We start from the raw sequence: 128,955 nt of genomic DNA, 5'->3' as shown, positions 1-128,955 counted from the left end.
TTTAATATCTGAAATGAGTTGATTTATATCTGAAATAAATTGATTTATATCTGAAATAAGTGATTTTTTTTTTTTTAAATTAGTTGTGATTTAAATCACTACAACCCTGCTCTAGAGTGCAAGTCATTTCTAAAGATTTCAAAGCTCCAAACCTTTTTGCTCTTTTTTTTTTTTTTTTTTGTTTGAAGCTCTTTTGAAGATCCCATCATTGCAAGATTGGAATCTGATAAGTTGGAGGCTGCAGCTTCCGCAAAAAAACTTTGTAAAATTGATTTGGATTGGGAAGCCGCCTCTGATTTTAATTTTCCTGAATAATCAGTCGACATGTTTTTTTTAGATTAGATTGTGTCTTCTGTATTTTTAGGACATGTAGAGGCATAAACGATGTTTACAAAGCTTTGCAAAGAGCTAGAAATAAAAGTGCTTCATTTATCGAAAATTATGACACTGGTATTGGGAAAAGCAAAATGTAAACGAATCCCTTTAAAAAGGATGGATGGCTCAGTAAAATCATCCAGTTCACCTGGACTTATTTAAATTAGACCTTGCAACTTATAAATTTTGAATAAATTCTCGAAGGAGCATCATTCTTAAAAAAACTTGCATGCCTTCATAATTTTCTGTGTATTGAGGAAGAGAGTTTACACACTGGACTCCAGAAGACTCCTAAAAAAAAGACATATTGTGAGGAGGGACAGGATAAAATTATCTGTGGTTGCTAGTACACTGTTTTGTCCAAAAATTGTTTGTTACCAAGTCATTTGTCATTTTGCTGTAGCTTGAGTCAATCGTATAGGATACTAGCTATAACACTCGGCGGCGTAATACCATACCGTACATAGGATTTTTTTAACGTGGGATGTGCCTCATTAGCTAAGATCACTATTACGTCACTAAATCGTCACACCCGATCATGACACTAACGCTTAGAAATTCTGATGATCCTCATTACAGCCAATCAGAGTCAAGTATCTGTGACGTTGTGAAGTGTACCTCCTGCTGCTATGTTTGGCAACTTATCGCCAAATCCAGTGTGTATTAACGATTTCGCTATTATTTTGTCATTACGTCTCATTTGCTCACACGATAATATTACAATCCTAATAATAATGATATATATTATATAATAATTATATTGACATGCAATAAATACAGTGGCTTGCCGAAACACAAGTTCTATGTTTGGTTTTCTAATGAATCTATTATCATTATGAATCAATAAATGATAGCAGGGCTTCGCGAGCGGTTATTATTGTTGATTGAATGGTTAAACTTGATTCAACTGAACCACATTTGGATTAAATCAAAAAAAAATAAAAACATTTTTAAGTGATTCAATAAACGATAACTTATTAGACGAGGGTGGCCCCCCATTCCCCTGTATCGCCAAGTTCGCTGTTTGGGAACAACGCCCCACCCATTCCCGTGCATCTGACAATTTGTGGTGAATTATAATATAATAAATCATATTTATGTGCAACGGTTAAAAGAAATTAAATGTAATAAGAAATTAAATTTTTCAAACGAAGATGCTAGGGGGGAAAAAATTGATGGTTTCGAAGGGACTCGAACTCATAACCTTCGTTTTAAGAGTCCCGTGAACTTCCCACGGTACCAATCGTGGTTGTGGAGCTGCAGTTGAATTTAGTATATCCATTATGAAATGTCGCCAGGAAAGATGTTGGCGCCAAATGGATCAAAAGTTGCGGTAGCCTCGACGTCTACTGTGACGTTTCTATGATGTCACAGTTGACTAGACTCTGATTGGCTGGTAATGTTAACTGTTAGAATTTCTAAGCGCTACAGATCATGACTTCGAGCCTCAATGTAATGCACATGCATAGCTATTAGCTATTGACACGCGTTTTTCCGGTGACTGTTGGTTGGCGCCAATATATTTCCTGGAAACGTTTAATGATACATATACCTAATTTTGTAATACCTTGTGGTGTTAAACGTCCGAAAAGGCGTCCCCACACCAGATGGATTGACGAGATCAAGAAAGTGGCTGGAGTCAACTGGATGGCTTCATCCAGCATCAGACAGAGCAGAATGGAAAAATTTAGAGGAAACCTTCATCCAGCAGTGGATTGAAAATGGTTGTTGCTGATGATACCTGATTTTACCTGTGATCGACATGTGCCAGTCGGTTTAATGGTTGGAGCATGGGATTTGCAGGAGTGGAAAATCTGCTACAATTTCTGACATCTGTTACATTCTGCTACAAAAACACCAAAATTTTTAAATTCTGCGCCATCTTGCATAAAAACCAAAATTTTCCCTTAAGAAACTTCGAAGTTGCATCGCAATAGAAGCTGACTTTTCGATGACGTCATTTCCCCTCCCACAATTTTATTTCTTGGGTGCTGCAAATAGAATTAGCTTGAGGGCCCCATCCCCAGGATTCAGGGCCTAGGCTCTCAACAACATATAAAATGGGGTCAAACTACGCGAATTACGATTCATCCACAGAACAAAAAAGCCTTCAAGCGCTGTTTCTAGCTATTTTTTTTCCAAAAAAAAGTCTAGTCTTTCAATTTATTTTTGCAAAAAATTCAATCGGAGAACATCTGTTTTCACTCATTTTTAACTGATTTGTGATTGCTTCATGTATTTTATTTTCCAGTATCTTAAACAGATTTTCAGTCTCTCGTTTTGCTTCCATGTTTTCTACAATTCATTTTTTACTATTCTTTTTCTTGATATGTCATTTCTAGAGCCCGGATTATATGCACTTAAAAAGTGGCGAAATATGCTCTAAAAATATGCAAATATGCACTTAAAAATGCAAAAATATGCACTTAAAAATGCAAAAATAAGCACTTATAAATGCAAAAATAAGCACTTATAAATGCAAAAATAAGCACTTATAAATACAAAAATAAGCACTTAAAATACAAAATGTGCATATGCAAAAATATCACCCGCATATGCAAATAAATTCTACATATTTTTATTGAGGCATTTTTAATTTTCAGTTTGTTATAGCTGCTCAATAACAAAAATAGCAATAACATGAATTTTGACACTATTTCTAAAAAAATTTAATACTTTGACATATCTCTAGAAATAGCCTTACAATAAAACGGTTAATATTCGTAAAATACTTTATAAATATGTATTAATTCACTAAATTTCACCTGTGGTTGAAAAACCGATGTTATGAAAATATTATGAACAATATTTATTTGAAAAAATTGTAAAAAAGAAAAATTGAGTTGGCTTAAATAAACCTTCAAAAATATGCACATATGCTGAAAATTCTTTGATTTTATTCATTTATATTCATTAATGTTAAAAAAGGCCAATATATGCAGATGCATATAATCTAGGCTTTAGTCATTTCCTTTTAGGTCATTCACCAGCATGTTTAGTGTTCAATCATAAATGGTTTCCAGCTGCGCATTAATTAAAATTACTTTGGTCGTGGTTGGTTTGAAAGGTATTTGATATAAGATTCCAGCAAAGCTTATTTAGGCAGACAAGCAGTGTTGAACAAAATTCACAAATTTTTTCTTTGGGTAGAGACACTGATAATGAAAATAATACAGTAACAAGCTAGGGTCCCTCACAGCTACAGTAACCATTTTTATCACATCATTATAATATTCTGCATAACAGGACTAATTGTATTGGGATCTACAGTTTATAGCCGATTTCAAAACAGACACAGTTCCAGAGGATGGTGATCGCCCCTTCCAAGATCAGAATACTATGAGAAACATTGGTCTGTATCATAAAATAAGAGCTGATCTAACAAACCTATTGCCCCTCATCTGTCTTTTTCTTAACAGTCATCCGACGCAGGCTACAGTGGTTTGGGATAAAGCAGTTATACAGCTAGGGGCTTCTACATCTGCGAATGTGGTTTGCCTAGGTCATTATTTTCTACAGACACCTGGGTCACACTTTTTCTCAAGTCCCTTTATTAAAAAAATATATAATAGCCCCTTTGCAATCATGTGAAGGAGCGGGAAAGGCTTGAGACAAAATTCTCACCTGTGCGAAACATCATTTTGGTGCCTCTCTGGCATATAAGCTGCATGAGTAAAATTATCTGGGGAAAACTTGCAGATTTTTGTATATGCCATGAGTAATATGGTGAGATATAACATAGGCAGTTTAGTCATTAACACTTTCGGGTCTGTGCTATTTCTTTCGACTATGTTTGTCTCTGTGGACTGAGGGTTTTTGACACTTTTTTCATGATTTTTTTTAAAAGTCTTATTTTCTTCTAAAAAATTCTAAAATTATTCTTCTATAGTTTTTTAGCCAGAAATTTTCACTCTTTTCTTTCATAACATAGCAATTATTTAAAAGTACTAATAATTAATATTAAATGAGAAATAATTAAAATAGGATGTTTTAGAGTTTTAAAGTCCAAGTTAGAGTTCCGCATAAAAAAACAATTTTTCAACATAAAATTGCAAATACTTCTGAATAAAAATTTACCCAAATGTTGTACAAATATCTAAAAATAGTTTTTATTAAAATATATATCTTGTAAAATTTGGTATGGTGCACTTCGAAACACATTTACGCACAGAGCAACACCTCAAGATTAGTAATAAGTTCGAGTTTCTTTCCTCAATCTTTTTCGAGTTTCCGTCTTTGATTTGCTCCGTTTCTCCTTTTCATCTAAAATGAATACGTCCAATACGTACGATTTTTTGTAAAATATACGTCCTGAAACGTTTGAAAAAAAAAAGTAATATACACAAAATTGTTCGAAAGCAAAAAATCAAATATATTTACCAGTGCTATTGTCATCATCTGAGAACTGCGATTTTGAATCTCTTATACAAGCGGGCTGGTATTCAGGATCAACTGAATCTGATAACTCTAACAAAGAATTTTGTGCTAATATATATCAGTATATATATAAGTTCAGCCAAATCACCGGCATCTGATAAGTCTAAAAATCGTTTGAAACATCGCGGAACACAACAAACATGGCTACCTTACCTAGGAAGACAAATATGTTTGAACTATACTTATTTCTACATCGTTTCAGAAAGCTACATTCCTTGGCTGCTGCCATCTACAGTCGAATCCCGTTATAACGAACGCCAAGATACCGGAGGAATCACTTCGTTAAAACGAAATTTCGTTATAAAGGAATTCCAAATTGCCTAGCATTGTTCCTATGTAAACTTATTTGAGGGTTTAGAAAAGTGTTCGTTAAAACGAGATTTTCGCTGTAACGGTATTTGTTAAAACGGGATTCGACTATATATTTTTTTGGAACTAGAAGATTTATAGATTATGTTTAAAAACACTGGGGACATATATATTTAGCTATTTTATAGCTACAAGAGTTGAAAGTTAAGCCCGAGACTCTGGCCTAGACCCGAAAGCGTTAAAGGTCTTATCCTGGGCTTTATATTCACTTACGAAATCATCAGTATTAAAATTCATAAACTTACACATATTTATTGCATACTATCTGAGTTGTGTTCCAGCTACATGAACTGAATCATAAATTACAATGGTTTCTGAAAATTATTACATCCAACACAGTTGTAGTTTAAAATTTGCAGAAAAAAATTTGATTTTGAAGATAGATGGCAACCAGTGCCATCTTAACGCATGGGCTGGCACGGCATGGGGGTCTCACAAAAATGAAATGTTGAAATTTTCGAGAATTTACCTGGTAGGGCCTCAGAAAAATCACTTGGCCCGTGGGGCCCATGATGCTCTTAAGACGGCTCCAATGGCAACACTTGAACACATAACAAGCGCAACACTTACATGAATAATCTTTTTGTTCCTTTGAAACCAACCATAGGTCTAGACAAAGTAATGTTAATTAATGCTTATCTGGAAACCATTTCCCATTGAACACTAAACATGCTGGTGAATAACATAGAAAAGAAATGGCATATCAAGAGCATGAATAGTAGAAAATGAATCATAGAAAACTTGGAAGTAAAACGAGAGACTGAAAATCTGTTAAAGATACTGGAATATAAAACACATGGAGCAATCACAAATCAGTTAAAAAATAGGGAGTGAAAACAGATGTACTGAGATTGAATTTTTTGTGAAATCATTTTCTTGAATTTCTAATAGTTTAATCATTATTCTATAGTTTAAATCAAAAATAATTTAATTCTGTAGGTTTGAGTTGAAAGTAATTTAAGTCTATGGTCTAATAATTCAAGTCTCACTCTAATCGAAATTCTCAGAAACTTAATAAATATTCTAAAAATGACCCAGGAAAAGAAGTCATGTCAAAGTATGTCGAATGTATGCGAACTCAAAGCACCACTTATCGCTTTAAATATGAAATGGGTAAATTTTTAAATTCTGGTAAAAGAAGCAAGATCAAGATTCAAGAATGTTTGAAATTGAAGAAAACAAAAGCACTACTTAGACTTGCATCAGAGGCAAAAATAAGAAAAATAGTTACTTTTCTAATAAGTTTGAAGCCTCTCCTTTGGTGAGCTTTTTCTTTAAATTAGTGATTACCAAGTCTGCAAGCTAAATCTGAAAACACCCATTTTCAAATTATTTTTAAATCTGAAATACCATGTGTTTTGTCTCTCATTTGTTGATATTGTAGAGAATGTAGAAATATAAATATCAAGAAGTATCTCAGTTTTTTGCTGATCTAAAACTTAAAAAATATTTCTTCTAGAGGAAATCTCTATTTTGTGCCTTAACGGGGGCCAGGACCCCTTTCTGAGATAACTCTGTTTTTTGAAGTAAAAACTAATCCGGTGTATGCTATTGCATATAAAAACGGTGTATTTTATTTACTGCCAAAATTTTAGTGTACTGCAAAACTGATAAATGCTGCCACAAAAACATTTTTACTGCTACGCGGAAGTAATTTTTCCCGCTACAAAAATCAAATTTTCATTTTCCACCCCTGGATTTGTGTAATGAAGGTTGTGGGTTCGAATCCATCAAAAATCCGCTGGAATTTTTTTTTTTTGGATAGTACCCGCGGTCGATTTTCGGAACATCTTGTTTCAGTGATGGCAACCCCGTCAAGCGAAATTTCTCCCTCACCTTCCGAAAATTGTGCTGCCATCTATTGGTGGAAATATGTAATCAAATATTTACATATTTTTTGCGTTTATATACTTTTTTCCACAAAAATTCTTTTGTTTGACGAACTCTCAAAATTTCCCATGTGAACCAATTTTGGCCACGAGTAACCATCACTGTCTTGTTTCAACTTATCAGTTTTGCCGAGAACAGAGTTGATATTTTCAGTCCGGGGGCCAAAAAGAAATGATCTACAAATGGCAGAACCGCTGGGACACAGAAACAAAAACAGGAAGAAAAATACAAGTGTTACCCAGAGTTAAACTAAAAGATCGAAACTGGACAAAGGGAATGATAATTTTCTTCTCTGAACATGGGCCCTTTCCATCGTACCTAGAACGTTTTAAAATCATCAATGACAACAACTGCGAATGTGGCCATAAAGGGACGCTCATGCATTATGCCAGCTAACAAGCAACCTCCATTTCGGAACCCCAGCAGAAAACAACATCGGCACATGGAGACAAAAACTTCTAGAACACCCGGGGAGAATGCGAAAGATCGACCAACTGATAGAACAGCTGGAAGACAATCAAGAAAAATTCATTATAAGAACCTACCGTCAGAGACCAGTTGCCCAGATACAATCAACCTCAGCAGAGGACTCTTCAGACCCCGAATAATCTGACAAATAGAAATATGTATAACAATCATAATGTCGCTCGCTCAGTATGTTATAGAATACACAAATATAACTATTTGTAATGATGTCTCACACACTGTGAATAAGAGAAACATGTAAACTATGTCAAAAGATCATGCTATATTTCACATGTCAAATACCACTTTCAATGTGATATAGAATACACATATGAATACATGTGAAAATATAATGTATAAAAGAAATGTAGAATTGTAAAATGAACATGAAATGTATATATGTTCATATAAAATGTAAATATTATACATAGAAATAAAATCCCAGGGGGTTTCTGGGGTCGGCCTTGGCTTTTGTTCGGGTTTGTGAGTCCCGGCATTGCTCGGGGAGGAGGATGCAAGTTGCTCCGAGCAATGGAGGTAGGGGACCAGGCCTGATGGCTTGGAGCCTCAATCATAGGGACTGAGGGCCGGAGGCACCGGGCCCAGAGGCCCGGTGCAGTCCCTCGTGGTAAAGCGCTTACATCCCTTTTGGGACAGAGCGTGAACCATATCTGGTCTTGCAGTCCGGGAGCCATAGGCGGTGATTGACTTGGTAGTCTGGGGGGGGGGGGGCGCACGATGGTGATGTTAGCTCATATATACATTAGATTAGTCGACTCCACCTTTGACGCTGGGGGCAATGCCCCCCCCCCCCGTATCTCCGCCCATGCCAGGAGCAGGGGCAAAGCCGCCTAGAAGTATCTAGGAGGCTTTGGCAAGGGCCCCCTTTAACGGCCGGAGGAGCTAAGCGAGGTGGCCGAGCCCGAACTACAGAGGTATTTACTAATAAAGTAGTCGGAAACTTTTTTTTTTGCGTTGTGATAATATATATTTATTATGATAATTGTTATATTACTATATAAAATTTTAGATCCTTGTAATATTATCGCGCGATCTTTAATGACGTAATTGTGAGCTTTGCCAGTGGTAGAACTCCTTAATACACAATGGTATATGAAGGCGTCTTACGTAGGCGAAGGGCAAGAGATAGCACTACTGTTGCTGACGTCACAGCTTACTTGATCACGTGTGCAGAGGCCCGTGTAATTTAGGTGGTCGTGGCTAGACCCAGGGAGCGCAAATTTCATTCTGAAACCTCGCCTTCAACATTACAAGGAGGCGTCTTAGCCAATGGCATAGCTGCCGAGTCTCCCGAATTTTAGCTTCATCTCTCGACCTCCCGAAAAGTTCTTAAATCTCCCGAATTTTTACGAAAATCACAAAAAATCCCTAACTGTCCCTAAAAATTCCCGCTTCTGAAAACAATCCCTCAAGAATTAGTTTTTCCCTTAGAGGAGAAATACCAATCGAGGAAAAATAAAAACACTTTCTCCTCGATGGTTTTTCCCCCTTTCGAAATGACGTCGCAAGTGGGGGGGGGGGGAAGATAGTGGGAAATTCCTTTTTTATATAAGGAAGTTCTACAAACACTGATTGTAACAAGAAAAGTTGTTTGTCCTACCGTGCAGGGAAATAGCTTAGCAGCCAATAGTCCTGGATAATAATTGAAGATTATAGTGACGCGCATGTAGTCAAAACTTCCTCTTTTGTTGAAGTTAGGTACGTGCAATAACAAAACATGAATACTGATAAGCAAAAAAAATATTTAATTTTTCTTTTTGTACAAATTGTGTTAAGGATATAAACATCGGTCATGATGGAAAGACTGACATCATCACCATGCGAAATCAAAAAACATCAAGCAAGTGCCACAAAATGTCAGTGTTCATCAAAAATTGACGCGTTTTTCCTTTCATCTTCCGAGGATTTTGGGATCATTCGCGCAGAATGTTTGTTCACATCGTTTCTGATTGGACACAATATTTTTTTTAGATCACCATTGAAGTTTTGGCCTCCAATTTCACTTGTTTTTTGGGTAGGGATTTTATTCCCAAGGGTTTATCTTCCACACACACGTGTGTAAAATTCCTATTTTATTTGACTCCAATTTTTGTGTTGACATTTTATTCCCTACGCTTCAACTTTTATATGTGGAAAATCCCTATTTTATTTGGAAAATTTCCCTTTTGTGTTTATTAAGGAGTGGTTTTAGTATAAAATACGCGTCTGCGCGAAAATCTTCCCTAATTTTCATTTTAAAAAGTTGGCAGCTATGCAATGAGCATATCCCATGGTAAAACCCGAGTACATATGGAATTTTGTTGCCCGGGTTTTCTTCAATGAGACATTTTGGATCACATGATATCTCCCTTTTTCTTTGAGCGACATGTAAACCGTGTCTAAGTTAACCAAACTTCCTGCGCGACTCATGAAAGAAACAATCTAGATTTAAAGAAAAGTAGAAATGAATATATTTTTTTCCTTTTTCAAGGGGCGCTAGGTATTTAGATTCTCCCCCCCCCCCTCTTTTGAACTTCAAGCTATCCATCTGCCAACAATACGGAGACATTAATTTTCATGCTTGAGATGTAAATAAAATGTTGAAATCAATGTTATTGCATGGATATCCAACTTAAATGTAGGCCCGGCTAATTAGTTCATATTTAATTTTCTGAGCTTACTATCTATAAGCGAACTCAAAAATGGAGAATTCAATACAATTTTTAAAATTATTGATGTGGCAGGCAACATCCCACTAAATTTCCGCATTTCTACAATAAAATCGACAATTTTAACGCTGATTTCTATGGGGATGGCCCTTTGCTAAGACCCTCAAAGTGATGCTGATTACAAATACAACGCCACAACAGGCAAAATGCCCAACGAGGTGGCTGATAAAAAGATGCCCATAAAAATATGGTTGTCATATGTTTCAAAAATACAGCAACCCAATTAAAAATGCAATTAACACAAATTACAAACAATATATACACATGATAAAATATTATACAATGCCCATAAAGAATACTTATGGTTGTCTTATTCTAAGAATGGATAGCTTCTCGATTTACCCCAACATGTTTATCGTATTTCTTTTTAAACGTGTCAATTGTGTTACAATTTACTACCTCCGGGGGTAAGCTATTCCATTTATTAACAACCCTATTGGAGAAAAATTCCCTGCGACACCATAACCTTGCATTGTCCCTCACCAATCGATACTGGTGTCCCCTTGTAAAAGCAGTTCATGGTCCATCCTATCCATCCCATTGAAAATTTTGAACACTTCGATCATATCTCCTCGACACCTGCGTTCATCCAATGTAAACATATTCAAAAAATGAAGTCTTTCTTCATAACTCAAGCCCTGTGTGCCAATAAGGACACGCGTAGCTCTTCTCTGCACCCCTTCAACCAAGTCTATGTCCCTCTGTAGGTATGGTCTCCAAAACCTTACAGCATGCTCCAGTCCAGGACGAACTAAGCCTCGAAAAAGCGGAAGAATGACTTTAGGAGAACGCGAAGAGACCTTTTTGAAAATGAGACCAAGCATTCTATTCGATTTTTTGACAACCGCTGAACAATGTTCAGAAAACTTAAGTCGCTCGTCAATGAGAATTCCCAAATCGGTGACTCTAGTTGCATCCGGGATAGTGACACCATTCAACTCGTAAGAGAACCGTGGGTTGTTCGAACCAAAATGAGCGACCATGCACTTATCTACGCTAAACGTCATGCTCCATTCATTTGCCCATGCTGCAATCTTGTTTAAGTTGGTCTGGAGCAACTCCCTATCGCTTTCATTTCCGATTACCCCCATTAGCTTCACATCATCTGCGAATTTGCTAGTAATTCCATCGATACCCTGATCGAGTTTGTCGATAAAAAGTGAAAAAAGTATGGGGCCAAGGACACTTCCCTGAGGAACTCCACTTGTGACGTCTGTCCAACCAGAGAATTCCCCGTTCACCATAACTCGTTGCGACCTATCTCTTAACCACGATTCTATCCAATTCAGCAAGTTGCCCCCTATTCCAATCTCGTGTAAACGCTTCAAGAGTTTGCCATGTTGGACCCGATCGAATGCCTTCTGGAAATCAAGGTAAACAACGTCGACATTTTTGCTCTTACCCAAAGCCTTAGTCACGTAATCATAGAAGCAAAGGAGGTTAGTTACACATGACTTCCCCTTCCTGAACCCATGCTGATTATCCGACAATACATTATTCTCGTCTATCCACTTCACAAACTGCCTTTTGATGATAATTTCCAAAATTTTCGAGAGGGAGCTCGTCAAACTCACTGGACGATAATTAGACACCACTTCTCTACTACCCTTCTTAAATATCGGAACAACGTTAGCCAGTTTCCAATCTCTCGGGACGATACCCTCAGCAACACTACTCCTGTATATCTGTGCGACTGGCCCCAACAATTCATTAGCACCTTCCCTGAGAACCCTGGGATAGATATCATCTGGTCCTGGTGCTTTGCTTGCACATACATTTCTTAGAAGATTTAGGACCTCCACGTCTTCCACTTGAATATCGTTGAGCGTTTTATTACCCCATGCAACACCCGTATATCGAATATCATTATCTCCATTAAAAACCGACGCGAAAAAGTCATTGAAAGCACTACACATGCCTACATTGCTCTCTACTTTTGAGCCTCCTATCGAGAGGGGGCCAACTGTCCCCTTACATCCATTATTGACGTATCGAAAAAATGATTTTGGGTCAGAGCCAATGTTATCTGCCAACCTAGATTCAACTTGCTTTTTACTATCCCTTATCGCTTTCTTCAACAGTCTTCTTCTATCAGTAAACAATGATAGGTCACCTCGTCCACTTTTATACTCTCTGAATGCTCTTTTCTTTTCAAGATAAAGGTTCCGCACGCTATCCGTGAACCATAGAGGGTGTGATGTACAAACACGCTTTTTTCGAACAAAGGGTATGACGTCATGCAAAACAGAGGACAGCTTCGTACTAAATTCTTCCCATTGACTTACCACCCCTACTGATTCCAACCGGTCTTTGAAAACTTCCGCTAACCTTCTTCGCAAAACATCAAAGTTAGTTCTCCGAAAACAAGGAACCAGTCTTTTGTTATCAACCTCACCCGAGGAAAAGTTACAGTGAAATCTGACGATACGATGATCACTGGAAGAAAACTCTTCCCCCACCGAAACATGTTCAACTAGATCCTCAGAACTAGTAAGAACTAAATCCAAAATAGCAGTACCCCTAGTGGCTTCTGATACATGCTGATACAAAAAATTTTCGAGCACCAACTTAAGAAAGTCTCTTTCATACTGATTTCCAGATGAAAGGTTCTCCCAATCAATACCCGGGTAATTGAAATCCCCTAGTATGAGAACCCTCTTTCGCTTACACATGTAGGAAATTTCATCATGCATTTTGGCGATATAGTTTTGATCCCTATTCGGTGGATTGTAACAAACCCCAACAATAAGCTTATGACGTCTTTTGTTCTCAAGTTCAACCCATATGGTTTCAATATCACTTCTCTGCACGTTACACTCTCTAGCCTTCAAACATGATTTCACGTATATCAACACTCCACCCCCTTTCCTATCAGATCTATTTCTCAAAAAAGTATCGTATCCGGAGATGTGTAAGAAAGATTCATCCCCATCGTTTGTCCAAGATTCTGTAATGACTATAAGATCCAAGTCCTCCACAACTATCATAGTTTCTAAAAAATCTTTCTTGTTACCCAAGCTCCTGGCATTTATTAACACACATTTTAATTTGCCCGGTGGTTTGTTGTCAATCGAGAAGCCATCCAAGTCAGAGGTGGGTAATTCCCCGTCAGTACTGTTGTGGTTAATTGGACGTCCGCGTGGACGTCCGAATTACGATTCGGACGTCTATTCAAACAGCCTCATTACTGAGAGGATTGAAAAAGTTGCAAACCATTACAGAGGCATAAACTATTATACATATACTGGCAGCATTAAAGAAGTGACAAACCATTGTAAAGGCACATACACGTCTGAAATGCATTGCTAGGGAACCACGATAACCAAAGTAAAAGTTTAGAAAGTGATTGTTGATGCCCAAAAACCATTGTTGCCCGACAGTTTTTCGCCCGTTTCGGGCATTTGCCCTGTTCTGACGAGCCTGTTGTTCAAGTCGGGTCTCATTTAGTATATAAGCAAAATTTGATGATCGATCTAAAATTGTAGATTTGTATAGAGAAAACACACACAGAAAATCAATTTTATATATAGACTAGCTATAATACCCGTCGCTGCCCGGGTTTTCTTCAATGAGGCTTTTTGGATCACGTGATATTTCCCTCTTTCTTTGAGGGACATACAAACCGTGTTTAAGGTAACTAATACCTTACTTGCCGCTGTGGTGGTCGAGTGGTTATAGTGACGGACTCGTGATGCGAGGATCCGGGTTCGAACCCCACAGTGGTGGTCGGCTGAAGTTGGTTTTCTGTGGTTCCCAACTTCAAGGCGCAAATGCGAGCCGATCTCCCCGTTAACAAGTCTCGCCACAGAGAGCAACAGTCCTACAACGATAAATCATTCAATCATAACACTTCACTCATAGTTAGAAAAACTGGTGGCAGATGGCAGCACTACACATAACAAGCATTACAGAGAAACAAAAAAACTTCACGTCAGGTATCACTACACGTACACGCACATTCCCGCATGTACCGATTCGTTGGGGGTTCCGCGGGGTAGGGGGTGTGGGCGGGGTGCATGTGTGGTGTAGCAGTAGTAGGTAGGGCCTCCAAAAAATGGCTCGGGGATCCATGATGTTCTTAAGTCAGCCACCTCGTTGGGCAATTTGCCTGTTGTGGCGTTGTATTTGTATAATATTAGGACTTCCCGCGCGACTCATGAAAGAAACAAATTTGGATTTAAAGAAACGTAGAAATGAATATATTTTTTAATGGGCGCTAGAGATATTTTGATTCCACTCCCCCCCCCCCCCCCCCGAACTTCAAGTTATCCATCTCCCTATTTCTGCTTAAGAAATGCTTAATTAAAGCTGTGGAATTTCTTCGATATACTTTACGGGCCCATAATTAATTTTAAAACAGTTTAATATTAAATTTATGCAGTTGAATATTAAAACACAATACAGACACATTAATTTTCATGCTTGAGATGTAAATAAAATGTTAAAATCAATGTTATTGCATTGCATATCCAACTTAAATGTAGGTCCGGCTAATTACTTCATATATGACATGAATGTCGCTCTCCACTTGTTAATACAAGATATATAGAAGACTGGATGTTGTGAAGAATATTTATTACTTGAGATGTTACTTTTTTAAGGAAGGGAAAAACTCATCTCTGCCTCTACCGGGAGTCGAACCCGGGTCCCTCGATTGCCGGACGAGTGCTCTGACCACTAAGCTACAGAGGAGATAGAGATTTTCCTTCGCTAGAGCGTATATATGCCGAACGGAACCGTGCAATGGACGGTGAAACCAATCAGCTAATAGCTCATGGACGACGAGCCACCAGAGGGCTATATATATGACATTAATGTCGCTCTCCACTTGTTAATACAAGATATATAGAAGACTGGATGTTGTGAAGAATATTTATTACTTGAGATGTTACTTTTTTAAGGAAGGAAAAAACTCATCTCTGCCTCTACCGGGAGTCGAACCCGGGTCTCTCGATTACTTCATATTTAACTTTCTGGGCTTCGTATATCTCTAAGCGAACTCAATATTTGAAAAATCGACAATTCAATACAATTTTTACTGATGTGGCGGAAAACCCACTATAAATTTCCGCATTTTTACAGTAAAATCGGCAATTTTAACACTGATTTCTATGGGGATCAGCCTTTGCCTAACCCTCAAAGTGATGCTGATTACGATTCGGACGTCTATTCAAAAAGCTCTCATTACTGGGAGGATTGAAAAAATGGCAAACCATTATAAAGGCATAAACTATTATTATACATATATACTGGCAGCATTAAAGAAGTGACAAACCATTGTAAAGGTATTGCTAAGGAACCAAAGTAAACGTTCCGAAAGTGATTGTTGAGGCCCAGAAACCATTGTTGCCCGACAGTTTTTCGCCAATTTGTGGCATTTGCCCTGCTCTGACGAACTTTTAAAGTAGCCTATCGTTCAAGTCGGGTCCCATTTGGTATATATGCAAAATTTGGTGACGATCGATCTAAAATTGTAGATTTGTATAGAGAACATTCACACACACAGAAAATCAATTTCATATATAGACTAGCTATAATACCCGGCGTTGCCCGGGTACAAAAATGGGAAAGAAAACATGTTGCGAATTTGTATAGTTTCAAAAATGAGAAAATTTTATAACAAAAATGAGAGAAAAAACATTTCGCGAAATTGCTCAATATAAAAAATGAGAGAAAAACATGCTATACGAACTTGTATAACGATAAAAATGAAAGAAAAAGCATTTTGCGAACTTGCATAATTACAAAAATAGATAAGGGAACATGTTTCGAACTTGCACAATTGCCAAAATGGTAGAACAATTCGGATTTGTATAATTACAAAGATGCGGGAGAAAACATGTTGCGAACTTGTATAATAACAAAATTGAGAACATGTTGCAAACGTGTATAATAAAAAAAAATGAGAGAAAAAACGTGTTGCGAACTTGCATAATTACAAAAATAGATAAGGGAACATGTTTCGAACTTGCACAATGCCAAAATGATATAGAAATGCGAATTTGTATAATTACAAAAATTCGGGGGAAAACATGTTGCGAACTTTCATAACAAAAATTTAAGCATGTTGCGAATTTCGAAATTATCATTCTAAAGCTTTATGATAAACAATGTTTTTAGTCTTTCCTTCCGGAGCAAATACATATAAGTTTTCAGGTAATCCCACCCTGGAACATGCAACATAAAGCTGGTCGTGGGAGAAGCATGGATTTTCCAGATTGATATCTGCAACTTTGAGAGATTGTGCTTGAGCTTTATTGATGGTAATGGCAAAGGCAAGTCTTATGGGAAATTGCAATCTCTTGAAATCAAAAGGCAAGTTAGTTGGTATCATAGGCATTCGTGGAATGAACACATCTTCACCACTTCCAGTCAATATTGTCGCTTCTATGATGTTGACCATAAGTTTCTTGATGCGTAGCCTGGTTCCATTACACAGTTTTGGAGGATCCAGATTTCTCAGAAGCATAATTGGAGCTCCGACGTTTAAAACCAGTCTATGAGGAGGCAATCCCAGTGGTTCTAAGGAGTTGAGGAATTCTGTTGTGGTGGCTTGATCATTTTCAACGACTGTCAAACGATTTGTAAGCAACTTCGGGATCGGGAAGCTTGCTTTGTATTATCATGTTTATTGCATTAACATTGTCGTTTTTTGGAGACAAAATTGCTCGCCCGCATAGCCATTCGGTGTTTTTAAAATTTCCACGGATGTTGGGAAAAACTTTGTTGACAACTTCCTGGAGCGACGGTAACAGCTGACAAAAATCAGGCGAAAAAGAAAATAACATGGTGGTCGGATCCGTCGGAAAATTGCCATTGCCAAGACGCAGTAATTCACGTGAGAATTTTTGCATCGACGGATTTCTCTGTAAATAAACTCTCATATTTATCTTTAGTGCTAACTTTTTAGTGTACTTCCAAATATGGGATGCTTTGAGACATGCGTTCAGTTGGTCCACTGGTGTTGAACGTGGGATGACAGGGAGAGTTTGGCGAAAATCTCCTGCAAGAACAACTACAGCTCCTCCCATTATACTCGAGTTTCCTCTAATATCCTGCATGGTTCTGTCAAGTGCTTCAAGAGACTTTTTGTGGGCCATTGTGCACTCATCAGGAAAAATAATCTTGCATGCCTGAAGTACTTTGGCTTGACCAGTATGCTTGCTGATGTTACAGACGGGATTTTCCGACCATGTCACATTCAAAGGTAATTTGATAGCTGAGTGTGCAGTTCGTCCTCCATCCAGTAACGTTGAAGCAATTCCAGAGGAAGCCACGGCGACAGCAATACCACCATTTTTACGTATCTCGGCCAAAAGCAAGTTGATGAGGAATGTTTTTCCTGTACCTCCTATTGCATCAAGAAAAAAAAGTCCACCGTTTCCATGAATAACAGAATGAAAAATAGCACTGTATGCATCTCGTTGTTCTTCATTCATAAGGGGCTTGTGGACAGAAACATACGTTTCCAAATTGCTCTTATTGTAGTTCTCTCAATAAATCTCTATCGAGAGCATCAGACACATTTTGCGAAGGCGCATCGAGACCAAGCTGAGTGAGAGTTTTTCCATTGATGGCTAAACATACATTTTCAAGCAATATCAAGCTTTTATCGAAAATGTCTGATGTGAAATTCAAGTCCAAGCCTGGACACGCTTTTCGTGCTTGCATGAGAATATCTTCGCTCAGATTGGTTTTGTGCTTTTCCCACAGATTTTTGGGGTTAGATGGGCTGCAAGTTGTCAGTATAATTGCAAAAAGCCTTCGCAATTGAGCAGGAAAGGACAGGAGTGACGCTTCAGATAATGTCATCTCCCAATGCTGGTCGTCTTCTAGCAAACCGTGCTTCTGACATGCTTCCCTGAATGAACACACTTCTCCTTCAAAAGTTTTCAGATGAGTGAAAGAAGTCGGACCTCGGATGATATGGAGCAATAATCTCGGATAGTAGCACTCTACATTGTTTGGGTGAACTGTGTAGACTCGTCCTAATGTATCCGTTGCTCTTATATCATCGTATCCTGGTACTGGATAGCCTTTTTTCCTCTTGCTGAACGTTCTTCTCGACGTGTCCCATGCGTAATTCTTGGGAACTTCTGAGTACAGCAACATTTTTGCAAATAGATCTTGTTGACATAAAATGAAAAAGGCTGTCAATGTTGTGTTTGGGGGGGGTTGGGCAGCTTTCTCCCGTACGTTTTCAGCAGTGAAATAGATTCGTTGTCCATTTTCGAGGTGAACGCTGAGATGAACAACTGCTGGATAACGATCATGAATTGGAAAATTTAGAATCCTCCAAATTGCTTCATTACTGCTGATATACCTTCCCATTTGATACCTCGTGATCTCGTCATTTGGCCTACTTCCGTCAGCTAACTCGAAAACGGCCATGTCACTGCCCTTGTTGACATATTTACAAATGTATTTGATTGATTTCACAGAGTTGCAGTATTCGACATTTATATGAGCCTGGAACATCTTCGAAAGCATTAAAAGGATATTTTTTCGAGCACTTTCCATCCTTCATGCATGGCGAATTGGGATTAAGGGCTCCGCATGGTCCATGAATCATATTCTTTGTAATGACTTCAAACAACAGAGGATCTTTTTTTGGATCTGGAAGTTCCGCTGATATGACACTGTCGATCTGAGTTGGACGAATCTTATCTTGGAGCCATATGAGCATGTGGAAGTCCTCTTTTTTGCCATTCGACTGAATACATCCAACAGCGACTTTCCCCATAAACATAACTCTTGGTTATTACGTCAATAAACTTGTCAGTTTTTGTTTAAAAACTCTCGCGGTCAAATCATGTCTATCACTTGGCACTTGACCGACCATAAGTTCATCTTTAACCTCGGGCCAAGCAGGATTACACGTGAAAGTGATGAATAGATCTGGACGGCCAATATGATCGAACGTAAGACATAGCATCTTGAGCATACTCGTGCATATGCCGTGGACTTCCGGTATACGTTGCCGGTAAAATAACTGTTTGGCCGATGTGTGGTACATTTCCATCGCTAGCTACGGCATCTTTCAAGTGAATGTAGTCATCCACTCGTAGCTTCTTTTGGTTCAACCTTATGAAAAGAAGGCGCTCGCTTTCAATTTTTGCATACATATCAACAACAAATTGATGGAAAAGTTGGCGACATTTTAAAATGTGGTTTGAACACTGATCTCTCATCATTATTCTATATGCATAGAAATCATTGGCAGATACTTTTTTATTGGTTGATAACTCTGTGTTGGGATCAGCTTGCTTAAGATTGAAGTGATATCCATCTTCCACTTGCCAAAACAGCAATGGATACTGGAGGGCATCATATGAGCGATGCGTTAACGAAATTCGTTGGAGAACATCATTTCGTTTGTGAATGACTATGTCCCGGTTATCGAATTCATTCCCTACCACGATTATTGCCACCTCATTAATGGTGGGAGAATTAAAGCGTCTCATGTTCACCCATAGGTTTCTTGTCCGCTCGTATAACTATCTTATATCCATCAGAAGGCATTTTTTCCAATGCCGTTTTGAACAAAATAACTAAATTGTTATTATTATGAAAAAGTCTCTGCAAATTTAGTATTATATCTTTTCTCATTCCTGAAATATTGTCGCAACGTTGGTTGGCTTCAATTTCTTCATTGCCCATTAAAATACACTTGCAGGAATTTTGGTCTTTCTTTGGTTTGGGGAAGAAGAGATCCAGCTTTGTGATAAATTTGACCTTGAATTTTGAAAGTTGGCATGAAACCCGTTTCTTTTACAGTTGCTGTTGTGCCAAAAGATGTCATTTGAAAGCATGAATTGTATTTTCTTATATTTTGCAAGAAATATTTTGCTTCTGGTGTTGTGCCCGACGCATAAGAAAGGAATGGTTCCGGAGGTTCATTTAATGGCAATAGTTAAACTTTTCTATTTGAACAAAACATTCCTGGTGATTCAGTTTTGAATTTTTTAGCTTGACAATAATTACATTTCCGATTTATTTTTCCAATTAATACTTTAGGATGGTACTAATAGTTGCAGTTTTGATTATAACTGAATGCTACCAATTTCAAGTCAGATGCTGTTTCTTTTGATCGTCCATGACGATTACGGTCTCTTTCTAATCGATCTCGACACTGCTGAGCTGTTTCGTCTTCCTAGCTGATGCAGTTCTTTTCTTATTCTGCTAAAGTCGGTTGACTCGTTGATCCATCGTTTGTTCTTCCTAGCTGCTGTGGTTCTTGTCCGATCCTGCTCCAGCCGGCTCACTCGATGATCCGTTGTTTCCTCTTCTCTGGCTACTGCGGTTCTTGTTCGATTCTGTTCAAGTTGGCTGACGCGTTGATTCATCGTTTCTTCCCCCCTAGCTGCAGCGGTTCTTGTTTTATTTTCTTCGAGTCGAATTCTGCGTCTGTTCGTTGTTTCCACGGCTCTTGCTGCTGCAGTTCTTTTGTTTTCTTGTTGTCGAGATTGACGTTGGTGGATGGTTTCGACGGCTCTCAGTACTTCAACTCTTCTTTAGTTTTCACAAAGTCGGGATTCCCGATTTTGCAGCGACTCCGATTTCCTGGATAATTTGATTTTTTTTTTGTTTTTGGATTGATAAATCCTATCGCTTTTCGTTTTTTTTGGAGGCATTTTTTTTACGCAATACCACTAAATAAGAACATGGAGGAAAGAATAACAGGATGTGACGCGATCAGCGCCTCCGTTGAGAAAGCATGGGGAATCTGGGTTGCCAGATGAAGCCAGTGATCGCTCTATTAAAGGGACCAAGTAAGCCCAAACAAACCGTGGCTTCCCATGCTTTCCTATGAGAAACATTCCCGTTTTTAAAAATCATTTACTATTCACTTTAGGAACTCGATTTTTTTCCCTCAAATTCTTTGGATATATTTATACAATTGAACGAGAGCTTTTACAATTTTAGTTGTTATTTGTTTTCGAATATTAACTTCAACAACATAGAATCTTTTACAAAAATTACCAAAATTTACCCATATCTTGTGCCACAAATTTTCTTCTCGGCATTTTAATTTTAAAAAAAAATTATGCCAATGTATGTAACACCTCAGTGCTGGGAGAAAGACAATGTTTAAAGACACTTGAACAAGCGGTGTTTGAAAAAAATCTGACTTTTTTTGCGAAAAACATTATATATGCAAAACATTAGCATATATAATGCCTTTCAGCTGTTTATACTAAAATATTGTAGAAATATTTCTCCATTCCAGGCAAAAACTCGAACACAGACACAATTTTAGATTTCAATTTAGAATTCCATTCGAAACTTTTTTGTCGAATTTTCGTACACATACCACTTTAAAAGCAAAGTAATTGAAGAGGAAAAAAAAACAGCCCAGATAATTTTTCTAAATACTATAGGCCAGAGAGATGACTTATCACGGCTCGTAAAAAAAGTTTTTTATTTTTTAATATTTTTTTCTCAATACATCTACATAGCGGAAAGTTCGGATGGGCAGCATATATTTCCAGTAATACGTATTCAAGAATATGAGAGTGGAACGGAAGAAGGGTGGCGAAATTTGTACAGCCTACAGGCAGCAAAACCATAAATACCCAGTGGCGGACGACGTTCGAGCACTTCCAGTACTTTGAGGCACGGGGGCGGCAAAATGCTGTTTGCCCCGGACGGCTGAATCATGTTTGCCTCGGGTGGCAAAAATCCTAGCTACGGCCCTGTCAGAAGGTGCTCGAGCACCTCAGAACTGATTCAGAAATCAAAATTCCTCATGTAAAGCTTAAGATGAGCGCCCACAGGCCTGAAACACTTTCGTGTGAAAATTATGAAACTAATTCATAGTCAAACACATTGACTGGGCGCAGGGAATCCCGTAATATAAGTTTAATTGTATAGAGAGATAGACAGATACAACCGTACAGCATGGCCGCGTAAACAAGACTGATAGTTGCCACTCTTATCAAAAGTAAATTGTACAAGATAAACAAAACAGAAGAGTTGCCATTCTGTAAACCAGCAGAATATAAAACTTCAACATTTCGAAATGTCCCGGATCTATCATAATGATGAACGAAACAAAAAGGCAAGATAAACAGTTAAAGAAAAAATTATGAAATTGCATTTTATTGCAGCTTCATATTATTTTAATTAATCATATTCCCATAGACATTAATGTGATGCATCACATTTTTAAAATAAATTGAAGCACTGAACTAAAACTTATGACGATTCGAGAGTGAAAAGTGATCTTCCCCCTTTTCAAAAATAAATTAAAAATATAACAACCCCTTATATAAGGATAAGATTTTATTTTTCCCCTTTATTGAATCATGTAGATTACCTGAAGACGCATTAAATGGTCATGGTGCTTAAATTTATTTAGTTATTAATATTTTAAAAGAATACGATCCGGCAAAACACATGTTAAGTATAGGGAAAAGAGCGGTAGCCCATAGGGTTGCCACAACGGCTTCAATTTTCGTTTCTGATGTCACCTCCTGTTATTCTTTCGTCCATGAAATAAGAATCATTTGGAATTATTGTAAACACAAAAAATCAGGCGTTTAGATAGATATACTTCATCACTTCTCAACGCAGACTCTCAATACTGACTTGGCCTTTGTAACAGCTTGGACTTCCATTTCTCCTAGCAACAATACTTGATGCTTCAAAGTTTTCTCCATGTACTGGAACCATTAAAGAAGTGACAAACCATTGTAAAGGCATGTACACGTCTGAAACGCGTTGCTAGGGAACCACGTTAACCAAAGTGAACATTCCGAAAGTGATTGTTGATGCCCAAAAACCATTGTTGCCCGACAGTTTTTGCCCATTTGGGGCATTTGCCCTGCTTTGACGAAATTTTGAAGTAGCCTATCGTTCAAGTCGGATCCCATTTGGTATATATGCAAAATTTGGTGACGATCGATCTAAAATTGTAGATCTGTATAGAGAACATTCACACACACAGACAGACACACAGAAAATCAATTTTATATATATAGATAAGGAATTCTTACCAGAAGAGCAAACTGTGAATGGTGACTATTATGTGGGTATTTTAAATCGTTTATGGGCCAGAATTGTTCGAGTTCGACCCGAATATCGGGAACAAGGGACATGCTTGTTGTTGCACGACAATGTACCAAACGCGGCCCACAAATGCAAGATTGTGCGTGCTTTCTTGGCCCAAAAAAGGATTGTGTGCTGGATCACCCACCGTACTCACCTGATTTAGAAGCCTTTCACACGGAGCGGACACGGGCCCGGAAGAAGTTTTAACAATTAACCTATAGGTTAAAAATAAAAAATCACCTCGTTCTGCTCGTGCCAACGACCAACTCGCGTGGACCGATGAAGCAACAAAGTCGTTCACTTTGGCCAAAGATGCCATGGCAAATGCCACACTACTGAGACATCCACTTCCTGGAGCTAAATTAAGTGCTTGGGTAGATGCTTCAGATGTCGCAGTGGGTGGTGCTCTCATGCAATTAGCCGACATATGGGAACCCATCGCATTTTTCTCTATGAAATTGTCCAAAAGTCAAAACAAATGGTCCGCATACGACCGAGAACTGTTTGCAATTTATTCATCTATAAAAAAAATGCAAACACATGCTCGAAGGCAGAGAATTCATTATCTACACAGATCAGAGGCCCCTGATTTATGCCTTCAAGCAGAATTCAAACAAATGTTCGCCGCGACAGCTTCGTCATTTGGACTTGATATCCCAGTATTCAACCGATATCCGTCACGTCCAAGGCTCTCAAAATTATATCGCAGATGCACTGTCAAGAATCGAAATCGACGCAATAACTGGTTCTAAGGACATTAATTTCAAAGAATTTGGGGAATTTCAATCAAGCGACCCGGAACTGAAATAAATTTTGAAGGGTAACAACACATCTCTACAGCTGGAACTGAAGCCATGTCATCTAACAGATGGTGAATTATGGTGTGACATTTCAACTGGCTCACCCAGACCTTTCGTTCCAGACTCGTATCGAAAACTGATTTTTGACCACCTTCACAATCTATCGCATCCCGGAATCGCTGTAACAAAAAACCTCATTTGCTCACGATATAGCCAAACATGAACAAAAACATCACAGCTTGGGTACGCTGCTGCCAATCATGCCAGCGATCGAAAATCCAGAGGCATACAGTGGCACCTTTGAGTACCTTTGCATTTCCTGACAGTCGTTTTTCTCATGGGCACATTGACATTATAGGTCCTTATTCACCATCAAATGGGAACATCTACTGTCTCACCATGGTAGACAGATTTACAAGATGGCCGAACTGACACAGATACCAGATATATGTACCAAAATCATCTGCAAAGCATTCTTTGATTCTTGGATCAGTTGGTTTGGTTGTCCCTCAACAGTGACCACAGATCGTGGAACTCAATTTGAATCTCATCTCTTCCAGCAGCTCGCAGCACTACTAGGAACAGATCGCATACGAACCACTGCATATCATCCAATTGCCAATGGTCTGATCGAGCGATTTCATCGCACCCTAAAAAGTGCCATCATTGCTCACGACAATACCAAATGGTCAGAATCGCTTCTGATAGTCCTCCTGGGTCTACGATCCGCTTTCAAGGAGGATCTTCAAGCTACCTGTGCCGAACTGGTGTATGGAACCACTATTAGATTGCCATCTGACCTACTTTCAGATGAGGTGTCCAAATCTACACCATACTCTACCTATGCATCAATGCTGTCTTCGCTCATGAAGAGTTTATCACCCGTTACTCCATCTCATAAGAATACTTTCAAGATTTATGTTCATCCTTCTTTAAAATCTTGTTCTCATGTGTTCTTACGCGTAGACAAAGTTCGACCTGCATTAAGCGCACCCTACACTGGACCATATCCTGTAGTGCAAAGGACCGACAAAGTTTTTGTAATCAAAGTAAATGGTAAATCTATCTCAGTGTCTATTGACAGAGTCAAACCTGCATTCACCATGGATGACAGAGAACCACCTGCAGTCACCGAACTACCAAATGAGATCAGTTCTAAACAAGACTCCCAAAAGTCCAGTGTCAACGACAGAAAAAACAGTAACAACTCGTTATGGACGAAGAGTTCATTTTCCAGAACGGTTTGTTTCGTATTTTTGATTGCATATGTTTTTTTACACCCATTTATATTCTTGTGTTATGCCTTTGCATTTTCGCATATGTGTTTATATTATTTTCACATTTCTCGCATAAGTGTTAATTTACATTATTTTTTTTTCAAATCATTGCAAATATGTTAACATCGTATACATTCGTATTTTTCATTCGTCTTTGCAAAATATTGAATTCTCACCTGTCGCAAATATTTATACACACATGCACATTGCTTATTATTTGTTATAATTTTGTATCATCAATATATGAATGTCAATCTTGTATTTTCTACATTAGCGTTCGCTCGCTCACTGGGGGGAATAGTCTGTGGCGTCGCCGCCGACACGTGTGGGAGAAGAAAAGCCACTTCCTCAGAGCGATGATTGATGTACGCGCTCAAAGTGCCATCATGTGATTATTCTAGTTATTACGCAGTTCGTTTTTCGTCCTGTACATAGTATGTTGTGTAAATAAAGTCCGTCCCTTCGTGTAAGATAAAAATACATGTCTCTGTCTTGAAACTACACGCAACCGTATAATAATACAACCTATGCATCTCATAATTCCTGATAGACATTTTGTAGTGTTCTGTAGCGCGTCTCTCAGTTGACAACCTTGACGAAACAATATGGTATAAGGCTTGAGAGCATAAGAAGAAGAAAAGCCTCAGGAGACCGAAGGTTGCAAAAACAAAAGGGGACATTCGAAAATAAACAGAGAGGGAGATGGGTGTGAAAAAGCGATCGAGTAGGATCGTCGTCTCATGTTAACGTTCTTATTTTATTATTTTTTATTAATAAATTTCTGTTTATGCTTGTCATGATGAGTGCTCACTATTCAAAGAACATAAGGTCACTACATTGGCGCAGTCGGTTAGGATAGTGAGCAATAGATTGGACAATATTTAACGGAAAAACTTTCGTCGTGAGAAGGCGACGCGAAGAGAACTTTTGTCGTGAGGAGACGATACGAAGAGCACTTGAAGAGTGTTGGAAGAACGAAGGAAAAGTGCGGTGAGTGTTTTTTTCATAAGAAAATTCGCTGGTTTTCTTTTCTTTGAGAGAATCATGGCTTTCTTAGCCAGAGGCAAAAAAGAGGACTTACAGCAAGTCGCTGCGGAAATGGGGCTTGAAAATGTTATGCAGATGAAAGTATTTCAACTCAAATCCGCAATAATGGAGGCAGAATGCTATGACAAAGAGTTCATCGAACAGTTTCTGAACACCGTAATTGAGGAGAGAAAACGGACAGAGATGGAAGCAAGCGAGGAGAGAAAACGGAAAGAGATGGAAGAAAGTGAGGAGAGAAAACGGAAAGAGATGGAAGCAAGTGAGGAGAGAAAACGGAAAGAGATGGAAGCAAGTGAGGAGAGAAAACGGATGGAAGCTAGTGAGGAGAGACGAATGGAGTTCGAACTCAGAAAAATGCAACTAGAAAATGAAAGGATTCGCATCAGCGCGGCAGGTGAATCCCCGATTAACTCAATGGCAAGGCCAAGGATAGAGCTACAGAACATTTTGCAAAAGTTCGATCCGAAGAGCAACGAGATTAGCCTCTACCTGGTGCTGTTTGAAAGGCAAGCGAAAAGAGCCGAAATAAAAAGGGAACTTTGGGTTTCATATCTGATTGGACTATTACCTTATGATGTGGCGCAAATCATTGCTAGAGAAAATGAAGAGACAACAGATGACTATGACCAAGTCGAATCCATTTTGCTTAAGAGATATAAGCTTACTCCCGAGAGGTTTCGACAGATGTTCACGAAGCACAGTAAACGATCGGAAGCAACGTGGTGTGATTTTGCTTATGAACTCAGAAACTTCTTCACTGAATGGATCCGAGGCCTGGAGATTACCACGATTGAAGAACTGTCTGATTTGATTATTACGGATCAGATAAAACGGAAAGTACCGTCAGAGATTCGAGATCATTTTATTGACGAGTGGTCTCAATTCAAGCGACCCGACATCCTTGCTAGTAAATTGGATGACTACGAGAACGTCAGGGCAGACATCGGCAAGAGTTCGAAGGATTTCTTCGAAGAAGAAAAGTCATCGTTACAGCGACAACACTTCAGCTATGGAGAGGGACGAGAGACATCGACAAAAACAGCATATCCACCACCAAATCGGAAGTATCGTTGCGATAAAGGCTGGAACAAGACCGAGAACACGAATATCAGAAAAACCCCAAAGGAGTGTTACATCTGTGGACGGAACCATTTCGCTCGAGATTGTGACCGAAGATATAAGGCTAACACAAAAGAGAAATCGGAAGATAATGTGTTGATCGCAGAAATTCGATCGGAATTATTTAATTCCAGTGAATCGAGTCTGGATTTGAACCCTTTACGTTATGCTGACATTTGCGTAGATGATAGAAAAATCAGAAGCTTAGTGGATTCTGGTTGTCAAATCCCAGTGATTCATTCTGACTGTATACAGGGACCAATAACTAAGAAAGGGAAAATCATCTTAGCGAGTGCATTTGGAGAAAGAATTGAAGCATCCCTTGTGAATATCAGTGCTTCGCTGGAAATAGGAAATAACGAAGATTTTTGTAAACCTGTTGAAATTCTCGCTGCAGTAACAGATAAAATTCGAGAACAATGCATTATTCCACCAAACGTACATGGACTACTTTGCGAGGCCGCAGACACCGAAGAAGGGCGATTGTCCTTCCCCACTATAAGGGAATATCACAAGCCTCCTGCGACAGAGCGAAGGGAGAAGGGCGTGAGTGTGAATATTGAAGAGGAAAAGATGTCATCTCTACCCGAGGACAAATACAAAAGACAGACTGAGCTGGTGGATGACCTGGCTGAGCATTTCGACACCACCAAAATCTGCGAAATCAAACGCGAGAAGGTTGGAGAAACTCACCATCTCAATACAACCAAGAGCCGAAGCAAATCTGAGTGCACCCTACAAATGGAATTGGATCTAAGAAGGATCATAGCGGAAGCTCGTGATTATGACGAAATGGCATACTTGTGGACATCTCGGAGAGACGTCACTGATAAACCTGTCAGGAAATATTTCTGGGAATTTGAGAAGCTCAGCAACGAAACCGCGAAGCTTAATGACTTTGAAAACACCATATCCATGTTTCGGGATAGCTACGAATGTGACATACTCGAAGACGCCATATCTAAGCTGTGGAATCAGGTGAAACCGCCGTACAAGCAACTCCCCGTTGATGTCCAGTGCATGACCAGGAACTGCTATGGTAGCGACAAGATTCAAGAATGCGGACCCGTACCGGCGTATATTTTAGAGGACATGTGGACCCAGCAATGGGGTAGCATTATGGACCACGTGAAGCAATTTACCGAGAAGCCATCGGTGGACGTCGCTCCGGCATCAAAAGGGGAAAATATGACAGTGCTGGAAGTGAAGACGGCTGAAGAGTTTTTCACTTCACTGAGATTGAAGCCGATGACGAAGGTCTTCTGGAAGATGTCTATATTCGACAGATCCAAAGGCAAGAAGATAGTTTGCCACGCGTCTGTCCACGAATTGTCCAATGGATTGGACTTCTGGATCAAAATGTTCGCAGACAGAACCGAGGATGATTTCATCACTATTCACCATGAGATGGGACACATTCAGTTTTTCATACAGTACGAGCATCTGCCACACGTTTTCCGGGGCGGAACGAATCCTGGTTTCCACGAGGACATCCTCGTCCTGCTGTTGATAAAGGGCTTCGACATGAAACACGAGGGTTTAATCACGTTGATGTCCGACGTAATGCGGTCGTTTCTGAACATCGACGTGAACATGCTGATCCATGCCAATCGGTCCGACGAGTTGACGTCCGAGAAGTTCTGTGAGTGTGCCATACATTGCAGGAACGCGGCGACTGGAAAAGTGCTCAAGAAACTCCTCCAGACGGATTTCTTCCGAATCTCGGTGATACGCGACGTGGAGATCATCGAGGTGATAACGACCAGGGCATCTAGAGAGTTGGTTGATGCTGGACCGTTGCTGAGATACTTCGAGCCGCGCTGTTGGAATTCGTCAAAGAACAGAACAAACAAAAGAATTCAGTTTGTGTTTATAGGTAAACCCAATCTTGCGTGGGGGGTGTAGTGTTCTGTAGCGCGTCTCTCAGTTGACAACCTTGACGAAACAATATGGTATAAGGCTTGAGAGCATAAGAAGAAGAAAAGCCTCAGGAGACCGAAGGTTGCAAAAACAAAAGGGGACATTCGAAAATAAACAGAGAGGGAGATGGGTGTGAAAAAGCGATCGAGTAGGATCGTCGTCTCATGTTAACGTTCTTATTTTATTATTTTTTATTAATAAATTTCTGTTTATGCTTGTCATGATGAGTGCTCACTATTCAAAGAACATAAGGTCACTACACATTTCTTCAGTGATAATTGGGATAGGGGCCATTCAAGTATTACGTAAGCTGATTTTCAGCCATTTTTGATCCCTCCCTCCCCTTGTCAGCAAAAGTGAGCAAAAAAAAAAAACACTGACCATCCCTTCCCCCTGTCAGCAAAATTTCGTCAGCAGCTTAGAATATTTCATATCTTCAAAAAGGGATGGTTGATGACGTAAGCAACCTTCAACCCCCCGTCATCAAAAGTCAGCAAACCCCTCCCCCCCCCCCCTCGATGCTGACGTAATACTTGAATGACCCCATATGTGGAATGATGACGTCTTCTCCTTTAGCACATCCAGTTAGAATCGGTGCTTCGATGACGTAATTGTGCAATTTCTTAACGCAGAGTCTGCTGCCATTGCAGAGTATCGGTGCCTCCAAATTTCTTAAAAGTATTATGGGTACTCCCGACTTTAAGGGTCAAATTATGTGGTGGCACACCCGGAATATCCAGAGTTCAGAAATTCTGCAGAATACAGAACTGTCTGCTCTGTGTCTGTGACAGTGTCAACCGATTTGTAAGATGTGGAGTCCCCCGGAATAATTTTTAGGATTTTTTCGTTGATCTTGTTCACACTGTCATTTTTCGGTGCCAGAATCGCTCTCTCACAAAGCCACTCATGGTTTCGGTTATTTTGTTCAATGTTTGGGAAGCCTTTTTGTCTGCAAGTTGTTGAACTGAGTTTATAACAAGTGGGAAAATCCAGTTGGGAACGTAATCAGTCCAGTGCTTGGGTCTACGGGAATTCTTCCATTGCCAAGTTTGATCAACTGATGCGAAAATGATAGCAGTGAGTGCTGAGTCATTTTGCAGTTGAACTCGCATGTTGGTGGATAATGATAATTTTTTAGCTTCGTGCCAGAGCGTTGATGATTTGAGGCAAGCATTGAGTTCATCAGCTGACGTTAAACATTTTTATTCCCAATTTTGTCGTCGTAGTTGTTGTTCACTGTTGTTAGAGACGTCATACGTCCAACTTGTGCAGAGAATATTATTCAAACGCCTTTTACTCATTTTTTAAATTGAAACTATATCTATACAATGGGCGGTTGATGAGATAAAGGCCTCATAATAACTTACAGGACACCCTGTATATAGGCTAGCAGAAAGACCCGTCGCTCTTTCCGGGGTTTTCTTCAATTACTGGGAGGATTGGAAAAGTTGCAAACCGTTATAAAGGAATAAACTGTTGTAATAACAGAATTAAAGGTGTGACAAACCATTGTAAAGGCATATTCACGTCTGAAACGCATTGTTGGGAACCACGGTAACCAAAATAAACGTTCCGAAAGTGATTGTTGAGGCCCCAAAACCATTGTTGCCCGACAGTTTTTCCGCCCATTTGGGGTATTTGCCTAGCTCTGACGAACTTTTGAAGTAGCCTACGGTTCAATCCCGGTCCTGTTTGGTATATATGCAAAATCTGGCGACGATCGGTCTAAAACTGTAGATTTGTATAAAATACATACATACATACATACTTTCACATTTATATATAAGACTAGCTGATACCCGGCGACGTTGCTCGCCCTGTGAAAAATTTATATGCATATATATAGCTTATTATATAATTATTTCTTAACCAAAAAAATTTCTGCATCAAGTAAGAAAAAATTACTTTCATTTTTAAATATTTTAATTAAAAACTTGAGGCAATCGCTTGTGGATACACAATATTTTTTCTTTTTCCATCTGGTGTGTAGATGTACAAATTTTTGCTATTACCAACACGCGAACAGGTGACGAAAAGGTGTCCGTGTGAAAAACAGGGCTCAAGTAAGTTGATACCTGCCACTGCTAACGACTGCCCTTGCGCTTTGTTGATTGTCATGGCAAAAGCTAAACGAATCGGGAACTGTAATCGCTTGAAAGTGAATGGCATTTCTTCGGTGATGATTGGGATACGTGGAATGAAGACTTCTTTTTCTTTGTCACATCCAGTTAGAATCGTTGCTTCAATGATGCAATTGTGCAATTTCTTCACGCAGAGTCTGTTGCCATTGCAGAGTATCGGTGACCCAAATTTCTTAAAAGCATTATAGGTGCTCCGACTTTGAGGGTCAAATTGTGTGGTGGCACACCCGGAGTATCCAAAGGAGTTCAGAAATTCTGCAGGATACAGAACTAAATGTCTGTGACAGTGTCAACCGATTTGTAAGATGTGGAGTCTCCTGGAATAATTTTTAGGATTTTTTCGTTGATCTTGTTCACACTGTCATTTTTCGGTGCGAGAATCGCTCTCAGAAAGCCACTCATGGTTTTGGTCATTTTGCTGAATGCTTGGGAAGACTTTGTCTGCAAGTTCTTGAACTGAGTTTAACAACTGGCAAAATCCATTTGGGAACGTAATGGGTCCAGTGCTTGGGTCTACTGGTTGGTCAACTGATGTGAAAATGATAGCAGTACTGAGTCATTTTGCAGTTGAACTCGCATGTTGGTGGATAATGATAATTTTTTAACTTCGTGCCAGTGTTGATGATTTGAGGCAAGCATTGAGTTCATCAGCTGACGTTTAAACATTTTTATTCCCAGTTTTGTCAGCGTAGTTATTGTTCTCTGTTGTTAGTGACGTCATACGTCCAGCTTGTGCAGCGAATATTATTCAAACGCTTTTTTAAGCATTTTTTAAATTGAAACTAATGATAATTTTTTAACTTCGTGCCAGAGTGCTGATGATTTGAAGCAAGCATTGAGTTCATCAGTTGGCGTTGAACATTTTTATTCCCAGTTTTGTCAGCGACGTCATACGTCCAGCTTGTGCAGCGAATATTATTCAAACGCCTTTTAAGCATTTTTTAAATTGAAACTATACCTATACGATGGGCGGTTGATGAGATAAAGGCCGCATTAGCACTTACAGGATACCCTGTATATAGGCTAGCAGAAATACCCGGCGCTCTTCCCGGGTTTCCTTCAATTACTGGGAGGATTGGAAAAGTGACAAACCGTTATAAAGGAATAAACTGTTATAATAACAGAATTAAAGGTGTGACAAACCATTGTAAAGGCATATATTCCCGTCTGAAACGCATTGTTGGAAACCACGGTAACCAAAGTAAACGTTCCGAAAGTGATTGTTGAGGCCCCAAAACCATTGTTGCCCGACAGTTTTTTGCCCATTTCGGGCATTTGCCCAGCTCTGACGAACTTTTAAAGTAGCCTACGGTTCAATCCCGTTCCTGTTTGGTATATATGCAAAATCTGGCGACGATCGGTCTAAAACTAGATTTGTATAAAGAGCATACATGCATACATACATACATACTTTCACATTTATATATAAGACTAGCTGATACCCGGCGACGTTGCCCGCCTCGTAAAAAATGTATGTAAGCATAGCTTATTAATTATTTCTTAATCAAAAACATTTCTGCATAAAGCAAGAAAAAATTACTTTTAATGTATTTTTAAATAGTTTAATTAAAAACTTCAGGCAATCACTTGTGAATACACAATATATTTTGTTTTTCAATCTGGTGTGTAGATGTACAAATTTTTTGGATTACCAACATGCAAACAGTCCGTGTGAAAAACAGGGCTCAAGTAGGTTGATACCTGTTACTGCTAACGACTGGCCTTGCACTTTGTTGATTGTCATGGCAAAAGCTAAACGAATCGGGAACTGTAATCGCTTGAAAGTGAATGGCATTTCTTCAGTGATAATTGAGATACGTGGAATGAAGACGTCTTCTCCTTTGGCACATCCAGTTAGAATCGTTGCTTCAATGATGTAATTGTGCAATTTCTTCACGCAGAGTCAGGTGCCATCACAGAGTCTCGGAGGCTCCAAATTTCTTAAAAGCGTTATAGGTGCTCCGACTTTGAGGGTCAAATTGTATGGTGGCACACCCGGAATATCCAAAGAGTTCAGAAATTCTGCAGGATACAGAACTGTCTGCGCTGAGTCTGTGAAAGTGTCAACCGATTTGTGAGATGTGGTCTCCAGGAATAATTTTTAGGATTTTTTCGTTGATCTTGTTCACACTGTCATTTTTCGATGCCAGAATCACTCTCTCACAAAGCCACTCATGGTTTCGGTGATTTTGTTGAATGTTTGGGAAGACTGTCTGAGTAAATTCTTGAACTGAGTTCAACAATTGGCAAAATCCATTTGGGAACGTAATCAGTCCAGTGCTTGGGTCTACGGGAATTCTTCCATTGCCAAGTACTGATGCGAAAATGATAGCAGTGCTGAGTCATTTTGCTCGCATGTTGGTGGATAATGATAATTTTTTAACTTCGTGCCAGAGTGTTGATAATATGAGGCAAGCATTGAGTTCATCATTTGGCGTTGAACATTTTTATCCCCAATTTTGTCGTCGTAATTGATGTCCTCTGTTGTTAGCGACGTCATACGTTCAACTTATGCAGCGAATATTATTCAAACGGCTTTTAAGCATTTTTTAAATTAAAACTATACCTCTACGATGGGCGGTTGATGATGAGATAAAGGCCACATTAGCACTTACAGGACACCCTGTATATAGGCTAGCAGAAATACTCGGCGCTTCCCGGGTTTTTTTTAATTACTGGGAGGATTGGAATGGTGACAAACCGTTGTAAAGGAATAAACGGTTATAATGACAGAAATAAAGGTGTGACAAACCATTGTAAAGGCACATATACACGTCTGAAACGCATTGTTGGAAACCACGGTAACCAAAGTAAACGTTCCGAAAGCAATTGTTGAGGTCCCAAAACCATTGTTGCCCGACAGTTTTTCGCCCATTTCGGGCATTTGCCCAGCTCTGACGAACTTTTAAAGTAGCCTACGGCTCAATTCCGGTCCTGTTTGGTATATGTGCAAAATCTGGCGACGATCGGTCTAAAACTGTAGATTTGTATAAAGAGCATACATACATACATACTTTCACATTTATATATAAGATGTTATCCACGTACGGGGTTCACTCAGGGCCGGATTAAGACGTTTGAAGACCCTAGTACTTGAATATTTTTGGTGGTTCCCCCGATACCTACAAGTATATTTTACTCGATAATTAATATCGATTGATAATTTCAATCTATAAACTTAAAAAAATGAAATTTTATATTTCAGAAGTGACTAATCTAAGGATGGGATTTCACTATAAAATGTTTATGAAAGTTATTTTTTAAAAAGAATTATTATAAAATTTTTATAGTGTAGTCCGGATTTAAGGCCGGGATTATACTATAAAGTTTTATAAAAGAACTTTTATAAAAGTTGAATAATTCAACCAATAGGCGCATCGGTTTCATTCAAGCAAATGCAACCGGTGATCTCATTGGTTGAATTTTTCCCGTTTTATCAAAGAGCTTTTACAAAAGTTTTATAGTGCAATCCCGGCCTAAGGCTGGTATTGCACTATAAAACTTTGATAAAAATTCTTTTATATAACTTGAAAAATGTAACCAATAAACACATCGGTTACATTCGAGCGAATTTTCGTTAGCTCTAAATTTTCATTCATTATGGAGTTATTTTTAATTTCGGAATTCATTATGGGATTTATCAATTTCGGAATTTTCATTGATACACCGAATTTTCACTAATTGTGTGATTGTTTAAAAATTCTAAATTTTGATAAATTTTTATCCATCATTATTTAATTTTCATTAACTTTTGGAGAAAAAAATCCACTTTTATTTTTTTAATCAGCCTATGAAATAATTTTCATTAAATTTCTGAATTTGGCATTATTCAAATTCCGAATTCCATTGAAATTTCGAATTTATTATGATATTTCATCGATCGATTTTTTTTCATCAAACCTGAAATTTAATTATTAATTTCACTAATTCTGGTGGTTCATTAATCTAGTTATTTTTCATTAAATATGAGTTTTCAGTTTTAGAATTATTTATTAATTTTAAATTGTGTTATCAATCCTTTCAGTTATTTTGACTTTTCACACATTCCAATTTTTCATTCATTATAGGATTATTTCCCATTAATTTCGGAATTTTCATTCATTCCAATTTCTATTAATTATATAAATTAATCTTTATTTAATATTATTGTGTGATCCATTCTAAATTTTTAACTCCGAATTTTCATTAATTTTCATAATTTCCCAATTTTTATTAATTTTTAATCATCCTAGATTAGCTTAATTTTTATCCATCTTCAATCTTCAATAATTTATGCCTAAAAAAATAATGGACAGGAACCTAAAAAAAAGAAGACCTAGAACCTTACTGGAACCTAAAAAAATTAAATCCACCTTAGTTTTTGTTAGGTTCCGGGCCTCCTGGAGTAATTTACCTTTACTTCTGAATTTTCATTAATTGTGATATTTCATCAATCAAGGAATAATTTATCAGAAAAATCCGAATTTTCAATAGTTTTTTAATTATTCATTGATTTCGAACAATCCTGATTTTTTATTATTTCTTTGTGTTCACGTTTTTATAAAAGGTATTTTAATAGATATTTTTCAGCATCCCGTGCTTTATATTTTAATTGATGTTATGTCTTCATTTTAATGCCAACTTTAATGACCAATATATAATATCCAGGCTTCTCGGGAGCCTCCCAAATGCATCCTCCAAAAGCCCCTCTCCAAATCCCGGGCCCCACGAAATCGCTTCTTTTCGAAAACGCTCGTCCACTCGTATCCAGAGTACCTGTGTTCCAATATGCGCATTCCCTCGCTACACGTGGGGCGTGTTGACGTCATCGCGCTCGGGTTCCGCCTTAAGACGACTTCATATATCATGTATTAAGGGGTTCTAGTCCCGCCCACTCGCGAACGCTGCACGCGACTCAAATTGCGCTTAGCCTAAAGGCTGTGCTGTAGCACTTGCAGGACACCCGGTATATTCAGTGCATACAGAATTTGGAAGATCAATGACTGATATAAAACAATTCCGACACAACTCATCTTTTCCAGTTGAAAACTATGCTACTAATCACTATTGCTCAATGGTGATAGACCGGAGTTATAGGCTCCCCATTGCGAAAGTTCGATAGAAAGAATCCCGCGATCGTGCAGTGGTGGTCGGATAAGATAAATTAGCCAATGTTGACAAATAATGAGTTTTAAGTCGCTGATGTCGTCACTAAATAACTACTGTAGTTTGAAACCGCTAATATCGTAAAAACGAGCTTTAAATCGAAAATGTCGATTTTCCTAACTTCTTTTCTCATTCGGTAAGAATTTCTTTCTGATAAGGAAAAGGTCCCAAGGTGACGTCATCAAAGTTTTGAAAAAATTACCATTGTGCATTTAAATATGCCCAAAAATATAAAAAAGAAGTCTGGTGGCATTATTATGGAGCACTGAAAAAATGTAAATATTTATATTTTGAACGTTAATACAGGCCCAAGAATGGATTTAACAATCCCGCAACCCTATAGTCTTAGAGTAACGTCATTCAAACAACACATGATCATCTAGAACCCCTAGAAAATACATTTAACCACTTCACGTACAAGCCTTTGGCTATCTCTATTTGAGGAATCAACAATAAATCTGGTAACTTTGTGCTAACCTAACCACACGTTAGAAAAAAAAAGAAGGGGGGGGGGGGGAAGAGAAAAATTCACATACTGTATATATAAAGAAAAAAGTATAATGGATGAGGGGTAGATAGATGTTTTTTTTTAAGAGTTCTTTTTTTCGCCCTCACCCTTGGTGCTCTCTTTCGCTCTTACATGTATAGTAGAAAGATACATTATATGTACGGAAAAAAAATTCATTAACAGGAGTATAGAAAGAAAGAGCAACTTGTAGGTAGGGTTACTATACGTAAAGTAGTGTTTCACAAAGTGGGCGATGGAATTGTCCATGAGGCGATAGAAGCTACGAGTATAAAATAGGATCCTATAGGTTCGCTTCAGTTGGGGAGCGATGAGAGAAAAACTTTCTGAAGGGGCAATGGAACAAAAAATTTGGGAAACTATGCTATATTAAAAGATATAATTAATAATTATATCAATACACAATTATTAATAATTATAATAATAAATATTATTAATAATAATGAATATAATTTAATATGCTAAAGTTTCGCGATGGTGAAGAAAGGAAAGAAAACACAGACTTGCTGGAATTTATTCGACTGGTGTTGGTACGTAATATTACACCCGTGATCGTAAAGAGGTTAAATTTTCTCTCAATATCCTTTAAAGACTCGTACAGCACAGACAAAAAAAGAAGAAAGGAAAAAGTAAGAGAGCTGAAATTTTTTGTAGATGTTGCCAAGAAAAGTGCGAGAAGCGATAAGTAGTCGACTGTTGTCATTTCTAATAATTTTTCGCGGCTTTAATAATTTCACTCCGCCGCTAATTTTCTTGGGTATTTTTTTCATGTCTTTTTGGTTGAGATGAATACACTTGAATTCTTTCTTAATTTTTTTTCAGGACGACACCTTGGGATCCTTTACTTGTGAGTAGTCATATTGCTAAATACTAACTATTAGATTGTTCGGAAAGTAATTCGTTTTTTTTTATCAAAATGAAAGACGATTTTACTATAGTGAATAAATATTTTATTGAATTATATATTGTCCATTCTGGTCCAATACCTTTTCACATCTTTCTGGCAGTAGCATGAAATTTTTGTTCTTTGCTGGCAAAAAACTGATCCAGATGATTTTTGACCTCTTCATTTGAAGTAAAGGTTTTACCGTCTAAAAATTTTGTAGAGACCGGAACAAATAATAATCAGAAGGCGCCAGATCTGGAGAATATGGTGGGTGTGGCAGTATTATCCCATCCAAGCTGTAAAAGCTTTTGGCGAGTTAACAAACTTGTATGAGGTCTCGCATTATCTTGGTGGAACACTACACCTTTTCTATTGATCAATTCTGGCCCTTTCTGTTTAAGTGAATCATTAATTTGCCCAGCTGATGACAGTACACTTCAGAATTGATCGTTGTGTTGTCCGGTTTGCATCAATTAATGCCTTTATTGTGTCTTCATCAGCTTCAACTGGCCTTCCAGAACGTGGTGCATCTTCAACATCAAAATTGCCGGATCGAAATTTTGCAAACCAGTTTTGGCACTGGCGTTCTGTCAATACATCTTCTCCATACACATGGGATAATTTTTTTTCTTGCTTGAATAGCATTTTTACCTTTTCTATAGTAAAAAAGTAAAATATGCCGAAAATGCTGCTTTTCACTTTCCATATTTGAAAGGGCACCAACCAAAAACTACTGCGTAGAATCAATCGAACTTTTTCACGAGTAAGCCTTGCTATATCAGCTATCAAAATATATAATGATTATGCGGCTTAAGTGTGAAGTTGGCTGTGAAAAAATACAATTAAGTCCTCTGTTAGAAAAAACGAAATTACTTTCCAGACAACCTAATAGAATGCAGCAGGAATTGCTCCCATAAAATAGGAGAATATTTCCGATCAGTTTTTTCCCCTATCATCAATTCCCCACTTCTGATGTAACATAAACCTCCTGAGCACATGACACTGATGTATCAAAGAATATTTGAAGGTTTTATGATTTCAAAATCGGTTCGCTCCTAGTTAGAATCTTTATGCAGGGGTGCAAGAGAGCTGCGCCAATTGCGCCAAAACGGTTCTCTTGCTACATGGCGCGCCAAGGCGTCGAATCCCTGCGCATTTGCGCCAATTCTTGTTTGTGGTTCGTGGAGGTACCGCTAATGCACTGCAGTGCGTCAGATACCCGGAATTTAGGAAAAAGAAGCATGTGAAAATTTTGTTCACAGGACGCGTTCATTCCGAGGCAAGGAAAAAGATACAGAGGGGAAAACTTCTTTTTTCACTTCCCACCATCTACCACAATCGCGTTATCTTGTGACCTAGGAAAGTAGTTCTCCTACTTTGAAGTACAAAATCCTGTACTGTTATTAGTATAACCCGTGGGCAATCAAAGTCCCTGAAAAGGGGATTGGTTTACTCGTTGGTTAACTCGTTTAAATTACCGAAATTTTTCGTAGATCGTTGGAAAAAATAGGATCTGTAAAAACTCCAGCTAAAATATTCGTAGTTTTGTCATCTAGCCACTATGCGGTCGTGTGGTTATCGTCGGCGGTTGCCGACCGTAACAATTTCACATCGCGAAAATTTCACATCACAGGGCCAGCTCGAGGGAAACCTCGCGACAAACCTTTTTTCACCCTTTCTTCTCCATTTGGCACCCCTCCTAGAACGGCGCCCAATATGGCCGCATGGTCCGCCCCCGCGTTGGTGGGGGAGGGGCATGCTTTTAACAATAGCCAAAGGAAGGAGTTTGTACTAGGAGCATGCTCATTTTACATAGCTTCTGTGAGATACCTATTATATATAAATGTCCTACCTTTCCAAAACATGTTGGGGAGAATGAAATGTCTCTACCTTTTCTTGTTTTTTGTGCTCCCTCTCGTGCATTGCTGGGATGGTACATTACTCCTATTGCTGGGATGTTGCTTAACATTCATTGCATCACCAACAGAACTGAACTATGAATTATGTGATGGATGGGTTGCACTACAATGCAAATAATTACAAGAAGTGAAATCAGTTCAAAGAATAGATAGTTTGTTATAGTTTGATTGGGCAGACATATTCAAACTTTGTAACCTTGAAAGCAGCAGCCCAAAATTCAAAATTTTTCCAGTTTTTGTGAAGACTTTTTTATTTTTAGCACATAGTAACTAAGACAGTGAAAGAGAGTTCAGTGTTAACAAAAGTCTGTTTGAACAGTGAAAAATCTGCCCACACAATACTTTAATGGAATAAAACACAAAATCTCTCTTATGTTCAAGGGCATGAAAATTCGTAAAAAATTGTCATTAAAGCCCCGTTCACATGTGCAAGATTAGGGGTCGCTTTGGTGGTAATTACCGGCATGACAACTTTTTTCCCCTCGCATGGAAGAAAAAGGTGGGAGAGAAGCTCATCAAAAAAAGCCCATCTTTGTTGGGGTTGGATGGGAGGTCGACACCGACCTTCTCTCCCATAATCCTTTGCTCCGCGAAAACTGCTATAAGCTCCTTCGTCAACCATTTTGAACCAATCACTTCCGTTCAACTTACGTAACCAGTGACGACTTCCGGAAAGAAGAGGGGCGGATTACCGGCATAAACTTAACGTCATGTGAACGGTTTGTAGCGAAAATCCCCGTTACCGGAAACTTCCCGGGATGTTTTATTGTACATGTGAGCGGGGCTTAAGATGCTGAACTTCTGAAAGCGACTCGTGATTCGTATAGGAAATATTGTAGCAGGCTTCAGGCTGAGAAAACAGCAGAAAAAAACATTTTTAATCTATTGACATGCTATAGGTGGAGAAATCGTTTAAGTAAATAAGGTATTTATATTTTTCTCGTTTTTTTTTTTTTTTTGCATTTTGCTTTTAAATTTAATCATTTCTTTAAATTCTGTGAGAAGCTAACTTTTTTCACGGAAATCCTTATTATATTCTGCACACACTTTTTTTTGCTATATCAGGATGAATAAGATTTGATGTTCAAGTAGCAGAAATTCTTGCTGCCTAGATTTTCAGTATGCATGGTGCTTAATTTGAAAAGAGTCTAATTTATTTTTATTCGTCATTTCAGTATTGCATGTTTTAGTAGTGACATAAGATACTTCAGGAAAAATTTAAATGGGCTTTGATTTGTGAAGGAAATTTATTTGGAATTATTTGTTCCAACCATTTTTGGCAAAACTTTTGGCATTTCACAGAAAAATTACATCTTATATTGCAGATACAGTTAGTTTTTAGTTCTGCTCCAAAATGGATGAGGGGCACTTGCACTCCTGTTTATGTACCAGAAATGCACGTGTCTCCCCAGCATGGCCTGACCAAACGGTTAAAGGAAGGGACAGAGCCCGAGAATTGTGCTTGTACAATGTCTGGTCTGACAGAAATGCATGTTTAATTTTTTGCAAGGATGATGGCCTTAAATGCCAAATTTTAGTGCTCTATACCTTTTAACATAGTTGTTACCATTGATACATGCGACTTTATTGTCGTTTGTAATGGTGCGGTGGGCATCGCGTTGGGTATCACTGCTATAACGAAAGAGTTTAGCAAAGCTCAAGGAATGGTCAAGAAAAAGTCACCACTGAATTTTCGTTTGAGAATGTGGTAGACACCCTGTAAATAGGATTAACATGGTTAACGCTATTGTTCTACTACTTCAGTCTCCTCCCCGAAATCAATTTCTAGCTGAAATCATGTGCAATCGAATCCGCCATCATGTACTGTAACCCGCTTGGCCCCCATCCACTTCTGCTAGTACACCTGTGACTCTAAGTCACTCTCATGCTCACACGCTCTCTAGGTCACTCTTAGTCATTCAGATGCTTTTAGAATGTTTTGGTCACTCACATACTCTCACACTGATTTGGTCACTCACATACTTGCACACTGATTTGGTCACTCACATACTTGCACACTGATTTGGTTACTCACATACTTGCACACTGATTTGGTTACTCACATACTTGCACACGCTCTAGGTCACACTCTGACATTGTCCCTCGCTCTGTATTCATATACTTGCTCTGAGTCATTCTTTTGCTCACTCACGTGCTTGCAAACTCTTTAGATCACTCACTGACTTGGTGAGTGACTCTTACTGTCTCGACAGAGCAGGGCCGCAACTAGATGCTTGGTCACCCGGGGCAAGCGCGCATTTTGACGCCTCTTTGTAATGTTGAAGGAGAGATTTCAGGATGAAATTTGCGCGCCTTCGTGTTCAGCGCCCGGGGCACGAGACCCTTCTGCTCCTCCCCTAGTTGCGGCCCTGCGGCAGAGTATGGATTTATTTAGCGGTATACAAATTTTGCCACCTTCCTCCCATTCTAAAAGTTTTCTCGGCCACTCATTCCTCAAATTTGACCCCTTCTGAGCTTGCCGTCCTGGGCTATGGCCTGCTAAGACTCCCTGTAAATAAGTCACTGTCGGCCCTGGTTCCATGCTACGATCACCCACTGTAAATGTGTATGTTAATTGCAATATACATAATTTACAACTTCTCTGTCTCTCAGTTTTTTATTGTTACTAGTGTTTTTCGCCCTATTATTTACGATTGAGACCGACCCATCTCTTAGTTCCGAAGATAAGCGTATCCACAGACGTCTTGATGCATGGGCCTAGAATAATGTGATGTCGTAGTATAATTTTCGAGCATATTGGAATCGGTATGGTAGCATTTTCATCCTGGGAGGTGGGTCGTGGGTGTGCTTAGTAATATCTCAGAAGTATGTAAGTAGTCTCTGACATGATAATGAACGAAATGACGAAATAGTGGGTTTCCAACAAACTATTTGGATGTTATTCCCATGGTGACCATGAGGTGCATTTTTGGCGATTTTCTTGAAAGCTGCCGTCAGTCGCAACTCAGCTACTTGAAACCTGAGCGTTGTCGTCCGTCTGTTCCTAATTTTCCTTCATTTCTCAAGTGGGTCACGCAAAGTGATTATTCAAATTCAACGTCGAAAGGCTATAAAGGTGTGTGTGTATGACATTCGAAATCATCTCGAGAGAGAGAGAGAGAGAGAGCGCTTTGCCCATTTTTCTTTCTTCCCCCCCCCCTCTCTCTCTCTCTCATCCCTGTATCCATTTTCCTCCTTTCGAGAGCAAATTATCTGTGCACAAATCTCATCTTTGCAGAATCTAAGCCTCGACAGAGTTCCGCGAAAGCCGTCACCGATTTTCCGCTTACATCTAGTACAGTTGAGCTGTTCTCTCTCTCTCTTGGTTCTCTCAAGAGAGAGAGAACAGCTCAACTCTCTACCACCTTCTCCATAGTTTTTCCAAGAACGCGGAGCTTCTCTAAAAGAAGAGGTGATATAAACGCCACTGAGAACCGAGAGCTCTCGCTCTCCACTCCTTTTTCCTGGTCAATCGCCTTTTTTCAATAACAATAATAAAGCACGGATGATTTCTCGGCGTTGTGCTTGGCTTCTTCTGCCAAATGAAGGGTCTCGAAATACGTGGTGATGGAAACCCGATATTCCAAATCTTTTTTTTAAATATTTTTTTCCATGAAACCGGTGACGGTTCTGGCAGTTGACGATTCCGCCATGAAAAGAATCGATTGGCGGCGAATTTGTGATCTGATCGATCTTCAACGCCACCCACCACGAGAAAACGCCGGGAGTGATTTTCAGTGACGTCTCAAAAGCATCGTGCCCCCTCCACCGGAAAGGGATAACCCCCATCTTACAGAAATTACCAGTGCCAGTTTGTATATTTACCATCGAAAATCATGATGGCAAGTCTGATAATCGTGAGTCCCTCCAATGCACCTGAGTGCATCCCCCCACTCCCGGGCCGTGTCCAGGTGGATCAATTGGTTAAGACTTAGATTTGAAAAAAACACCGGATCCTTGAAAAATACGACATGGTATGTAACACTTTTGGAGAAGGTATACAAACTTTTCGGTCAGGGAGTCGGTTATGCGAGATCGTTATTACTCGTCAAACGCTACGAATAGAAAGTGGTTCCAGACTAACATGAATACTATCACAGCGTGGCAAATGAATGGAGCATATCTTTGACATTGTTAACTCCAGCCCCACTTGCACCCCCCTCTCCCTTTCTGTCGTGGGGGGGGGGTGGCCTTAGCCAATCTATAACAGAAGGCTTCCACGCGAAGCTTTGACGTCACTGAAGTCGTCCATTTCACCTGTAGCCATTGGATATAGCAGTCCGACGTATGCGAAATCTTGACCTTTTTTGCAGTATATCCAATAACTATAGCTGAGAAGGCGACTTCTGTGACGTCAAGAGCTTCGCGCGAAGGCTTTCAGCTATAGAAGGTGTTGGCCATACCCATATCTATACCACATGTGTTGGGGGTAAGAGATATATCGCATATTCAGGGGTGCACAACCTTTGCCACGAAACGAAACAGTTCAATCGAGTTTGTAAAAAAGTAAGACCACAAAAGTTTAAAGAAAATAATTTAAACACACAACAAGACAACTAACTGTACAGTAGCGTACACAGGATTTTCTCAAAGACATTGAGAAAGTTCACTTTTATTCTCCCCCCCCCCCTCCTCTGTTTTCATAAAGGAACCCCTCCCTCATCCAGGAGCGGGAAAACTCCCGAAATGGTTTTTTTTAGTAAATTGAGATAGTGAACTCACGATAAAGTCGGTCTCCGGACCTTTCTGCCAGACTTCAGTGAGTTACATTTTTTCCTGGTTCTATACACAGCTGTCTCAATATCATGGGCCCCGGATAAAGTAATTTTTTGGGGACCCAGTTCTTACATGTTTAATCACATAGTACCAGATCCTGGGCCGGCACCAGGCATAAGTTGACAAGGCAACCAGCTAGGGCGGCATGTTAACAAGGGCGGCATGTTAACAAGGGCGGCATTTTTTCATGTCAGATTTGTTATGACCTCTCAGATTTTTGGGCATCGAAATCATTTTGAGGGATAAATTCGTGTTTCAAGGGTGGTAAAATATTATTCGCCTTAGGTGGCAGAATTTCTATATAGCACCAGTCTTATAGTATATTCCAGTCTATATATTTCTAGTACCATCTCTTACATTATGCAACCCCCCCCCCCCCCCAGACATGAGCTCCTGGCCGTGCCTGCATCGGTCCAATGTGTTAAGATTACCCTTATTCGTAAATGGGAGGTCTCAGATTATTACGCAGTCTCTCGAATCCGCTTCAGTGTAGAATAATGAAATGCAATAACGATAGAAATGCAATATTTATTTTCCTCTGGCGTGTTATACAGCAGGGGGGGGGGGGCACAAACTTTTCTGTCCGCGGACCAAATGTGCGGTATTTTTCGGGTATTCGCAGGCCAGAAAATAGTGTATATATAATGGTGACCATATGATTATAGCCCCCACAAGGGTAGGGCTGTCAAGGCTCCAGCCTCGGGGCCTAGGACAAATACCATTATTTTTTTGTTTTTTCCATGCTATAAATTTACTATGGAAGGGCCCGCCAAAGATCTAAGCCTAAACATGTGGGGGTCGTGCATATGACGATGATTTTAGTGGACATCCATGCAGGGCCGTCGTAAGAGTATCATGGGCCCTCGGGCAAAGCGAAATTTCTGAATTTCTGAGCTTTCCCCCCCCCCCCCACCGTTCCGCACGCGGTTATAAATTTATGTCTTCCAATTTACATGCTTACACTAGAAAATTTTACCCAGATCTCATTTACATGGATTCCCCCCCCCCCTCCTGCACGTGAGGCTATCCTGGCCGTGCCCGGTTGAGTCCATTAGGCCTTACACAGTGCACAACTAGAAATGAAAAATTATTCTGTCACCTGTGGACAGTACCCATTTTGGTGCCTCCCCCCCCCCCCGTAATTTAGAACAGAAAAAAATATATAACACCACTATTTCTGAACCCGGGGCACCAGGTCGTCATAAGAGCATCATGGGCCAAGTGAATTTTCTGAGGCCCTATCTGGAAAAATAAGGCCTCGCGATAGGCCTATGCGTTAAGACAGCACTGAGACTTACATGACAGAGCTCCAACCGGCTTAGCACCGGGGCACTAGGGCCATACTTATTATGTATCAATTCTATAAATTTACTAAGGGTGGTCGCTTGAAAAAAATCTGTACTGGGGAGCTGGGCAGTGCCGTCTTAACGCATGGGCCCACCCGGGCACCTCAGGAGAAGAGGGGCCTCACAAAAATGAGAATTAGTTGGTAGAATTTGTCTGGTAGGGCCTCAGAAAAATCACTTGGCCCGGGGGCCCATGATGATCTTAAGACGGCCCTGGAGCCTAGATGTCACTCCGAAAATTGAGCGGTGATTGTGATTATTCTCAGACGATGTGCCAAGATCACTCGGAGTTTGCTGTAACTTCAGATGAGGCTATTTCAGCCCCTTCTTCCAATAAAGTTAATGAATATACAATGCAACGCAACCCCCCCCCCCTCCTTCCCGTCCTCCGTACGTGCTTGAATCTCGTATGTACAGGACGACTGACAGCTTTAAGGACATCTTCCCCCCCCTTCCCCGAATGTTTTCTTCATATGAGCTCCTCTGCTGAGGGGTCCCGCGAATTTTTTAGGGTTAATACAGTATTATGCTATGCAAATAGAGTTACGATTTCCATTCAATATGTATGGAATACATATTGAATGTGCTTTCATGGAATACATATTGCTCACTATATTCACTAGTAACCAGGTTTCTAGTGCAGGGGTGGCTCTTGGGCCATGCGATCGCATGGGGTGCCGCTGTAGGACGGACTCCCAATCAGATTTGAAAGGGCAAAAAACAAGATTTTCGACCAAAGAAAAAAAACGTATTCGGGACCGCCTAAAAAAGGTTCAGCACGAGCAGAGATTTTTTTTTTCTCGAGCCACCCCTGTGCAACGCGATCCTTGACCCTGTAGACCCGACGAGCAGCTTATTATAATCATGGATAATGTTATCATTCAGGTATTGTTATCGCTTTTGCGAAGAAGTGAGTATTGATTTTCTGTTGTGTCGTTTAAAGGGTTAATGTTGTGATCAGTGCATAGTATTCGCTGTAATCCATGTACGTGTAGCTTTTACAATGGCCTTCCTATAGTGAAAGCGAAAGCAAATGTATGACAAAAAAAAAATAATAATAATAAAGTCCTTTCCTTCAGTTAGTTTCTTCCAGCTGAATAAATTCGAATTTCTTTTTCCGAGAGGCTTTTTCTCGGATCCATGAAACGTATTGTACATGAAAAAAAAAAAAATCATAATTCGTGATAAAAGTTAGACCAGTGTTTCCCAAACTACGCAATATCGCCCCGTGGTGGGCGATGGAATGGTCTAGGGGGCAATAGAAGATACATATTTAACATAGGATCTTAGGGTTCACTTGAGTTGTGGGCCGATGAAAGAAAAAGTTCGAGAGGAAAGAAATTCGAAAAAAAGGCCGAGACTGAAAAGTTGGGAAAACTATGCGCCATTCTAACGGCTCACGACAGCTAATTATAAAAATGCAGGATTTTTTGGCTCGAAGGGAGAAAAAGCCCGTTTTAGAATAGAATTTAAAAAAAAAATAATGTTCGATTATGTGTATGGTCACCGGTGGTACATGCAAACGGGAATTTTTTCGGGTATAGTTATCCCTCGGTTCTTGTTATCAGAAACCCCAAGTCTCAATGTAATCACACTAAGCGGCGTGGATTGTATTAGAAAAGCTGTTTCACCTATTTTCTTCATTATTTTTTTCAGCATTTTTCATCTTTGGCGTAAAGTTGTTGGAAAAATAGGATGAAATCGAAAATATTTCGAGGGAGGGGGAGCGTATCCAATATTTCTATACGTATTATGGAAATTATGGCAAACATTGGGGAGGCTCATGGATCCGATATGAGTCCTATATTTCTCGTATTAAATGTCATCATTCATATTAAATTTTATGTCATGATATCATTACGGAAAAGGATGGGTGGAACATTAAAAAGGGTGAAAATCCCTTTTCAAAGTGAGAAGCCTTGACCAAGTGGTTTTTCTACGTTCCAGGCACTTCAGTATCTCCGAAGAGGCTCAAGATCGGTCAGTGAGGGCTACGAGATACATATTTAAAATTGTTATCAAGGATATACATATAACCATTATATAAAAAATATTATATTTATAGGGCAAGAGAGTTTTTGGGAATGCTTTGGTAGAGCATCGTCCTCATTTTACATCACTACTAGCACTAAACAACACGGGCAACAAACCTCGTAAACATTCCAAACTCTCAGAGTGACGTAGTGACATTGACAATGAATTTGCGAATCGGTACCGTCTTTTTGTGGATGGAGTATCGTAGTGTTTTCTCCCCTTTTCCAGGGATTCAGTTACTTGTATATTAAATATTTCATATAAAGAGAAGAGAGAGAGTCCAGCTGACAATTACCATTTCCAGAAGTGAAATTCACTCTACTGTATGTACGTACATGAATGAAAGAGCAGAATAAGGATGACCATTTGAAGGGTGAACCCCAATTCTATTGCCATCTCGTTGACATCGATCGTTTCGTGGAAAAGTCTCATCATTGAGGATTTTATAGAGACAAATCCCGGCGTCTCGTGTCGTCCAGTCTTCGAGGCAGACGTTAAATAAATTTCGAGAAAAACCTTCTTTCAACGAATATTTCGTTTCATGACAGCGAAGAGCTATATTGATGATTTCCAAACGTCCCGTTTTGAAGGATTTTTATTCAGTTCTTCAAACAGGAAGTTTGGTCATCGTAGATAACATAATACAGTCGACGCCATAAGCGGATACAGGCGCAACGAATAGGAGGGAGGTAGATAATAGAGGGTGTGTTTTGTGAACGGTGGGGGGTGCATGTCCACCTCCTCTCCGCCCAACGAAGGGCGATTTCACAGGGCACCAGTCCGCTTTCTTTTATTGCATTTCATTTTTTTAATTTGGTGTATACATTATATGGACTGCTTTTACTTATATATAAAAGGAACAAGCGCCATTAATTTAAAAAGCTGTTAAAGTTATCTTCAATTTTAAAAATAATAACTATGACTTTAGGTACATATAAGTTGTTTTACACATACCATTAATATTCCTCTCCCCTCATAACTTCATCATAGAAAAAACTGATGGTTCTCATTAAATAATTTTAAATTAATATTTATCTAAAAGGAACCAATAAAGTTTGACAATAGGTCATTGAATATTAACGTGTCATATGTATTAATTAATATGGAAAAAATACAACAATATAAATGAAAAGTCCACTTCTTTCAGATGTCGGGGCACGGTTGGCGCTGATCAATTGGAACTGGTAGCTGTGGTTACATGTATATATATGCATATTAGTCTTGTAAGTTCTAATTCAGCCCTTTATCTTATAAACCGTTCGTCGTAGAGAGAGAGAGTTAAATTTTTCTGATTTATAAAAATATTCTCAACAATCAGTCTGTACCAGTTTTGGGAGTGAAAATACAGTGTGTCACCATATAAAAAATATCCGGTAAATTTTTATACCGTTCCCCCCGTTCTCTAACTTCCGATTCGTAAGTTGTTGCCCTGTCTCTTCTGAGACCAACAAAAAAATTCCATATTCCAAAGTGCAATATTTGCTGAGATTTTTGAATTCAAAATCGGATAAATGTTGGGAAGAACATCATAAACTAATGGACAAAGCTTCTTCCCCTCAAAAATACTGTTCTTTCCCAACTTTTATTATATTTTTGATTTCAAATATCTTGGTGAATATTGCATTTAGAAACTTTTTCTTGGCGTTAGGAGAGACAGGGCAAAATCTTAATTGGAAATTAGAGAACAGTGTGGGGACCGTCTAAAATATTCACATTTTTTATTTTGGCACACTGCATTTTCACTCTCGAAACTAACCCAGATTGATTCTTCAACATATTTTGAGCATATTCTAAAGTAGAACCAACAACGGACGGGTGATTAGATAAAGACCGAATTAGGGTTTACAGGACACCCAGTATATACGAATCGACATCATTTGACATCAGCCCCCGTCTTTCAAGTCCAACTCCACCTAAGAGAAAGGGGGTGTGGTCCTACAGAATCTCTTCGTCCGGTGGTGGAAATCATGGTGGACTGCATAGGTGGCCATCCCCCATTCACTATACACTCTAGTGATTCGCCCCCCTCCATACGGAAAGTCTGTATCCGCTTATGGTTGACGTAGCCGCAACTATAAGGATTTCGCCTAGCCTGGGAACCCCAACGGTCGCTCTTTTTAGCTCTGTAAACTACACAATGCATTTCCTTGAAATCATGCAGGGAGCCCGGTAAAAGTGTGGGTCCTGTTAAAAATTAACAGAATGTCATGTAGGTATAAATAATGGCTTCTACCTCATATCGAAAGACCCCCTTGGTCATGGGTTTCCTACTGGTGTTCCGTTGGAGCTTTGTTGGAGTTCCGTGGAATCACAAACGTCACGAAACTTAAAATTCCCAGGCATCCCGAAAGCATTTAAAGAAAAAAAACCTTTTTGTTACTGATACGTTTAAAGCTATTTTTTACACTGCTGGCCATCGTAAATGCAACACCCTGAAGGAAGCATGCAAATAATATGAAATTTACAACATGCATTAGCGGAGGTGAGATATGCAAATGATTAGAATTTCAGCGCAGACGCACATCACGCGCGCCTGTGGCGCCACTTCAAAGCGCTATTTAAGGCTTGGAGATTTCGACGATTTGAAGTACGGCAATTGTGTTTTTCTTGTGGTTTTTTCAAAAAAACGATCAATTATGCCTCGTAGAAAACAGCGATCATCTTTTGATCAAGTATCCGAGTTCGACAGAGGAAGGATAGTGGCCTACCGAGATCAGGGAAATCGGTAGTCGTGTTGGACGAAACCAAACAACTGTAATGCGGATATGTGATCGTTGGATGCAGGAGGGTACGACGGACCGACGTGTTCGATCGCATCCACCTCAGTGCACCACTTCACGTGATGACAGGGGTATTGTGCGTATGGCAGTGACGGATCGCTCAGCCACATCACGAACCATAGCACAGCACATTCAGTCTGTACCGCATCATCCAGTGTCTGCGCGTACCATTCGACGCCGTTTACAGCAGAGTGGTCTGTCCGCAAGACGTCCATTGCTTCGTCTACCCTTGACGCAGAACCACAGACGTCTCCTCCGCCAATGGTGCGATGAAAGAAGGATGTGGACGGCACAATGGAATGAAATTGTCTTTACTGACGAGTCACGCTTCTGTCTGCAACATCACGATGGTCGGATTCGAGTCTGGAGACACCGTCGAGAGAGGATGCTGAACAGCTGCGTTATGCACCGCCACACTGGTCCTGCACCGGGTATTATGGTATGGGGCGGTATTGGATATCACTCTCGTACTCCTCTAGTACGCATTGCCGGTACTTTAAAAAGCCAGCGCTACATCTCCGAGGTGTTGGAGCCAGTTGTCCTTCCTTACCTTCAGGGCTTGCCCACAGCCATATTTCAACAGGATAATGCGCGACCACACGTGACACGCATTGTCCAAAGGTTCTTCGTCAATCGCCAGATTGAATTGCTTCCCTGGCCAGCTCGCTCTCCGGATCTTTCGCCGATAGAAAACATGTGGTCCATGGTTGCTCAACGATTGACCCAGATTACATCCCCAGCTGCCACACCAGATCAACTTTGGCAACGCGTGGAAGCTGCTTGGTCTGCTGTACCCCAAGAACACATCCAAAGTCTCTTTGAATCAATGCCGAGGCGTGTGGCAGCGGTGATCTCCAACAATGGCGGCTACTCTGGCTACTGATTTTGGCAGGAACCACACTTCACAGATGTCTATAAATTTAATCATTTGATGCTTGGTCAACATGTTATCTACAAAATAAATATTGTTGCGATATCTCTTGTCTTTCTTGGTGTTGCAATTTGGGTGGCCAGCAGTGTATTTTAAATTTTAATGAATTAGTGCAGTTTAAAAAAAATCAACACCACTTGGATGACTAAACGACTCGGAAAACTGTAACGTTACATTTTTAAAAAAAAAATAGAAGCTGGTTCCAATTCAGTGCGTCGGATAAGATATCATAAATGTCATTCTTCGTTTCATTAGGAAAGTCGTAAAAAAAGATGATTTTTAGAAACTTTTTATCTATAAGAAAAGTGAAGGATCAGAACTAACTTCAGAACTCAGTGAATTTTACGTGTCACCCAGAGCCGTTAAATGCATGGGGCTCACCTGGTCAGGGCATGAGAAAGCGCGCGCGCGTGTGTGATATATATATTAAATGGGGCCCGATTTGAACGATAGGCTACTTTAAAAGTTCGTCAGAGCAGGGCAAATGCCTGAAATGGGCGAAAGACTGTCGCGCAACAATGGTTTTTGGGTCTCAACAATCACTTTCGGAACGTTTGCTTTGGTTACCGTGGTTCCCTAGCAATGCGTTTCAGACGTTGTTAGATCGGTTACTGCTGCTACAATGGTAGGTTATCGAGATTTAAGTGAGTTTGAACGTGGTGTTATAGTCGACGCTCGATAGATGGGACATAGCATCTCCGAGGTAGCGATGAACTTTGGATTTTCACGTACGACCATTTCACGAGTGTGCTGTGAGTATCGGGAATCCGGTAAAAAATTAAATCTACGACATCGCTATGGCCGGAAAAATATCATGCAAGAACGGGACCAACGACGACTGACGGGAATCATTAAACGTGAGAGACGCGCAACCCTTCCGCAAATTGCTGCAGATTTCAAAGCTGGGCCATGAACAAGTGTCAGCGTTCGAACCATTCAACGAAACATCGATATGGGCTTTCGGAGCCGAAGGCCCACTCGTGTACCCTTGATGACTGCACAACACAAAGCTTTAAGCCCTGCCTGGGTCCGACAACACCGACATCGGACTGTTGAGGACCGTAAACACGTTGCCTGGTCTGACGAGTCTCGGTTCCAAGTGCTTCGAGCTGATGGACGTGTACGGGTATGGAGACAACCTCATGAATCCATGGACCCTACATGTCAACAGGGGACTGTTCAAGCTGGTGGAGGCTCTGTGATGGTATGGGGCGTGTGCAGTTGGCGTGATATGGGACCCCTGATACGTCTAGATACGACTCTGACAGGTACGTAAGCATCCTGTCTGATTACCTGCACCCATTCATGTCCATTGTGCATTCCGACGGACTTGAACAATTTCAGCAGGACAATGCGACACCCCACACCTCCAGAATTGCTACAAAGTGGCTCCAGGAACACTCTTCTGACTTTAGACACTTCCGATGGCCACCTAAATCCCCAGACATGAACATTATTGAACATATCTGGGATGCCTTGCAACGTGCTGTTCAGAAGAGATCTCCACCCCCTCTTACTCCTACGGATTTATGGACAGCCCTGCGGGATTCATGGTGTCAATTACCTCCAGCACTACTTCAGACATTAGTCGAGTCCATGCCACGTCGTGTTGCGGCACTTCTGCGGGCTCGCGGGGACTCTACACGATATTAGGCAGATGACCAGTTTTTTGGCTCTTCAGTGTACATCGAAGAAATTCCACAACTTGAACTAAGCATTTTTGAAAGCAGAAACAGGCAGATGAATAACTTGAAGTTTGGGGGGGAGGGGATCAAAATACCTAGCGAAAAAAGAAAAAAAAACTATTCACATTTCTACGTTCCTTTAAATCTAGATTTGTTTATTTCATGAGTCGCGCAGAAAGTCGCCATATTGGTTAACTTAGACGCGGCTTATCTGTCCCTTAAAGAAAGAAGGAGCTATCACGTGATCCAAAGAGCCTCATTGAAGAAAACCCGGGCAGCGCCGGGTATTATAGCTAATCTTAACATAAATTGTAGTCGGTGTCCAAGCACATCATATTACCCGTCGGTTATGATACTGTTTAGACGGCGGTAGCGACACCCAGACACCCTGTATATTAGATAAATATTCGAAATTTGTTTTGGTTCCGTGTAACAACATCATTATCATCAAAGGTTCCGCGGAACAGTTACAACTATAAAGGGTTCCGCAAGAGCTTTTACGAAGATTTTTAACAGCTGGCTGATGCGAATATATATTTAGGAAAAAAGAGAAAATTCAAAAAGTGAGAGGACGTGGATTCGATTCCGCGCAAGGGCAGTTTAATTTTCTCTTTTTTCTAAATATATCTTCGCATCAGCCAGCTGTATAAAAACCTTCGTATGGATAGCGGAGAGTGACATCATCCTCAGACAAATGCTTTTACGTTGGAATTTTTCATTTTTCACATCTACATCTATAAATCTACAAAATTTTAGGCTTTGTTTTAACCTACTCACCGGCATTGACAAGATATCTCGCCTCTTTAAAAAAAGCCTCTTATTTTAGCAATGGAAAAGCCCAGATATTTTGTTAAGTTTATTTCTCAACTTAACATTTTTCCTATACCCCCTTACTTTGCACCTGCTGAAAATAGGAAAAAGAATTCATTAAAAAAGACATGGCGTTTTACAGGGTTTTAATGATTTCTACTATGCCGAAGAAAAGTTGAATAGCTTAACCTATTTTTGGTCAATACATGACCAAATTGAACAAAATTTTTATGAGTCATAACTGGGTACTTAAATAACGTATTTGAGAAATTGCAAAAAATTAGATATTAATTTAGCATTTTTGTTTGTAATTAATGTAAATTTACAATTGCAGTCGACGCTCGTTATAACGACCCCTAATTTTGTTCCACGGAAAACAGACGTTATATTAGGTCATCATATGGACATTTTAAAACAATCATAAAGTTTTGCTTGCCCGGAAAATTGTATGTTGCACACTGATTGCTTTTATAACAAAAAATTCATTTGTTATGATGTTGCAATGAAAATGTATCTGGTGAGAAAAAATTAAATACATTATACACAGCATGTACATTTCTTTTACTTACGAAAATACTGAATATGGGCTATAGAAACCTGCATTTACTTTTTATTACATGCAGGAAAATAATATAATTTCACTCGCCTATACTACTTCCTAAAGTAAAATTGCGCAATAAAATAAGAATAGGATAGAAATATATAATTAGAATAAGACAGAAAAATCAACCACTTGGGAAGTGGGACTGAGAGATCATGTAAGAAAATAAAACAGAATGATTCCCATGGCAGTGTTCCCAGTGATGGCGCTAGTTAACCACCGGGTTCTGTAGAACTTACAATGCCTCATCTTTTAACCATGTACCCTTTCTTCTCCAAGCATTAAGGGTGAAGGTCACACTCGAAGACAGATTTTTTTTTTTTTTTCATTTCTTTAAAATAACGGGCTGAGTTGTGTTTAGTCGTTGTAATGAGTTAAATATTTATCGGTCGTTATATTGAATAAAAGATGTCGTGATGGAAAGAGGACAATATTTGGGATTTGTCTTACCGGTCTTTATAATTGAAAGGTCGCTATTATAGACGGTAGTTATAACGAGCGTTGACTGTAATTAACTTTATGATATAAATCAACTTAATTTAATTAAAATAATTAGTAATTCTGATTTTGGGAAACCTCGTGTCTCATGTGACAGAAAAAATTTATTTCTGTTCACAGCCATGGAAAAAGTTTCCGGATCAAAAATCAGGATAAAATTTACAAAAATTAAATCTTTTGAAAAGTCATTAGGAATCAAATTTATTTTTGCAAACAAGTTTAAAAAATACTATGGTACTCTGATTAGACCATTCAATTTCCAAAAATGTTAATGTTGTACTAAAAATAATTTAAAAAAATTTTAAACAATGCGTTGCATCGAAATGCAATCAATGCATTAACACCCAGTTTAACGGCCCGATTTACCTTTTGCACCTGCCTAACTTAGTAAGACCAGCCCCACGTTCATGTTGGCATTCTTTGTGCGAGCTTCTAGGCCATGACTTTCAGTACTATCAAAAATACTGATTATACAGTAAATCTATAGGTATTCTGAATTAAAAACGTATAAAGTCTATCTCCAAGTTCTCAGGCTAGAGCTTCGCGAGCCTCGCCCTTTTAGGGCAGTAATCTCCGACGCCAAACGCAATCGATTGTATTTTTGAACCTATTTAAAACCTAATTAAAATTTTAAAAAAAAGTAGGGAGAGATACGAAATTAAAAAAAGGTATTTGAAATTTCTTAAAAGGTTATCTCTTATATATTGAAAGAAGCCATAGAAGAGAGAATGTAGAATAGAAAAAGATATGGCTCGAATGTCTCTTTGTTGCCTCAAACCTCGTCGGGGTTTTCCAGGAATCGTCGCCAGCGATTCTAAGAATATTTTGTTGCGTTGCGCGCGGCTTCCATCAATGACGTGAGAGACTCGTCAGCCAATCATTGACCAGAAAACTGAAGCAAGCCTTCCCTTTATACAACATATGAAATTAAAAAGTGAATGAGAACCAATTCCGAAAATAGTTGCGCGATTCCTATTTTCCTCAACACCCCCCCCCCCCATCCTTTTTTTTATGAGCATTTTATTTTCAGTCATCATGAAAAAAAAGAACTTTTTTTTTCGAAGAAGCGTGTCCCAAGTAATAATACATACCTAATAAAAAATTTCGCAGTTATTCGTCGAGTCACGTAATGAATGCGATGGATGTTTCCAAAAAAAGTTCTTCTCTCCCTCTTTCTCATGGTCATCATCACGCATGTTCATTGGGTTTCAGGATTTCTGAAATTATGCATTATATATACCATTAGCAAAAATATGAAGTGATTGTAAAGAAAGATGTCCTAGTCACTTGTTGATTAATCTAATATATATGTTGCTGCCAAAGCCCGAAGTTTGCCACTTCGCCAAGTGGCCAGCCCAGTTTACCCGGCCAATGACCGAAATTTGGGCTTTCGTAGGGCTTTGGTCGTCCCCTATATGTCGAACCCTATATATGGATCACTAAGATATCGATAGTCAGAATCCTTTCATCGTTAGGGTTGCCATAATAATTATGGTTAGCTATGGCTAATTATAAATGGCCATAATCATCACACGAAAAATACGCCAACGCGGCGATGACCCCGAATCATAGGGATCGATATATAGTGGCCGTCTAAAACCCGAATTTCGAACTTTACCGGGTCAACTGGGCTAGCCACTTCGGCTTTGGCAGTATTACAGTTGAAATAATTAGTCCTGGCTGATTCATCGCGGAAACGAAACTGCTAGTGCTATAAATATAAAAGTCATGACAAAGACTCGCTAGGATGGGATTGTTCGAAATTCAACCCTTAAGGGGTTTATAGGAGGGTCCAAAGGTTACACAGAAAAATGCCACCCAGCCGAAACCGCTGTAGCTACAAATATGAAATTTTGTCAGTAGTTTTATTTCATAAAACTTGGTCAAAGCAAGTTTAGGTGCCTCGAGATTTTTTTTAAAATTCCCAAGGGTGCCGCGAACGTAAAAAATCAGGCAGGCCCCGAAGAGGGATCAGAAAGCCCTTTTTCAAAAGTAGTCCAAACCAGTACGAATTTCTTCTAAAATGGCCTGTGTGTGTGTGTTGACATATGCGCAATGGAGATGCGGTGGACCGTGTCGTGATAAGCAACAGCGTGTAGAAGAGTCAAAAAGAGACGTCAGTTGCTAAATTTACGACGCTCGTCACCGAAAATAGACTGTGAACTTTGTCATGTCTTTTCTAAAAATTTCTAGCACCCTTCCCGGCACATCATCATTATCATCCCGTTGTCTTTTTGCAACTGTTTTATTCTCAGGAAAACTAAATATACTCGTCGTTGAAATAGCTACTAAATAAGCCATTTTTAGTCAAGGCATCTTTTTTTTTTTGTTTCCTTTAAAATGTTTTGTGGCACTTGAAGATGCGGAATTCTCGGAAGAGAGACACAGAACATTAGTAGGAGTATGTGTTTCCCAACCTTTTTGAGCCCCTTTTGGATCATATTTTCTTAAGATGGCTCCCTGTCTTATACAGGGCCACTCTCATAAGCGAATACAGGCTCTTCGAGGGCGGTATGTAAAGTGAACGAAGGGCGGATTTTCCACCTCAACCCTCCTGCCTATGCTGATAATGAAAATCTTTTGGGGAACGGGGTGGTTGCCTCTCCCATCTGTATCCACCAATAGGCCTTACCCTCACCCAGGAGCGAGACCCTTCTTACTTATCGAATTGAATTTAATAGAAACCAAATTTATAATGAACAAAAAATTTATAAATAAAATCAATCTCTAGAACTCCGGGCCACACCACGGATTCAGAAGTCGAGTGATCATCCTTCCCAAGAGCAACATTATAAGCAAAACTTGGGTCTGCGTTAAACACGGGACTATTCAACGAACTATGCAATAAATCGAACCTCCCGGCATATGATCCAAGGTCCACGCTTACCATGGGCTTCACTGAGCTCACTTCTAGTATGGGTTTTTGTGCATGGCCGTCTCACCATCGTGGGTCCTCGGGCAAAGTGATATTCTGGTACCCCATACTTAGCTAGAAGTAACGGCTTACGTATTTACATACTCACATTTGAATAACAAAGAACCAGATCTCATGGGCTGAGATAGCCCTGATTCTATGGACACGTCTGATGTATTCTGAAAGCAGTCACGTTTTTTTTCAACCTCATTTCACTTGAAAGCTTTATTTCTCCCAGCTCTCTGTGACCCTTTCGCTTTTCGTGGCTCCCTCTTTCATCTGATTTTTACCTGTTGCTCCCACTAAGAATATCTCAGGACCACAAGTAGGAGGGCATACGGCCTCAGGTGGAAAACCACTGGCATAGATGATCAACCCCATAACCCACGGGCTAAATGTGACTTGTGAAAGCATCTGATGTTCCCGCGAAGCTAAACGTATCTCTATATCACCCGTTGGAATACTCGCATTTTTCTCATTCATTTAGGTTTGATAATATCGAAATAGTATTTACTCTTTAAGCGGTTTTTTAAAATTTCCCTGATCTGATCCGCATTATAACTGCCACAGGAAGGAATTCACTAAAAACTCTGCAAAATGCCACACACCCCCTTTTTTATTTTCAAGTACTCTATCTTCCCCCAATATTTATGCTGTACACATATTCCTATAGTACCCCGAAGTGAAAGGGAGAAAAGCACCATCTCCTTCAGTTATCAATATTCGAAGCTGACTCCGTCCATTGGCAGTTGATGGGACAATTCGGGGGCATACAAAGCGATGCAGAACTAGCGGGGCTCTGCATGGCCCATAGGCGGAGATTAACTTGGAAGTGGGAGGGGACGACTGCCTAGAATTTTGTGTGCGTGGGGGGGGGGGGTCTATCCTTCCTCCCAAGAGCGAATTTAAATTGGTCTATCCTGTAAAAATATGGAACAATCCAACGCACATACACAATAAATCGCCCCTCCCAACTTTTTTTTTGGATCCGCGGGCTAGTTAGCTAATCGGGTTTAGTGAGTTTAATTCTTGTGGGGGGCCGTTTCAACACCATGGATTCATAGGCAAAAGGATATGCTAAGGCAACACCATCTATAGCAGAAGGCCTCCACGCGAAGTTCGTGACGTCACTGAAGAAGGTCATCTTACCTATAGCCATTGGATATGCTGTAATACAAAAAAGGGTAAAGTGCCATTCCGAATGATATGCAGGTCCGTACGTCCGCCTATGCTGATTCCAACCAGCTCGTCTGTATTGTGACCTTTCACGAACGAATGCGGGGTTATTTCGAGTACCCCTGTCCCTCCATACCAGAACACGTCGGGTGTGACACTCCAGACTGAATCGGGACTCGTCTGTAAACAGCACTTGGCTCCAATCATGTTGCTCCCAATTTCGATGTTCAGCAGCCCATCTTCTTCGGGCCGCACGGTGGCTGGGGTCAACGGAATGCAGACCATTGGCCTACGTCCCTCATGAAGCCGATTACGTACTATTTGGCTGGACACCCTTCGTCCTGTTGCCAAGAGCAACCGTCTTTGCAGATGCGTAGCATTCTCTGTTCTGTTTCGACGGGCTGTTAACCGTATATACCGGTCATCAGTTGCTGTAGTGGCGCGTGGCCGACCTTGCCCTGGTCGACGTCTAACATTTCCTGTTTCTTGGAATCGATTCCACAGCCTTGCAACAACACTTCTGGCGACTGCAACAGCGTCCGCGACACTACGTTGTGTTTGCCCGGATTGGATTCCAGTCTGCCTATAACACGCCATGCCATGGATTCCGGTAAATCACGTTGTTGAGACATCCTCAAGTCACCTTATCTCAAAAAAAAAAATACTGCGCAACCGAATTTCACAGTTACGGCAGTAAAACAAACGTTTCTGCAACATCCCGATTTCTGCCCTTATCTCCTTTTTCTGGTTTTTGACGTCATGAACTTTGATTTGCATATGAAGTTTTCTTCTTCCGTTTCCTGCTAGGCTTTAAATTATGGATGATTCATTTTATGTTACTTATTGGTATATATCTTTGCGTAATTTTGTTAAAACCACGTGCTCCCCTAATTGTTTTGAGCACTCTTTGGGCCCCTTCTCCCGGATTAAGTAATCTGGGCCTGGACCGGTACCACTCTATACCGAGGAGGCTTCGGCTGCCCACCTTCTCCAGAGGCGGACATATTCCCTTGTCCCCCGCTCCCCCCCCCCCCAAGAGATAAAAATAGAATTGAAAATATTTTTGAAAGTAATACCATTTCACAAACCCGTTGATCCGCCTTGTCACAAGCTCACATTTACTCACAAAAGTAATCAAAGACTGCCCCCCCCCCCTCCCATCGGTGCTTACGTAATACTTGAACAGCTTCTTAAACAGGGGTGCGCAATCCACACAGACCCCAATCGCATTCTTTCCATAGGGGGACTTTGACCTTTGAAGACCGGACTACTACACCGCACACCAACTCCGGTCATATATCGCCATACGGCAATTTCCAACCAGTGGAGTTGGGTGGGAAATGAAGGCTCCATCGATCGGTGGTCGCCCTAGGCTCGGTAGGTATCCATAGGCGGAGATAGACTTAGAAGTCTGGGGGGGAGGGCACGATTATGATGTCAATTCATATATGCATATATACATTCGATCAGTCGACTCCACCTTTGACGCTGGGGGGGGGGGCGCCCCCGTATCGCCGCCCATGATTCTTTCCACGATTTCCTGCCTATAATCAGCCTATGGCGGGGTTTATAGACATTTTTTCGGTACAATTTATAGGCACAATTTCGCTAGTTTTGGGAGGGGGCATCTCAACCCCTTAATGATCGATGATATATCTGATGAGATATCTCGGCAAAATGCATATGAAAGAAAAATGCGTTCCAGCTCTCCTTACCTCTTTTCTCATCACGAAGCAAATTCGAAGGTTGCAATGAAAGGCTAGTAAAGGCTATCTTCCAATGAAATATCGAATATCCGAAAGGGGAAAAACCCATCCAAACCGATTCTTTAACAGGCTAACTCATCTATCTCCATCGATCAGTGAACATGGTGGGCGGTCCCTTCACACATTTGATATTATACTAGAAGAAAGACGTGGACAATTTTAATTTCGGGAACGAATCGACCGTTCAATGTCGATCATGTTTGTTTCCTTTAAGGAGGAAGAGGCTCGTTCTGTTTCCTTCCCTGGCATTTCTGCGTAATCTGTTTCTGGATTCTTGGGAAAAAAAATTGTGTCGTCTAGATAACATATTGCGAAATTACAACACAAAACAAGATAACAATCACATCTATTTCAACAGATACTCAGAAATTCTCAGAAGAATTTTCAGAAAACACACTCAACTTCAGTAGAAGAATTTTAGTACAGTGGAACCTCTCTCGCTAATGGACACCACTGGAACCGAAATGTCCATTATGGGGGTTCAACTGTAATATCTAGTAGTACCTGGATTGGCCGTGCAAGAGCATGGGCATCGTGTCAGCTCCAAGTCGTGGGGATTCCGCGTTCGATCTCCGCCCGTTCATTGGTTTGTTGTGGTTTCCAACTTCGAGGTGCGAATGCGAACCTATCTTCCCATCAATCTCTTTACGTATGGGCTTTTAGCAATAAATTTGAACAACAGATAGTAACAGCAATAAATCTTCGAAATCGGTATCTTCGTTCGCCTGAAGGAAATGAGTACAGTAGATTTCTCTTTCGCTATCAACCATATATCCTTCACCCTTCCTTAAAAGGTGCCTATATAGGTCAGCGGACTTGTCACCCATCCTTTGAACGAAGAATACGTTTGCCGCTCCAAGTGACGTCTCAGAAATCGTTGTAAAACAGCAGGATAGGGAACAACGATTGGAAAAAGTGGTAATACTGATGTCACACTTTTGCTCAAAGTTGCGGATGAGTCAGTCTGATGGAAGGAGCTCTACCATTTTCCGTGGGGCTCACAATTCACACTCCTTGAACTTTGATGCAGTTTTTGCTCGTTCTTATCCACAGTGGGAACTCTAAATGGACGGTCCCAATATTGACACCCTCTGTATGATCAAAACCATGAAAATGGAATGGATGACAATATGTCATGGTGTATACGGGAAAAGTCCCATAAAATACGGGTCATATTGCCAATGCTGTGGAACGTGTTGTGAGTTTTCGTTTTAATGATTAATCCATCCTTACGCAGAAGTGGATTTGTGGTTTTGCCGCTTGTGGGCTTTCGCCCCTCTCCTGTTCTGGTTTTCTGAAAAACTAATTCCACTCCTTATTGTGATATAACCCGCTTGCCCCCGTAATTACGCCTGTGTCTTTAAGTCACTTTTTTTAGCACTTGCGAGCCTCCGCAGGGCCGTCTTAAGAACATGGGCCCCCGGGCCAAGTGGTTTTTCTGAGACCCTACCTTGAAAATTATAGAAAATTTCAACCGGATCTCATTTTTGTGAGGCCCCTCTTCTCCTGAGGGCCCCGGGCCGTGCCCGGGTGGGCCCATGCGTTAAGACGGCTCTGAGCCTTCCGTGCTCTTTTGGTCATTCACATGCTTGCTAACTGTTTTGGGTATACTTATATGCTTGCACACATTCTTGGTCACTGACCTGGCCCCTCGCTTTCCAAGTAACTCTTTTGGTCATTCAAATGATTGCATATGCTCTAGGTCAGTGGTCGGCAAACTCATTAGTCAACAGAGCCAGATATCAACAGTACAACGATTGAAATTTGTTTTGGGAGCCAATTTTTTCAAACTTAAACTATATAGGTAGGTACATTGTTATAAAATTAATTAAGGTACTCCTCAGCTGGTTTTTGCAAAAAACGTCCTCGATCTGATTGAGATACGTTCGCTGAGGTCGACCCCTTCCAACTCTCCCATCCACACTCGTCTTGTATACTTGTTTCGTCCATCTCCTTCCATTCATCCTCTCTGTATGTGTCCAAACCATCTCAACATACCTTTTTCAATCCTCGACACTACATCTTTCACTCCACAACGTTCCCTAAAATTAACTTAATAAACTTTACAAGTTATTTTACTTGTTGTCTAACGGATATCTGGCTCCCTTCTCTAGGAAATGTGCGGAAGATGGGTAAGCTCTCGTCCGACGAGATGTTAGCCGGAGGACGTCGTCGATGAAAGCCGGGCCGTCCTTTGGGGCAGAGGCCCCCAGGAGCATCGTTTTCGGATAGTCGCTGCTGGTGGATTGCTTCAGCAGTGATGACCGATGTTGGATGGAGAGAGGAGACCTCCGGAGAGCCGTCATGAGAGGTGGTTGTCCAGGAGCATCGTCTTCTATGATCTGGCAGGTTAGAGGTTCCTTAGTATGGAAAGCATTGCATGTCTCCCCCCCCCCCCCCCCATGTTCTGAAAGGAGACGCGTCTATCTACTCCAAAGCTGCATTAAGATCTTTCAAGCGGCGTTGATCTACTCCGAGTACCTTAAGAAAAAAGTCTCGTTTTCAACAACTATTTCCCGAACTTCCCAGTTTCAACCTAAAATACAGTTTTGATTTGTCACGGAAGTGTCATGTGACAGCAGCGTCAGGCTTTCACTGTTTTTTTTCCGCAAAAACCCGTGAAAAAGATGACTCATATGGGAGGGGAAGGAGGGAGAACAAAATGACTAAAATGCGTGTCTTAACATGATTTTGCAAAAATCTGGAATTTTTGTTATCCCGCACGTGGTATGTTGTGGAAGAGCCACACTCAAGGGGGCCAAAGAGCCGCGGTTTGCCGACCACTGCTCTAGGTCATTCAAATACTCACACACTCTCCAGGTCACTCTTTTAGTCAATCACTGACCTAGTCCCTCGCTCTCTAGGCAGAGGCGGATTTTATGGTTTTACTGCCTGTGCGCTACACAAATTTTGCCTCCCCCCCCCCCCGCTAATACGCCACTGTCCTTACGGGCCCCATCAACCTCTTCCAAATCTCACTATAGTTCCAATAGTTGTCAGCAACAGCCTTCTTCCTCTCAGATGCAAATGGGGGAAAAAAAGAGAATACAGTATCTCGTTTCTTTTATTATCATCCTCGTGAAGGCTACAACTCGGAGTAATGTTACGACCTCCTCATCTTCCCGATTCCGAGAACGTAATGCCTCTTCCTCCTCCTCATTTCTGCGAACTAGAACTGTTAACGATCTCCATCTGCGACGATTGGTTGCTCAAACGTGTCACGTGACACTTACACCTGGAAATCGCAATTACATGTACTATAGTTTTTCTCTTTATTGCTGAGCGTGTTCTTCGTATGGCGGGAAATCAAGCCCGTCTTTTTTTTTTTTAAATTCGTTCTTTGGTGACAGACCTCAGAGCTGAATTCTCTTCTGATCTCATGTTTTCTGATAATACATAATAAAAAAAAGAGAAACAATTTGAAAAGATAAGAAATATCAGACCTTCCTCTACCTTATACGAAAAAGAAACTCCTTTTTATTTCCAAATAAATGGTTTCGTAAATTTTACGTCACGGTTAAAACAGCTGTGACGGTGAAACTATGTGAATTTGATTTACCGTATCATTCACCTTTTTTTTCCCCAATAACTGATGACTGACCACAAACCGGATGCGGATCGAGGTTCGAAACTCTGTGAAAAGTTCGCTGAACCACGTCATATGCCCCGCAAATGTCTTTGGAAACCTATTTGAGGCTTATAGTTGAATCGACCACACGTTACACAAGTTATTCTCAATCTGGGGCCACATGAAGGATCCCCTTGCGGTCCTGGGATCACGGGTAGCTCGAGCTTACCTGCCGAACGGGTGCGAAGCCTCAAATGCCACCTCTAAAGGCGACCATGGCTGGAGGCTGACAGGGAAATAGCGGAGGGAATAGAATGAATATAGGAGGGGACCTCGACATAAACCTGATTGTTTTTCAGAAGAAAGCCACACACCATTGCTTATCGTGCAAAATTCCCATGACCAGACGTCCCTTTGTGGTAAAACTATGAAAAAAAGTTGTCCCGTTTATTTCTATACTAGACCTGTTAACAATCTTCATCTGCGACGATTGGTTGCTCAAATGTGTCACATGACTCTTACACCTGGAAATAACAATTACATGTACTAAAGTTTCTCTCTTTATTTCTGAGCATGTTTCTCGTATGGCGGGAAATCAAGCCGGTCTTATTAAAATACTTTTTTATCGGAAATACTTTCCTTGGTGACTTCGGATTAATGATTTTTTTTAAGTATGATGTACAGTACTGTATACATATAAGGGCGAAAGAGAACAAGTGGGGTGAGGGTGAAAGGATAAATCTACTTCGTACATACTTTCTCATCTATTATACTGTTTTTCTTCCATATTTTTTTTCTTTTTTCTAATGTGCGGTTAAGAGAGAAAAGGTTACCATATTTATCGCCAATTTGTCGAATAGAAATCATTCTAATTTCTTGCCAATTGTAAGCGAAGGGCTTAATATGCCAGATAACTTTATTCTCAAAACATTAAAAAACACAACTCCTATTTTTCCCGCATAATTTGGCTTTTGAGAGAAATGCTCATACCTTCACCTTTTCTACATCCGTGGATGACCCAGGGTTCTAGAGAGATCGATCTCATTTTTAATTTAGATTTGACTAAATTCAATAAGTATGAAGGGTCTCGCTCCTGGGTGAAGGGCTCTGAATAAGACGGGGAGCCACGAGAAGAAAATAGTCAAAAAGGGCCATGCAACTTATTGGCAGAAATGGTCCGTGGGGGGAACACAAAGGTTAAGACCCCCCCTCCCCCCAATCTAAGACAATGTTTCTCAATCTGAGATAATTTCTTAGGGGTCATTCAAGTACGTCATCATCGATGGGGGGGGGGGGATGGGGTTTCCGATTTGCTGACTTTTGATGACAAGGGGGAAGGGGGTTGTTTGGATGATGCTTACGTCATCAACCACCCGTTATGAAAATATGAAATATTCTTAATGACATCTTTTTCGGTGCGCCAAAAACGTAAAAAACACCTTTCGATAGTTATTGGGCACCTGACTAACATTATCCCTAATGATAAATCCCTTACAGAGCCAATTCAACGATCTCTAAATGTTTAACGGATCCTTCAAGTGCTCAGGAAATGTGTCCGGGATGCTTAAATGTTATGGAAATGAGCCTGGGCCGCTTAAATGTTGTGGAACTGCGCTACGCATAACTCAAGTAATCCGTACGTATGCCGAATCACTTAAGTAATCTGGGAATGTTCCGCAGGTAACTTGAGTGATGTGGAACCGCACCAGGGGGCCGCTTAAGTGCTCTAAAATTGTGCCCCATTTCACTCAAGGGATCTCTAAATGTGCCACGGATCGTTTAAGTGTTCTTGAACTGCGTCGCGGGTTACTTAAGTGATCTTTGAGGCCTACCTCGGTGATCTGAAAATGTGCCACGGACCACTTAAATGCTCTGGAATTGTTCCACTGGTCATATAAGCGATTTGTAAATGTGCCGCTTAGGTCATTTACCCTTCCCCCCCTTGGATGGTCATTTGGTCCATGGTAAATGGGGGGTCATTTACCCCCCCATTGATAACCTTCAACGCCACATTTGGTCCGCGGGTCAAGGGTTTACCATATATGGCTTAAATGGTGGGTCGCAATGAATTTTTTAAAGAGAAATATTAAGTTTTTACCCTTCAAATAGCATTGAAATTAACAGAAATCGATTATAATAACACACATATAAACGTATTTTGTTTCAAAATTTTTGCATTAAAAAATAAATATTTTTTCGTCTGGGGGGGAGGGAGGTGCACGAGCCCCCTATGCCCCCCTCCCACGGGTTTCTGATCCCACCAATATGCGTTAGGAGGTAGGGGGGGGGCAGTGATGACGAAATTTTGTTGACAAGGGAGAGGGGGGTCAAAAATGGCTAAAAATTTGCTTACGTAATACTTGAACGGCCCCTTACATGGTCTTAGGATATCCTAGAGTGGGGGGAGAGTGAAAATCAAGCGAGAAGAGGAAGCATAACAGGGAGTCGAGGCAACACCACCTATAGCAGAAGGCCTAGACGCGAAACTCGTAACGTCACTGAAGGTCATTTAACTTATTCTATTCGATATATTGCAAAAAAGAGCAAAGATGGCGCATGCGTCGGCCTGCTATATTGAATGGAGTGGCTATGGGTGAGATGACCTTCAGTGACGTCACGAGCTTCACGCGGAGGCCGCCTGCTATAAACGGTGTTGGTTGAGGGCAGGCCACAGAGAGCTGTGAAAAATAAAAAAAAATTTGGATGTGAAGAAATAAATCTGTCAATTGACATATTGCTGGAACTACTCTCAGCATTCCGCACAACTGTCGTCAGAACCGGGACCCCCCCCCCCCCCGCCCTTACGGTCATAGCCGTAAAGAATCATTTTCATAGGCTTTTTAGATGATGAGATCTGGTATTATGATTTCCAAGGGCAAGCGAGTATATGTGAAAAAACACTACAAATGCAAAGAAATATTTCAATCAGCTTGTACTTCTAGCTCTAAATACGGGGCACAGAACATCACTTTGCCCGGAGTTCCACGATGGTCCTGTATAGACCATCGTATAGAACCTGCCTAGGCGTTCAGAAATCAACCATATATATATAATGGTTTAGCTTACTGTCAATTCATTGAATATTGAATAGAAAGGATGTCACTCCTGGATGAGGGTAGGAGGCCCTGGATAAGACGGTATGGGGCGGAAAAAGAAAATATGCTTCAGAACCGAAGGCCATGGGCGAAAAGGGACAAAAAACGGTCAAATCAAAATGATTTAAATATAGCCTTTTCGAGGTGAAACTAGAGTTCCGTGGCAGGCATCGTATACTCATTGGTTGTTGGAGCTCCCAATTCTTACGAGTACGAAAGCCTGGATAACCAAGCGGAAATCGAGATGTAGTTCGGAAAGAAAATTCACATTCCTCTGTGGGGAATCGAACCACCAAGCTCTCACTGTCCGGGCGAGTGTTCTAATCATTGAACTACAGAGGACAGACATTTTCATTCCTTAGAGCATATGTATGTATCCTTATCCGCTTGGTTATCCAGGCTTTCGTACGAACAGCGGAGAGTGTGACATCTCGTTTCTCTCCATAAACTCCCAATTCTTGCTGACAGGACGGATTGGGAATAATGAAATTCGTTTCATTTCAGAAAAGCTATGACGTATCTATCGTTTGGAGACTCGATCTTCTGCTGCTCTATTCCGAGAATCGTTTGAGAGACTAGAAATATATAATCGTATTTGTTTGAGGTTTTCACAAAATCTCTTTCATTGGATTTTCCACGAAAGGGGGGGGGGGAGAGAGAGGAGGAAAAACAAAACATAACTATCTATTTCTAACTCTATTTCCTCGTTTTCAAAGAGCAGCAGCATCTTTTTATCGGAGTCGAGAGTACATTTCTCGAAATCGCGACGTTGGGAAAGAAAGAAACGCGAGATCGTGTTAATAATAACAATAATAATAGGTATCAAGTTACCTCCGGGAAATCCGTCAAGTGTCTGAGAAGCTTTATCTTCGAAAAAAGACTGCGATGACGTTTGCAAAAAACAAAAAACAAACATACACCGAGCGCTATTTTATTTCTGGAACAATGTTTATATCACGGGGGGGGGGGGGGGGGGTAGGTCGATTTTTTTTTTATAAGTCTGGCAGCCCCATTGAGTGGTTAGCGCATCCACCTCCAGTTTGACAGGTTTTCATTTGCTGTTCTCGAGGATGTATAGCAGTGGCCTGCAATTGTTGGTCCTGACTCTTACTCACACAACAGACTGCATATACCACTGCCCAAAAAAAAACCAATTTCCTAAGGAATTTTTAATGGCGGTTGCCGACTCCGAATCTGGCATTGGTTTTGTTAGATTGGCTCTAGTTTCTGAGATAACGCGCACACTCAACAATGTTGCTTATGGTGTATTACCACTGAAATTTTATTTAGAGGCAATCTGCAAAACAAATGCGATTATGAATCAGCACCCCAATATATCTTTGAGAAAAAGATCTATGTTGAGCAGTGTAATTGAAGAGTGGGCAAGGCCGTAACGAGGGGGGGATGGACTTGGGGCTCTGGTCCCTCCCCCGAAATGTGAGAAAATGAACCGCCTATACCTATAATACAATTTTTCGCTAAGCGAGTATTCGCTTGTATATTTGAAGTTTCAGGCAGACGCCCGATTTTTGTGTTCTGCAAGTAGTCTACGGTGTTCAACAGGACTACAACGAACAGTTATTCAATCACACTTCATAATTTGAGAAATTGGTGGAAGATGGCAGCACTGCACATAACAAGCATTATACAGGAACAAACTTCACGCGTTAGGTTCACAACACATAGGGGGTTATTCAATTATTACGTCAGCATCGATAGGGGAGGGGTTTCCGATTTGATGACAAGGGGGGGATAATGCTTACGGCATCAACTACCCTTTGTGAAAATATGAAACATTCTTAATGGCATCTTATTCAGTGCGCCAGAAACGGAAAAACCTTTCGATAGTTATTGGGCTATTGAAATAACTATTGAGATAAGTCCCCTACAGAGCCACTTTTTGGTAATCTCTAAATGTTTCACAGATCCTTCAAGTGCTCAGGAAATGTTTCCGGGCCACTTAAGTTGTGCCACGCATCACTCAAGTGATTCGTAATTATGCCACGGATCACTTAAGTAATCTGGGAATGTTCCACGGGTAACTTGAGTGATGTAGAACCGCACTGGGAGCCGCTTAAGTGCTCTAAAACTGTGCCAACTGTCACTCAAGAGATTTCTAAATGTGCCACGGATCGCTTAAGTGTTCTCGAACTGTGTCGCGGGTTACTTAAGTGATTTTTGAATGTGAAAAGTGATCTTTAAGGCCTACTTCAGTGATCTAAAAATGTGCCACGGGTCATTCAAGTGAATTGTAAATGTGCCTGTTTTACAAAATTAGGTTTGAGGGGTCAAGCCACATCAGATAACCTTCACGGCCACATTTGGTCCGCGGGTCAAGGGTTTACCATATATGGCTTAAAGGGTGGGTCGCAATGAATTTCTTAAGAGAAATATTGAGTTCTTACCCTTCAAATTGCATTGAAATTAACAGAAATAGATAACGTATAAAGGTTTTACTTTTTAAAAATTTCGAATTTTTTTCTTTTTTAATATTTTTAGCAGTGAAAAACATTTGTCTGGGGGAGGCGCACGAGCCTCCTATTTCCCCCCCCCCCCGCGTACGTTTCTGATCCCATCAATATGCGCTAGGAGGTGGTGGGGGCAGTGCTGCCGAAATTTTGCTGACAAGGGGGGAGGGGGTCAGTTTTGCTGAAGTAATACTTGAACAGCCCCATACACGCATATTCCAACATGTACCAATTTATTAGAAGTTCCGCAGAGGGATATGGACGAGGGGGATGTTGGCCTACCGTGTTGGAGTGTCTGCCTGCACCCGGAGAAGACTCTTTTTCAAATAGTCTTGAAAAGAATGGGAGATCGGCTCGCATTTACGCCTTGAAGTTGGAAAACCGCAGAAAATGAACCACCACTGTGCCATCAACGGGGTTCGAACCTTAATCCTCGCAATGAGAATTCATCACGATGCCGAACTACTGGTGTGAAAGAAATGATCAATGAATAAAATCTTCGTATTGAGTAAAATTAAAATTTGAAATATCTCGCTGCACTCATGTCCGATCTCAAGACACTTTGGTGACAACCAAACATACTATGATGATACCTTTTAGTTGGGAATCATTTTCCGAATTCATCCAAACAATATATTAAAACGATATAATAAATAAAAAAGTGCACGCAAAAGAGGAAAATGTACCTAAATATCGTAAAAATTTCTCGTGGTACCCTGAAGGGGGTCTCATCCTCCATTTTGGGAATCATTCTGGATTTGCAAAATAAAGGGGGGGGGGGCGTATGTACCAAGAGCTACCAATTTGTACCGAAATTTTTTTGAAAAATTCACCAATGGCTCTCGTTATTAAACACCAAAACCTGTCCGTGAGGGCCTCTACCAGAGGTGTACCCACAGGGGCTAAGCGGGCTCTAGCCCGGAGCAACACGTTCTAAGGAGCGCAAAATTTAAGCGATTGTGGTTAAGAATAAATTAGAACGGGACAAGAGCGGCCAAATTCGAATAGTCCGCAGGTGGCGAAACCTTGAATACCCCTCTGGCCTCCACAGTCCACACGTTTCCTCAAAATCTGACCGTTCAAAGAGCCAATTAGAAAAATTCAAAGAAAGAAGTGTGTGGCCCTTTTGCAAGGCGGCCCCCAGAGAACTTTCACTATATTAAATGATTAGCACACTAAATCTCGTTATCACAAAGAGCCCAGGTTGGACCATGCGTTAACACGGCCCTTTATCAATCTAGAACAGTGGTTCTTAGCCGGGGGTACGGGATGGGGGGAAAAAAGGTTTAGAACCACTGATATAGAATTTAAGCAATAACACAGGCAATAATACTATTAAATGCATACACGTCAATTGATAAGTAATCATAAATAATATCTTTATTTTGGCATCCACAAAACAATTTGAAAAAGAAAAATACACGATTTCATTACATCTCGTCGATTGATTATAACGAAATAGTATTATCACTAAATATCGAAAATAAATAGTTTTTGTATCGTCGACACACAACAATATTCAACATAAAACAAAATTGTTACAATCTTAAAAAAAATGATTCGAAAGCCACAATTCATTTTTTCTCGAGCGGGTGCTCATTTAATATAAAATAATGAAATCGTCGATTGAAATCAGAAACGCGGATCAATTCATCCTTGTGGGCAGGAGAGGTGGGGGCATCACTCTAGGGTCGTGAAGAAAGTAAATAAACATTTCAAATTGAATGAGTGGCTAAATCAACATGTAAAAGGCTCCTTGTTTGAAATGAGCTGATTTTTGATCGACATGGGGGGGGGGGGAAAGAACGTACCCTTGCCCCGCCGAACCCACTTGAGATAAAATTGAATAGAACGAAGCAACCTCTTTTGGAATTGGATCCATATCTGAACTGCGAATGGGTTTTATTTACTAGCATTAAACTACTACTGTCCTTCCTTCATCAAATAATTATAATGTAGCATTATAAATAACTGTTCTGTGTCTACCCAACTACCATTTTCCCCCCTTTATATATATTTCTCTAATATTTTACAATTTGTAATTTAATTGGAAACTTCAACTTATATAGTTTTATCTTAATGACTGGAGACAAATTATGTTATGTATCCCATGGAGTAGCTCATCTTCCTGAGTGTCTGTGGACGAAAAATTTTCAAAGCAGATTTTGTCAGCGAAACCACGAAACTTATAGATGCTCACGGACCACGTGAAATTTTGATCAATAAAATGGTTTTCAAATTGCTTTTGAAAGAAATGCGATAGACAATTAAAAACTATCAGAGGTCACAAAGTTGTCAAGCGTGCCTGGAACGTTTGGATATCGTTTCTACTGTATATTAGTAGCCATCTGCAAAATATTTTATGGTTGGTTCGTCGGCGAACAGCTTTGGTCGCTACAGTTCGATGGTTTGGGATCGGTGAACCCAAAACTTTTGTAGTAGGCCTATCCTATACACAGATTCGCTGTGCGGCTCATTACAACTTATTCTATTTAGAATGTGTTGCGGTCGAACGAGTCACGCTTCCGTAGCACTGATAGAAAGATGAATATCCTCTATTAAAAACAAGGATTTTTTTCCTGCAGAATTGGATATTCTAACGACATTCATTACATGCCATAAAAAATGGCCGTCGAAGAAAACGAAACAATTTACTTTTTTTTTTCCGAGAAAAGAATCGCTTCGGCGACGACGGATTCCAAGAAAAATGCCCCCTTTCTCCCAAATGGAATTCACGATTCAGGTCACAGACTCGAATTTTCTCTCGCCAAAATACACGACGTAATTCTATTTCGAATTTCGGTTTCGGTCTAATTGCGATTCTTTTGTTGGAAGCGAAAACGGCTTTAACCTTGTTTTTCGACGCCATCCAGATAGAAACTTGACCTATTTGCCGGATCTCGACACTAGTAGGTAGGGTCATGTGATCGACGTCAATGTTGGCTCGAAAAACAAAACAAACTTTACAATTGGCCCTGGAATTATCGAGCCGTAGGAGTTGATTGGGAAGGGGGGGGGTTAAGTATGTATGACAAACAGGTTTGAAAAACTTTGGTCGAAATATATAATTTTTATTGTTAACTTCTTTTAAGCTCAGTATATTGTCGAGAGAGTTGTTTGCTTTTATTACTGTGAAATTGTGATCGCTGCGTCGAATCCACCTTACCGTATGCCTGTAAAGGCGGGACAGCTGAAGTTATTGATAGGAGAGTCCATGGAATCCGGTCATTTTTCCTTCTGCCATGGCGGTAGAGACAAATTTGGATCTCAAAACGAATGCCAATTTTTTCGGGGTCCGTGAGCATTATCCGAGTCGAGTTTGTACCCATCACCCTCGGCTAATGGAGGCTTTACTGCGTTGAATATTATTTTGTAAAGTGGTCAGTGGAACACACATCGTCCGAAATATTACGTGACTTATCCAAAGTCCATTCTAAGCTTTGAAGGAAGACTCACGAGCTCGGCAAGTCCCAGTTCCCAAATGTGTTTTGGTGATGGACCTAGATTTCAAATGTGAGAAAACGATAGGAGGGACGACACAATCATAAATTAAGGATAATTGAAACATTGTTCAGAGCATACATTATAAAAACTCATTTCTACAATAATAATTACTACACACGGGCGTGGATGGTTGTAGGAATATATTATTACAGCATTTGTGATTTCGTTACAAGCTCGTTTCACCATCAGGAGATCCTTTGGTTTTATTTTGTTAATTATGAATTTTAAAGTACCATATATGCATTACATTAAGGGGTCTTCAACCTTTTTGAGTCGCGAGCACCTCTTTTATCAATCAAAAAAACACCATAAAGGAAGTCAAAAGGCCGAAACACTACTGACGTGATAATTACGTCATGTATTGTGTTTCGGTTAACATATGCTTAAACTCTAAAACATAATACAAAAGGCCGATTCACGCTATTCGGAACGTTAACAGTGTCTCACGGGTAACGTCAAATTTGCTCGATGTTTCAGACGTTACCAGTGTCAAATTATACGTTAATTATCAATCATTACAGTGACGTGGTGCAAGTCACACCATGTGGAGAATATTAATGATTACTATAAATTGAATTTCACGTTACGGCACAATCGTGGCCATCATGAGAATGAGTTATATAACCATAAGAATGCGTAGGTCATCCAAGGCGTCGTCCAGTAGGTGGGTTAATATGACCGTTAAGTCAAGGAAGCCACCGCTGGAACAGGACCTTGGGTGCCAAAAGTTTGAGATCCACTGATACAGAGTGAATCGACCTTAATTCTTGAATGGTGGATGTGACTATATAGTATTTTCAAAATCGCTAATATCAAACATTCTTGAGTGCTTCAAAAGAGCACCGCGGTATTCGCGAGTAACAGGTTGAAAATGTTTGCTTTACATAAACGAGATTCGTGACAGAAATCGATTCGAGTTGTGTAGAGGCGCCGATGTTTTTAAATTAATTACAAAATCAACATTTTGGTACATATGAATTATCATTGTCGAATCGCCCTCTTCCTTGGCCAAGTAGACAGAAGATTCAAGTTAAAGCAAAATAATTTTCTTTTTACTGAAAATTTGCCACACTAAGCCTAAATAGGACCAAGATCTAGTTGGGAGAGCTTAGAGCTTTGTTGAGATCATTCGATCCGTTTCATGAGTCAGATGCCAAACTTCAGGAGAGAATCTATATTGAGCTTCCTGATGAGCTTAGTTAGTCTATCATTCTTAAATGGGGTGAAACTAGACGTTTGGATAAAGTGTGTCGAGTTTAAAATTAAAAATATGATGCCTTATGCAATTAATTGTTCAACGTAACGGTTCGTCGGAATATCTTAACCTACGTTTATAACTACTACACTTCGAAGTTTAATGACGAATCAAGGGATACGTCGTACTCGTACATACACGTCGTCTCTCGCTTATAAAATGATTCAGAATGATGTTCAAAAGAAGAATTCTGATACTAAATCATCGACATGATTCGATTCCCTTTAAAGTTGGGACACTATTATTGATCGATATTAAAAATTTCGCAATGGTGGAGATTTAATTTTAGATTTACCCGTAACGAGAAAATTGTTTCGTTTTTTCGTCCGACGCCCACGAGACTTTTTTTTTGTCACTCACTCGCGAACAGAAATATGTGCCGACATCTCGTTTCGAAACAAAAGAAACGTTGGAGACTACTGTGTGGCTCGTTAAGAGTGGATTTACAGCAACTTACGAGCAATTTGTTGCTACAAGAAGGTTTTTTTTTCTCACAAATTCTGAGCCTTTAAAAACTTGCGAAGAAAAAACATGAAAAAGACAATTCAATGAATGAGAAACATAAGCTCAATTAATAATAATGACGACAAGGACACTTTGACTCGTTTCTTTTTTTTTTTTGTTGGTCCCACGATTTGGTTCCCTTCTGGTGAAGGAACGGATTAAAAACGATGTGAATCGGCACTCGATAATTTTTTGCAAGGCAGACGAGACAAAATAGAAATAAAATGAAATCAGGACGCAATTTACTGCGAATTATTATTGCCGGATAATATGCGTGGATAATTTTGCACCGCCGCGGGCCATGAATAATGAATAGAAATTGAAGTCTTCATAGTCGATATGATTGTCTCGATTAAAAGAAAAGATTGTCTTCCAAAGAAAACGTCATCTCCGAGACGATGACGGATATAATACACGAGTGTGGATAAATAATGCAAGTCGTTCGAGTGGATTTATTAAGACGGAAAAAGTTATATCTGAATTGTGTGTCAGAATTCGGCAAAGAAGTCACAGCGTCCATTCAGATACATGTCCAACTTCTTGAGAAGGCGGATACCATCCGGTGAATTTCGTCGTTCAACTACAATCGACACGCTGGGCTAGATGCATAAAGTTTCGCGACTTAAGCTGTAAAAACATGTCTTTTCCTGCACTACAACGCTAGTCTTCTTTTCATGTTCCTTCGCATATTCTTTCAAAAGTCCGCACAAATGAAACGTAACATGGTGCAGATCATGAGCTATAATGATCACACGTGATTTTCCTGTTTAATCAGCCAGAAGAATTTTCGCAACAAAACAGCAGAATCGCACCACGGTAAAGTACACTAGCTTGTCAAGTCATTGTACCGAACTGACCAAATTTCTTATTCATGGACGGTACCTGCCTTAAGAAGTTGGTTAGATGTCTGAATGCCTATGATGGGGATTCTTCTAACACATTACGTTCCATCTCTCTCACAGGTAACTTAAATTCTGCCACAACATTAGATATGCCTTGATAAATCACTCGAGCTAGTTCTACTAGATCGACCTAAATAGATAGCCGCGATAATTTGCTAGATCTAGAAACAGCTCTTGAAACCATCATTTGATGAGTTCCGGGCTGTTTCCCCCCTCCCCTTTTTCAATCAAACGAGGTTATATTGCATTTTCCACAGAACCTGCGATTTACAAGGGTCAATTGCCCAGCTTCAGGGGCGTACGTAGAATCGGGCTTTGGAGGGGGCACAAAATTTTTCTTCCTGAGAAATTGAGTTATCGCCCTCAAAAAAAAACATTCAAATTAACAGAAATTGGTTAAAATAGCATTTAAAAAGGTATTTCCTTCGATATACTAATTTTTGGGTCAGCTTGGGTACACCTCTACCTAGGTTTTAGAAGCGGGAGAATAAGAGTGCGATTCGGCCGTCGTGCCTACTTTTCAGTGCGATTAACCCGACCCTTTATACGGTACGAGAAATCTGCGAGACTAATTTGACAACTGATCTGGTGCCGACACTTTATTCACAATTAAAAGAAAAAGAGCTAAAAGTATTCCAGCATTAATTTTAAAGAACAGCGGTTCTCAACCGGTGCTCCGTGTTCACTTCCCAGAGCTCCGCGACCGCTCGAGGTAAATAAAAGAAATCAGCAAATTTGGCGAAATAAAAGTAAGCCTAGGAGGGGACTTCGCCATAGAAATTACATAGGTTGAGAACGGCTGCTTTAAAAGAATCTGAAGTGAGACCTGCTGCCGAATTAAGGGAAAGGGTTAATGTTACTCATTATCGTTGCCCCGTGGTCACTAAATGTGGCGTGACCCGAATTATATGCTGTTTTGGGGTTTGCTGTGACAAAAAATTAAAAAAAAATGTTTGAAGCAGGGCAGTCGTCGAGCTCTAGTTGTTCGATCGCCAGAAGTGAATAGCTCTGTGTTCAGCAATGAAAACTACGTCCGTTTAGTTTCTGTGGTACATATATAATAATTTATTGTGAACAGTATGATTTCAGATCACACATATACTAAGGGAAAGGTACTATCATTGACCGTGAGGGTACTCTTTTATGTACTCTTTGAGAGCTATAGGAAGACATATTGAACGTGAATGTTCCAACGTCCATTCCACGGATTCGGCGGAGGAAGGATTCTTCAACTGTTTCACAACGTTCATACGGCTCAAGTGTCTCAAGGAATGGACTTGCTTATACAGCGGATGATAAAGTTCGACAGGAGCGCTGCACTCTCCCGCCAGGTCCAACCAGCAGCAAGAGACACCACCACCCTTCTCGGCGTGAGGTGACTCTCTGCTGATCTTCACATAGTGTTCCACGAGGTCCGTGACGGTGTCGAACACGGGCATTCGCGAAACCAAGTCCTCGTCGCTGTCCAGTCTGAATCGTCCGCCTTTGTAAGCTATGCGCACGCTGGTGGGACCCTTCTTCGTTTGGACGCTAAGGGTAAAAAGGTAGTTCGTGTTCTCACTGTCCCTGACGAGGAAAGTGCCTACCCTACACTTACGAAGTTTTAAGGTCGCCTGCTGCCAGGATAGACCCTCGTAGTAATAACCACTGCACTGTAGTAGATGCACGCAACGGCGCAGTCGTTTGAAGTCCTCTTCGGGACTTACGTTCATAATAGCGTCGCCGTCATCGAGCGAAACACAAACCGCTGTCCTGACTTCGTCCCGGAGGTTACGGCCTCCCCCTTCGTGTTGTCCGCGAAACTGTTCCGCGATCGGTTGTCTGACGCAACGAGGATAGTGATGGTGTCGATGGACGTGGTCACCAAGAACGAAGAAGAACCTGTCGTCGGACTCCCGGGTTCCTTCGGCCAACACAGGAGCTGAGTCGCAGCCTGCGTCCTGCGACCTCCTCCAATCCGACGTGGCGTCGCCCCCAGACTTTTCCTGGCTGTCGATACACAGCCGTGGTCTCAGAATCGGAGGGCAAACGACGTTCGTGGTGGTGGTATCGGATCCTCTGACGTGAGCGGATTCCACCTTTGGGTACCGTGCCAACATGGCGCCGATGTGGAGAGCACGAGGAAACAACACAGAATCAATCAATCACTGATGGTGTATTTGTGTTTTGTATGAGTGTGGCCATAACACGATACCAGCTGATGTCAGCAACTATGGAAGAAAACAAAAATGAGAATGATTCAGAAAAAGCACAAAACCGCGAAATAAAATTCACTTTTAATTCAAATCAAAGTTTCCAGTACAAAAACAACTGCTCTAGTTGAATTAGTTAGTTCCCTTCATCTTTTCAATGTTAATTGTAAATGCTGTGGATAGTATACGATAAGGGAAACTCAACTGCAGATGTAATGGTTCCTTGGCAACTCCCTACGAAAAGTTGTGAGCGAAAGATGATCAAAATAAAGCACATGCATAAGTGCAGTAAAGCGTCATTCGACTCGAGGGTGACAGAAGACCTTTGAGTAGCAACATACCTACGAAATACCATTCGCTTCACCGATTTGCACCCACTATACTTATTTGAGTACAGCGAGGATTTGACTTTGTATAATATTGCATATTTTAGTACGTGTAGATTGGCATCGAAAAAATTTAGAATCGGGAAGCCATTTCTCTGGTTGAGAAATGAACTATTAAAATAGATTGGTGAATTTTATTGATGTATTTTAAAAAAAAACCCTCATGGAACATTCTTAATTGGTGCAAAATTTGAACAAAATATCCCAATATCAAAATAGAATTCAAAGCGCATCTAGGTGCGGACATGATTTTTGAAAGTCTTCCAAAGGCGCGTACACACTAACGCGCGGATCATGCAATGAAAGCATTCGCAATTGGTTTTTCAGTAATTTGTACGGCGTTGTGAACGATTCTTGAGCTGTTTTCACTAGACCCACCTTCAATCGGTTTTTTTCAAGGAACACAAAGGAAGTTTGTGTACCCACGAGCGGATTAGAACCGCTGCATGGGGGTTACGTTGCAAGATCGGCGCGCTAGAGTATATGCGCCTTTACTTTGAATGCTGGCGAATTCGAGATTTCTTGAAAAAAATAAATAAACCACATTTCGAGAATCCCTTTTTTTGCGTTAACCGTCACCAGTGCGGATTTTTCGTTATACGTGCGCATATAAGCTTAGCAGAGTACGCCGATTTAAATAAGCTTGATTTAAATCACTTGGATTTTTTTCTATATCAAAAACTTTAAATTTCATCTTTCTCTTTAACTTCAACGATGAAATAAAAATAACCTGGTATGGCATGCATGTTATTGAAATGAGGTGAACTTCTAGATTAAAAGAAATATAGATCTGATAAATTTTGACTTGAACCTAATTCCTAGGTATAATGCAGAAAGATAGCTGTTTTATTTCTAGATTTTGTGCTCGGGAAAAATTACAGAAAAATTTAGGGAGCTAAACTTAGATATAAGTATTTGCAGTGTATGAAAATGGGGCACTAGGGTTACTTTAATATAAAAGCAGAGGAATTATTTTATTTTAATATTTTTATGCCCTAGTTGCTGATTTAATAATGGAAGAACAAAATACCGATGAATGACCCAACATAAATACCGATGAATTAAAATTTTAATATGAAAAGCGAAACAGTCTAGAGTTCTAGTTTTATTACCGAAACTTATTAAATCTTTGAAAGAATAGAAATGCGTAAGCCTAAAAATTATTAAGCAACATCATGCAAGTCAGAAACACACCACAATAAATGCATCCATCAATAGGGCAAGAAAAAAAAATCTTGTTAATAGAATGTTTTTCATTTAATTGATGCTCAATGACCCTTTCGTTCGAGAAACCCAGCACTATATGTGATACTAAAACGCCACCCAGGTATTTACTTCAAAGGGAGTGCCTTCATGAATAAAAGCATTTATACAAGAATCAATGGAGTTGATTTGGGCTCAACAACCTTTCATGTGACATAAACACAGATTTTGGATGTTCATATTTCTTGCTTGTGGTTCGTTTGTTAGTTTATTCATTAATGCTTAATTAAATTTGAGAGATTAGGTAAAAAAATAGGTGATATGCATTCTTAATGATTGCCAAGATTTGTTTGATAAATAAGCAGTACAGCAACCTGTATTTTTAAATTTTTGATTCACCGGCAATAAAATCCGTCGGGATAAAAATGATTTTAATACGATAATTTTAATGCTCACAATGAGCATTTAATGAGAGCATTCGGTTGGGACCACCACATTACCGAAGGCAGCCGGGAAAAAGAAAGTTTGTATCCATATTACGGACCTCAGTGAATATGTAGTATCAGATTCAGTTTTTCTTGAGGCTCAGCATGAATAGAAAAAACATAACTGACAACATAAAATACGTTAGGGTCACACATGCACTCAAGTTCCTGAATATGTACCAATTCGTCAGATATTAATTCCCCGGAAGAATATTTACGAGATGCATGTACGGTCAAGTAGTAAGCTAATTGGATCACATCGGAACACGAATTTAGGTGTAATCGAAAAACTAGCGAAGCCAATCGCAATTAATTTCTGCTCCTCAATCAAATGTAGTATGAATTTACATATAATTGTCGATTTGGGAATCCGGTCAAACTAATCGGATCGGAGTTCAGAAACATCACGAAAATCCATTGCCATCATCGGACTTATTCGAGAAGACAATGCCTAAAAACAAAGACCCTCCTCCACCCTCTTGGATGACCCAATTCTGGCTCGAGAAAAACAAAAAAAAATGAAACGAAACGAATGGCCTCGAGCATCATTTTTTTCCCTCCCCTTGATCTTTTGCCCATAAAAAATATGAAAGAGATTGGAAGGAAAAACTAGACCAGCGCCATACACATACTGTATACATATTTTTTACGTTATTTCGTAGCAGCGAAGGACATCGTCGTTTGTGGTATCGTACGTAGAAAGAGAGAATTCCAAGAAATTCATGGGCCAGTTGTATGGGGGGGGGGGGGGGGGAAGGAGGCAGGCTGCTGAGCAAGTAGATACGTAGATAAACGTACGAGAAAAGAAAAGATTAAGGGTACGTGCGCTCCTCAATAGGAAAAAAAGGCAGCAGCAGCACATAACGGGGCCCTCGCTTTTAATCCCGACAGATGTTGTGTAAAAAAAGGCTGAACGGAATCGAAAAAATTCCACGAAGTGGTCGCCAAAGACTAGTTTATTCTCGTTCTCTTGGGGCTCCACTCGCATGTATCAGAAAAGACGAGAACGGGAAGGAAAAATGTTGCCATCCGAATCTAGGCGGAACATCGCAAACATTTCTTACTGATTTTCATATTAACCTAAAAAAAAACTAATTCGATTTTGTGAACACCCTGAAGGGTATGTAGTTGAATGATGATCATAGCGTTTTAATGCTTTTAAATTGATAAACAGTCAAACCCATTAAGGAAGAAAAATTCGATTAAAAGAAAGAAAAAATAAAAGAAAATATTGCATATTGCATGTTTATAGTTTTGAATTCATAGAACACTGAAAGACTGGTGCATTAAAGACACCTAGGTAGTCTAAGAGAAGTTTGTATTCATCGCTTCCACTAGGGCTGTCCAAACACCACCACAGGCCGTCAGGCCATACTTTGCGATCCTCATTTCCATACTCACTCTTGAAAATCATTTATGGTAATTCGAAGCGGGTTCGACTACAAGTAGTCACATATACCATTCAAGGGGAGAGGGAGTCCAACCCCACCCACCTACCTTGCGTACGCCAGTGTGGCTGTACTTAAGTGTATTTTCAATCGGGACGCGGCCCGGTACCGTAAGATCGGTAGGATAGCAAATCTTAGACTAAAAACTCGAGTTGCTTTAACAATTGGTTGCCGGTTGTGATGATGATTAAAATAAATATAGTATGGAACCAATTTAAATAAATGTGGAGAGTTTTATTGTCTTAATTTACCGCGCTGAAATCTGAAAAAATTAGAGAACGGCTGCACTATGCAGGGGGGGGGGGAAGTGTTTCACTACCTCTTCTTACCTTAAAACGTTTATGCCTGCGCCTTTGCATTCCATTTCGATTCGGGATATTTGTGGAAATAGCACCAATTAAGAGTATTCCAAGAGATCTTTTAAATACAGCAACAGGAAGTATAACACTGGACAAGTGTCTTCAGTTAATGACAGCAAAATATGACGATATATTTGAAAAAAAAAAAAAGTTGAAATGAAATTAAATTGTGTTAATCACATTAAACTTTAAATAATCAATTATAAAAGAATCTTGCATAAAAGTAACAATATAATCAGGGCCGTCTTAAGAGTATCATGGGCCCCCGGGCCAATTCTTTTTTCTGAGGCCCCAGCGTTAAGACAGCACTGAATATAATGTGGATGATTGGTGGAAAACAAAAGTACCCACGAGATAATATAATATATACAAACTTCAAGAATTCATTTCTAAACCAGAAATGGCTTCTCGATGCTAATTTTTTCGATGCCAATCTCTGAGTAGGGCTGTCATCTACACGTGCTAAAATATGCAGCATACAAAACCAAATCCTCGCTGTACTCAAACGAGTACAGTGGGTACAAATAGGTTAACAAAGAATCCAGTCAGTGAGCTCTTTAATTACCCGAGAAAAGGATGACACCGACGAAAAGGCCAGAAACAGACTCTCGCAGAAAATGTTCAAGTACATACATGCAACTTTGCAGTGAATAACACCACACATGTATTATACGCTATTTCCCTATACTGAAATCCAGCTAATGAGCTGGACGTCTCATACTGAAAAGTTATTTGCACCTAATAACATCTGTTGATCCGAAAGGAAGAGAAGTGAGTTCAACCGAATGTTGTAATTCCGGCCTTAAACGGATGTTCGACTGTACAGTGAAACCTCGCACAACGTCCATGATATACACTAATGATAAATCCCTCTACAAAGATATTTTCTCAAGTCTTGTGTGGAATCGCCTATAGCAGTAGACAGGATATACTGTATCCTGAGTTTCGAGTGAATGTAACCGATAAGCTAATTGGTTGCTTTTGGTTAATTCCACGATAAAGTACACCATAGTGATGATTTTTCTAATTATTTTTTAAAATATTTTTGAACTTCAGTTTTGCGATAAAGTCCAATTTTTTTTATGGGTTTTCTATTATTAAAAAGTATCATGCGTGTCTGAATCTACCAACATCAATAGTCAAAAATTACTTTTGTAGCAACATGCGGTCTACTTGACTTCCGATTTCGTACTTGAAGCATGACAGCAAAAAAGTAAGTTGACGCTAAATTTCATTATACAAATACGCCGCCACAACAGGCAAAATGCCCAACGAGGTGGCTGAGAAAAAGATGCCCATAATAAATATGGATGTCATATATTTCAAAAATACAGGAACCCAATTAAAAATGCAATTACAAACTATATATATATATATATATATATATATTTAAATTTTTTTTTTCAGTTAGTTTCTTTTTAACTACAGTAAAAAATAAAGTGACAAGTTATTTGATCAAATTCGGGTCTATTTGAAAACTTCATTCCTCCAGTAATCATGCCCAAGACAGCAGAACTTAGAGCAGAGCAAAAGCAATGAATGAATGAGGGAATCTGGCAGACATGCAGAATTCATAAAGTCAGAAACTGAAAGGCAAAATAAGTGTCCTAAAAGAGATGCTCCCAAATCTAAAAAAAGAACAGGAAAGCAAAAGGGGGGGGGGGGGAGGGGAGTAGACGATGTAAGTGAAGAAAGTTTGCTCTCAAATGTCCTTCAAGTAGTAAAGGGCTATCAAATCAAACAGCTCATTTGCAAAAGCATTAGCTAAAACTAAAAGGTCTATCTCACAAGTCCTTATAAAAGAAAAGTAGCTGTGCAAAAACACAGTGAGCAATATCAATCTTGCATTTCACATAATTTGAAAAAAAAAACCTCCAGTAATATCAAGTGAGACGAAGTTGTGAAAGATTTTTATATTTGTGATACCGTGTTAGGCTCCTGGTGCAAGTTTCAAGATAATTCCCACATCAGATAGCATGGAAAAAATTCAAAAACGATATTTATATTTTATTCTGGGAAGAGACATGCATATAGTATCCTACAATTGACTGACGGTTTTTAAAATAAGATAGCGGGAAAATAGTGACAGATATAAAAGTCATTCTTGCGGAATATAAGGATGCGAAATCAGGAATTTCAGCTATAGCATTCATGTTGCAAGGGGTCGTATAGTTATTAGAATGGAAAAATTAACTTTCTACACCAGTGGTTCCCAACTTTTCCCTTCCCGCACCCCCTTGGATAATAAGTTTTTTATTTTAGAAAATTCGGTGTTTTCTCTGTAATTGATTAAATTAATTATCAAATACTTAATTTCTATGACTTCTTTTATTTATTGTTTAATGTCTTTTCGACTACAGCTGATATAATTTTGGCTTCATTTTTTTTAAAAATTAATTCATAAAACGAAAGTAAAAAAAAAAATTTTTTTAACATTTATGAGAGGTTTGGAAAAAAGGATTCATTAAATAGCTCTTCATTTATTGATTTCACAACTGTAAATTAATGTTTCTTTGACACTTGACTGAATTTTTTGATGTTTTATTAAAGATAAAAACTATGTCAAAAGATGGTTTTCCCACACTCATAAGAGGAAGAAATTTTATCATCACTATGAATAAAAAATGTGGCTTCTTTTTGTGAGAGTCACAGTATGATTAAATTTCTATAAAGGTAACAGAAGATAAAATGAAAAGTTTTGTTTTATTTAGTAAATTCAAACTTGGGATGTATTATCCAATTTCAAAAATTATCTTAAATACAAAAACTTATTGTGTGATTTTTTATCAGACAGAAATTTCAAATGTAGTGTGAGTCGCGCATAGGAAGGTAATTTCCATGCGTGACTCGCACTATTGCGCAAAGTTTTGTAAAATAACTTTTGTCGTGTAACACCGGCTTCAGGCCTCCAGTCTGATCGAAACTCCCCTCGATATAACGATATGCTTTTCTACGATGAATCCCTCTATAACGATATTTTTTGAGGAAACCCGGCTATAACGATATTTTTTATATTTCGCTCACAATCGCCTTCAATATATTTTTAGATTCCTCACCAGTTTTTTGTTCTTTCTAGGGAGAAAAATAACATCAATATTTTGCACCACCCGATCATCGAAAGTGTTGAAGTTGGTGTAGTACACAAAAAAAATTGAACGGTTAACAACTTTACAGCGTGTGTGTATGAAACTAAATTTTATTCATCAACTAAACAATTATAGTGGATCCCACCACAGCCGGTAAAATTTACGGGGAAGCAAATCTTAGATGAACACATAGAACACCGTTGTAAAATTGTCGAGTTTTGAATTGGTGGAGGCGGCAAAATCATGTTTGCCCCGGGCAGCAAGATGATACAAAAATCGTAGTTACGGCCCCGCTGGTTCTAAGGACAACGGGATTGTTCACCCCTGAATATCGCTTATAACATTTTTCAAAAAACCGTCATGAAAAAACGCTGTAAGTGGGAAAAGCTTTAATGAGAATTACTTAGAGTTGAGACCCCCGAAAATAAGTCGTACTAAGCGGTAAAACGTCAGAAGTGGGAACATTACAAGCGGGATCGTCTGTAGAATTTTTTGCTGCGAATAAAAAGTTACGAATTCATTTTATGATAGCATTAACAATTCAGAACAGATGCCAAACAAGTGCATAAATTTGGTGACGTCTGACGATAATTCTACCTTTCGATATAACGATAACCCCTCTTCGATATTTTTCTTGGTCCGTAGAGTATGGTTATATCGAGGATTCACTGAATTTACTTATCCGTGAAGAACATCTTGCGACACATTGGAGGCTATATTGGACCGGCCATTTTCTGCACATTAGACCAGGAAGTAGAACTTATTGTCCAATCCATGTCGAGTTGCAAGTTGCATCACTCATCGTATCAGTCCAGTGTGCGCTCTGCCTCAAAGTGCAGCAAGATATTCTTCAGGGATAAGTAAATACAGTGTGTACCCGGTAGGAGGAACGCAGTAGCACAAACTTTAAAAACTGTATGAAATATAATTTGCTCTTCAATGCTATTTTGTTCCACGTGGCGCGAACAAAATAAATCTATTACAAGAAGTCAACATCCTACGAGAAATATAAATTGCTCTTCACTCGGCGTTGAGCTCACGCGAAAAAAACCAAACGTCAACTGGAATATCGTGCCTCTCCCCACTTTTTTCTGGGAAACGCCACCGACATTCAATAGGGCGCACGCACACGTTCGTTGTTCCCAAAATATCGTGGACCACGAACGCCAATTTTTTCCCCGCTCGATAACAATGAAATTTTTTTCGGGACGCAAATAAAGATTTCCAGGAAATCCGATAATATCTCGTCGTCTACATTCGGCGCACGCTAAAGTTGAACACGCACCTAAATCGGGGTCCCGTCCATCTATAACACCGGACTCCTCCCACTATTAGTCCAGAGCCGATTCCTGGAATCCCCCAGACGATTGTAGACGGGCAATCAGAATAGCAGTTACTCGCCGAGCTCAAACACACGAACACAAACTCTTTTTTCGGCTTTCCATTTCCAGTCAGTACATATTCGAAACACGTAGGATTCCAAATACTATGTAATCAAAATGGGGATTGATTCCTCTTTCAGTAGAACGTCCTTGAGCTCGCCTTGTGCGTGTTTGCCTTTAATTATGCGCCCATGGTTTGCTCATGGCTAGTGCTAGTCATACTTACACATGCATCCATATCAGCTACCACGAGGTCGTTGAAGTGTCTTTGCTTTTCAGATTATTTCGTTGACTAAGAAAAAAAAAAGTAGTCTCAAGTCTTACAGGCAAAACGTGCCCGGTGGCAATTCGAATCCAGCAGCCAGTCTGAGACCCTCTGCTTAATGATTCCCGGATGGTATACAGCGAGAACGATAGGTGCCACGAGATGCTTGTGGGAGGGGGGGGGGGTTTATTGCAAAAACAAAGGGGGTGCGGGAGACACCACTGGATATAGTATAGCCAGTTTCAGAGCATCATGGGCCCCCGAGCCAAGTGATTTTTCTGGGGCCCTACTTGGAAAATTCTCGAAAAATTCAACTTACTCATTTTTCTGATGTCCCTCTTCTCTTGGGTAGACCCAAAGCCTATGCGTTAAGACTTCGCAATCCTTTTTCCGTCCTGCTTCATTTTCAACGATTAGATATCACATGGAGAGGCACACAAACCAGTTTTTTTTATCCTAGGTGTCTCAAGCAAACAGCTGTTTCCTATCCTGCTTTGGTGCGAAAAACACTTTTTTTTTGCTCAAAAGAAGGGCGACGAATCTAGTCTTCTGTATATGCGCCTTAATTGTAGGTAGTGCTTCTTTTTACATCCCAGGCTGACTTATTCACCATCTTTGTGCGATGTGTGGCGTTAGTATTACCGCTACAGCCAATTGCTGGTCCCCCTATCCTGTTTTTAGCAAAAAACTAATTTTGCCACTCCAAGATGGAGGCTGATGAGTCCACCCGATTATATAGGCGCCTTAACTGTAAATATACAACATGCGTCACTTTTCCCCTTAGAGACCAACAAGCATGCAGTTGTCCGAAACGTAGAACTTACTTCATTTTAAACTCAATTTTCTGTTCCGATTTCATTCACAAGGCTGTTTTTTTTTTATTTATTCAACAAGGTTGCGATAAATGAAAATTTATGAACGAGATCATAGCATGTTCGAAGTAGAGATTTGTATAATTTGATTTTTTTTTTCAGAGGCGCCATTAATATTTTAGACCTGCAGGTGCTTGCCTTGAGCAACATGCAGATTTAAGAACTCTTTCGACCCGTGGTACAAATTACGATACGACGTCACTGATTACATTTCACATCATTCACTGTCTATCTATAGCAGGCATCTTCAACCCGTTGCTCGCGAGTACTTGATCAATGTCCCAAGTAAACACCTTGTACAAATTGTATTGAGGGATTGAAATCATCCCGATTCCATGCATTCGTATGTCAAACTCGCCGTAAGGGTGCTCTTCTTTTGATGATGGGTACAGGCAGTGCTCGCGACTAAAAAAAGGTTGAAGACCTCTGATCTATAGGGTGATGATTACTTATGTCACTTTTACTGGCGAACCGTTGATCTTAGAGGCATACACATATACGGTACAAATACACACAGCAAGTTCTTTCGATTATTTTTTGTAGAATTGTGTGCTTCGCTTGCTGGCTGTGTCGAATCCGCCGTTCATAATGTCGAGAAAAAAACAAGCGTTTTCTCTAAAAAAAACTGGAAATTTCGAAAGAGAATTTGATAAGAATTTTAAATTGATCATGAAAATTTATCCTGCAAAACAGTTGAATATGTCAACTTTTTAAATCAGGGTTTCTCAAAGGGGGCGATGGAAAGGTCCACGGGGCAGTAGAAGCTTTGAGTTTAGTATAGGATCGTATAGGTTGGGGGCGATGAGACGAAAAAGTTTGGGAAATTATGTTTCAAATGATTATTTGTCGGTTGCAAATCCTCTACTACCAAAAAAACGAGTGTCCACGATGGGAAATTTTCCCAAGAGTCGAGATTTTCTTGTAGTTTTTTACCCAATGTCGTATCCCAAAAAAAAAAAGTCTTATTCTGCTAAATTTTATATTTCTTTAAGTGATTTGAAATGCGATTTAACACTTTCGGGTCTGAGCTATTTCGACTATGTTTGTCCCTGTGGACTGAGGGTTTTTGACAGTTTTCATGATTTTTAAAAAAATTTATATTATACGACGTTTTGGCTCAGCCTCTTGAACGTCGTACAAACGAGGTTCCGCTGAAATTGGATTCTCGAGAACAGGGTGTCCGTATAAAAAGCTAATTTTTTTTATTTTAATAACTATACAACCACTTCTAACATGAATGACGTATCCGAGTTATACACGTTGCTTGGATACTTTTTTCCTAACTGGAAATATGGCTCTAGTATCAACGACTCGTCAGTAAAATGCGGCAAGAGGAATTAAGTAATAACCCTGTATATATGCCGGAGATAACGGCACTATGTAAGGGGATAAGGCCGAGATAATACTATAAAAGTTGATAAAAGATCTTTTATGCAAAACTTGAAAAAAATACGAACAAGTCTATTAGTCGTATCGGCTACATTCGCTCGAATGTAGCCGATACGTTCATTGGTTGCATTTTTCAGGTTTTATAAAATAACTTATCAGACTTTTACAGTGTAATCCAGGCCTTAAGTTATTAAACGGTTGTATTTTTGTTACACTACACAGAGATATAGGACACTAAGTCCTCCTTTTTCAATAAATTAGTATACGGTATACACTTTATAAAACAAGCAAGCTGACACACTAACAAAAAAAAACCCTTTAAACTACTCTCCTGTAAAGTTTTCCATCTGTGACAGGAACCTCATTTGGAGGGCCCCAAGCCAGACTATTTAATTCACTATAGAAGGGCCCGTGAGAGCCCGTCAAATGACTAAAATGGTCAAAAAAACCTGTCCGGCAACAATGGTTCGTGGGCCTCAGCATTAAGTTTTGAACTACATGAACTACGGTGGATCTCGCTTGGAAAGTTTTCCCGCTTAGTACGACTTGGTGCATTTTCGTGGATCCAACTCCAATACTCATCGAAATTTCCGTTTAAATCGTTTTCCCGCTTACAACGTTTATCATGGCAGTTTTTCGGAAAACGTTATAAGCGCGATTCACTTTATATACTTTGTTTAGCCAGGGTTACACTCGTGTCAAGTCTGGCCGAATAGTCATTCGCAAATATTTACCTTCCCCTGATGTAAAGAAGCACCAGCGGCATAGGCATAAGATAATTGAAGATTACATGGGCCGACAATAACGTAGCATGAGAAACAATAACAAAAAAAGTAGCAATGGAAATCAATTTCGAACACCGTCTATTTTTGGGAATTGCGTGCTCATGCATACAATATTTAACGGAAATTAATGAAAGGATATAACTTAAATGGTAATGAATTTTTGAACATCTCATTGTTCTTTATGTATTACATACGTCCTATACTATATTATGTACGAGGAGTGTACTATACCCGATTCGATACAAAATTGGCAAATGAATTTGTCAATTTTTACTATCGGAAATTTCTGATAAAATATCAACAATATTCAACGTACTCTTTCCTCCTTCCCCCAAGGGATAACGGAAATAGGTTTTACGACGTATGTGCTACTACGAATACAAAACAGGAGAAGCGGGGGGTGGGCGCTCTAGAAACAGCGCAATTCCCAGAAAGCTCCAGGAAAAGCTGACCACCACCCCACCTAATGAAATTCGAGCGGCACTCATAGTTATCGATCCTCGAGTTTTTCTATTCTCGAATCGAAAGCTGTCAGCGAGAAATTATATAGAGAAAGAAAGAGGAGGCTCTCATTCTTCATTAATCGGATCAATTCCATTTTCCCATTTAATATATGTACCTATAAATGGAGCAATCGACCTCTCCGCAAACTCTTGATCGTCGGAGCAGCTAGAAATAATTCTAGCGAAGAAATTTCGGGGAATCCTGTAAGTGTTCGGTTTCGTGAGCGACCGCATAATAGAATAAAAAAAAGCAGAGGTGTATCGTCATCGGTATAAAATAACTCGGCGACGATTGCAGAGCTCGAGACACGTGCGAAACGAAATAAATGATCGGAAATTGGCCAGAGAGACAGAATAATAAATATGATATACCAGGAGTGTATTTTCAGTTCAGTCCGTTTTCCACTCATCGCATGCGGCAAAAACAGGCGTTGAAATTCAAGCCGCTTGAGAGTCGACGTCATTTCTGTCCAGTTGCAGCGAATTCATTTTAAATGCTTCCAATAAAAATGCTCGGAATTGGAAAAAAAAAAAGTTACAATTGGCAACCTATGGCCGCTGTGCAGTAGCGTGGGTATCGTTGGATAATTGTTTCCTATCGCAGAAGCGCCTGATTCGATCCTAGCAGGCTGCACAGTGTGGATCGGCTAAAGTTGGTTTTCAATGGCTTTCCAATTTCGTGTCGCAAACGTCTCTTCACACGAAAATCAGGCCAACATCGAAATTCACTCGCACAAATATTCACGGCTAAAATATATAAACCATTCAAGGTTAGTTTCTCATTGCTAGGGCTTGGATTTTATGACCTAAAAACATAACAATATGACCTTATATAATTTTCTCATTATTTCATCTTTTTTCAGTTAAAAAAATAAAAAAAATTCAATTTTTTTTAAACTGAAATTCTCTTGTCGAATTCAAATGAAATTCGAATTCCTACCTTAGGCCGGGATTACACTATAAACGTGTTTTAGAAAAGTTCTTTTATAAAACTTCAAAAATACAACCAATAAGTTTATTGGTTACATTCGCTCGAATATAACCGGCATTGGTTGCATTTTTGAAGTTTTATAAAATAATTTTTACAAAACTTTTATAGTGTAATACCGGCCTTATGCACAACTGTGCGTAGAACTACGTTCTACAATTACACTGAATTATATGAGATAGTTTGGAAATGTTTAGGGGAAAAAACTGCTATTGTTCCTTCTAAGAAATATTTTACAGAACTCCTTGGTAAAAGTTTTTTAAAAATTCTGGAAAAATTACCAGTTTGAGCAATATTTGAAGAAAGCTTGTCATAAAGCAGACATCTAGTTTCAGCAATCTCGTTGATCGTTTCTCAAGCTGAACTGCAATGTTGCTGCGCATTAAAACGGTTGTTTTGGGCTGAAACTTTTAACATACAATATTTAACGAAATACGGCACAGTCGTAGACATCGGTCCCTCTTTTAAACCGAGCACAACACCGGTTTACCGTCATTTGGGCAATTTACAACTGTTCCACTACCTTTCAGTGGTAAGCGAGCTGTACCGAAAGTTTATGTGTACACCTGTTATAACTTAATCGTATGCGTGCATATCTGGTGTTGTGCGTGAAGTGCTTCCATCTCTGTATTTCTAATTGTAAGAGAAGTGCAATGCTTGAATGTACAGCTGTCGGCAAGACCGACAGGGGTCTAGTGCCCCGGGCGATGGAGCAGCAAGGGTGTAAATTTTTTTGTTCGTTCAAAATTGTGAGGGAGGGTGAAAAAATTTTTACCCCCTCCCCCAGGGGGGCCAGTGTCAATGTTTATGTTGCGTTCCTGGTTGTAGGATCTGTTGTAAGACTTTTAGTTGGTGTGATCGGGGAGATCGACTCACATTCGCCCCTGAAGCTGGAAAACAAGAGGAAACCAACTTCAGCCAATCACCACTGCGTCACCCCCCGGGGGAATTCAAACCCCCTCGTGATGCAAATCCCTTACCCATATCTACATGACCGCACAGAAGTACTGAAAGTATTCTTTTCGAAGTCCTAAAAAATATTACTCTGATAACTGAATTTTAGGCGCGGCCAGAATTACAGGAAGGGACAAGACGGGGGAGGGAAACTACCAAACTTGAGGGAATGGCGACAGAAAACAGACTTCAAAGAATAATGCAAAAATGTGAATGTGTCTCTTAAGAAAATGCCCACACACACACCATTACCTCCTAGATACAAAGTCAGAGGGTGGGTTGCCTTACACAGCTGTGACGTAGTGTAGGTAGGCGCAAGCCAAACTAGGTTCATGGTTTCCACAAATAAAAAATACTTTCCCGAGATTGGCTCATACTTGGCGATTAACAAGCATCGCTCTTTGCTGTTGCTCTTTGTTGATTTGGCATGATAGACAGCTTTTGACAACAAAGCACGTGATTTTCGCTGCACGTGTATGAATTACTGTGCTGCTCGTTAAAAACGTTGCGAAAAAAAAATTGTTCTGTTTTCACTACGTAATTGAGCAAAAGTATTTTTTCACGCTCTCTCACGACTGCATATGAATATTCAATTATGAAATCAACTTTTTTAGTATTGCATTTACGTGAGTATGTAATGAATTCGCAGTGCCAAAGACGAAATGCTGGATAATATCACTGGTAAGTAATTACACTCACTTTAATTTCACGCATATTATTTTTTTCTGTAATGTGTTCTTTAGGTTTTTCTCATAGTTTTTTAGTGTTTATGGATAGCATATTACTATTATTTCTGCACCCGAGGAACGTCTTAAACCCATAATTTACAAGAGAGCAGAAAAACTTATATTAGCATTGAAGTTGAAGGGAGTTATTTTTTTTATAGTTCAATCCTTTCAGTGGCATGATATACTGTTATTTTCTGGCTCATTACCACACAATAACTAATAAATAAAATAAATCGGGAAGATATCCATACTTAGATAAAAACAACCACAATCTTTTTATGGACACACTGTCCATAAAAAGATTATTAAATATTTTCAAGATATATTATTCTTGTCAATTTATTTTCCAGTATTTGTGAAAATTAACCATGGTTTATCGATGCATTGTTCCAAATTATCGAGGAAACTATAAGAAAGGTCCCAAAGTTTCCACATTTGGCTTTCCAAAAAACAAGAAGTTTTACAAGAAATGGATTTCCACGAGACTTCAAAGTTACAAAACGTTCAAGAGTAAATTTCCATTTTTTTTATCCCATTCTCATAACAATTTTCATGCACCGTAATAGACATTGGAATTCCATGATGAAAAATGATACAAGTGATGTAAATAAAATTTTCAGAAACCCAACCACAGTGGTATTTTTTTTTTATGATTGTTTTTTCATACTGTTAGGTGTGTGTGAGCTATATTTTCCTGAAAATGACAAAGCGATCTGTGGAATTGTTTTGTGAGAAAAGACGGGGGCAAGAAAACAGTTGTTCCATTAGAGCAGGCATCTTCAACCCGTTGCTCGCGAGCAGCGGATTGAATGCTGATATGCTTCATTTGTTTCTTAAGACAATTCTGACTTGGCTGGAAAATATAGGGTTTCGTGTGTTTTGTATCCCGAGTGATAATAATTCATTGAATAAAAGCTGTATCAAAATTTGTTACCCCTCCCAAAACACAAATCGTATATCCCCATCCAAGTGATAGTGCGAAAGTTTTATTTTTTGTGAATAGTGTACATGTTCTGAAATGAGTGCGCAACAACTGGCTGAATCAAAAAATTTCAGAACACAGTATGTTTTATCCAGAGTTTAAGTCGGATGGTTCTCTCGAGCTCAGAAATGCATCCTTTGAAAGCACTTCGTAAATTGTATGAACACGAACGGAGTAATATGGTGAAGTATGCACATACAATTACGACAAAATCCTTATATCCATCCAATATAGAACGACAAAACATGAAACTTGCTCTTAACATATTCAAGGAGTATTGTAGAAGCGTTAAGGATGAAAGGAGAATCTGTATAGAATACTCCCAATCAACTGCAGATTACAGTCGGCCCCCCGTATTCGCGGGGGTTACGTTCCGGGGGTGACCGCGGAATACGGGAAATCCGCGAATAACGGAAACCAGTTTTTTCCTTGTATATATCGTTTATTGAACAGCACAAGAAGAGCAGGGTAACGTAGAGGTATAAGGGAATGTAAAAGAGGATGCAGCGATTGTGGCAATGTTTCCTCAAAGAACATTGTGATTTCTCTTGTATTTGCCGTTTCTTCTTCATATCATCATGTTAGAATATGATAACAAGGTTTCCTCTACCAACTTTTCTACATGTGAAAAGCGTACCATAGAGGGATCTATGTCATGAAAACAATCTATTGCCGATTTGAACCAGGGTTGGGTTTTTGACGTCAAAAACTGGTTTAAACCGTCAAAAACCTAAATGAATGCCTTTTGATAATGTTTTGAACAATAGGTGTACAACATGATGAAAAACTTACTTTTTGGCGTATTACAATGTTTTATTTTTAAACATTAATTTATTACAATAATTAAACAAAATAATTATAATTTGTAATTTTGAATTTTTCAACATAAGAGTCTGTCTAGAACATATAAAATATAATTTTATGGTTTATTTATCTAAGCTACTCATTACCTGCGTTCAATTTGCTAAGTGGAATAGAGCTGCTTATTCAAAATATGTATAATAGGGCATCAGGGTTAGGCTTTTGACCCCAGAAACTAACTAGGTATTAAAATTATCAAAATCTTACTGTTCGATGATGTCAAATAGTTTTTGTTAACTTGATAGATATGTTAAATAACAAAACATTTACTTTTATTTAGATTAAAGGGTTTTATATTCAGAATTATAATTACTGAGGAAAAATACCAATTTTGATATTTTAAATTTTGTTCCATTTTGTCCCAAAATTTTATTCCATATAAAAATTCTCATGCAGCATCTGTGTGTTAATGCACTAATTAAACTCATTTATTTTCACCTAAAAATTTCTTAGATCAGGGTGTATAAATTCACAGAGCTTTAAAGAGTATTTTCAACCAAAGCAGAGCTGACAAGACTTGATACCCAAAGCATTTGTTTTGCACGTTTGAATACAGCTTCAATTGGAAAACCATTGCATTAGAAATGCTAGTAAATGTACCATATCATAGTGCAAAAGTAAGAATAAACCAAGTTTGACATATACAAGCTAGCATTGCCAAATTAAATGACATTTTAGTCCTACAATTTAGTATTTTGATCGCTAGATATATTTCAATGTTATGCACGATAAGTATCAGTGATTATCTAGGTAATTTAATAATAATAGAAATCAACATTACATATATGATGTAATAAACTTTTTCAAACACTTATCTGTTGTAAAAAGAGTACGAGCAGATGGTTTATATCAAAGCACATACATATTATTTTTTTTTTTTTTTTAGCGTCATCTTTTATGCTTTTTTTTTTTGCATGTGTATGAATGTGTACTGATGTTCCCTGCCGTTTCTTTCCAATTTTATTGATTGTTTGAATTGTGCACCTGTGGAGTTAGAGCCTACTGGCCTTGCACAGGTTTGTATATAATAAATAATAATAAAATAAGCAGTTGAAGAAATTTTGGAAGGTCAAGAATCATTTTGAATCAGAGAATGTCAAATCGTTCCATATATATATATATATATATATATATATATATTGTGCAAAATAATTTTGTAGAGAGTAGACAATTATTTTGGAATCTTAAATATTTATTCTTTGTATAACATAGTCACTTTAAACATTACATGCAATTAACGTGTGCATTTCCAATGGAAATTTTTATATCGAAAAGCAATATTTGAGGTGTTTGACGTGACGGTTTAAACCGTCAAAAACTGCCATGTGTCAAAAACTTGCCAACCCTGATTTGAACCTGCGAAGCCTCTCAGCTATGTTGTTGCTCATGGTTCACTTGTCTTTTACTTTTTTATGTTGATCTTCATCTGGTACCGCATCAGTTTCAGGAGCAGTCAACTGCATTAATTCCTCCACGGACAATACCACTGAATTGCTATTAATTAGCTGTTCGACTTCTATATCCATATCATTGAACCCTTCTCCACCCACCTGTTTCGCTAACCTGACAATGTCTTTTATAGTTTCTTCAGTTGGTTGTGTCCTTTAGGCCATTGTGACCAAAGGCTAATCCAACCCGAGGTGACTGTTTCTCAGACTTGTTCTCTCAAACTTGGGAGCTGACACGGCTCTAGTGATGACACATGCTCAAGTCAAATTTTGTAAACAAAAACCACATGAATGACGATTTCTGAGTGATGCAAAAAAATTTTTCACACCAGCAGAGGTGCGTTAAAATATCCTCGGTGACATTATTACTATTACACTGTACAGCTTCGTTGTTACACAAAAACTATTATCAGATCACGAAGCAGCATTTTTGAAGCTTCAAAATCAGAGAACTGTTGCCATGAATGTTATTAATAACGTTTTATCAGATGGGGAGAAATACCTGAATTTTGATGTGTGAAAATGGCCATTCCTCAGAAGTTATACTTAAACTGATTATTCAAAAAACTCTGTCATGCTCAATAATTATTGTAAGAAAAGAAATGACGCAATTTCTTATTTAGCTCATTCTAAATCTAGAGAGAAAATTGAAAACTTTGAAATGTAAACTGTAGTTTATTTTATCACAATTGTAAATGTAGTTTATTTGTTGGTTAGGTATAGAACTGTCTGTCTGAAATTTGCCTGTTAATAACAATTTCATGCCAGTTCTTCAAAACAACAGCAGCAATTAAACTCTCATAGCATATGTTGTCAGTGTTACAGTACTGACTACAGAGCTTACTGCTTAAGTCATCAACACCCTGGTCGCTTTAATTTGTGTATATTTCAATGTCAGTGTCTTGCATTATATCTTGTCTTCCCTTGCAATATGTTTTTATGCCATATTGAATTGTTCACACCTAAAACTTCTTGTATTGTTGCAGAAATTATTGTTTTATGATAATAAAGAATTTTCTGTTTACGTGTGTTTTGATTTCTTAAATTTAATACTACGAAGGGGAATGCTGCTTGTTTTGAAGTACTAAATAAATGAAATGGGAAGAGGTAGCAAACAGGTAGTGATAAAATTATATAGTTTTGGCATTCATGGGTGCCAGATTTACTAAACCAATGTTGTCACATCTAGGAGATGTGAGGTGAGAATATTCTCCTGGATGTAAATTGGAGAATAATCGAGATTTTTTACAAAACTTGAAAAAACAACAACCAACAAGACAAGTCTATTAGTAGTTACATTCGCTCGAATGTAGCCGATACGTTTATTGGTTGCATTTTTCAGGTTTTATATATTTAAGCGATTTGTAAATGTACCGCTTAGTTCATTTTTACAAAATTAGGTTTGAGGGGACAAGCCACATCAGATAACCTTCAGGACCACATTTGGTCTGCGGGTCAAGTGTTTGCCATATATGGCTTAAAGGGTGGGTCGCAATGAACTTTTTAAAGAGAAACTTTGAGTTCTTACCCTTCAAATAGCATTGAAATTAACAGAAATAGATTATAAAATAACACAAAGGAATTTTCTTTCGAAATTTTTTTTCTAAATATTTTTTGCATTAAAAACTTTTTTTTTTTCGTCTGGGAGGAGGCGCACGAACCCCCCTTATGCCCCCCCCCCTCCGGCATACGTTCCTGATTCCACCAATATGCGTTAGGAGGTAGGGGCAGTGATGACGAAAATTTGCTGACGTGGGGGGGGGGGGTCAAAAATGGTTAAAAATTTTATGACGTAATACTTGAACGGGCCCTCAAAGACAAAAACCCCTTTAAACTGCTCTCCTGTAAAGTTTTCCATATGTGACAGAGTGCTGCCATACCCTTGGGGGCATTCTTTCTGAATATAATCATATAAAATTGATTTTGTATGTGTGCTCTATACAAATCTATAATTTTATAGATTTATTAATTCTATCGATCTTCGCCATATTTTGCACACCAATTAGCACCCGGCTACTTTAAATAGTTAGAGCCCGTCAAATGACTAAAATGAGCAAAAAAAAAATGTTGGGCAACAATGGTTCGTGGGCCTCAGCAATGAATTTTGACAATGAGTGGATTCTCAAAAAGGTAAATAAACGAAATGAAAACATAACATACATATGAACATCGAAGTAGGAAAAAAAAGGAAGGCGAAAGAAAGAATCGACGACCTTGAACCCTTTGACAACGAGGACGTTGCGAGAGAGAAATTCTAGGAATCGTAACGTTTAAGGTCACGGAGGTCTTCATCGTTTCCATCGCACAAGAAAGAAGTCTTAATTTCGTCATCGCGTCTCATATTCATCGATTCGAGCCAATTAAAGCTTCTTCGAACACCATATCCGTATCGCACGCACACACACAGACACAATAATTCAGGCTGAAACAGCGACGATTCCCTGATAATCTGGTCTCGCTAGATGAGAAAAGATTCGAATAAATGCTGAAGTTTGTGGAACCTTACACTGTATCACAGTATACAGTCAAACCTCGTTAGTGCGTCACCCGGTTAACACGTCACTCCGCTTACCGGGTCACTTTTAGGAAGTCCCAATTATCCTCAGACAGGAATTGGCACAGCTATGTCTTACTCCGCTTAACGAGTCACTCCGCTTGCTAAGTTATATTTTTGAGCTCCCAAGAGTGACTCATTAACGAGGTTTGACTGTATACAAAAGTTTCGGCTCTTGGGCCCAAACGTTTTGCTTCTGGGTTTTGAAACAAAAACAAATTTTAACTTTTAATTGGTTCAGAGTATCATAAATTTACGAATTTTTCCCATGTTTCTTGCTCCGTTCAGTTATGAGCAAAAGTGATAACAATGCCCAAATGTTAACATTATCCGTGATTCTAATAAGCGGCGCGACTGTATCAATCCGATTTCTTAAACATATTACGTATATTTATTTACGCAATTTATTATTTAACCGTGCGTCCTCAAGTGTATTTTGAAACAGCTCAGCGGGTGGGCCAAGGTTAGACCAGACCAGAATTGAAGTTTTAGCCGAGTCCGACCAAAGTTCTTTAATCGTTCGAGTGGGAGTTTGTGCACCCATGTTTCACACTCTTTCGAATCATGTTTGCCCATTCTTCAGCACACGGCCGTACCTATAATTTTTATGGAGGAGAGCAAACATGATTTTGCCCTCCTACCACCGCCAAATTCGATTTTATTACGGTATTTTTGTACGTTCTTGAAATTTGCTGTCCGGAGTTGTTGCGCCCTCTAGTTCTGGCATTGTCCAGTTCTGGCTTTACCTTCGTTTTCGCTTCGGATGCAGACCAAGATAATGCAATCCCACATACAGTCCACAAAAATGAGGACAGGATACAGTACGAAAAGACACGGCCACTATCAACACCTTATAGAGCAGCTCTAGAAGCTGTTCACTGTTGTAGAAGGCGTTGGCACCATGGCCCCCACATCCTAGAGCAGGGCCCCTAGGCTGGGATCTTTTGCGGGCCCCCCCCCCCGACCACTTTCACGGGCCCCTTTATGATGAATTTATAGCGTGAAAAAGAAAAAAAATGGTGAAAATCGTTCAGGGCCCCAGGGCTGAAGCCTTGTCAGCCCACCCCTCTTGGGGGCCATGGTTGGCACAACTCCAGTCTATCGCCATAGGCAATTAACCATCGATTGAGTTGTGCCGGAAGTATGAGTGTGTCTCGTCTCAAATCCCCGGGCCACGAAAGCGATTGTATACAAAGTGCGTATTACAAAAATACACTCAACTGCCTCACGACATTTGACCAGTTGCCGCCCCGCGAGCAGTTGCCCAACTGGAATGGACGATCACTATGGAGCAAAACTTGACTTAACATCAATAATCCGCAGTTGCGATCGATTCCCATACAGCAGAGTTTCTCAAAGAGCGTCGCGGCTTTTTGAGGATAATGATGTTTGCCTGTTGGGTTCTTGGTTAGACCATTCCGGGGAGACGCGGAGTTGACTAAAAAGTTTGAGAATCAGTGTCTTTTAGAGAATCGGAATGAAAGGCAAAAGGGCCTGTGGACGAGGGTTGGTAAAAAAAACTGTTTTTTTTAAGTTTAAACCAAGTTTTTTTAGTTTTAATACCATTTACATTAAAAACAATAAAATTTCTGAAAATCATTCAAACTTATAATTAATTAAAATATTTATTAAATGTAATTAACACAATTCCCATATCAATTAATCCATAAATATTCCTCCTACATTTTAATAAAAACAAACTTTTGCAATTAACTCAAAGAAATATTTTGTGTTGGAGATTTCTCTCTCTAAATGTCATTATTAAACCCTTTATAATAAAGATGTTTTCTTCAGTCACTTTCAATACTTAGTTTTTACAAAATAGCGTCCTAATTATGACAAAAACTAGGCAAATACACACAATGCGTTTAATGAAGTATAATTAATGCAGATTAATTAGCAATGATTTACAAGAAATGTTAAATATGTTGTCCACAGTTTGAGGTGAAACAACAAAAGTACTTGTTCAACAACAGATAAGAGTAGGCCTATGCCATGGTAGTGATGTGGATGTGCTTTCAATTCAACAAAGTTTGCAATCCGACCACTGCACATAACATTTTGGGGTATCCCCAAAGCCAAAAGTTGCAAGGGTAGGTGAAAATTTCCGTATGGCGATATGCGACCTGAGTTGGTGTGTGGTCCTGCTATTCACACTGATGCTGTTGAAGTGCCGAAATGATAAGGCTGCGCAAAATAGATTACACCGCTGGCCAAGTACAGCATCATCTACTTGTACATTTTATTTTTCTTCTTTCGCCAAATTCCATTGCTTCATGCAATGGATCCATGAAAATTTTCAAGCCATTCTGAACAGCAGTTTTCATTCGTGTTTTGAAATCAGAACTTTTTAATTATAATCACCCAGTATATAGCTGATTATTTTTCATAAATCACTTACATCCTAACCAAACGGTGACCCAGTGCATATTCCAAGGAATTTTTAACTGAAAATTATTTGGACAAGGATCACCGGCCACTTCACGAACTGGCCAATTTCGGGCTTTTTACTACTATACGATAGAACCTTGATTAACCGGGGATAATGTTGAAAATATGTAAAAATAATAATTCAATATTAAGCCTGGTGACGCTGATATACAGTATGAGATGTGCTGCTTCCTATGGAAAGAAAATGAAAATGTCTGAGGTAATGTAACTACTAATATACTCGTCTTTGTCTTTTAGGAGCAACTAGTGTCTTTTTGAATTATAAGACCACCTGTCACTGCTGTTGCTGCTTCTTTGTGAAGGGGAAAAAAAGCCTGTGAGATGCAATCCTCATTCATGAATTTGCTAAGATAGAGCATCAGAATGTAACGCAAAGTTAAAAAAATGCAGTAAAAATGAGAAATTTTGATACTGTATAATTTTCGGCAACTAAGATACTTTGACTAATATGAAAGAAAATTTACGTTCGGACCACTTTTGAGATTTTTTGAAAAAAAACAACTTAAAGATATACCATCAGAATGCAAGGATGTAGCGAGGGACGGGAAACTTGGAGAGGTCTGCCCCCCCCCCCTCCCACACAAAATAACTTTATGGCTACGGGCCTTTCAGAATGTATCCCAAGAATACAAAATGTGGTAAGAATAAAACATATTGGCTAATAATGAACCAATGTGATATTTTTCAGGGGGAAAAATTATATTAAGGCCACTTATGTAATATTTTTGAAAGCGAAATTCATAAAAATAGAGGGAATTCACATACATTGTGTGGAGAATATTCGCCCGTTATTCTGCTGATAAATAACAAGAAATAAATGAAATACACATTTTTGACACTTTAACTTGTTCATTATCGTATCCGTAACATTCTTGCACTTCCCCGGAATTTTGCCCGATTTTTTTCTTTAAATTTACCGTTTTTCTATGACGCTTACTTTGTTTTGATTTACAATTTTTCACTAATCGATGTAGATAATTTGCGTAATTTATGTATTACATAAAATAAATGACTAAATATAAATATGCATCCCGCATATTTGTCATGTTTGAACATCTTTTTTCCCGTTCAATGCAGACTTTATAACACTAGTGTTTAGAAGAATGTTTAAAAACACTAAAGTGTTGAATACACGCAACAATGAGGCAATTTCACCGTCCCATATTTTTCTTTCGCTATGGTATGGTCCCCACTAATCGTAACGAAATAACCCCATGCATAGCATTTAATTACATCTGAAAATTTTTCCATAAAAAGATAGTCTGGAAGACGTGAAAGTCGTTAATAACGCCAAAACTTTGAAAAATAGTCCGGGCCGTAACTAGGAGAGATTTTTGCTTCTCCCCTCCACAACTTTAAAATTCGATAATTTTATAACGGTGTTATTTGTTCCCACCCAACACTGCCCCCCCCCCTCATAGTTCCGTCCCTGGATTAGTCAATGTCGCTATAACCGGATTTGACTGTATATTAACTGCATATTTCATTCCGGCCGAAGCAGTGGTTTGTGCGTACTACGCGTTTGAAAAAAAGGTGTCATGTGAACAGTGCCGTCGTAACGCATGGGCCCGCCCGGAGGCCTCAAGAGTAGAGGGGCTCAGATCTCTTAAAAATGAGATCTGATTAAAATTTGCTAGAATTTACCAGGGAGGGCCTCCGAAAAACCAATTGGCCCGGGGGCCCATGATGCTCTTAAGACGGCCCTGCATGTGAAAGCATATATTTCTCCAGAAACAAGGATTGACCAACCTATGTATATACTAGCCTTCGATTAAGGATCCTGGGTGCTACATGAAATACAAAAATAAAATAAATGGAGCATTATAGTGCTTGAAATAACATATTTTCGCATCCTACTTACATACAAATCTGCAGAAGTGGTCTTTCAAGGAAGGACAGATCGAGTCTATCAGGCGTAGGATTTTCGCAGCAACAGCTATAAATTTTCGAAGACACGTTCACAATACATATGCTGATACTCAATTCTTTTTTCTTTTTTTTTGGCAATGGTGCGCATGGATTACTTGTTCTATCACGGACCGAGCGATAACGAGTAATGTGGATAAGGAAGACGTTGGACGGGAATGTACCCCATCGCGAATACGGGGAGGAGACGTCCCTGAACTTTTCTGAAAATTTTCAAAAAGGAATCCAGGAAAACCATTGAAATTATGGGGGGGGATGCACTTGCTTGCTTATCGAGGAGACAATTTCCCATTCAGCTCTTCTAGGAACGTGGATCTGCCTCCCTTGTTATCTTGCTACCATTTCCCTTGTACACAGGGGGGGCGTTCACACACCGGAGGAAGAACGTGATTCCCCCTCCCCTATCAATAAACCGTCTTTCAAAAAAAAAAAAATCGCCTTATTCTCACATGTGAAAACAGTTGTGGAAATTCCGCGTAGTCACCTGTGTGAAAACACAGCAGGGAGCAGTTCTCAGTTTTTGTCCGAACGGATCATCTCACACATAACAGAAATAACTTGGAATAACTCTCAATAAACTTGGAAGGAACCTGTGGAAAGATGCGCAAAGTTAGTGGTTTAGTAGTTAATGCGTAGTAGTAGTTAGATTTTATTCTCTACCTTTAGAGAATAAAACATCAATTATGAACCGCCACTCAATGGTTCATTAATAAGGGCTGACGCGTGTTTGTATCTCGAATAACTGAATATTGCCTGATTTAAAAAAAAGCCTTTTCTCTGTTCCGCCGTTTTAGTCTCGATAATGATTCCCAAAAACATTGATCCATTGATGACAATTGATCCGTTTGTCTTGGCAAACAGCATTTGAAGTCAGTGTCACGATTCTCAAACGGTACGTGGTATGCCGTGAGATATAATCCCAGTCTAAAGGATATTCAAGACTATAATCACAGTCACGAGGAAGGAGCGAGATAATTTTTGAAATTTCTAGGCCCCCAAGGGTGCCCCGTATGGCCACCACTAAGCTGATACAGATTAGAGCCCTGTTTGTAACCTTTAACATATTGTAGGCCACAGTGAAAATTTCATTGAAGCCCGCGGGCCAGTGAAATTTATCATCGTACTCGGCGGGACCAGTGCCGTTTAGATGCATGCGTCCACTCAGGCACGTACGACCCGGGAGCCTCGTGAAAATTAGATAAGGGGTCATTCAAGTATTACGTGAGCATCGAGGGGATAGGTTTCGGATTTGCTGACTTTTGATGACAAGGGGGGGGAGGGGATTTGAGGGTTGCTTACGTCATCAACCACCCCTTTTTGCTTTTTGAAGATATGGAATATTCTAAGCTGCTGACGGGGGGAGGGGCAGTGTTTTGCTGACAAGGGGGAGGGGGTCAAAAATGGCTGAAAATCTGCTTAGGTAATACTTGAATGGCCCCTAATAAACATATCCCGCCAGGTAGAAGACCTCACAAACTCACTTTGCCCGGGGGCGCAAGATGCTCTTAACACGGTTCTAGGTGGAGCCCACGTGACCAGCAATTGATCCGTTGAAAACCACAGCTTCAATTTGTGGAGGGGGGGATCTGATTTTACGAGATGGTGCCGGGCACGAATGTCCAAATTTATGGGCAAAATGGCTATTTCATCAACATAGCTACCAGGGCTTGACAAATCCAGGATTAGACATGGCGCATAACTGAAGCTGAGGACAACACATTCATCCATTCAAACCGATCACAACTCTGGTCTATCGCCATAGGCAATTTACAACCGATTGAGTTGTGCCGGAAGTAGTGTGTGTCCCCTCGAATTCCTCGGGCCACGAAGGCGATTGTATACAAAGCGTACATTATACAAAATACACTCAACTGCCCCACGATGGGAACAACACAAAAGTTTCGGAATTTATGTCTACCAGCATGAAGCTTCTTCTGGGGAGTGGGGGGGGGGGCAGTGCCGTCTTAAGACATGGGCCCACCCTCAAGAGAAAAGGGGCCTCACAAAAATGGAATGTGGTTGAAATTTCCGAGAATTCGCCACATAAGGGCCAATATATCGCCACGTACCACTTCAGAAAAGTCATTTGGCCCGGGGGCCCACGATGCTCTTAAGACGGCCCTGGGGGAGGCTTGGCTCCTACGAAATTCCGATTGCACCTGCTTTCTTTTTCCGATTTGTCAAGTCCTGGCTCTGTTACTCAACAACATTTTAATAGTTCACGGCCACCGGGTTGGAACCACTGCAATACAATCTTTAAGTAACTTACTTCTGTGCCCTGAAATTTTTACCGCAACGCTCATATTTTGGTTGAGTTGAAAATTGTTTCCCTGCAACGAATTTCCGACTAGAAAAATCTTGAAAACAGCTGAATGTACGTATAATAATAATCGGTTCATTTTTACGCACTCGTTAAACACTAGTAAAATAGAAAGAACTTCAAGAACGTATTTCTTCACTCACAAGATCGTTGAAATTAGGCAGACGATGTACAAAATATGAAGAGAGTTGTCGTTGATGGGTAGCATCGACAGGATTCGTTCTTTAGCTCCCGTCGTCGTCCTTTTGAGAATTCGCTATTGGTTGACGCAATTAAAAAAACACCTATCCCATATTCGCACGTAAATACCTCTCCGTTTTCTTATCGCGCTCATTTAAATTCTACCTACAGACGTTACATGTAAGAAACTTGATTTCGGCTAGTCTCGAGTGGAGGAAGCTGATTTTTCATTCACTTGCGGATTCGTCATCAAATTACGGAGCATTGATAGTTTTAAGGAAACAAGTTGACGCGGTGACCTTTTTTCCTTTTTCTGACTGCTTTGGACGAGGCACAATCTTATGTCGTCACAATCGCAGCGAGTGAGTGTTCGTGGGTTAAAAAACGAGGTATGCAATCGACGACATTGCACAATGCCTAATGACTCAAAGGCGAAATTACTAGCGGCCCACATTCACGGGTTTTTTTTTTCCTGTCCATTACATTGAACAGCTTCACCATCACGAAATTCACAACTCCAACCATTGTTTGATGAGCGACCATTTCGGAACAACTTCGCAACCGATGGATTTCGTTCCAGAATTTTTACATGTCTGGATTCCTCCTCGGAGGGTAGGGCAGAAAATAACTTATCTTGAGAAAGGGCAGGGTCAACACTTTTTACACAATAAATTTACTAGAAATCAATGTGAAGGAGAATCAATGTAAAAAATGGATATCGGTGGGGGTGGTTCCTTTAGTGCAGTGGTTCCCAAACCTTTTTTAGGCCATGCCACACAAAAGCATCAGTGAAATCCTGATGTAAGGCCCCCCCCCCACCCCAGTGAAACTTCATTGTTCCATAACAAGGGTTTGTTTTTTTTTCAAATGTAAGAACCATAACTTTTTGCTCCTTAAAATTCAAAACCAAGGTTCTTTGCTCCCCTAACATTTCTGCTTTTACTTGGTTCCAAAACCAGTGGTTCTTAATCAGGAGTCCTTCTCGGAGAGACTTCAGGGGGTCCGTGAGCATGGATGAAAAAATAACTCATTGGTTATACACAGAATACGTGCATGGGAGGTCCGTGGACTTCATTTTACTGACACACATTTTCCATTGAAATACAAAACATTAAGAACCCTTAGGCAAACCCCCTTCCGCTGAAAGAGAAAAATAAAAGGAAGAAATCGTTTAAAAATTTTGAGCTGATTGAGTTGTTAAAAAAATTTTAACTGAAAGAAAAAAAGGGGTTCCAAGCCTTCTCTCATAGAAAAACTCAAATTGCCCCATGTTGGGAATCACAGCTTTAGCGTATAAGGTTGTGCCTTTTTTTATTACTGTTAATAAGGCACAAGACATACATCGATAATCCGGCCGTGCGCTAGTCCGGCTCGTCAAAGTAAATCCGGTGTTTTTAGGCGGGTTTTCTTCGTGTGTAAGGGTTCCAGTACAGTGCACGCGTTTCCGATTCTGGAAACCCACATCGTCTGTCTCCGATTGGTTAAAAACCCGAATTTCAACTTTTTCGATATTCCGGCACACCCTGGTCTGATACGTGACGGATTAGTGAGAGAGTAATGTATTTTTAAATAAGCCCGAGAGCCGCAACCAGAAATTTCTTTGGAAGAAAGCGGCCAACGTGTATTTCAGGGAGGGGAGGAGGCAAAATGATGGGACAACAGACTATCACGCGATAATAAAAATATATTACTGTACACATTGTCCGTATACAGCACAAACGAGTGGGAACGGGGGGGGGCGACAGGCTCAAACGAAACTTAAATGCTTGAAGGAGAGAACAGAATATGCGTGGGTGTGTCGGACTGCTAATTTCGCAAATGCACCGCTATTCCGCAATTTCAGCCAATTACGTCTCTTCTTGGATATGTGGGTTACAAGGCGGCTTCGTTATGTAAAGTGCTGACAGATTAACAAGCTGTAAGCCAAACAAACATTATTTTAATTCGCGTAAGGGAAAAAAATCAAAATTCCGTAGTTAGTGGCAGCTAGTGATGAAGGCGGTAATACATTTCGAAAAAGGCGAAATTTATACGCTTCACTCATTTGGTGAGATCGGCTTTAAAAAAATACACTAGAAATGGTGTGTATATATACGCACACATTGAGTGCATGTTCTTTGCCGCCCCCCCCCCCCCGGAAAAAGCTGAAATGATGGCCCTGGGGCTTCACCAACTGGTATCTGCATTATTAAGTGAACAGTTTTGGGACCTTTCCCATCAACCGAAATGGTGTAGGTCGTAGACTGGGAACCTAAAGACTGTTCGAACCTAGCTTGAGGAATTTATCGACTTTCTTTTGTAAGCCTAACCCGAAAATGATTTGAAATAATTTCTTCCTTCAATTTTCTTATTCCTCTTTTAATCATTCATCATTCCTTTTAATTTTCTTTGCTGATGCAATACATTTTACAATATATTTTGTTAACTAAAATACAAGTATTTCTCAGCCACCTCGTTGGGCATTTTGTCTGTTGTGGCGATGTATTTGTATAATAAATCAATTAAATATTATAGCAAAAGAATGTAGAAAAAATTAAGACCAATAATAATATATTCTAAAAAATGTAGTTATTTTTTAGTATCTTTTCTCTTCCGAAGTTCCGATTTTTAAATATTTTATTAAATATTACGTCTATTAACGTGCATAATATATATATTTTTATACTATAATTTTTGTTTATAGACGATTTGCTATCTAAAAATTTATCGATAAATTGGGAAAAATAGTTCACTAAAATTTGCAAAGATTTTCGTGATCTGCCTTTAGCTGTTTGAATATTTCAGTTTGTGCTTGCAGTGTATAAATTTGTTGGTTTAAAAAATAAACTCGTTTTGGATTAAAAATAGCCCGATTGCACATTTTTTAAATTTCTCGCGGAACAGCGGTGGAAATATTATCTACCTCGTTTGCACCGCTCTTCGGCGATCCGATACGAAAAGAAGATATCGCAGAGTTAGGCAAATTATCGTAGAGGCTGAAGGAACGTGATTGTGTCTCAAAAAATTACGAAAAAAATCGCGTAATCGCGGTGCATTTGCGAAATATGTTATCGTGCTATCTTAAAACCCGACCCCCCACCCCCAAATACAATACAATAATAATCATACAGGGCTTTTGGCTACTATGACCCTGATCATTAGAGAAACCCTCCCCCCCCCCCTTTCCGAGCAAAAAGTTTCAAGTAATAGAAGACATTTGTTTTGACATAAAAGTTAGGCTCAAGGGACTTGAAAAAAGTTTGAGCGTTGGACACACGAACTAGTTTCCTGCATTAGGCCGGTGTTACACTATAAAAGTTTGGTGAAAGTCCTTTTATAAAACGAAAAATGCAGCAAATAAGGTCAGCGGTTGCATTTTCTAGAATGTAACCAATAACCTTATCGGTTAGATTTTTCAAGTTTTATAAAAGTTTTATAGTGTAATTTTTCAAGTTTTATAGTGTAACACCGGCCTATAAAAGTTTAAAAAGCTCTTTGATAAAACTCGAAAAATTCAACCAATAAGATCACCTGTTGCATTTGCTCGAATGTAACCGATGCGATTATTGGTTGAATTTTTTCCAGTTTTAGAATTTTGATAAGACCTTTTACATAGTCTAATCCCGGCCTTACACTATAAAAGTTGAATAAAATTTCGTTTATAAAACTTGAAAAACGCAACCAATAGGCGGATCAGATAAGTTCACTCGAATGTAACAGATGTGCTTATTGGTTACATTTTTAAAAAGAAAAGAATTTTTATTGAACTTTTATAGTGTAATACCGGCCCGAGGCCGCCATTACACTACAAAAGTTTTATAAAAGTTGAAAAATTCAACCAATAAGAGCATTGGTAACATTCTAGCAAATGCAATCGATCACCTTATTAGTTGCATTTTTCAAGTTTTATAAAAGTACTTTTATCAAACTTTTATAGTGTAATCCCGGCCTAAGGCTGGTATACACACACTATGGCTTACACTATAAAACTTTTATAAAAATTCTTTTATAAAACTTGAAAAATGTAACCAATAAACACATCTGTTACATTCGAGCGAACTTAGCTGATCCGCCTATTGGTTGCATTTTTCAAGTTTTATAAACGAACTTTTATAGTGTAATCCCGGTTTTACTCGAAAATAATAATTGAGATTGTTTCTTTAGTTGGATAACATGACCGTATTTCTAACAACGGCGTAGATTCTTGACCTCAGTACTCTATTCAACACACCGAACCAAACCGGTGTCCATGGAGCTTCGGCTAAAAGTACAAAGAGACCAACAACCTCTCTTTGCGAACACGGAAACCGGTACAAATAAAAGAGATAGTCTGAACCTATATGCTATAAACCTGCGATGGCTCCCCCGCCCTGATCTTTTGTGAGTGATAGCAGTGGCCAGTTCGAAGTAGAATCCAACCGACCGAAATTCCGTCAGATGCCTCGTGATCAAAAAATTCTGAAAGTGCCTCGAGGCACTTATTAATTTCGATCGCTTTTCGTATTGTTTAATACGCATTAATGTAATTTACATAAACACGGCATTATCAGTTATTTCTTTAAATTCCCGAATTATTTTATTTTTTCTGAATTTTTAATTAAATATTATTGTTCTTTCATTAGTTTTGACTTCATTGGTTCCAAATTTTCAATCATTGTGGAGTTTTTAATTTCGGAATTTTCACTAATTTTGCGATTGCTTAAAAATTCAGAATTTTCATTAATTTTTGGAGAAAAAAAATCCACTTTTTTTTTAATTAGCCAATCAAATAATTTTCATTAAATTTCAGAATTTGGCATTATTCAAATTCCGAATTCCATTGAAATTCCGAATATTCATTTATTATATTCCATCGATCGATGGAGGAATAATTTTTCATCAAATCTGAAATTTAATTATTAATTTCACTAATATTCTGGTGTTTCATTAATCTAAGTTATTTTTCATTAAATATGAGTTTTGAAATTATTTATAAATTTTAAATTATTTTCAATCCTTTTAGTTTTGACTTTTCACAAGTTCAAATTTTTCATTCAGTATGGGATTATTTTCCATTAATTTCGGAATTTTCATTCATTCCAATTAATTATATATATAATGATGCATAATCTTTATTTAATTTTATTAATTATGTGATTCATTTTAAATTTGTCATTTTTGTAAATTCTGAATTCATTCATTTTTATCCATCCTAAATTTGCGTTACTTTTTATCCATCTTCAATTTCTATTAATTTATGTAAATAGACCTTCAGTTTTTTTTAATTCCGGAATTTTACTTTTTTTACCTTTACTTCTGAATTTTCATTAATTATATTTCATCAATCAAGGAATAATTTATCAAAACAAATCCGAATTTTCAATAGTTATTTAAATTGTCATCAATCCCGATTTTTTAATTATTTTCTGTGTACACCTTTTTAAATACGGTATTTTAATAGATATTTTTCAGCATTCCCGTGCTCTTAATTTTTAATTAATATTATCTCTTCATTTTAATGCCAACTTTAATCACCAATATATAATATCCAGGCTCCGAGATCCTCCCAAATGTCAAGGTTCCGGGCCCCTTAAAAATCGTTTCGTTCTGAAAACGCTCGTCCAGTCCACAAATAAACCGTTCCAATATGCGTATCCTCTCGCTACGCGTGGGGCATATGTTGACGTCATCGCGCTCGGGTCTCGCGAACGCTGCATGCTACTCAATTTGCGCTTAGCCTTATGAAACTATGTCCTACGAGAGCTTGCTTGGGGACGCTGGATAAGATAATTAAAGTTAAAGATAATAAAAGTCTTTGTCAGGATCCGCGGTGGCCTCGGGGAAGCAATAATTTTTATGGCCTTCAATACAAAGGCAGCGGAACGAGCGTCTTCCTTTGAAATGACCGAACAAGTACGGATTACTTCACGCCGGCTGTGGTTTTTGCGGTTCATGTCCAACAAAGACTTTTATTAACTTTAATTATCTTATCCAGCGTCCCCAAACAAGCTCTCGTGGGACATAAGCTTTAATCCCGTCCTAAAGACCGAAATCGTAACATGTCGCGTAAATAAAACAGCACTGGATCGAAGAACGGGGGCAGGGTTTTTTAAACGGGTTCACCTAGTGTTCAAATAGTGTTCAATCGCGCGCGTAGAACCCATAGAACGGGTTCTCAAACTGTGCGCCGCCAACCTTTTTCAGGGACGCCACGGAGCGTCGGGGGGTCAGTGTTTTGGACTTTTGCTGACAAGGGGGAGGAGGGGGTCAAGAATGGCTAAAAATCTGCTTACGTAATACTTGAATGGCCCCTTATGAGAGTTTTACAATGTATGGGTTGAATGCAGCGTATTATTTTATCCCTTTGGTCCCCCTCCCGCGATATACTAGTCTCCTTCAAAGAAAATTTCTGGCTACGACCCTGCCACATGTCATTGAAAAGTTTTTCTTGCCCATGATTTCAGTGGCGTCGGAGCCGGGGGTGCTTGAGCACCCACGGTAATTTGTGACATGGATCCGAGCACCCCCAGAATTGATCCAAAAATTAAAATTTCCGATATAAAACTAAAGACGAGCACCCACAGTTTCGAAACACTTCCGACGCCCCTGCATGATTTACAAACTTTTTTGTCAGGGGAAACATGAGGTTTGATCCCCCGGCATCAATATAAAATATTGTAAAGGGCCGCAAAATTCCCGCAAAGCCCAGCTCTGACCATATTGCGAATGCCCCGGGCTGGAATCGGATCCGACCCTCCGAGTCGATTTCCCTATTCGAATTTGATATTTTTTCCATGGATCTACAATTCTCGTGCATCGACTCCATATCTTCACAAAATACGAGTAATATTAGTAACGATTGGCTCGTTGCCAGAAAATCTTGCAAAGAAATCAACACTTGGCAGGTTAATAAATCCCTGGGGACGGATACCTCTGCACTGAACCACAAAAAAAATAAATCAATAAATCAATCCACAAAAATAATCAATGAAGCAATTTCTTTTTGGCCCAGAATTCCCCCCCTCCCCAAAACAACGTTAATTTAGCTCTATTTCAGGGACCGCAACTTCAAAGAGTCAGTCCGAGAGGCGAAGGGCTTTTCTTCCCCCCCCCCCCAAAGCACATTATACAAAAAAAATTTACGCCTTATTTGACGCTACGGCGCCCTGGGTCTTTGGGATTTGTCAAGCCCTATCTAATATCCTCCCGCTTTGTAGTAAATCGGAGGCCCCTTCGTAGTAAATCCGCAGTGTTAAAAGCTATACGAGCCATCCAAGACTAATTTGGGAGCCCAGTCAACCATTGATGGCAGGCCATGCATAATGATTACGATTTCCGTGTTTGCATGTTCAATCTCGATTTTTCTTTCTCTCTAAACATACTGTCAGACCAGACAAGACCCCGGACTCTGTCCCTTCCAGGATGTAAGCCCTTTACCCGTGAGGGTTGACACTGGTTCCTAACATTACTCCGGCGCAGCTCAAGGAAGAAAAAAAAAAGGAGTAATTCAGCAAACAATTAACAAAAAGAGGCTCAGCCACCGAAATTAGTTTCCAAGAACACGAGCCAAAAAAAGGTTGGAAATAGTACAGTACGTGTTTGTGGCGTCTCAAGGGGATAATACGACGGGGCAAGATCCCAAACAAAGGCCTTCAAAATCATTAAAAACACTGTATATATTTATTATATTTCATTTGATGTTTAATACTTCAATTTCTGAGAATCTAATATTCCATCCATTTACACCCGTTATTTTGTGTGTGCAACTGCAAGCGAAAACGCAGGGCCTGTTTCGTCATGAGTTCGGGCACTGGGCTAGCAGGAATTTTTGCGTAGCCCTTATGTATTATAGAGTTCTTAGAGGCAGATACCCGTGCCTATAATACAGAAGGCAGGGTCCTAGGTACGTGCCCCGTTTAACCATGTGCGAAACGGCCCCGAGAAAGTAGGTTTACGGCTCCTCAGCCTGAGGTCGAATCAAATTATGTCGCCCTTACACAGTATATTCTTGACCGCCCATCACCGAAATTTGCCGGTGAGGGGTACCTTAACAGCATCATGCCTATTAAATAATGATGTTTTGCGGTACGGTACCTACCCAGCTGAAAGTACCCGTCTACCAGTTTACATACTTTCAAAAACAAATACCAAACTATTAGGTTATGGTGTGGTATCACTAGGAGTTCCCCTCCCCCGAAGAAAGAATAAAAAATCGCAAAGACAGGGCCGCAACTTGATACTTTGTAAACAGGACAAGCACGCATTTTGGTGTCCAGTGGTATGTAAGAGCAGCAGTTAAAAGGTGATTTGCGTGCCCTTTCTGGTCCAGCACCAGGCCCACCTGCGTACAGGGGTCTGCAGGTAGGACAGTGCCGCCGTCCATGTGTACTTGCCCGGGTGGACCCGTGCGTTTAGATGACCTAGCACTGAGTTAGTCCCCTGTAAACAAGTTTCTGACTGCTACAAGATATTTTTTTTATTCCGAGGCCTTCCTGACCTCATCAAATACAGTAATTGAATAGACAGTATTTAAGTTTGATACTCACCGCAAGTTGAGAAGAGTATTATCCAAAACTCCTAGGTGACCAAGAAAGGACGTCGCGGCATAACAAGAACACATTTTAACTCAGGTCCTTTCAGGACACGGCACGCGAGTAATGAGATGGCACGACATGCCGCCTTCGCGAAGAATAACAACAACGTGGTATCACTGACGGCAGGAAGAAGTTTAAGAACATCACAGATCTATAGCCGAATGGAAGAAGAGGTCAGTCATTCTTTTCCACTTATTATTATTATGATCGTAGCACAAACAACGACCAAATCCGCATTTTTCTTTTCCCGAAACGACACGGCACAGGCAGCAGATGCACGCGCAATACAATACAATAATAATTATACAGGGCTCTCGGCTCAAGACTATGTGTGTTTTATCACTCAGTCAGTCAAGTCTTTTTGTCTTGATTCATCACATCATCTCTCTTTTCCTCCTTCCCCCGCCGTCCCTACCAGGAACTCGCTTTCGACGTCGTCCCGCGAACTTTTCCAAGAACAAACGAACGAACCAGCCCCCATAAAGCCAACTGACGTAAGCTGCTTACTACGTGCCTCCTCCGAGGGGAAAGAGGGAAAACACGAAACCGGCGGGCAGACTATCGTCTGTGTCGCCATCTGCCGGTGTAAATTAGAAGCGAATCCTATAGGTGTGTGCTAGTTTATTTTGCGATGTTATTTTTGGATATCGTTTTTACTCTCCCTCTACGTTATGTTGTACATCGACCGATTTTTTAGCGGAATTCGTCGTTGATGTTCCGGGAAGTTGCGGTGGGAAAATTGCTATTTACGTGAGTGAATGGACGCCAGCTTTCACTTTTTTCCCCCCTCCAGCCCCTTACCCTCCCCCATCCTTCTCAGTTGACGATCGATCGCTTTGGGAAAGGCGATTTTAACTCCCAATCTTTCACGACTTGTCGTTCAACGCAGAGCTGCCCTTACTAGACGCGAGGTCCGGTGAGGCCCGGAGGCATCTTAATATTTAGCCCCTTAGCCCCGATTTTATATATTCTGTAAGCAGGGCCGAACTTTACCGGGTGCGAAGGGTGCAGTCGCACCGGGCCGCAGAACGGGATAAAAATAATTTGATTACATTTTTAATTTAACGTTACTTTTGACTTGACGTTAACAAAGCAAATAGCTTAAAATTATGTCCAAGACCCATGATCCCCACAAGGGCTGACCAACACCATCTGTAGTCTACTGATGGTATTGGACTGACAGGGCTTTTTACCGGGACGATTCTTATCACTTTTTGTTTTTTTACACTATAAATTCACTACGATGAGGGCCCGCCAAAGATCCGGCAGCAGAGCCTCCTGTCCTGCCTGGAGGCTCTGCTGCAGGATGTGGGGGGGCCATGCCAAAACTTCTAAAATTCAGGCATGGAACCTTTTTCTCTATCCGTTTTTTTTTCTATCCCCCCCCCCCTCCGCTACAAGCCAGGAGAGTAAAGCATATGGATCTGGTGCCCGGGTTCTGTGTGGACCAGAGGGGGCGCAAACCCTACTTTAAAAATTATTCGAAATTACACGAGGGAGACATAATGCATGTTTGCTCGGCTGAAAGAGTAACTAGTTGCGACCCTGGGTTGATAATGGGTTCTCTAGCTCCAAAAGTACCCCCCAACCTTGAAGTTCTTTGGGGCACACTTGCAATTTTTTAGCTGAGCAGCGGACTATCGTCCAAATTTATTGTCAAATGGTTTTTTTATGACCATAAAACAGAAGTTTGATGTTCATTCTCGGGTGCCAATGTAAACTAAAGGATTGGGATACCATGTTTTAGAGGGCCGCTAAATACATAAAACCGCCCCTGTCTGTAGGAGAGAAGAATCTACATACAATTCATATATTATTACAAATAATTCAAAATATAATCCGAAAGCAATTGAAATTAGGACCTGATAAAAGAAATTGTTTGTGAACTAATTTTGTGAACTTGGAAAGAAAGAATTGAAAATTGGAAAAATAATTGACAGTCACATAATTCCAGAATGGATGAAAATTCAAAATTTATGAAAGAGATTGATATTATATACCGTAAGTGTGTGTGCAGGGCCACTTGAAACGCGGGACCCGGTTCCACCGAACCTGTCGCGCGCACGTCTAAGGCAAGCGCGGACGCCCTCCTAAGAGCCGAATAATGTGGGAGAAATTTAGAATAATTCCCGAAATTTCCCGAAGACGAAAAAATTACGTTTGCCACTCCCCCTGAAATTTTTTTTTTAGTTATGGCTCTAACCATAGTTATTATTATTTAGATTATAATCTCGTAGGGCCCAACTTTGGCACTCCGGGATAAATAAGAATTGTCCCCCTTTTTGTGACTAATCTTTGGTTAGACAGTATTTTTCGAATTTTGGGCTCCTAAAACACTAAAACAACGAGGAACTGTGAATGCCTCACTTTAAGGCCGTAGCGAAGGATGGGGGTCCTTTCCCCCCACCCCTGCACCTAAAATGTGAGAAAATGACAAATGGTCAAGTTCAATCACTCCCTCCGAGAAGAAATTTCGGGATATACAGTATGGCGCTGCCTCAAAATGCTCTTGTGGCTATCGGACTCTGTAATTTCGCAGAACACCGATGGCAACCGAAGCTGCCGTGACAAGTGATTGGATATTTTTAATAGAATACACAAAAACTATGCTTTCTACATAATTTCACTCCTATCTCTCAAGGGTTCTTCTTCAACTCCGGAATTAATTTTATTAATTCCGAGATCCAGATACACTCTTCCAAATTCATCTCAGCGCATATTCCTGTCGCACTGTCTACTAAAGTTTCTCCCCCAGCACTATTGTGCACCACTGCAAAAAATTACGAAAATTTAAATTTCATTAGCGGATTCGACCCAACTTTGACCATGGCCCTTGGGTCAGGAAATTTATTTCTTGGCCCATTGACTCTTAGCTGCCAGGCCTTTCGTAAGCCGCTGTAATAGCCCTGAGGGCAGGACTCGGCGAGAAAATCCTTGCATTCCGCATTCCGCAGGGTTCTTCTATCTCGTCGGGCTTCGAGTATAGAAGAAGAAAACATGTCACACACTGCATGTCTGTGCTCAGAAGTCAATATTATTTAAATGTGGTTTTTTTCAATCAACTTCTAGTAATCCGGCTGATATGTGCTGTATTAGCTGAGCCTACTATAATAAAACAAGGTTCCATAAAAATGTTCCTGTAAAGCCATATAATACCGTACAGTCAAATCTCGATGCCTACAAAAACTTCGAGTTTAGAGTTCGACCCGATTTCAGAGTGGGAAAAAGAAAAATTTATTGAAATAAAACAGTGCTATTTTTTTACGAATATCGTATCACAGGAAAACATGTCAAATTACTGGAGATGAAGGAATTTGGAAAGATAAGTTGTTCTAATTTAATCATGTGTGTTTAATTATTGAATGAGGCCTTTTAGAAATGAACTAAACAAACATATTGTACAGGGTGTTTCAAAAAGAGTCATCCGATTTGAAAAAACCATAACCATTCAGCTTTTAATCCATTTTGATCGAATAATGCATAGGTAGAAAGAGGAAAATCCCGAGTTTCACGCAGTTGCCGACAGGTAGCACTAACGCTCTTCCTTCGGCCGCCACTTCAATGTTTGTCAAGATGGCGACTACACAACCAGTGTTCTAAGCTTCGCGAAGTGTGATTCCGAAACTGTTCATCGTGCTTTTCGTCGACAATGCCCTGGTGTTGAATTTCCTACCGCTCAGAGCATTAGGCGATGGTATAAACATTTCCGAGACACGGGGGGGGGGGGGGGTTGTCTGTTTAACGGAAAATCCCCTGGCCGTCGCCGCACGTCAGACGAAAATGTGGAGCGCATCCGACAGAGTTTCGCACGTAGTCCACAGAAATCCACTCGCAGTGGACGCAAACATGCTCGCAAAAGTTTGGGACGAATTTAACTACCTTATAGACATACATGCCACGCACCCCAAGGTGGACATACTGAGCACCTTTAATTTTGTTTTTAAAAAAACTTTATGATTAGCCATGTAATATAAAATTAATCTTAAGTGTCTATGTCCAATATTTTTCGTAATGTACGCATTTCAGATCGGGTGATTCTTTTCGAAACACCCTGTATTATGGAAACAGGTGTATACATGATACTCGTATAAATGAAACGAACTGTATAAATAAAGTATATACAAGATTATTTTCAGTCAAAAAGTGCAGTGATTTTTGGCTGCCCATCTCTTTTGGTGAGAAAGTCATTCACATTTTGCAAGCAGACAAACAAATCTGCTAAACTCTATTGCTAAATGCTGAATTCTATTTGCTAAATGCTAAACTCTATACTTACTAAATGATATTTTTTAAGTTTCTCTCATTTCCAAAAACTTCCACTTAAAAGAAGAAAACTTTAAGCGAAAATTTTAACACAAATACACCGATAAAGTTCTTCTGCCAAGTGAAAATGTTATATATCTAGTATATTATAAGGAATTAGCGAAAATCATTCGTACCGTGTGAAGGGTTCCCGTTATTATTTTCGAACAGAAAGGGAAGGCCCACCTGGTAAGGGTGAGCCTAGTAACTGATCCACGAACAGAAGTATACGCGGTGATACCTGGGTACTTGCAGCGCCAGAGGCTTACAGAGAAAGTGCTGTATTTGACCGAAACACCCGGACTTCAAAGCCTGCTGGATAGAGACTAGTAGTATCTAGGCTGGACTCTATTCGAACAGAAATAAGAGTTTTTTTTCTTTCTGAAAAAGCCTAACAGAAAGATTGGTGTTAGAACTTGCCAGGCTTAAATTTCAGATCTTCAACATGATCTTCAAGCATTTGCCATCTTTACTTCAGAATATGGAACACAGATGGTAGCATCCGGGAAAATAATTTTGAAGAGTAATTTCCCTCCTCTCCAAAATTTTAAGGGGTAGCTTTGTGCAAAGAGGGGTATTTTTTTAATTTAAAACGGAAATTTAAAAATATGTACCTGGAATTTGAAGGAGTATTTTCACTCCTCAACGAAATTTGGCGGAATAAAAATGAATTTTTATGCGTGAATCGCGCATCTAGACGTACATCAAGAACACGAAACAAGCACAACTCTAACAACATAAATACGTTAGGGCTATGCATATGCATACACTCGCACAACACGTTTCGACATGTACCGATTCGAAGATTTTTAACAGCTAGCTGATGCAAAGATGAATCTAGGAAAGAGAAAATTCAACGGCCCCTACGGGAATCGAACCCACGTCCTCTCACTTTCCGGATGAGCGCACCAGACTACACAAAGGCAACGATTCTCAATATTCCCTTGGAGCTCGTGTGCGCTGAACGGGACCGTTCGTAGACGGTCGGACCTAACTCAGGCCAAAGCTCATAATTGCTGACACTGCCACCAGATGGCGACTTATCCAATTCGTTAGAAATTCCACCGAGAAATGTATACGAAACTGCATGTTAAGAAGTAGTAATATGTAGGATGTTCTGACCACTACCTTCTCCCCCCCCCCCCACCCCACACACACACATACACACAATCGGGAAAAAGATCTATTTTATTTTTTTGTGGAGGTGCGATAATTTGGTGAATGCTAAATTTTCCTGACTGGAAAGAGGCTAAGCCTAATAGATGATGTTCAGATAACCCCGCGCACGGGCAGAGGTGGATTTCTGGTTTTGCTACACAAATTTTGCCGCCCTTCTACCCAATTATGGTCTAATTTTCTTGACAACCCATTCCTCAAATTGAGCACCAGGCCATCTTAATGCATGGGTCTACCGGCCCGGGACCTCAAGAGGGGATGGGGCTCACAAAAATGAGAACCACATCAAATTTTCGAGAATTCACCTGGTAGGGGCTCCAGAAAAATCACTTGGCCTGGGGGCTCACGATGCTCTTAAGACGGCCCTGTTGGGCACACTGCTCACATCCGCTATCATGCTCACATACGCATAAAACGATGAGAATCGTCCCGGACCCCAGGACTAGAGCCCTGCTAGCCAACCCTTGTAGGAGCCATGACGCTCAGGTCACTCTTTTGATAGCTAACCAGACTTGTTCGTTGCTTTCTAGGTCACTCTTTTGGTCGCTCACTGACCCGGTCCCTAAGCCACCCACTCATTGATTTGATTCCTCGCTCTTTAAATCGCTCTTTGCATCATTGACATGCTTGCATACTGTTTTCATCACTCACATACTTGCCCACGCTCTATGTCACTCTTTTGGTCGTTCACTGACCTGGTCCCTCGCTCTCTAGACAGAAGCGGATTAATGGTTTTACCCTATGTGTGCTACACAAATTTTGCCACCCTTCTCCCTTTCTACGAATTTTCTTGACCACTCATTACTCAAATTTAAAACATTATTTAACATTTAAACTCATTACTCAAATTTACCGCCTCTCCGAACTTGCTGCGGAGGCCGCTGAGCCACCCTCCCCCCCCGTAATGATCCCGTTCTACGCAAGCGGTCTCATTTCCAGCTTTCGCTTAATCAATTATTTATCCCGTATACGTATAGGATAATTCTAAACTGATACCCCATTTCTATCCGTTATTACGTATCGAATTTCGTACATGTCGTACCATTCTCATGTGTGACGACATGTGCTCGGTCGATATGTGTTCGTCATTTTGTGCATACAGTGGCGTGCATTTCTCGTTGGTGCTGCTTTTTTGAAACGCTATTTTTCTTTTCACTCTCTTGATTCTTATTCTTTTTCCTCGTGGTTATTTATTTATTTTGTTTGCTTTCTTTCTTTCTTCTCGCGGCTAGTCCTTTTATTATGCGAGATAATGCTTTTTTCAAGGAATTCCGCATGAAATACGCACCTGCGTCAGATAAAACTGTCGCAGTGGTGCTAATCCAGCCACACACACATACAAATCACACACCTTTTTTTTCATCTCTTCTTTCTACCACAAACCCGAATTTCGAAAGAAAAATATGCACAACAATAAATAAAGTTTTCCTCTTCTCGCAGTCGGATCATTCGATCCGCTCGTTTCTTTATAAATGCACTTCGCAATGTGTGTGTGTGTGTGTGAGCGTGTGTGTGTATATAGGAGCTCGTTATGGCCGTTCTCCGACAAATTTCGACGAAGACTTGCCTCAGCGGTGAAAGAAATAACGAGAAGTGAACGGCGTCTCTGGCTCCCAAATGTTTCGGAGCCGTAATCATCCTCCTATGTTGCGCAACTTCAATAACAAGAAGATCCTCGAAGAAAACATGTCTTTTATTTATTTTATTTTTATTCGTTTTATATCCATCCCACCTATTAATAAGAAAAAGAAGTGTAAAATAACTAGGATCACGTCACGCAAAAAAATAAAAATGTATCTACTACTATACACAGTACATGTACAAGTAGTATACTCTTCTTAATAAGCGGAATTTTTTTTTTTACTTTCGGTTTAGAAAAAGACTTTTCTTGGAACAAGTAACTGGTGTTTCTCGATAGCAAGAGACACATTTTGGGAAAAGTTATGCCATTAACTTTATGGCATTTCCTCCCACCGTTACCGTGGATTGTGTCACGAAACGACTTTGGCCGGTCCTCCTCATGATTTTTATAGATCTTTTGTGGAAGGGCTGATCTTTAGCACGCCCCACCCCCTCGCTGGACTTTCCACGGGCCCCTCTGTAGTAAATATAAAGCGTGAAAAGACGAAAAATCATAATCATCATTCCGGACCCCTGGGCTGGAGTTCTGTCAGCCCATGGTGTCATCATACTAGCACGAACTACGGACTTCCCCGAGTTCACTGTCGCTATCGTCCAGGGCGACATTATAATTATTCTAGTCAAACATTGCTTTTTTTTTCCAACTTTGAGGCACAATGCGAGTCGACCTCCCATTTGAAAAAGCCGAGCCCGCAAAGAACAGGCAGACCCCTTTAACACGATACTTACATAACACGAAAATTCAGGCATTTGCCATTTTCACTTCAAAATATGGAAGACAAATAGCTGTATCAATACGAAAAAAGCATAACTCATAAGAAGTTATTATTAAAACCCTTCTTTTGCGAACACCGATGGGACATAAAAAATTCACCCGTAAACGAAGGTGACCGTTATTCAGGGGTTTGAAATGCATACTTCTATTATACAAGGGGAACTTATTTGGCCGTAAAAGAGTGGTGACCGTTGCGAGGGGTTTTTCACTGTTTATCAGGGAGGGCCACCTACACAACACACAAAACAACACGTTCCGGCATGCACCGATTCATTATAAGTTCCCCCAGAGGAATGTTTACGGAGTGCGTGTACAGTTTAGTAGTACCTAATAGGCAAGCTTTTCTAATACTCAGGACATGGTTTCATACCACTAAAACCGCTGTTCCAGCAGCATTCCTAAGGCAGAGGACAGTGTCGTCGCAACGTCGGGTAATTTATCCCAGTCCAGCATTCCTAAAGCCGTGTTCTCCTAGGAGCAGGAGCGTGAACCAAATAGGACCATTTTGCGTCGACAGAAACGTGTAGCTTTATCACGCTACGCTATTGTTGTTTTATGGCGTCGTGCATCAGCGATTTTGTCATCTGCATCGATTCAAGAATTGATTTCTGTGAGAACATAACAAAAATGCAGAGAAGATCGGCGAAATAAGCGGCGTACCATGCCTTTGAGGGTGTGAACATGGTGCGTCCGTATTTACGATTCTAGAAACCCGCGTCGCCTCCGATTGGTTAAAAACCCGAATTTCAAGCTAAAAAAAAGTTGAAATTTGGGTTTTTATCCAATCGGAGACGACGCGGGTTTCCAGACTCGCAAATACGGACGCACTACGTCCGCATACCCTTACTCATCCAGAACCTGTCAGTCAATCACGCTCGACGTAGAGCGCTGAAGTGAGGCGTCTTGCGCTCTGCAGGAAAATATTCATACTGCTTTTCTTATTGGTGAGTGGACGACGTTTCCCGCTGATTGATTTACATTGTACGCTGCACAAAAACCTACTCCTAGGAAAACAAGGCTTTAGATAGGCTGGACTGGGCAGAACTGTGGCTCAAGTCCTGTTTTCCTAAGAGTAGGTTTTTTATGCTGCGTACAACGTGAATTACCCAGCGCGACACGTTGTCCACTCACCGATAGGAAAAGCAGTATGAATGTTTCCCTGCAGAGCGTAAGACACCTCACGCCCGCTTTACGTCGAGCGTGATTAGCTGGAATGATGGATGAGTCAAAGGCGTCGTACGCCGCGTGTTTCGCCGATCTTTTCAGCATTTTTGTTTTGATCTCACCGAAATCAATGCTTAAATCGATTTATATGCAGACGACAAAATCCCTGATGTCGCTAGGAAAACACAATCATGTTGCGTGATAAAGTCACACGCTTCTGCCGACGCAAAAGGTCCTATTCCGTTCACGCGGAGCGAAAAATCTACTCCTAGGAAAACGGGGCTTAACGCTTAGGATGCGCCACCGTACTTAAGCTACATTTTGAATCAGTCCAGCATATTTTGCCAGCAATGGGTCCTATAATTTATATCTACATTCTTGACCCCCATAGCGCTCGGCCTATTCCGCATGGGCAAGTGGGGAATTCGCACTGGGCCCCAAAATTTAAACGCCATATATTCACAGACTAACCAATGACCTCTCACCGTAGTAGCAGGGGCCCAGTGCCGTCTGCATGGGCCCACTCGGGCACGGCCCGGGGGGCTTCAAGAGAAGAATACGAGTCCTTGTGCAACAATGAGATCTCGTCGAAATTTTCCAGAGTGAACATGCAAATTTGCGGGTCTAGGTCAATTCGTCGCGATCAACTTGTCGCACGACAATTCGTCGCAATCAATTTGTCGCAGCGTGAATTCGTCGTGCTACAAACTCGTCGCGGTACAAATTTGTCGCAGAGTCAGTTCGTCGCGGTACAAATTTGTCGCAGAGTCAGTTCGTCGCGGTACAAATTTGTCGCAGAGTCAGTTCGTCGCGGTACAAATTTGTCGCAGAGTCAGTTCGTCGCGGTGCAAATTTGTCGCAGAATCAGTTCGTCGCGGTACGAATTTGTCGCAGAATCAGTTCGTCGCGGTACAAATTTGTCGCAGAGTCAGTACGCCGATCAAATAAATTTTCAAAATTCAGTTTTCATGGTATTCATGCCACACTTCCCGCTTTCTGGCGGGATCTCCATTTCTCGCAGCGAGGGGCGTTGGGCGAACACACGAAGATGATAAATAAGTTATGATAAAATAAATTTTCAAAATTAAATTTTCACCGTATAAGCCGCACTCCCGCTTTCTGGCGGGATCTCCATTTCTCGCAGCGAGTGGCGTTGGGCGAACACACCAAGATGATAAATTACGATAAAATAAATTTTCAAAATTAAATTTTCACCGTATAAGCCGCACTCCCGCTTTCTGGCGGGATCTCCATTTCTCGCAGCGAGTGGCGTTGGGCGAACACACCAAGATGATAAATTGCGATAAAATAAATTTTCAAAATTAAATTTTCACCGTATAAGCCGCACTCCCGCTTTCTGGCGGGATCTCCATTTCTCGCAGCGAGTGGCGTTGGGCGAACACACCAAGATGATAAATTACGATAAAATAAATTTTCAAAATTAAATTTTCACCGTATAAGCCGCACTCCCGCTTTCTGGCGGGATCTCCATTTCTCGCAGCGAGTGGCGTTGGGCGAACACACCAAGATGATAAATTGCGATAAAATAAATTTTCAAAATTAAATTTTCACCGTATAAGCCGCACTCCCGCTTTCTGGCGGGATCTCCATTTCTCGCAGCGAGTGGCGTTGGGCGAACACACCAAGATGATAAATTACGATAAAATAAATTTTCAAAATTAAATTTTCACCGTATAAGCCGCACTCCCGCTTTCTGGCGGGATCTCCATTTCTCGCAGCGAGTGGCGTTGGGCGAACACACCAAGATGATAAATTAGGATCAATGCCCATCCCAAAACACAATTTGCCTAAGGGGTCATTCAAGTATTACGTCAGGATCGGGGAGGGAGTTTCGGATTTGTTGACTTTTGATGGCGGGGGGGGGGGGGGGGTTTGAAGGTCGCTTACGTCATCAACCACCCCTTTTTGAAGATATGAAATATTCTAAGCTTCTGATGAAATTTTGACGGGGGAGGGGATGGGGGTCAGTGTTTTGCTGATTTTTGCTGACAAGGGGGAGGGGGTCAAAAATGGCTGAAAATCTGCTTACGTAATACTTGAATGGCCCTAATTCACTATTGAATATGTATCTGCCATGTAGGGAATACATCTTTGAGGAATTTTTTACCGACAATATATCTAAGGCTAGCATTACACTATGAAAGTGTTCTAAAAGTCCTTTTATAAAACTTGAAAAATTCAACCAATAAGATTATCGGTTGCATTTGCTCGAATGTAACCTATGAACTTTATTGGTTGGATTTTTTGAGTTTTTAACTTGAGCAACTTATCCGGTGCAAATTAAATTTTGAAAATGTATGTGATCGCAATTTATCATCTCGGTGTGCGCCCCAACTCCCCTCGCTACGAGTAATGGAAATCTCGAGAGAAAGCGACAAGTGTGGCTTATCCCGTGAAAATGAAATATTAATTAAATTAAATTATTAATTATTTCAGGTTCTTGTGGAGATACTGTAGTGGTTAATGTTGGTGGGAGTCTCGATTCCACATGGGACAGATACAAGTTTACACTTAAAGAGAGCCTCCGCTGTACTGTAATTTGGGGAATATCATAAACACCGACATTTTTTTACAGAATTTTAAAATTTTATCATAGAAAAAATGATTTTTTTAACATTTACAATAATTAAATAATAAAACATTAATATCAATTGTAATTTTAATTTCGATGTAATTTCGATGATTTTTTTCGAAATGACAAAAAAAAAAATTTAGTAAACTGTGTGCATTTCTTGATGGAAAAAAACTTTTCTTCATGTTTATTTTTTCACGTATGAGACAAAAAACCTACATACAGATCGCGTGACGAGTTGACTCTGCGATAAATTGACGTCCCGACGAATTGGTTACACGACAAATTGTCACTGCGACGAATTTGTACCGCGACGAATTGGCTCTGCGACGAATTTGTACCGCGACGAATTGGCTCTGCGACGAATTTGTACCGCGACGAATTGGCTCTGCGACGAATTTGTATCGCGACGAATTTGTACCGCGACGAATTTGTACCGCGACGAATTTGTATCGCGACGAATTGGCTCTGCGACGAATTTGTACCGCGACGAATTTGTATCGCGACGAATTGGCTCTGCGACGAATTTGTACCGCGACGAATTTGTACCGCGACGAATTGGCACTGCGACAAATTGATGCGCGACGAGTTGAGCGCGACAAGTTGATTGCGACAAATTGACCGGCTACGCAAATTTGCTAGGTAGGGCCTCAGAAAAATCACTTGGCCCGGGAGCCCATGATAATCTTAAGACGGCCCTGCAGTCCGTCTCTATCAAAGCCGCTTGTAAGTACTCTTAATGCAGCTTTGGTCTCTATACAGACAATGTTGAAGATTTTGTAAATTAAAAAACGCTTTTCTCTCCTAGACGGGAAACGTTTCTTCCTTTCATCCGATAACATCGATGATGAAAATCGAAATCGCATTCGAGTTTCTTCATCGCCACCCAACAACGAATGTTATTATAAACAGAGAACCCAACTCTTCGAATAGATAAGATTTCTAGGAATAATGATAAAAGATGGAGGTTATTATTACCTTGTCAATGTAATATAATAACGCGTTATCACCAGAATCGACAATTATTATCTTCTATTCTAGGTACGCGGTGTTCCCATTAATTTCGATTCCCATTATAAAGAAACGCTAGATTTTAAAACCGATAATAAAGTCTGGAGTGTTTATCTCCAATTAAATTTTTGCGAAACACCAATGTTCATAAATTTCGAAACACAAATTAAGACCTGAGGGTGAAAAAAAATGTCATAATGCGACTTGAGAATTAAAATAATGTTTCACCAAGTAATTGAATATAATTTCGTTCAAGAGGATTAGAAAGAGCATGACGCAATTACATACACAATTACTCTTTATATTATAATCCCCCCCCCCCACACATTGTGAAAAGTGGACAATAATTACAATAAACTAAAATAAAAGTATAAATGTAATGATAATAATAAATACTTATCATGTAAATTATTTGGTAGGTCATTTTAGTTCTAATTAAAGACAAAAAATACCATGTTTTTGAAGCAATTAGTTTAAAACAAATTATCTATAACTATACTTTAAAAATATCTAACTAACACTTTAAATTATTGTGAAACTATTTACAGTGTTAAAAACCCCTAGCTTTTTTTTTAATATCGAATTTGATTTTTTAGTCTTAGCAAAGCTTCATGGTTTTCATAGAATAAAAAATGGAGCTGAAGTAATTGAAATAAATTATATAGAAAAGACGATGCTCCTGGGGCTTCTGCCCCACAAGATGCAGTGCCTTGGACTTTCATCGACGACGTTCTCCGGCTAACATCTCGTCGGACGAGCTTACAGTCCGAACCCGTCTTCCGCACATTTCCCAGAGAAGGGAGCCAGATATCCGTAAGACAACAAGTAAAATAATAACTTAATAAACTGTTTATTAAGTTAATTTTAGGGAGCGTTGTGGAGTGAAAGAAGATGTAGTGTCGAGGATTGAAAAAGGTATGTTGAGATGATTTTTATATAGAGGATGAACGAAAAAGGAGATGGACGAAACAAGTATATAAGACGAGTGTGGTAGGGAGAGTTGGAAGGGATCGACCTCAGCGAACGTACCTCAATCAGATCGAGGACGGTTTTAGCAAAGGCCAGCTTAGGAGTACCTTAATTAATTTTATAACAATGTACCTACCTATATAGTTTAAGTTTGAAAAATTTGGCTCTCAAAACAAATTTCAATCGTCGTACTGTTGATATTTGGCTCTGTTCACCAATGAGTTTGCCGACCACTGACCTACACCATTAATAGCTGGATGTACTGTGAAAATAACAAACATTAGAATTCATTAGAAACATTTCATTCTTAGAAT

General features: G+C 39.8%; 1 protein-coding gene and 1 long non-coding RNA gene across 3 annotated transcripts; both read right to left on the bottom strand.

Moving 5' to 3' along the window:
- Positions 1-4,525: 4,525 nt before the first annotated feature.
- LOC149070950 (uncharacterized) lies at positions 4,526-56,765 on the bottom strand. Its single transcript, XR_016194989.1, has 3 exons — positions 56,651-56,765; positions 7,617-7,680; positions 4,526-4,686 (listed from the first exon to the last, which is right to left on the bottom strand). It is a non-coding gene; the product is annotated as an uncharacterized LOC149070950 (long non-coding RNA).
- Positions 56,766-76,928: 20,163 nt separating this feature from the next.
- Positions 76,929-115,520, bottom strand: LOC149070949 (suppressor of cytokine signaling 2-like). Of its 2 annotated transcripts, XM_089248307.1 has the most exons (3): positions 114,963-115,350; positions 82,755-82,884; positions 76,929-78,921 (listed from the first exon to the last, which is right to left on the bottom strand). In XM_089248307.1, the coding sequence occupies exon 3, from the start codon at positions 78,808-78,810 to the stop codon at positions 77,830-77,832; it is 981 nt and encodes a 326-aa protein (XP_089104433.1). In that variant the 5' UTR covers positions 78,811-78,921; positions 82,755-82,884; positions 114,963-115,350; the 3' UTR covers positions 76,929-77,829. The 2 variants fall into 2 exon arrangements, with proteins under 2 accessions (XP_089104433.1, XP_089104432.1); XM_089248306.1 differs by lacking the exon at positions 82,755-82,884 and having other exon boundaries at positions 114,963-115,520.
- Between the last annotated feature and the right edge of the window lie 13,435 nt (positions 115,521-128,955).

Source organism: Pholcus phalangioides, unplaced genomic scaffold (assembly GCF_987345545.1).
Source record: "Pholcus phalangioides strain wild (caught in Gottingen) unplaced genomic scaffold, Ppha-v1.0 ptg000020l_1, whole genome shotgun sequence".
In the NCBI taxonomy this organism is placed as follows: domain Eukaryota; kingdom Metazoa; phylum Arthropoda; class Arachnida; order Araneae; family Pholcidae; genus Pholcus; species Pholcus phalangioides.
Note: the sequence above shows the minus strand (reverse complement) of the source record. Positions and strands in the feature narration are given on the sequence as shown.

Coding starts and splice junctions, on each gene's coding strand:
- LOC149070949 (XM_089248306.1), bottom strand. CDS start 78,810: ATGTTGGCACGGTACCCAAAGGTGGAATCCGCTCACGTCAGAGGATCC.